Source organism: Taudactylus pleione, unplaced genomic scaffold, assembly GCF_031769625.1.
Source record: "Taudactylus pleione unplaced genomic scaffold, aTauple2 ptg000545l, whole genome shotgun sequence".
Lineage (NCBI taxonomy): Eukaryota > Metazoa > Chordata > Amphibia > Anura > Myobatrachidae > Taudactylus > Taudactylus pleione.
In genome coordinates this window covers 6,412,877-6,557,055 of record NW_028284947.1, presented here as the reverse complement: position 1 = coordinate 6,557,055, position 144,179 = coordinate 6,412,877, and the positions used below count along the sequence as shown (strand labels likewise).

Here is a 144,179-nt window from a genome sequence, read left to right as displayed (position 1 = left end):
GACGCAGAAATGTGATATATAAAGAGACGCAGACATGTGTTACATAAAGAGATGCAGAAATGTAATATATAAAGCTATGCAGAAATGTGATATATAAAGATATGCAGAACTGTGTTACATAAAGAGATGCAGAAATTTAATATATAGGGCTCTATTTATTAACATTATTTTTACTAAAATAAAGTGAAAAAGGGTGTTTTCACACCCTTTTCACATTATTTTAGTTTCACCTGTAGTTATTACAGGGCAATTGGAGTAGAATTAGTAAAATTCTACTCCAACCCCCAGTATCACTTATTTTTAGTAAAGCAGATCGCATTTCCCATAATTGTAATGGGAAATGTGATCTGTGTGCAAGTTACTAAAAATAAATTGTAAAAAAATACCGGGGGAAGCCCTGTGATAATAACGCCACCTGGAGGTGGCGTTATCCAGGGTCTCCCCCGGTTACCGGGCTCCCACTCTGCTCTAACGGGGAGAGCAGAGGTGGGAGCCGGTACCAGTAATCAGCTGTGTGGTCTAAGTAGACCGCAAGCTGATTACTGTAAAAAAAAAGAAAAAGAAAGAAACATTTTTTTTTTTCCTTACCTGAATCCAGGGACCGGTGATCGGGCCTCCGGTGATGGCTCCTCTCCGGTCAGCTGGTCTCCCACAGTGCACTGGGGCCCGGTCATCAGGTGATCGGGTCCCAGTGCAGTATGGGAGATCACCTGATCGGGAAGCCCGGAGAAGATCACCGGAGGCCAGGAGGTGCAGGTAAGTGTAATGAAGGGGGGGGGCGGGAGGGGGGGGTCGCGGGGTCCGCGATCGCGGGGGGCGGGGCTTAGCGCCGGGGGCGGGGCTTAGCGTCGGTGGGGGGTAGTATCGGTGGTCGGTCGGCGCATGCGTGGGCTCTTAGTCGCGGTATTTTTTCCGAAAATACCGCGACTAGAGTGCGGATGGGATCCGCAGGGACAGAGCTTTATCGCAAGCTCTGTCCCTGCAAGGGATTTATAGTAAATCCCTGTGATATTGCCTGAATTCGCAATGCGAATTCACTCGGTAATATCACACTACAATCCGCATTCAATATGCGGATTGTAGTAAATAGAGCCCATAAAGAGAGGCAGAAAAATGATATGTAAAGAGTTGCAGAAATGTGATATATAAAGAGACGCAGAAATGTGATATATAAAGAGATGCAGAAATGTAATATATAAAGAGATGCAGGAATGTGATATATAAAGAGATGCAGAAATGTAATATATAAAGAGATGCAGGAATGTGATATATAAAGAGATGCAGTAATGTGATACATAAAGAGATGCAGAAATGTGATATATAAAGAGACGCAGAAATGTGATATATAAAGAGATACAGGAATGTGATACATAAAGAGATGCTGGAATGTGATATATAAAGAGACGCAGAAATGTGATATATAAAGAGATGCAGGAATGTGATACATAAAGAGATGCAGAAATGTGTTATATAAAAAGATGCAGGAATGTTATATATAAATTTATAAAAGCAGAAATTTGATATATAAAGAGATGTAGAAATGTGATATATAAAGAGATGCAGAAATTTGATATATAAAGAGATGTAGAAATGTAATATATAAAGAGATGCAGGAATGTGATATATAAAGAGATGTAGAAATGTAATATATAAAGAGATGCAGGAATGTGATATATAAAGAGACGCAGAAATGTGATTTATAAAGAGATGTAGAAATGTAATATATAAAGAGATGCAGGAATGTGATATATAAAGAGATGGAGAAATGTGATATATAAAGAGATGTAGAAATGTAATATATAAAGAGATGCAGGAATGTAATATATAAAGAGACGCAGAAATGTAATATATAAAGAGATGCAGAAATGTAATATATAAAAAGACGCAGGAATGTGAAATATATAAAGAGATGCAGGAATGTGATACAGAAAGAGATGCAGAACTGTGTAACATAAAGAGACGCAGAAATGTGATATACTGTATAAAGAGATGCAGAAATGTGATATATAAAGAGTTGCAGAAATTTGATATATAAAGAGATGCAGGAATGTGATATATAAAGAGATGCAGAAATGTGATACATAAAGGGACGCAGAAATGTGATATATAAAAGGACGCAGAAATGTGATATATAAAGAGAAGCAGAAATGTGATACATAAAGAGACCCAGGATTGTGATATATAAAGAGACGCAGAAATATGATATATAAAGCGATGCAGAAATGTGACATATAAAGTGATGCAGCAATATGATATATAAAGAGATGCAGGAATGTGATATATAAAGAGATGCAGAAATGTGATATATAAAGAGATGCAGAGCTGTGTTACATAAAGAGATGCAGGAATGTGATATATAAAGAGATGCAGAAATGTGATATATAAAGAGATGCAGAGCTGTGTTACATAAAGAGATGCAGAAATGTAATATATAAAGAGATGTAGAAATGTAATATATAAAGAGATGCAGAGCTGTGTTACATAAAGAGATGCAGAAATGTGATATATAAAGAGATGCAGAAATGTGATATATAAAGAGATGCAGAAATGTAATATATAAAGAGAAGCATGAAATGTGATATATAAAGAGATGCAGTTTTGTGATAAATAAAGAGATGCAGAAATATGTTACATAAAGAGATGCAGGAATGGGAGATATAAAGAGAAGCATAAATGTGATATATAAAGAGATGCAATAATGTGATATATAAAGAGATGGAGAAATGTGATAAATAAAAGATGCAGATCTGTGACAAATAACGATATGCATAATTGTGTATAACACACAATTATTATTATTATTATTATAATTTATTTATATGGTGCCACAAATGTTCTGCAGCGCCTTACAAAATATATAAACAATTATGTGACCAAAGACTTACAGTACAATACAATACAATACAGGAGCAGGACATGGATAATATATATTTCTACATTAGTGACCATAACACCCATATAAGTAGCAGAGCTTAAGCAAACAAGTGTTAGGTGCCCTAGTGGGGAGTAAGAAGTAGATGAAAGTAAAGTAGGGAGAAGCACAAGAGGGTAGAGGGCCCTGCTAATGTAAGAGCTTACAATGCCCCCTAAATACATATGTCACTCAGTGCCCTCCCAGTACATAATTTACTGTAACACACAATGCCCCCTAAGTACATCATATGCCCAGTGGCGTATCTATAATGGATGCAGTGTGTGCGGGGCACACCGGCCCCCGGATCCAGGGGGACCCCGCACCGCACACACTGCATCATATTTTTTTTAACCTTACCTGTCCGAGGTCCCGCGTCGGGTGTCACTGCTGCTCAGAACACCGGAAAAATGGCCGCCGTGGCCATTTCCCGTGTTCTGCACATGCGCAGTAGACTCCAGGCACACTCTAGTGCCCGAAGTCTACTAATGCTCCGGTGGCTGGCCAGCCGCGTCAGTCAGCTGCCAGCCACCAGGGAGAGAGGAGGGGGCCCTGCACAAGGAGTGCACACGGGCCCCCTCCTCTCTTAAAACGCCCCTGCATATGGTACTCAGTGCCCTCTCAGTGCACAATATACTGTACCACACATAATATTCCACTCGGTGCCCCCTGTACACATTAACACAATGTGCCACTCAGTGTTCCCACAGTACACAATATGATACACATTTCCCCCAATACACAATCTACCACACAATGCCCTGCCTTTACATAATATGCCACCCAGTGCCCCTAGTAGATAATATGCCACTCAATGATCCCCAGTACGTATTATGACATACAATATTTCCTTTTCACTTCTTTCTTACTTCCTTATCCTTTTCTAGCTCCTTTTGTTTTACTTCTTCACTTCCCCAGCTGTTCATCATCCCACAGGCTCCTTGCGATCCTCCTCACAGGCTCCATACTCTCTTTACATGCAGCACGCAAGCAGGGCCGGCTCTAGCCTAATTTTTTAGTAAGCATATATATGGAGTTTAGCTCCCCTTTCTGGACCTCTATTTCAATTTACTCATCCCACCCAGAATACGGAGCCCCTCACAGCACACACATCCTCCTCACAGCACTCATTGACCATCCTCACAGCACCACTTACCCCTCACAGCACCACATACTGCCCACCTCATAGTATCTAACACTGACCCTTCATTGCCCACCTCACAGCACCCTTCACAGTACAATACCCCTCACCCATCACAGTACAGAACGCCTCACAGCCCCCCTCTCAGTACAGCATCCTTCTCCCCTCACAGCATAGCACCCATCACAGTACAGCACCCCTCTCCTGTCACAGCACCCCCCCACATAGCATACTTCTCCCCTCACAGTACAGCACCCTTCTCCAAATAGCACCCCTCTCCATATAGCACCCTTCTCCCCTCACAGCACAGCAACCCTCACAGCACCCCTCTCCACTCACAGTATCAGTCTTAGTATAGCACTCTTCACCAAGCACAGGACTTAGGGCATCAGACCTAGAGAAAGGGCACAGTGACTAGGGTAAATGGGTGGTCTGTGAGACACGTCCCCTTTTCGTCACTCTTGGGGCCGTGCCCAGGGTGCCCCCAATCGCTGCTGTCAGTGTGAATGAATGCTGGGCGCATGCGTGCGGCATCCATTCACCGGCGGTGACTGTTACACGATAGTTTTCCCAACCCGCAGGATACTGTGACCCGCGGGTGGGACAGGGTGCTTTTTGCCCTTTAGAAATAGGGCAGGGCGTGGTGCCCCACTAAAGCAGCCTAGTAGGAACGATATCACCCTTCTCTCCTCACAGCACCCCTCTCCATATTGCACCCCTCTCCCCTCACAGCATCCCTCTCCCCTCACAGTACAGTACCCCTCTCCCCTCACAGCACAGCACCCCTCTCTACCTAGCACCCCTCTCCCATCATAACATCCCTCTCCCCACACAGTACAGCACCCCTCTCCTCTCACATTACAACACTCCTCTCCCCATAGCACCCCTCACAGCACCCCTCTCCCCATAGCACACCAATCCCCTCACATCACCCCTCTCCACATAGCACCCCTCTCCCCTCACATTACATCACCCCTCTCCACATAGCACCCCTTTCAGCACAGCACCCCTTTCCACATAGCACCCCTCTCCCATCACATTACCGCACTCCTCTTCCCTTAAAGCACCGCTTTCAGCATACCACCCCTTATATATAAGCAGATCACCTGCCTTATGCACTTGTTGTGACACAGTTAGTGCCAGTCACGGCTGCCCCTGAACTTCCCGACTCCTGCTGAACATGACAGGTGGCTGCTGGAGGCGGAGCTGTGAGCGGCCACTCGCAAGCTCCACAAAGGCCCATGCATGCACAGCAGCCTCCCCCCGGCCCATTTTACATTGTACTAATGAAAAGGCTTCTGCGCATGCGCATAAACCTCTGCCTGCTGCCAAATCGGGGCTGAGCTCCAATCGCAGTAACCAGGGGCGGATCCATGAAATGACAGGGGGGCACCATGATTGACGTGTGTGGCTGGGGGGGTGTGGCCAACTGAGTGAGGGACTGTGGCCCATGTGCTCGCTGTGAATAAACAGTCTGTTAATTGTGTAAAATGTAGCATATGATCTATAGGGGATACAGTCAAAATGCCGACGGCTGGGATGCAGGAATTTACCTGGTGTTTTGCGCATGTGCCGTAAGAAATCACAGTGAAAATGACTGCCGCACCATTTTCCCGGTGAACCGCGCATGCACAGTAGACTCTGGACACACTCTAGTGCCCAGGGTCTACTGCTGCTATCAGTACTCTAACAGCAGCTGGGGAGAGAGGAAGGGGCCCCGGATGGTGATTGAACACGGGCCCCCTCCTCTCTTAATACGCCCCTGGTGTGCACATAATAAAGGGTACCGGGCCAAGTGTAATAGGCCCTGGATTTAAAGCAGAAATGTATAAATAAAAACCTATTCCAGGTTGGTTTTGCCTTTAATAAAATTGCTGCTTTAAGTCTAATGGCAAAATCAATGAAAAATCATCACTTTTGACATATTGCACACTATGACATTTATACCAATGTGTTCAAATACTATATCCCATTTTTTTTTAAAGCCACCCTCTGCTTATACCTATTTTTTGATCAATTTAAAAGCTGGTGGTATATACAGTGTCGGCCCTAGCCCAAATTTTTTGGTAAGCGAGTATATTTTTTGGTGCCCCCTATGCACTGCCTCTTTTACAGTGCCCCCGGTAGTGATCCCCCCATGCAGTGCCCCCAGTAGTAAGCCCCTTATATAGTGCCCCCAGTAATAGTCACCCATGCAGTGCCCCCAATAGTGGTTCCCTTTATGCAGTGCCCTTTAAACAGTGGCCCCAGTTGTAGTTCCCCCCCTATGCAGTACCCCCAGTATTGCTGTTTATATAGTGCCCCCAGTAGTGGTCCCCCCCTTGTAGTGCCACTTGTAGTAGTCCCCCCAGTGGAGGTTCCCCCCCTATGCAGTGCCCCCTGTACTGCCCCGCACTAAGTGTCTGACAAACTTGGAGCAGCCAGCATAACCAATACTCTATCTTCCAATAATCCAGTCAGATTTGATCTGAAGAACTGAGTTTATCATTCGATAGAGGAACTTGCGTGGAAATGATAAGTAATGTTATGATGATAAGTGATGATAAGTAATGGCAAGTGGTGTGGTAAAACTGTAAACAAACAAACAATGAAAAGCAATTACTATATGTACATGGGAATGCAAGGCAAACATACATAACATGGGATATGCAAACAACATGAAAGATACAGTATGCAAAGTACAGGCTGCAATGTCACATAGTACAGCTAACATGCATTACTTACTAAGCAGATCTACAATATGATGGCACAGTTGAAGCTTAGAACTCACCATCGGATGCTGTACCAGGTTGAGCATATGTAATGATGACTATCTGGGACCATGTGAAAAGGAAAATGGCTGCTTACAGCTCCTTTAGCCCAGAATGCATTGCTAGACTGCTAAGGCATGCTAAGAAGGACAAAATAGATCAGATTTAAACTGCTGCTGTCCTGACCACTAGATTGGGCTGCTAATATGAATAGTGCAACATAACAAACCCTATGCTGAAGGCATGACACTCCCCGTCTGGTATCGTTGATACCACAAATTTAAACTCTAAGTAAGTAACAGTAAAAACAGTTCAGACACTGGTCTGAGAAACAACTGAGTCTCTCCTTGCTTACGGATCTTGACCTCGACCTTACGAACTTTTCCATCCTTGCTCGGGAACGTCTTGGTGACAATACTTAAAGGCCAATCGTTATGTTGTGACTGACAATCTTTGACAAGCACAATGTCACCAGGTTTTAGGTTGGGTTTGGCAACTTGCCACTTAGTCCTTGGCTGCAGGGTAGAGATATATTGTCTTTTCCACCTGTCCCAAAAAGGTGTTTGCTAGGCTTTGAACTTGCCTCCATTGTCATTTGAATAAGTCTTTGTTAGTGAACTCTCCAGAAGGAGCATAGATAGTCCCGGTCTTCTGAGTAAGAAGAGTAGCAGGAGAAAGTAGAAGCGGATCTTCTGGGTCATTAGAAACTGAAGTCAAAGGTCTGGCATTGACGATAGCTGAGACTTCAGCCATGAAAGTTGTTAAACTCTCATGAGTAAGTCCTACAGTACCTACTTGTAGGAATATGGAATCAAGAATTCTGCGTATTATGCCAATCAACCTTTCCCATGTACCTCCCATATGAGAAGAATGAGGCCAACCTATACCTATACATTCAGTCACTCTTAGAAATGTGGCACATTTAAATGAACGGTCTGTATGAGTTAGGCAGATAATTGCTCTAAGAAGTAATTTCCAAGTAGAGAATCTCTGGAATCTGTGTGGCTCAAGTTGACAATGTGAGATCATGGTATGGATCGTTGTCATAGTTAGCACTGCAGCACAAAGTTCTAGCCTGGGTATGGTATGCTCTGGAAGTGGTGCTAACTTCACTTTGCCCATTACAAACCCAATATGACACTGGCCTTTAATATCCACAGTTTTAAGATATGCAACAGCGGCAATTGCTTGGATTGAAGCATCAGAAAATACACATAGATTCTGGTTTTGTACTTCTGTAGAAGGCACAGGAGCATATGAACGTGTAATATAAAGGTTGGTTAAGGTGGACAGAGAACTTTTCCACTCCTCCCTCAAATCTCTTTTCTGAGGAGACAGTGGCGCGTCCCAGTCGGATGACTAGGTTAGGTCTCTGAACAAGGCTTTACCTTGGATAGTGACAGGAGCAGCAAATCCTAAGGGGTCATACAAGCTGTTTATAACAGACAAGACACCTCTGCGGGTGTAGGGTCTTTCCTCACTGTTCACTTTGAAGGTAAAGGAATCGGATTTTAAGGGCCTGATTCAGACTCAGACGCAAGCAGCCGTTCGCTCGTATGCATTCGATATTTTTCAACCACGCATGTGCCCGTGTATCACTGCGCATGTGCGGACATATTTTAGCGGGCATTTTTCTGTCGCTCGTATACACAGCAAGCAGGAAGTGACTAGTATAATTTGATTGACAGAATGGTCCGTTTATGGGTGATGACGGGGGTGGAGATGTGAAAACAGAGGCGTGTCGAGCCATTTTTTGGGCGTAAATTTAATTTTTGGTGTGAGCGGAAAATTTGAGCGGAAGTAGTGATACGTCACTGTGTTATCTGGTTTCCATTCTGACTGCTCGTTCAGCTTGTGGTAGGGTATTGGATCTCGCAAAGACGATAGTGTCTTCGTAGCTACCTAAGCGAATCAATGTTTTTTTTTTTTCCAAAGGCACAACACCAATCACCTAATAAATAGATCACTTGTTATACTGTTATTTGCAATGTGCCTGTTATTTTTGAGACCTTCCGATCGCATGTTGTTTTGTGTTTTGCCAGTGAATTTTCTTTATTTATTTTTTTTATTTGAAATTAATAAAATTTTCTAAACCATATTGTTTGCATGGGTTTTTTAACAACATTTTACATTTTGTTATAAGTATTGAAAAAAAAAAGAGGCTAATGAAATAAAAAAATAAATGAAACAAACAATTCACAAGAAAGGAGGTGGAGGTTTTTGGGATGCACAAATATGGGACAAACACAGAGATGGATAATGGGAAATGTAGCCAGTGCTGTTCAACGCCTTTTTTATCGTTTGGCCTGGTGTTGTTGTGAGGAAGATTTTGTCCGTGTACTCCGGCGGCTGGCCTGGCCAGAGACAGATGTAGAATCCTCTGGCCTAGGCATAGGGCTTGGGTACATTTGGAGGGATGGCTGATGTTGTGCCAGAGGTGGAGGGTCCTGATGGTCCGACAGGAAGGGAGGGTGGCTCCAACATGCGCAGGCGGACGAGCTGCTCCAGGGCATTTGCTATTCTCACATTGGCCGCAGCATTTTCCTCCAGGGTGTCCGCCACCCGTAGCAGATTGGCGTCCATCCTCATCAGAATCTCAGTGTTCTTATCAGTTTTCTCATTGAGATCTATGTGGAGGGCCACTGCCTGCGAGGGGGTATGCCCTAGGCTGGCCGTCACAGGGTCCACAGGCGAATATCCTGCTTCCTCCCCTGCGGAGCCAGCAGATCTACTGCGGGTAAAGTTCACCTCTGGAGCAGACTCATCCTCTTCTGTGCCTGTAAGAGAATGAAAATACTGTTGTATTTTGTTTTGTTTTTTATTTAAAAAAAAATTAAATAAAGAAAATTACCTGCGGCAACATGTGGAGCCGCAAAGTCTAGCATGTCTGTGTCCATGTTGGACACGCCAAACACATCCTCTTCCTGCACACACCCCTGTGCCAGCTCCTCCAAATCTGTAAGCTCCAGTGACACAGGGGTTGGCCCACCACCTGTCCCGCCTGCATGCCTAGCCCTATCTGCCAGTTTTTGTTTCAGCCGGTATTTGAAGTCGCTCCACCTGTTGTTTTTCAAATGTTTAATATTGTTATTTTTCATTTTCAACGTACTTTTAAAATAGGTTAGTGCATTTACGTACCGCCTCTTGGCCTCTTTTGTGGATCGGACAAAATCTCCCACACCATTGACAGCACTGGCTATGTCCTCCCATAGTTTCCATCTCTGTGTTGCACCCATATTGCGTGATGCCTGTGACAAATTATTGATGGACATTTGCACCAAAACCTCCATCTCCTTTCTTGTGAATTGTGGCTGCCTCTTGCGTTTGGTCCGGCCCTGGCTACTTGGCCCTGCAGCCTCATTCTCAACCTCAACACCTTTAAATTAAAAATGTTTTTGGTTGTAAAGTTTATAAAATGTTATTTAAACTTTGATAATACATTTGTGTGTACTTACTTGGTGGTCCAGGTTGTTGGCTTTGCTGCTGTTCGGTGGACATGTTGTTACACCAGAATTGAGCTGACCAATTTTGGACTGTCGTGATGTATTTATAGATACATGTGCATTATGCGGCAGCATCATGCTTTGTGCGCGGCTATTGTGCATCATTGATTTGTACGGGAAAATAGGCTATTTAAGGGTTATTGGTTTCCTCATTTAGGTGTGGGTTGTTGGTTGGAGTGTCGTGGTTAGAGTTGTTTTTTTGATTTTTTCTTTTGTGGTTTTGTGAGCAAAACTAATATATTATTTTGAAGGTAAGTTTTTTTTTTAACCTTTTTTCTTTTTCTATAATTGTCAAAGAATAATTTTTAATTAATGTTTTTACTTTGTTTACATTAAGTGTGTTGATTTTCTTCATATCATTTTTGGAACCTTTTTTTGTGTTTTTGTCTGGGTGTGGTAAGTTCTTTTTTATATTTTTAATTTTTTTTTCTACATTATAATATATTTTGGTTGCGATCAGCTTGTGCAGATTGGTAAACCTAAAAACACATTGTATTTGCACATTCAATTTTTAAATTTTCATAAATTTAATTTATTAACTTTTCAAAAATAATTTGCGTTTATTTTGCGATCTCATGTCTGTCATTTAAGCTTATTATAATGCAAAATGTAGAACTGTGGCATACTGTTTGGCGATCTCATGTCTGTCATTTAAGCGTATTATAATGCGAAAATTATCAATGTGATGTACTGTTTGGCGATCTCATGTCTGTCATTTAAGCGTATTATAATGTGAAAAATATCAATGTGGCGTACTGTTTGGCGATCTCATGTCTGTCATTTAAGCATATTATAATGCGAAAAATATCAATGTGGCGTACTGTCTGGTGATCTCATGTCTGTCATTTAAGCATATTATAATGCGAAAAATATCAATGTGGCATACTGTTTGGCGATCTCATGTCTGTCATTTAAGCGTATTATAATGCGAAAATATCAATGTGGCGTACTGTTTGGTGATTTCATGTCTGTCATTTAAGCATATTATAATGCGAAAAATATCAATGTGGAATACTGTTTGGCAATCTCATGTCTGTCCGTTAATCAAACATTAGAATAATTGTAACTCCAAAAAAAAAACCTCATATGTGTAGTGCATGCAGTGGTGTTCTTGTGTGCTTAGCCTGCCTTGTTTTGTTTTTATCGTTTAAATTTGTTTTACATCTAAAAACTGTAGGTTTTTCGACAAGATGACCCTACCCAACCCTGTAAGAATCTGCCTTTAATTAATTAAGATAAGTATATTTTTCAAAACTCAAATATATAATCCATTAAAATTCTATATAACATTTCAGATTGATGTTGGTCATCTCATAGTGGCGATGGTCCCAGACCCCGACCCACCTGGACATCCTCCTAGGCATAGGCCTCGTAGGTGTGCAACACCCCAGATATTTCAAACATGTGTCACCCTTTTTGAAATGCCTGTTGATGTGGTGTTAAGGTGTTACTGCCTACCGCCAAAAATTATCCTAGACACTCTTTCATTAATAGACAGTGATCTTGAAAGGCAAATTACCAATCCAACAGCAATACCACCACTAACACAGTTTATGTCGGTTACATTTTTGCGCCTCAGGATCATTCCAGATCACAGTTGGAATTGTGGCTGGAATTTCACAGTCCTCCTTTTCCAGGATCCTGAGGGCCATGATGGATGCCCTATTTAAGCACCTGCATCATTTTATTAATATGCCATTGGATATGGGGTCCCTTACTGTGGTTAAGCAAAATTTTTTCGAAATTGCTGGCTTCCCACACATCATAGGGGTTGTGGATGGCACTCACATACCACTTCAGCCTCCAGCAGTGCTGGAGGCTATATTTAGGAACAGGAAACATTTTCATTCAATGAATGTAATGGTGGTATGTGATGCCTCCCTCCAGATCCTGTCCCTGAATGCTAAGTTCCCAGGAAGTGCACATGATTCTTTTGTCATCCGGCAATCAGGGCTTTGGCAAAAATTAAACAACCTACAAGCTGGTGATGCGTGGCTTCTGGGTAAGTGGGACCCTTAATATTTTTTTGTTACAATGTTCATTTTTTTTTTTTTTTACGCAAGAGACAGTGGTTACCCTTGCACGCCCTGGCTGCTCACTCCTTATTTGGTCCCTACACCAGGGCCACAAAGTCAATTTAATTCCGCACTTACTGCCACCAGGCAGGTGGTGGAGTGTTGTATTGGCCTTTTAAAAGGCCGATTTAGATGCCTCCACCTCTCTGGTGGTGATCTAATGTATTTGCCGGCTATGGTTTCCAAAATTGTGGTCCTGTGTGGGACTTTTCATAACATCGCCATAAGGAGTGGTGTCCAAATGCAGCCAGAGGATGCCTTGCCGGAGGATGGCCCCACCGAGGTTGGTCGTAGGAGAGTGTCTGGGGGGGCCATACGCGATGAAGTTGTTTTACGTTATTTCAGGTAATTTTTAATTTACTTTGATTTTTGAAAACATATAGAAGAAGGTAATTCATGTGTGTTCACTTTCCTATGTTATATTTTTTATAATTGTTCTTTTCTTGGTTTTTCCTAAACAAAACAACAACCTGCATACTCCCTGAAAATAAACGACTGTGACACTAATGATCAAAAATTGTACTTTACACCTGGACAAATTGTGTCTTTTGCCTGATTTGGGACAACAAGTTGGCATGCGACATCTACAACCAGTTCTTGATTTTTTTATTTTTTTGGTTTGTGTGTATTACTCCTGTATTATTGATTTGTGTGCATTAAATTTCTTTTTTAAATAAATGTTTTTTTTATTTTTTTTATTTCAAAAATAGGCCGGCAAAAATGGCCAATACCTTTGACATTTGTATCCAAGCGTAAACTGTTGAAAATTTTTGACCACAAATATTTGTGTTAAAAATTTAAAAACATGTTTTCTAATTTGTCACAACATAATTTGACTTAGAAATTCACATTTGCATATATTTTTGAAAAATATAAAGAATGCATTAACTACATAAGGGTATTATGGAGAACCATATGGAGTTAATGACTATTACAACCCTTTGAATGTATGTTCTGACATTTTTGAAAAAAAAACCTTATGTTTGCCCCCAAAAAATTTATCTGAGGAACATTGAATTAGCTAAAAATATTTTTTGAAATAAAAATAAAAACATTTAACATATACAAACATATTGATTGCCCTTGGTATATAATGTGTGAGGCAAGGAATGAGATTTTGGAATTTGTAAAAATTGTATTCATTTACACATTAGAAAAAAAGAAAATTAATAATAGTGCATTAAGGACACCAAATGTTCCAAAGAGACTAAAATGTGGATCAAATCTCCCTGCATATTTTGCAACTCTGCAACAATTTCTTGATCCCACATCCTTGGCTCTGTTGAAAGAGAAATGTGTGTATTAATATAAAATAATCAAAACATTTTACAAAAAAGGACAGTATGATTAACAAAGAGAACAAGTTACCATAACAAGCAAATTGTATTAGTCAAATATCGTTGTTAACATTAATCTCCAAAATGTCCACTTTCAAACAATAAACAAAACTGTATCAATTTGAAATTTAGTTTAAAAAAAAAAAAAACATGATAAGAGTGGTTAGAAAAATCTCTTTTGCATTTGAACTAATCCTAACACAAATTGTCTTTTAGTTGGTAATAGCAAATTTATAAAATCCACAAGAGTTGTGTATTGGCCTGTGTCATATGTGCAATGAATAAATTACATATTTTAAAGTTTAAATTTTAAAACAATTAAACAGATTTAAACTACAAAGACATTTTGATGTACACATAAACAAAAAAAATATGGGAGATATTTTAATTTAAAAAAGGTTCCCTAATTTTTTAAAAAAAAAACCCAATGTAAGTGCCTCCATGTGAACAAATTTTAGCAACAATAACCCCCCCAAAAAATTAGAAATTATGGAATGTCCTTAGATTGGATTCCAGGATCCCACAGTGTATGCATATAGGGCACATTTACAGTATTACTTGCACAAAAGGAAAACAAATTACCTGCAGGTTCCGGAACAGGGGCAGAGTGGCCCAGATCCTCATCAGAAGATGTAGGCCAATGAAGATGTGAAGAAGGAGGGGTAATTTGGGATGGTGAGCAAGGGGAGGGAGTGGAAATTTGAGAGGGTGGATCAGGGGAGGGTGTGGAAATGTGGATGGGTAAAACAGGGGAGGGAGGGGTAATTTGGGATTGTGGTCCAGGAGAGGAAGGGGAAATAGGGATGGCCAGGTCAGGGGAGGGTGGAGAAATTTGGGAGGAGTGGTCAGGGGAAGACATGTTGGGAGTTGGGGAGAGGGGTCGGGCACACCTTCGGCGACGTCTCAGTATCCGCTCTTGACCTAAATGATGTATTGTTTGGAATATTACCATTTTTTAATTACAAATAACATTATTGTTAAAAAAACATATTTATCATCACTTAAACAAAATTAATTTAAAATAACAAGGTCTCATTTAGCACAAAACAAGGACATACTGCACACATGCACACGCATTAAGGCAAATTTACATTAGCAAAGTACAATATGCAAATAAGATTGCCAGAGACATTAAACCATTCACATATCCACTTACGCCGACGGATCCGCATCCGAAGATGTTCGAGCAGGCGTGGTGACCTGCGGCGCAAATCGGACCATCGGCGTTCCAATTGCCCGATGGTCCAGCGAAAGCCCAAAGAACGCAGCTGCCGGCACACCTCTGCGTACGCCCGACGCTTGAGGAGGTTGGTGACGGGGGCCGGCCTATCGGTAATGCGCTGGTCTATAATTTCCGTGAGGACCAGCAACTCACGCCGTGTAAATGCACTGGCTCTCATGATGGCAATGTTTTTTTTTAACACAACAGTTTTATTACAGGGACCAAAAATATCTGATTGGCTAATGTACTTTCAGAAATAACATGAACAATTCTATTGGTTAATGTGTGAGTCATGTGAACAACCTATAAAAATATATTGGGACTTATGATTGGCTTGATGCATTTAGGTGCGTAAGCAAAATTCAGATTAAACTAATTATCATATGTTCATTATTTATGACAAAAAAAAAACAAATAAACATTCTTTCGAATAAATAAAAATACAAGTTTGTCCTTTAAAACCGGACAGATTCAACGGAACAAATGGAACACAAAACAAACAATAAAGTTTATTGACATACAAAAAAAACCCCATGATTGAAAACATTCGAGCAACAATTAAGTAAATGAATGTAATGATTGGCACCAATTGATTCACGGATGTTTGCAGAACGAGGAACAAGGCAATCGAAAAATGACAGGCCTACTTCCGGAAATTACTTGTGCGAGCGCAACCATCAACAAAAGACGAGTAGAGCGCTCGCTATTTCGGATGCTCGCTAGCTAGAGGAGGGGTTGGGTAAATATGGGGTGGAAGACTAACTACGAGCGACCACACGTGCGAGCACTTTGTTTAACATATTTACGCTCGTACCTACTGCGGACGAACACAGTTTTGCATCCAGGTCTGAATCAGGCCCTAAGTCCCATAAGAGTCCAAGGCTACACTTAGCTGGTGGAGAATCAGTTCCTAAATCTAAATCCCTTAAGTCACTGGTATGATCTTGAAAAGGGAAGGCTTCCATCACTCTTTTGCTGTTGGAAGCTATTTTGTGAAGCCTGAGATTATAGCAGGCAAGCATTTCCTGAGCTCTCTTGAGGAGGCTGATTAAAATCTATGCCAACGGATGAGACAGCAAACAGTCATCTACGTAGAAATCTTTTTCCACAAGTTGTCTAACATCAGAACCATACTCTAGCTCACCCTCTTGAGCTGAACGTCTGAGTCCGTAGATGGCAACTGCAGGGGAAGGGCTGTTACCAAAGATGTGTACCCTCATGCGGTACTCTGCAATATCTTTAGAGGGGTCATTGTCTCTGAACCAAAGGAATCTTAGGAAATTCCTGTCACTTTCCCTCACGAGGAAGCAATGAAACATTTGTTGAATGTCAGCTGTGAAGGCAATAGAGTCCTTACGGAAGCATATGAGTACTCCGAGTAGTTTTTTGTTAAGGTCTGGTCCTGTCAGGAGAACATCATTTAAGGAGATGCCTTCAAACTTGGCACTGGAATCAAACACGACTCTGATCTGACCTGGTTTCTTTGGGTGGTATACTCCAAACATTGGTAAGTACCAGCATTCATCTGTGTCTTTAAGAATGGGAGCTATCTCAGCATGACCGTTCTCAAATATTTTGTTCATGAAGTAGAAGAAGTGATCTTTCATTTCTGGCTTGCTGTGGAAGTTGCGTTTTAGTGAAGAGAAGAGTTTAAATATTTGTTCTCTGTTGTTAGGTAGGCGCCGTCTGTGTGTTTTAAAGGGTAGAGGTGCAACCCAGCTGTTGGCATAATCTTTGACTAGTCCCTTTTTCATTATTTCCAGGAATAGATTGTCCTCTATGGACATTGCGACTTGGTCAACCCTTTTTGTTCTTTGGAAGACTGTGTACCCCAAATGCTCTTGGTAGCTGTCACAGATGTGGTTGTCACTAGGAGAGTCTATGACAGTGCAGTGTGGTAGTTCCTTTATGAGGAAGTGATTGTGACATGGTTGAAATAGAGAAGGGCATCCATTTTCTAAAGTCCAGGTAAGCATGCTGTTGACGGTAGCTGGTTTATGCACATTTCCAAGACATACTTCTCCTATTATGACCCATCCTAGGTCTAATCTTTGAGCATAAGGAGCATTGTGTGGACTGTTAATCTGACTTCTGACTTTGTGGACTCGTAAGATATCTCTCCCAATGAGTAGAATTATCTGGGCTAGTGGGTCCAGTTCTGGTATCAGATGTGCTATACGTTTCAAATGTGCATGATGGATAGCTGCGTCTGGTGTAGGGATTTCAGACCTATTATCAGGGATCTCATTGCATTCAGTGATAGCGGGTAAGGGAAGGCATGTCTTTCTGTCTAAGGACTCGACTTGATAGCCGATTGTTCTTCTCCCCATTGTCTCAAAACTCCCTGCACAAGTCCTTAAGGAGTATGGAGTGCTGGGTCTTTTGATATTAAAGGTCTCAAAGAAGGTTGATCTGGCTAGGGACTTGTTACTTTGATCATCAAGGATTGCATAAAGTTTGACGGCTTTCTCTGGTTGGCCGTTAGGGTAGACTCTGACTAAACAGATTTTGGAGCAAGATTTGCCACTAATAGTGTCTTTGCAGACTTCAGTACATTGTGAAGTTATCTCTGGTATGACTGCAGTAGTGTCTCTTTGCTCCACACTGAGCTCCCCGCCATGCTCTGTATCACCATAACTGTGTTGTAAAGTCAATGGGGAAGGTCCAGGGTGTAGAGCTGTGTTGTGTTCTGTGCTGTGACATTCTATGCAGTTAACACTAACTTTACAATCCTTGGCAAGGTGGGTTGTAGAAGAGCAGCACTTGCAGCAGATGCCGCTTTCTCTTAGGAATGTTTTGCGGTTCTCCAAGGACTTTTCTCTGAAGGCTCTGCATTTCAGGAGAGGATGCGGTTTGTTATGCAGGGGACACTGCTTGGCAGGATCTTTATCTTTGTTCTCTTGACGAGTAGAATAGGTAGACCTGTGGGAAGAATCTGTATAATGCACATTAGTCTTGTGAACTGCGACTGACATTTTGCGGGGGTTAGGTAGAATAGGGGTTGAGCTAGTCAGTGTAAAGGCAAAACTAGGATCATTCCTGGTCTTAGCTTGTTGGTGCAAGAAGTCCACAAAAACAGAGAATGGTGGAAATGGCACATTGTGCCGCAGCTTATATTTGGAACCATGGATGAGCCATTGCTCCTGCAGATTGTAAGGTAACTTTTGCACTATAGGGTTAATGCCTCTGGCTGTGTCGAGGAAGGCAAGTCCTGGTAAGTCTCCCTCACACTTGGCTACTTGAAGCTCCATTAGTAAGTCACTTAATTCTCTCACTCTGATAGCTTTTGTTAGGTAACCTAGGAAAATCATCAATTCTTTTGAATAGTGCACTTTCTATTATCTCTGGTGAGCCGTAGCACTCATTTCATCTATCCCAGATCTTATTAAGGCCATTCTCAGGGTGGTTAATATTGATCACTCTTATCCTTCTTGCATGTTCAACGGATTCATTCCCAAGCCATTTAATTAAAAGGTCTATCTCTTCACTAGGTGAAAGGCCTAACCCTCTGATTACATTTTGGAAAGAGGATTGCCAGGCTCTGAAGCTCTCAGGGCGATCATTGAACTTTGAGAGTGTGTTTGTGACCAGCTCACAGCGAGCAAGAAACTTGGCAAAGTCTAATGTGTCTTGATTGGCTCTAGGAGATGCTGTTTGTGCATTAACATGGTTAGTAAATGGTGTGTGGTCATACCTGTTAGGATTGTATAGTTCCTGTTGGCTTGTATCATTCCACTTTTGTGTGCGGGTAGTTGTGCCTTTGTTGTAGTTTGCAGATTCAGACACCTGGTGTGGGGGAAGGTTGTCTCTCATGGGTTCCCTGTGTCTAGAATTCTCTTGTTTGCAAGTTTGCAGTGCACTGTTGACTAGTGGGGGCGCTGCTTTGTGTGTTTGGCTTGTTTCACTGACGGTCTGAATGTATGCTTTGTACTGATTGAGGTTTGCTGCCCATTTTGGATGCTTGATTTACATATTCTGATGTGCGTTGCAATGAATTCTGCGATCCAAGCTCTGTGTCAAGCACATTGATCTTCCTTATATTAAGAAGTTCTACAGACTCTAAGAATGCTGCTTCAGCGATAGCAACTGCTGCCTCCTTCTCTGCAGTGAGCTTCTCACTAATTACTTCTAGGCGTTGTTTCGCCATAACTCTTTCTGCATCCAGACGTGACCTATCCATATCTCTCTGCATCCAGACGTGATCTTTCTGCTTCCAGATGTGACCTCTCTATTCCTTTGTCTGCTTCTAAACATGATTTTTCTGCATCCAGACGTGACCTCTCTATTTTCAATTGCATCTCTTGTTCAGCAAAGGTGGCCCGCACTTTTGCAGCTTCCACTTTTGCATGTGCCATTATGGCTGACGGATAAAGATTTGGAGGAACTAGAGACTTGGGACCTTGTTTTGTATGAAGATGTCGTTTTCTGTGACATGATGATGGAATGGAAATGCTTGACTGTGTAGAGGCTGCTGTATTGTAATGTGCAGATAACTGAGCTGACACTGTAGCAGGTCTATGAGTATTCAGGGTCTTGGGACTGTTGTTAGGCTGTTTGACTATGCAGGGACTGTTGTCTTGCCATATGCAGGTGGCTGTACTGACAGTGTGAAATTCCTGTGTAGTCAATGGCGGTACTCCTATTGCTGAGTTGCCACAGTTAGACTGTATAAAAACTCTTGTGCTGTCATATGCAGATAGCTCTGGCTGGCAGTGTAACAGATCTGTGAGTCTGTATGTGTCCCACTTGATGACAGACAAGTTGCTGACAAAGTCAGATATATGCATCGCATGCTGGGAGCATCCGATGTTTTACTGTACTGCCCCGCACTAAGGGCCTGATTCAGAGCCGCTCGTAAGTGGCCACTCATTTGTTCCGAGCGATGTTTGCACAACTGCGCATGCATACGGATCGTAATACGCATGCGCGAACCAGTCAGTGCGGCCAAAAATCGTTTGTTCGCTAAATAGCGAATGCCTGCTATTTTGAGTGACAGGAGGAGGCGTATGTGGGTGGTAACAGGGGAAGGTGCTTGAAAACGGGGAGTGGAGATTCGAATGCAGGCGTGCTTAAAGGTCAAAACGGGCATTTTATGGGTGTGCATAATTAATACAGCAGCGTCATTGACCACGTCACTGGGTTATTTTATAGTCAGAACTGCTCGCAAGATTGCGGTAGGAAAACCCAACCACAAGAATAGCGAGCAGTTCATACGCTGGTCGATGTACTCGATTAATCTAATAAATAGCGGACATGACGTGGGATGCGAGCGGCCAGGGGGCGTATTTTTCCAAAAAACGACCGCATGTTTTGTTCGCACATTCAGACCTAGCGGCGTGAACAGACCGCAAAGAGCGAACGGTTCATTTGAATAGCCACCCCTTTTTTCTGAACGAGCGAGCACAAATAGCGAATCAGGCCCTAAGTGTCTGACAAATTTGGAGCACCAGCATAACCAATACTCTATCTTCAAATAATCCAGTCAGATGTGATCTGAAGAACTGAGTTTATTATTCGATAGAGGAACTTGCGTGGAAATTATAAGTAATGTTATGATGATAAGTGATGATAAGTAATGGCAAGTGATGTGGTAAAACTGTAAACAAACAAACAATGAAAAGCAATTACTATATGTACATGGAAATGCAAGGCAAACATATACATAACATGGGATATGCAAACAACATGAAACATACAGTATGCAAAGTACAGGCTGCAATGTCACATAGTACAGCTAACATGCATTACTGACTAAGCAGATCTACAATATGATGGCACAGTTGAAGCTTAGAACTCACCATCGGATGCTGTACCAGGTTGAGCATATGTAATGATGACTATCTGGGACCATGTGAAAAGGAAAATGGCTGCTTACAGCTCCTTTAGCCCAGAATGCATTGCTAGACTACTAAGGCATGCTAAGAAGGACAAAATAGATCAGATTTAAACTGCTGCTGACCTGACCACTAGGTGGGGCTGCTAATATGAAATAGTGCAACATAACAAACCCTATGCTGAAGGCATGACACCCCCAGCAGTAGAGCATCTTACAATCTAGAGCAGTGTTTCCCAACCTCGGTCCTCAAGGCACACTAACAGTCCAGGTTTTAGTGATATCCATGCCTGAGCACAGGTGGTAAAATCAAAATAACTGCAGTACTAATTAACACACTTGTGCTCAAGTATGGCTATCCTTAAAACCTGGACTGTTAGTGTGCCTTGAGGACCGTGGTTGGGAACCCCTGATCTAGAGCATCTAACAACCTGTGTGCCTGATTCATTACGGATCACAACTGCAACACCGTACGCAGTTCGGCCACTGGTTCATACTGTGCATGCGTATGGACTAGGGGTGTGCACCGGCCACTTTTCGTGTTTTGTGTTTTGGTTTTGGATCTGGATCTTTCTTCGTGTTTTGGATCTGGATTGGTTTTGCCAAAACCACCCTTCCGTGTTTTGGGTTCTGGGTTTTGTGTTTTGGATCTGTATTTTTTTGAAAAAAAGCATAAAAACAGCTAAAATCACAGAATTTGTAGGTTCTTCTGCTCCTATGCTATTATTAACCTCAATAACCTTAATTTCCACTCATTTCCAGTCTATTCTGAACACCTCACACCTCACAATAGTGTTTTTATGTCCAAAAGGTTGCACCGAGTTAGCTGGATGACTATGCTAAGCGACACGAGTGGGCGGCACAAACACGTGACCCATCTAGGCATGATACTGCAGTGGCAGACAGGATGGCAGTTTGAAAAACTAGGCCCCAAACTGTACATAATGCAAAGAAAAAAAGAGGTGCAAGATGGAATTGTCCTTGGGCCCTCCCACCCACCCTTATATTGTATAAACAGGACATGCACACTTTAACAAACCAATCATTTCAGCGCCAGGGTCTGCCACACAACTGTGGCTGAAATGATTGGTTCATTTGGGCCCCCACAAAACAAGCTGGCAATTAATCTGTCCCTGCACAAACTGGCTCTACGGAGGCAAGATGTCATCCTCATCCTCCTCATCCACCGATTCCTCACCCTCTTCAGTGTGTACATCCTCATCCTCACAAAGTATTAACTCGTCCCCACTTGAATCCACCACCACAGGTCCCTCTGTACGTTCTGGAGGCTGGTCTCCCTGGAAGAGCTGATAACTCATTTTGATGAACATCATCTTCTCCACATTCTGTGGAAGCAACCTCCTACGCCTTTCGCTGACAAGGTTCCCGGCTGCACTAAACACTCTTTCGGAGTACACACTGGAGGGGGGGCAACTCAGGTAAAATAGAGCCAGTTTGTACAGCGGCCTCCAAATTGCCTCTTTTTCCTGCCAGTACAGGTATGGACTGTCTGACATGCCTACGTGGATGCTGTCACTGATGTAATCCTCCACCATTCTGTCAATGGTGACAGTATCATATGCAGTGACAGTAGACATGTCAGAAATTGTTGACAGGTCCTTCAGTCTGGACCAGATGTCCAAACTTGGTCCTGCCTGCCCTGCATCACCGCCAGCGGGTTGCTTAGGATACCTAAGTTTTTTCCTGGCAGCCCCAGTTGCGGGAGAAAATGAAGAAGGAGCTGTTGACGTGTCACATTCCGCTTCAGCTGACAGTGTGTTCACCAGCAGGTCTTTGCACCTCTGCAGGCTTGTGTCGGCCGGAAAGAGAGACACCACATAGGCTTTAAACCTAGGATCGAGCACGGTGGCCAAAATGTAGTGGTCTGATTTCAACAGATTGACCACCCTGGAATCCTGGCAAAGTGAATGAAGGGCTTCATCCACAAGTCCCACATGCCGAGCGGAATCGCTCCGTCTTAGCTCCTCCTTCACTTTCTCCAGCTGCTTCTGCAAAAGCCTGATGAGGGGAATGACCTGACTCAAGCTGGCAGTGTCTGAACTGACTTCACGTGTGGCAAGTTCGAAGGGCTGGAGAACCTTGCACAACACGGAAATCATTCTCCACTGCGCTTGAGTCAGGTGCATACCCCCTCCTTTGCCTATGTCATAGGTGGATGTATAGGCTTGTATGGCCTTTTGCTGCTCCTCCATCCTCTGAAGCATATAGAGGGTTGAGTTCCACTGCGTCACAACCTCTTACTTCAGGTGATGGCGGGGCAGGTTCAAGAGTGTTTGCTGGCGCTCCAGTCTTCGGCACGCAGTCGCTGAATGGCGAAAGTGGGCAGAAATTTTTCGGGCCACCCAAAGCGTCTCCTGCACGCCCCTGTCGCTTTTCAGAAAATTCTGCACCACCAAGTTTATTGTGTGAGCAAAACATGGGACGTGCTGGAATTTGCCCAGATGTAATGCCCGCACAATATTGGTGGCGTTGTCAGATATCACAAATCCCCAGGAGAGTCTAAGTGGGGTAAGCCACTGGGCGATGATTTCCCTCAGTTTCTCTAAGAGGTTGTCGGCTGTGTGCCTCTTACTGAAACCGGTGATACACAGCGTAGCCTGCCTTGGAACGAGCTGGCGTTTCTGAGATGCTGCTACTGGTGACGCTGCTGCTGTTGCTGCGTAAGGTGATACATCTACCCAGTAGGCTGTCACAGTCATATAGTCCTTAGTCTGCCCTGTTCCACTTGTCCACATGTCCGTGGTTAAGTGGACATTGTGTACAACGGCATTTTTCAGGACACTGAGGACACTTTTTCTGACGTTTCTGTACAGTCTCGGTATCGCCTGCCTAGTGAAGTGGAATCTAGACGGGATTTGGAACCGGGGACACACTACCTCCATCAATTGTCTAAATCCCACTGCACTAATGGCGGATACCGGACGCACATCTAGCACCAACATAGCAGTCAAGGCCTCAGTTATACGTTTTTGCTTCAGGATGACTGCTGTCGTACTTCATCCTCCTCGCTAAGGACTGTTGGAGGGTCAATTGTTTAGTAAAAGTAGTGGTGTTCCTACTTCCTCTCTGGGATGATGAACGACTCCCAGCAGCAGCAACAGCAGCAGCAGCAGCAGTAGGTGTAGCAATGCAGGATCCTCCGGAGGAATCCCGGATAGGAGAGTCAGTCATGCCAGTGACATGGCCTGCAGGACTACTTCCGATCCTGACTAAGGAGGAAATTGACGAGGAGGGAGTTGACGGTGTGGTTTGCAGGCGCTTGGATACAACAGGACAACGGGATTTAGGTGTCCCTGGACTGCTTACGGTCTTAGCCAAAGTTTCTGAACTTGACAATAACTTTTTATGAACGCGCTGCAGGTGCCGTATAAGGGAGGATGTTCCTAGGTGGTTGACGTCCCTACCCCTACTTATTTCACCTTTACATATGGTACATATGGCAAGACAGTTGTTGTCCGGATTTGGATAGAAATATTGCCAGACCAAAGAGGTGGAATGTTTGGTCTTCTGCCCAGGCATGACCGTGATGGGCTTTTTCATCCCACGGACAACAACTGTCTCCCCCGGAGCCTGATTTAAACAAACCACATCACCATCAGAATCCTCCTCGCCAACTTCCTCCTCAGCGCCAGCTACACCAGTATCCTCATCCTGTTGTACTTCAACAGTGACATCTTCAATTGGCATATCAGCAAGTGAACTGTGGGTGCTCCTTTCAGCACTTGCAGGGGGCGTGCAAATGGTGGAAAGAGCCACCTCTTCCCGTCCAGTGCTGGGAAGGTCAGGCATCGCAACCACCACCACACTTGGACTCTCCTTGGGGATTTGTGATATCTTCTTAGAAAGCACAGTTCTTCGCTGTGCTTTTGCCAGCTTAAATCTTTTGATTTTTTTAGTGGGAGGAGGGCTTCCATCGTCATGTGAAGCTGAACCACTAGTCATGAACATACTAGGGATCGACCTTAGCCGTTCCTTGCCACTCTGTGTCGTAAATGGCATATTGGCAAGTTTACGTTTCTCTTCAGCTGATTTAAATGTTTTTTTTAAGGTCATTTTCCTGAACTTTGTCATTTGGGATTGTATGTGCCCTCTATTATGATATTGGGCATCGGCCTTGGCAGACGACGTTGATGGCATGTTATCGTCTATGTCATGACTAGTGGCAGCAGCTTCAGCACTAGGAGGAAGTGGTTCTTGATCTTTCTCTATTTTATTTTTATCAGAGAAAGTTTGGTCCTCCATTTATGTTATATCGATTTGATATATACGTGCGGCTAAACACAGAAAATATTTTTTTATTTTTGCTGGAGAGTAGTGCACTTTGTGGGTTACACCAGCCTTTAAGAAATGAGCGAGCCGGCTCTTTACTTATGGGACACAGGCGCACGCTTGGCGCTGCTCCTTTGTTGATGCACGTGCGGCTACTGCGCACACAATTCACAAACACAGAAAATATTTTTTTTTTGGTTTGGACTGGAGTGTACTTTGGGGGTTACAGCACCCTTTAACGGTCAAGCCAGCCGGCCCTTTACTTATGACACAGGCGCACGCTTGGCACTACTTTGTTGATGCACGTGCGGCTACTGCGCACACAATTCACAAACACAAAAAAAATATAATTTTTTTAGCACTTGGGGGGAGCACCCCTGATGGACAGAGCACCCCCTGGACAACACTACAGCACCCCTTTAGGACTGGGACACTGCACAGGACTTTGGAGTGGACACAGCCCCTATGGACAACTGACTGCACACACAGTCCAGCCAGCCCCTATGGACTTTGAAGTAGTGGACACAGCCCCTATTAACAACAGCAGCACAGCACAACACAGCCAGCCCCTATGGACTTTGAAGTAGTGGACAACAGCAGCACAGCGCAGCACAGCACAGCACAACACAACACTACTCTGCACTACACTACACTACACTACACAGCCCAGCCAGCCCTAACTCCCACCCTCCCTCTTCACTGTCCACAGCCGAGTGAGAAAATGGTGCCGACGCGGGTACCTTATATAGGATCCAAAACCCGCGAGACTCGGAAGGCGGGAAGATGACGTTTTGCCTCGATTTCAGATCCGAGTCAGGCTGGAAAAGTCGAGCCTGACTCGGATCGGACTCGGATCGGGGGGGCTCGGGGGGGTTCGGATTTCAGAAATCCGAACCCGCTCACCCCTAGTATTGACCACAGCGCGTGTGCATGAGTTGGCACTGCGATCACACTGCAATCACCTACACAGATACAAAGCCATCGCAGATGAAGGATGGGACATCAGCATTTGGAGGTGGTGACTGGGGAGTGGTTGTAGAAACGCCACTGTGACAGCATACACAACTTGACACTGCGTGTGACGACAGTTGCGATTTCTGAATGTAATTGTGCGTGAGGGGCTGATGTTACTCGATGGTACTGATGTATACGCAGGTCTGCGAGGCCTTACATATGTGTAAAAGAGGTAGTGGGCGTCTCTTTTCTGACTTTGTGATTGCAAACATTAGCATATTTTCACTGCAGATCTGCGTTTGTAATCGGGCAAGCGGCCCGATGTTTCTGCACTGCACATGCGCCGCATCCGGCTTGCGCATGCGCGAGCCCCGCTGAGCGACTGAAGTTCAGTCGTTATGGGTCTCGCAACAAGACAGGGCGGCTGTCGATGGTGAGTGACAGCTCTCCCCGTTTTGTTGGTGGGTAGGGAGGGTGGCTGGACAAACGCAGGCGTTCCCTTAGGAACGCCTGGCGTTTGTTAGGAGGTCTTACTGACATCACTACTGATGTCCGTAGTCGACTTGCTGCTCTATTAGAACAGGAAGTCCACTCGGTCTTGCGGCAGCCTAGACCCTACCGTAGGGTTTTGTCGCAAGACCGATGGTCGCGATTATCGCGATGGTCTCCTGGCCGCTCGCACGAGCTGTGGGTGGTCTCCCACAGCTTTGCAAGCGGCCGGGGAAAAAAAAAAAACGCCCACAAACCCAGCGAGCGGCCAGCGTCCGCGAGCGGGTCTGAATCAGGGCCAGAATGTCATGTGAGAGGACAAGATCCTTATTTATTCATAGTTGGGTCTCAGAATAACTGCTAATTTGTAATGTTAATGACAGATCCCATATCATATTGGGCAGAAAGATTTTTTAATCAAGCACCTAATAATTTCAGGGCCGTGCAGTCAGGGGACGCAGAGCCTCCCCTGTCATACTCCTGAGATTTGATATAAAAATTATTAGAATAATACAGAGAAGATATTTATAACTAATAAACATCTTTGTTTATTGTAATAATTTTTAAAGTTAACACTCACCAGGTTTGTGGTGCTCCCTGGGACTGCAGGGAGATGTAGATGAGGCAGCAACAGCTCAGCCTCGCTTCTGTATAGTCAGACACTGCTTGCAGAGCTGGGGGAGAGGCCACACCATGGGCAGTAAGCTGCACAGAAAAAAGAGCTAATAGAGGCATGCCTCTGAGTATGGGAGACGCTTTGAGCACTGATGGACGCCTTGGATGTGTCATGTGACCAGGAAGTGCCCTGCAGTGTTTAGAGATAGGAGCTGAGTCAGCAGCAGCAAGAGAAGACACAGTGATGCAGGTAGGAAAATCAATGGACACTGAAGCTTAAGTGTAGTAAGGGGAGAGTTACAGTGAGTAGGGAGTGAGACAGGCTCCCAGCACTCAGACCCATCTCCATGTTTGCCTCCCCAGCCATTTACCCTAATCACACGTCACTGAATAATTTTGATTTGGAAAATGTGTTTCATACGCATAGATTGCATTTAAAATCTGTCACCAGGTCTGCAATGGGATTGTATAAGCAGTCTGATGTGAAGTCCAATCTCCTGAGGTTTGGACAAGTGCACGCAAGGGGGGTTTCTGAGTACCCAGAAACCCCCCTGACAGACTGGAGAACCATCTGCTTAAGCCCCGCCCCCTAGCAGAAAAATGCTGCGATTGGCGGGTCAATAGGGAGGAAGCAGAACCAATATGATGTGATTCCATTAGAATCTCATCATTTGGCTCTGCTCCTCCAGATTGACCCGCGAATCACAGCATTTTGTCGCTAGGGGGGTGGGCTTAATGACATGGTGCCAGCCTGCCAGATCCCATTCTCGTCAGGTTTACAACGCGCAGCTGCTGCAAGGTAAGTTTGTGTGTAATGTATGTGTGACATATATGGTCGGGGCTACGGCCGTGTGTGAAAAAAATGTGCTCTTTCAGCGGGGGGGGGTTCTGAGTAGTACTGATGGCGAGTGCGCCACTGGTGGTACCTGGGGTACTGATACAAAGGGCTGTGCAGTGGAAGGAGGATGGAAGTGATAATAGGGGGTACTGAATCCCGAGTACCAAAGCCAGAGCAGAAAGGCAAGGACGCTGGGGGGGGCGACCGCTCCAATTGCCACCCCCAGGATCCGCCACTGCAGGGGATGTAGTTAGGAAGCTGGCAGTCAAAATGCAGACTGCCGACTTCCCAACATTGAAAGCCTGGCATGGCACTAAAAATAGGCGTCTAAATACCGACGCCTATCAATAGCCCCATGACGAAATCCCGACACCCGGCATGCCGAACGTAGGTAAGCCTGGGCATCGGGAGCTCTTAGCCGCAGGGGGGGGGAGTGTTAGGCTAGGGGAAGGGGGGTTTAGGGTTAGACACCTCCCAGGAGGGTTGGGTTAAGGGTGCGGGGAAGGGGAGTTAGGTTTAGGCACCCCTGGGGGGAGGTTAGGGTTAAGCACTAGGGGGAAGGTTATGGTTATGCATCACTAAGGGAGGGTTAGGGGGGGAGAGAGGTAGAGATAGCCTACTTACCTCCCCTGTCGGGATCTTCATCTGCCGGCCTTTTGGCTTCGGGATTTCAATCGCCGGGCTTTCGTCTGGCGGTATTACATACCCATTCCGCTATCAGAGCTAGACAAAAATGGGTTCCGGACTATAGTTAGACAGTAATAAGTTAGACAATGTCTAGATAGACACCAGATGTTAGACAGTTAATAGTTAGACAAGGATAAAAGTTCGACACAGACAAAAGTCAGACACACTAACGTTAGACATGTAAAAAGTTTGACAGGTAAAAAAGTTCAACGTGAAAAACCATCTTGGGGGGACTGACAACCTCATTACCAAAATAAAGACCAGGGGGTAAATTTACTAAAGTGAGAGTTTTTAGAAGGGTTTTGTTAAGTAGAATCTGATTGGTTGCTATGGGCAACATCACATCTAAAACTCACTTCTAAAAACTCTCACTTTAGTAAATTTACCCCCAGTAATTGCTCATTGTGATTGTGCAGGGTAAGCGCTGTACCCATACTCCTATACAATGATACAGGATTTGTATGAATTACAGAAGAAAACCATGTACAAATAAGTAGGAGAATTACAGTATTATAAGCAAAAAACACACAAAAGAAATGCACTGACCTGACTATATAAAAAACCTGATTAATCAAAAAAGCTGCCAAAAGCACGCTACTTCCGAAATACATATTATGTATAGTTTCTATTAGCTGACAGCTGATACTGCAGCCCTGTAAATGTACAGGTAGCATTGGCAGCACCCTTATGGTAATGTCACTAGAAATACGAGGTGGGTATAAGGCCAGCTTCTTGGGGATAACAGGTGTATATGGACAAGTCAATTGTGCGGCATCCCGCAAGGTACAGTAGGTAGTATCAGTAAGCTTCAAAGTCTGTCTCAAGTAGTGCTTGTGCTCCTGTGCTTGCCCGATGTTCCTTGTGGTCACGATTTTTAAATCGATACAGTAACTGTCCGGAATGCCTCATAGGGTAGTCTTCTCTTATTGTGGTGGACCACTGTTGACCGGGCAGTAAAGCGCCGGGGGTGGAGTCGGGCTACTGCGGACCAGTAGTAATCAAGTTAATGGGATAGTAGATAATAGGATGTCTGATAAGGAATACCCTTATGGTAATTTCACTCTAAGGGGTCTATTTACTAAGCTGTGTTAGGAGATAAAGTGAAAGGTGATAAGGTACCAGCCCATCAGCTCCTAACTGCCATGTCACAGGTAGTGTTTGAAAAATGGCAGTTAGGAGCTGATTGGCTGGTACCTTATCACCGTTCAATTTATCTCCTAACACAGATTAGTAAATAGACCCCTTAATTTGAGTTGAGTAAAAGGCCAGGATCTTGGTTATAACAGGTGTGTATGGACAAGTCAACTTGCGGCATCATGCAAGGTACAGTGGGTCTTGTCAGCAAGCCTCAAGATCTTTGTCAAGTAACACTTGTACTCCTGTGCGCCTCTGTCCAGATAGCCTCATAGGGCAGTTTCCAGTATTATGGTGGACCACTGTCAGCCGTGCAGTAAAGGGACCACTCCTCCAGCTAGGGATAAAGCCGGGCTACTGCAGACCAGTGGTAATAAAGTTAGTGGGATGTTAGATGAGGTGAGTCTTTCCAACACATATCGGCCAGTACGTGGCCTTCCTCAAGGAGATGTATATATTTTTATTTTCATTGTCATAACCCAAGTACTGTGCAGGAGCGGAGAAGGAGATGTAAGGACATCCTTTACACCCTACAGAGCCAGGGCCAGGGTTACCAGAGACTAGAACCATCGCACATACTGTATATAGGGCCTAATTCAGATTCGGGTCGATGTTGGCCCAATACGCATGTGCGAGACCTGGATAGCGACGGACACGCCGTCGCTCCGGGTCTCGCTACAAAGGGGGCATGCTGTCGATGGTGAGTGACAGCACGCCCCCTTTGGTGGGCGTGCTGGGGGCGTGGTGATGTCAGTGGGAGGGCTCTCGGCTCTGATAGAGCCAAAAGCACTCCAGGGTTTGCGGCAACGAGACCCTACCACAAGGGTCTCGTCGTAAGCCTGATGGTCGCGATGGTCTTGACCATCGCGACCATCTTCCTGGCCGCTTGCTATAGCTGTGGGTGGTCAGGAGGCCGCTCTATAAATGAAGGACGGCCCTGATTCAGAGCGAGCGCACTGTCAGAGCGTCCGGCTCTGAATCAGGGCCATAGTCCACACACAGAGACCCTGGAACACAGCTTGGGTAAATTCATTGCATCTACTGGCTGCCAGCAATGTTATAATACATAAGGAAACACATTTACTAATGAGGCTTTTTGCCCCAATAATTATCATTTCGACCGCCGCTAGTTGAAGCAATAGGAAATTAGATACCGCCGGCATGTATCTTCATACAAATGCAGGGACAGGGGCCCCCAAAACACGCTGTGCCTCCGATGTGTAAAAGTAAAGTGATTGCATTAGCGATCACTTTACTTTCAGTTGCTGGCGGCCTCTCTGTCACACATTGCTAAAACCAGGGGCTCCAGTTATCTGGTCAGGGTGCTATCTGCATTGAGTTTGTGTGTTCTTCACCTTGTCTGGGTGGGTTTTCCGCCAGGTGCTCTCTTTTCTTTACATTTCGCACATACTGGTAGAACAGCTGTTTGCTGACTATGTGGCATATGTATAAAGGCTAGTTTTATGAGTATAGTCTCTGATTGCTGCTTTTCAAGGCAATAACAGCTTTGTGTCAATTTATCAAGATAAGAGCAAACAAAGAAATTCCCCCCGCACACCATTAAGGACCAGCAAAAGAGACATATAGTACATCCTACATGATAATAGTAATTCATTTTAAACATAATGAGAAGTGCTACTATGCTGAGACTCATGGTGCATACACACTACACAATATGCTCCCTGATATCGTGTAGTGTGTCCCCGGCAGGCTATGCTCAATGTCGTTCATGACATTGCGCACAGCCGCTGAACGATATCATTAACGATATTGTTCAGCGCCGGGCTCTCTCCCCCATTCCCGAACATGCAGCAACCTGACGACATCGTCAGATTGTGCTGCATGTTCAGGCGATGGACAATGTCGGAAACGACCAGTGGGAGTGCGCATCGCTGGTCGTTTCCGACATAAAAGTGCACGATTTGTGCACGATTACTGAGCGACTGCACAATTACGATGTCGTAATCGTGCAATCGCTCAGTAATATCGCCCAGTGTGTAACCACCATTACAGTGCTATGCAGAAAAAAAAGAAAGTGCAGGTGCACAATCTAAGCACTAAGAATACGGATAATCAAAATAATTATAATAAACGCTACAATTTTCATAGAATATAAATAAGGTTCTTAGAATATGTTTGGCCAAAAAATGCATGCCCACTTACCACGTCACGGTGAACCTCATCATGTGGGCCCCTAACATCCCAAATGCTGACACGTTATATGCATTTTTGGACAAACTTGCTAAGAGACCTTATTTATATAAATGTTAAGTTATTATATATTCTGTATTTATATATATTATAATTGTTTTGATTATCAGTATTCTTAGTGCTTTAGGTGTGTACCTGTGTTTTCTTTTTTTCTGCATGCTAATACAGCAGAGATCTTAGTTATAATGTAGTGTAGGACCACCAGAACAGAGACGCCTTGCTGTGGCTGGTGGCTTACTTTATATTTGCAAATGTATGTTATACCCCTTTCAGATATACAACCCGGGAAATTTCCTGCTCAGACCCGGGAATTTCTCCTGTGCAAATTCCCGGGTATTTGGTCGAGACCCCCCTTTCACACTACAGTGTCTACCCGGGAAATTCCGAGGTAGACCCCTTTCAGACAAGAGCAGGGTTTTTCTGCTTACCTGCCTCTTCTCTGCCGTCTGCTCGTCCTAGCCTATCCGCACTCTGTCATCATTCAGCTGCCGGAAGCCAGCCAATCACAATGCAGATTTATTTATTTTTTTAAATTATTTTTTAAAAATTTCTTTTAATTCCCTGGTGGCCCAGCGGGAGTGCGGGTGGCCCGCTATGGCTGGGACCAGTCGGCGGTCTCCAGCGCGGGTGTCCCCGGCGTCCGGTTGGGGCCCTGTGTCGCTGACATAGCGACCGGCGTGGCAGGCGGCCCGCTGTGGCAGAGACCGCCAGCAGGTGTCCACACCGTCCGGCTGGGGTTCTCTGTACACAGCCGGCCGGCGCTGGGGGTGGTGAGCAGCAGCGGTGAGTGTCCTATAGGACGCTCTGCGCTGCCAACTCAAAGCAGCAGTGCTGAGCATCCTATAGGACGCTCTGCACAGTCAACTCAAAGCAGCAGCGCTGAGCGTCCTATAGGACGCTCTGCGCTGTCAACTCAAACCAGCAGCGCTGAACATCCTATAGGATGCTCTGCGCTGTCAACGCAAAGCAGCAGCGCTGAGTGTCCTATAGGACGCTCTGTGCTGTCAACTCCATGTCAAAGCTGCTTGGTGCTGCCCGGGAGTAGTAAATTCCCGGGTAGCACCATTCAGACAGAAGCAGGGTAATTTCCAGGGACTTAAGTCCTTTAAAAACCTGGCCGATTGAAGGGGTGGCTACCTGGGAACGTGTTCCCGGGTAGATACCTTTCAGACAGACACGGCTACCCGGCAATTTGGCTGAGGCAGGCCAAACTCCCGGGAATCTTGAGATGTCTGAAAGGGGTATAACTGATATCTCTGCATTACTATTATCATGTAGGATGTATGTATCTTTTGCTGGTCCATTATGGTGTGTTGGAGGAATTTGTTAGTTTTTTCAAGTCTAGATTATCCCCTCACTTACATGCAACTGTGAAGGACCAATAAATTGATTTGGGCAACTACCATTCTGTGTATCACTGTCCTGAGAGGCATGGATGGGATCAGTAGCAGAGGGTATGCTGATCCTTGTTTTGCCATATTGGATGATCTTTGCGTTCCTCCAGGTGTGTTGGCTCTCAATTTAGTTCCAGCTGTACAGTCTTTGGGTTTGGCCTTTGCTTGCAATTCCACACCATATTTGCTGACTTTATAGACTATCAGTAGAGCTCAAACAACAAGTGTCAATTCATCCTACTGTATTTGGGAACACTAAAGGCCAAACTCAATCAAAGAAATTTGCTAAACTTCGCAGCCCTACTTAAAATAAGATACATTTTCTTAAGAACAGTTTCGAAAATGCTGCTTACCTCCAGCTGTAACACATGGGAATAACACATTTTTTTCAGTCACCAAATATCACAAAATCTGATTTCTTGGTAGGTCTTAAGCATTCTTCGCTCTGAATCAAACTACACACATTTATTATACTGTGAAACTGATTTAATTACGTAAAAAGTTGCCAGTATATTTTGCATACATTGTTTTATTTTAATACAAACAATAAAAAAAAAATCCCCAATCAAACACCCTATCCCAATACAGATATAGTACATCTAGGAAATGCTGTAAATTCAAACCAAACAGAAAAAATTACAAATTCCCCCCCAAAAATATGAACAAATAGTAAAACATTTTTTAGATAAGAACGGTTAATATGGAAACAACGTATAAAACTTAACTAACTTTTTTTTATTGTGGAAATTATTAAAAACAAATCTTAAATATTTTTAAACTGTATTGTTTAAAGCACAGTGGCAGACTATGTGTTATATACTGCCGTTGGACAAAATATCGAATCGGTTAAATGTCAGGGGAATGCGGTTAACGGAAGCAAAATTCAAGTAATTATTCACATAAGTATCCCTGAGGAAGAACAGATGAATATATAGTGTTAATAGTCTTCAGCAGAATTAAAAACGCTCAGTGAAAGAACTGCTATAAAATAATATACAAAAAAATTGGTGCAGTGAATCATTCATTTTGGAAATTTTTAATTAAGGTGCCCTTAAATAGGCTTTCTATTGGTTTAATGAGGTTTTTGATGTGTTGTAAACCCCCAGGGACAAGCATATCATTTATACAGATATTTTATTGCAACGTTCAACAAATTATTTATATTTAATGTGAAAAAATACAATTACTACATGCTGTATACATAGCAATGGTTACTTCCTATGTGCATTCTGCTCTGGACTACTCTATAAACTACATTCCTCTGTAAAGAGGATCCAATGCAATATGCAGTGCTGGAATGACTGTGGAACAGATTATCTTTTATTTTACGCACTAAGGGGTATATTCACTGAAGTGCAGGTTTATAGAAGTGGACATGTTGCCATAGCAACCAATCATATAAGTATAATCTGATTGGTTGCTATGGGCAACACCTCCACTTCTAAAAACCCGCACTATACCCCTAAGGAGCCCATTTATCAACGAGTTTTACCATACGCAACAAGTTTTAAAACTCGTTGCATATGATAAATGGTGCACAAGCCAACCAGCTCCCAACTGTCATTTTTCAAAATAATGACATTTAGGAGCTGATTGGCTGGAGCACCATTATCATACACAACGTTTTAAAACGCATTGCAAATGATAAAACTCTTTGATAAATGAGCCCCTATGGGCCTGATTTAGAGACAGACATAAAACCGGTTTCCGGCATGCATTCTTATTTAGTGCGCATGTGTGTCTTTTAGCCCTGTGCATCTTTTTTTCAGGAGTACGCCAGAGTTGCGACTGTGTACATCTAGGAGGCAGGGAATGGGTCTAGAATGGGCATGCAGACATTGGTAGTGGGCGTGCAGATGTGGCCAAAGTACAGTAATGGCGTAGTGTGAGCGAGAAGTTTAAAACATAGGGCCTGATTCAGGTTGGTTTGCAAGGCTGCGTTCGCACGCACCCCGCTCATTGCAAAAATAGCTAACGAATGCAATTGCACGGCAACCGCAGCTCTATACCAAGACGCCCATCACTGTATAAAGCCGCCCACTTCCCATGACATGCATCCTCAAGTCAGCGAAAACATTGGTAACATCGGAACTATCCGCACACTTGTGGTTGACCTGACCTTACCGCAGAGACTGCTAAACTTCCTGTCGCCATCTAGACTTCTGCCAGCATATGCTATCGCAGGGGCTTAATTATGCACGCCCCTGCAATGGCGTTTAAACGCCCAGACATGCCTGCGTTCCTCTGACCACCCTCCGTCACCACCCTCAAATGGTCACTTCCTGTGAATCACTGTGTGAAGACTCTACTTCCCGATCGCTGCGGCTGATTCGCGCACGCTCACTGAGTCTTATAAGCATGCGCAGAATGCAAACATCGGCTGGCCGCGTGGGCATCTTATGCATGGCTGGTGGGCGTCTGCATACACAAAGTGATCACACACCAAGACATAGTGGACGTGCTGATGGCTTGCATTGCGATCGCCTGCCTTGCTGGGTGTGCGCTAAATTTGCATATGCAGGGTGCGAGCGAACGCATCTAGTGAGAGGGTCTGAATGAGCTCCTGTGTTTTAAAAGTCACTTTACACTAGTTTGCACACTCATTTAACACAAATAAAAAATGATTCATACTTAAATATTTTCAATAATATTTGCGACTGGTTCACTTCGCATTTCAGATGCTGCAAACCGCTTGGCTGCTTATTATCTGTACTATGGGGCCACTAAATGTTATGTGTATCTATTGTCTACTGCGCTTTGTAGCATTTTTGGTACTCACAATGAAGCCAGTCTCCAGTCGTATTCCAGTTGTGTCTGACCCAGGCGCATGTAACGGAGGGAGGGGCAGCTAAAAACTTGTAAACTGAATGTGACCATCTCTGAATACTGTAGGTCCCAAAAATGCTACTTTTTTCATTTTATTTTTTGCATTCTGCAGTTCTGTTTGCATAAAACCCTGAGTAAGGTCCTAAGGGCCTGATACAGAGATGTTTGCTAATCCCAACACTGTCGCCAATCTGTACGCAGCAGCTGTGTGAAAATATGCAAATGTTGCAGACTCCTGGATTTGAACTGAGATGCCCACCGGCGGCTTCGCAAATCCATGCGTCTGCGTACAAAGACGCAGCATAGGTCGCAGGTCAGTCGATTATTGGACTTGCGAGTATCCTTACGGTCGCACAGAATGGCCACGGGAACGGAGACACCAGAGCCATTTTACTGTGTACGGGATCACAGTCACGCCCCAAAATCAGTCATTACCACCCCCCATTGCCGACCACAAACAGTCCCTGCCTCTCAAAGAAATCCTCACTGTGAGCCACAGTGAAACTAGCCGCATGCGCAGTGCAATTCAGATGCAGGCGCTGACCACCTATAATCGCCCAGCTAAACTAAACATCGGCATGGCGTCCATCTCTAAATCAGGCATACTTTTCCTCCCCGGGAGAAGCCCGGGGCGCCGATGGGAGACGGGGCATGACGGAGCGTGTCATTAAGCCTCGCCCCCTCGTGATAATTTGACGCGAATAGCACATATTTAAATAGGGGCGGGGCCAAATGACACAACTCTTGTGGAATCTTGTCATTACGCCCCGTCCACCACTCGGGGGTCCCTGATCACCGTGGACATTCTGCCCACTTCACTAGGAAGTGGGCAGGAATGCGGGAGAAGTGCCTACTCTTCCGGGGGTGCGGGGGTTACCCAAAAAATCTGGAGCTTCCCACGACTTCCGGAATAGTAGGCATGTATGAAATAAGGCCCTAAGTCAGGTCTACTGGTAGGATTCCAGACACCCACAATCCCTATCTCCCCTTTCTTGCACTTGCCTATGAACCCACCCTCCACATTTCACAGTCTTTGTTCCAGTCTGATAAACCACATTTAGTGGCAAAGTGGAACCAATTTGGCTCGACCATACTTCCTAAAGGTACACAACATGTAAGAAAGAAGTTATGTCATATGTCACAGTAGAAGGACAAAGTGTAACTCAAGTAAAAAATGCCAAATATGGCTCTTCTATCCATTATAGCAACCAATCAAATGCCCAAAACATATGTCCTTATTACAATAATCTAAAAAACATACAAAAGTAGGAAATACTAACATTTAGTGCATACCTACCAACTGGCCTGGTTTTGGCTGGACAGTCTCAGTTCATGGGCCTCAAAAGATGCTGAACTTACAAGAATAGGCAAAGTTTTGTCCCAAGATGGGCGTTAGTGGGCAGATCGGCGGGACAACATTTGGGGCCCAGGTGGTATGCATGTGCAGACAGGGCATGGGAGATACAGGCACGGCATCTATACACTTGATTCTAAGCAAAGCAGCCGTACAAGTGCTCCCCCCAACTCCCGCGGGACGCTGTGGCCCATGGTTGGGAGGGACTTCTGTACAGTCCCCAAAAAGCGACGGGACAATTAGGAGCTATGGAGATGGGGTCGACAACAAACAATAACAAGTACATAATTTGTAAATAAATTTGTTTCTGCTAAGGCTGTGGAAGCCATTCCGGTGGCAGCTCACAGGTAGTTGAATTAGTCTCCATGTTTTAAGTATTTCTGTGCTTGAGTACAAGTGACTTAATTAGTGCCTCATTTTGCTTCAACATCTGTACTCGGATATCCTTAAAATCTGAACTGTTGGGGTAGGCAGGCTCGCCAAGAGCCGCGTCGGGCCCATGTAACAGGGGGCGTGGCCTAATTGTGGGAGGTGTGGCCACGCCCCCTTCCCGGAAAAAGTTTTGCAGCGCTGCGAAGGGGGGGGGGGGCGCACTGAGCCCTCTCAGCCCTGCTCAAAGCCAGGGGGGGTGCTATCAGTGTGATCGCTCCCCCCCACAGGCATAGGAGTCTGCCACAAGCAGTCTTCCACTGCAAGTCAGCAAACGCTGTGTGCTGGGCTGCTGTGAGGGAGGGGGGGGACGGTGCCGGATCCGGGCCCCCGCCGGGCCCCTCAGGAAGCCCGGGTAATCTGTACCCACTCCCCCCCCTCTCTCGGCGCCCCTGGGGGTAGGAGGTACTGTGATTAGTTAAATACTGTTCATAACCTGTTAAAAAAACATGAATTGTGTAAAAAATTAAAACCCTCAGCATATAGAATTTGATAGTTTGTATATTGCTATATATTCGTGATTCATATTATGCAAACTTGCTGTTTATACAAATTGTACCTTTCACCTACTGGAAGCAGCCATTTTGTGGTCTGAATCAATATTATGAGGATGGCGCCACAATGGCCTCATGTTCTTTGTGTCTCAATGATGTCCCCATTTCCTGGACATGGGTGTCAAGAGCTGTGGAGACCCTAGTGCACGGTGGGCGGGGTCACCTGTAAGGGCCTAGTTACACAATATTGGGGGCCTTATGTAACAACAGCTCAGGGGGACATTCCTGTAGCATTTTGGGGACACTCCCTTTTTTGTACCCACCCTTCCCCTCTCTCGCCACCCCTGCTCCTAGTGAATTGATAAGATGCATTCTCATGAATACTGTGTTAGATCGTGAAAAGGCTGCTTACTGTGAGTACATAACATTCATTTTTTTCAACCATTTTCACCATATAATCAGTTTAATTGTTCTATTTTGAGATATACAGTATCAAATTAAAGTAAAAGTACTTTTGGTTTTCAATGATATTTTCCATGTTGTTTGTTCTAGTTAATAATCTGCTGAAAATAAGTATATGCACTTTGATCTTTTTATTTTACTATTTTATGAGGTTGAATTTTTAAGTGCTATTCCAAAATTACAAAAATTCGGACAAATGTTTAATTTTAAAGCAAAGCAGCAAGTACTGTACTATGCCAATCCAGGAGGCGGAAGACTGGTAAATGTATTGTTGCCTACAGTACATTATCTGAATGTCCAGAAACACCTGAATTGTGGGAAACCTCTCAGACTCTCTAGCAAATGGTGGATGGGATGTGTCTTCATGGTGAATCATATTATCAAGCCCCGCCCACCTCAGTGAACACTGAATGGGCCATTAGCCCAATCAATGACGCAGATGATATCATCTAGCTGCTTGCACCTCTTATTTCCATACCTCATCTCTGCATCTCCATGAAGGAAGATATGTGAAATAGGTCAGTACATATAAGTAATTGCATAAAATCAGTCTACAACCTGGAATTAATCTACCTACACTGATATTTCCTGTAGCACAGCTCAGGAGACTGCATGGTACAGTTGTTAAGATTCATAAATCAATAAACGATGTTGAAATAATATACATGGTTCATTAGAAATTGTCAGACTGTGGATTATATACAGAGGGATATAGTTTAAATCCCGGCATGCGGACTGTCGGCGCCGGAATTCCGACACCAGTCAGAATCATGGTTCCCGACATTCCGACCGCCAGCATCCTGACGGTAATAGTGGGGTTAGGTGAATGGTTAGAGTAAGGGGGAGGGTTAGGCACTAGGGGAGGGGTTAGGTTTAGGGTGCAGGGAGGCAGGGTTAAGGGTAGGGTTAGGATATCTACTGACAGGCGTCGGTATCTTAACTTTTTCAGGATGCCGACATCAGTGTTTTGAGCGCCGGGATCCCGAAAGCCGGCATCCTGTACCCAACTCAAATACAGTATATGTATAAAAAAAGCTTTAAGAGATAGTAAAAATATGGTCCGAAGGAGAGATGAAAATATGCTTTTGCAATTCAAGTGTGATGTTCTTGAATATTTCTATGTGGTTTTAAGGGAGCTGTGTTAATACGCAAACTCTCCCAGCTGCTCTAGGCCGTACAGATCAGCCAGCATTTTAAATCTGGGACCCCAATCATTTAATACGTCATAGTCAATTTCAGAATCCGATGATCCAGATTCCAGGGAGCTGAGAGACTCTACAGTAGATTCCGACCCTTCATAGCCGAATATGTGGAGAGTGTCGTATGGGAGCCCTTCTCCATCATTATCTGCATCATCCTTCTTTGCTTCAATCATGGAGAACATATCTCCGTTTCTGGATGGTTTCTGGACCTGGGCATATAGCATGGGACCAGGCTCTGCCTCTCTCTTTGGCCTCACCACATTTCTACGCACTGAGTTGAGCACAGACACATCATAACTGTTGGTGTCCATTTCTCCTCCACCTTCCTCATCATAGGTGACCAGCTGCTCGTGGATTTCTGGAACGTTCTTTCCTAAAATAATGGGGGTTTTCCCTCGCATTCTTTTCAGGATCAGCAATATCGTGACAACTGCAATTGGAAAGGAGAAATAATAGTGAAGATAAGAACTTTTTTTCTGAAGATTAAATAAATTGTCCACGTGCTGAATCATACAGTTTTGTGGCTGTAACTTTGGCTGCTTGCTGTCCTACAAAGTAGCTTCCTAACATACATGAGATAGCAGACTAGCATACTAGTTTCAGCGCAAAATGAACCGCAGCCAGGGTCTATCCAAGCCACGTCTCTATGTGCACAAGCACACCTTATTCCAAAAGGACCTCCTCACTACACGGATAGGGAATCATTACAACCCCATCAAAATTAGCGCTATTTAAAGGTCTGATTTTTGTTTAAAATAAATCATAATCTCAAGTATGGAAGTTGTTTTTTATTTACAGGCAGTGGATTTACTAGTCACGTTGAACACAACCACCCCTCTGTATGTACTACTTTATAAAGTATATCTATCTTATTTACTAAACTTTAATTTTTTTTTTTTACTTTGTATGTCAACATGCTGAATGTTGGCATTAGGACAATGTCAGCATTCTCATGTCTGGTGAAATGTCTACACATTCAAAATGTTGACAAAATGGTCCTGGCGGTGCGGCGCTCACTTAACCTCTGTTCAGCTCTGGCGGTACAGCTGTGTCTTCAGAATCGTCAGTGTCTGATGGTGCGTAGTTCTACTGCGCTAACCCCTTACCCGGACCCTAACGCTCACCCTAACCCTCCTTGCGCTGCCTATCTCTCCCCCTGCAGCCTAACCCTAATTCTCCTCCCACAGCTGAACCCTAATGTCTGCATTCTGCGGAACATCGCCAATGCACATGTCGACATTGAAACAATGTTGACATAACCGTCAAATCTATGGTGTCAACATTATGTCAACTGCATCTTGAGTAAAAGTTACAGTACCATCTACAGTCTATAGCTGATCTCACCTACAATAACTGTGAATTCCCAGTTTGAAGCTTACTACAATTTAATTAGTTGGGCTAAGAATGAAAATTTGTCTGCCGCCCCATCGTTCTTATAGACTGCTCTGCATATGACACCGGAACTTACCCAGAAGGATGAGGAATATAGAGATAAAAACGATGATGAGGGTTGGAACGGACACAGCAGCAAGCTTTGCAGCCTCTTCGCAGAACGTGAATTCCCCATTCTCATCACACTTGCAGACAGTTATGGTCAAAGTGTTGGTGCTGCTCTGCTCTGGTGTCCCATTGTCAGAGATGACGATGGGCAGGTAATAGAACTTGGCCACATCCCGATTAAATGCTCCATTTTTTACGATGATACTGGCTGTGTTGTCTAGAAAAGATAATATAACGCTGGTTGGTAAGTTGACAGTTGTTACTAACATTCTCAAAATAAGTATTTTCTGGCACTTCTCATGCAATTGGCAGCTTCCATATTTGGAGTCTTGTTAGATGTTGTAGAATTGTTTACAGGGCTGTAACTATTGGGGCCTTGGGGAACGCCCCGTTGCTGCCCTATGGCACCTGCATTTGGCTTGCAGGCTACCTGGAATGGCGCCATGCTGCCAGTATAGCTGCTGCAGAGAATCCAAAGGACCCTCACCCTACAGACTGCAGCGCTCAGGAGTGCTCTTCTTCCTGGTGTCGGCGGCCCTGCCCCCTTAGCGTGACATCATGATGTCACATGTTCAGGTCAGCACAGTGCGGAAAATCATAGGTTATCTGTCGGCATCACATCTATTATTTGTGGCACCTGCATACATACAATTTATAGCATTTATATGCCCTTATTATTTATTGAACCTAAGCGCTGCATGCATATTTAAGGACATATTATTCTCCAGAGATCCTGTTGGCCAGGGCCCTAACAACACAGTGCACTGTCTGAGGCTGCCTGTTATCATGCAACACCTGCTGTAGTCCCTGAGTTGTAGGGTTTTGTTAGGTCATATATCCTTTTAACAGCAATTATCCACCTAGAGCTAGTGCAAGGTTTATAGACACCCTAGGCTAGTGGTTCCCAAACTTTATTGAACCAAGGTACCCTAGAGTATCAGCATTGTTTTCACGGCACCCCTAAGCCAAAACTTTATTGAGAAATTCAGAATTTTTTTTACTAAAGTAGTAATATGAAGTAAATTGTTCTGACCTGTCATCCTTAGGGTCAGTTATGTGGTGGTGGATAGGTTTGTGGTTCTGTTTGTCCACATATTTACATTACATTGACCATAAATAATTTTATTTGGTGCTGGAACACACCAACCTGAAGCACCCCTGTAAGTGTCCCAAGGCACCCCAGGGTGCCACGGCGCACAGTTTGGGAACCTCTGCACTAGGCAAATCTTCAATCAACAGCCCCCAAGCACCTCCAATACCCATTTCCCAGCTTCTCAGGTGAAATTGCGGAGGTGGCGTCTTATAAGTTCCAAAGTCGCCGCCTTCTCGGCTGCATCTCTTCTGGCATCACTGATACCTTTTGTATGGTGGTCCCTTTAATAGAGCCTGCGTTTTATAGTATATACTATTTGGAACTATGATTTTAATAATGATTACTTGTAGGGTTGTGCAGGCTCAGATTAGTTCTGATTTTCCCGCCAAGTTCTGATTTTTCCCGCCAAAAATCAGGTCTCAGAAAGAGGCAAAACATCATCTTTCATGGACAAACATCATCTTTCATGGACGTTTGTCCAGGAATGATGATGTTTGTCCATGAAAGATGACGTTTTGCCTCTTTCTGAGACCTGATTTTTGGCGGGAAAAATCCAAATTTGGAGGGAAAATCCGAACTAATCCAAGCCTGCAAATCCCTAATTACTAGCATACATTCTGTGTATCAGTCACAACGTTGTAGGTGGTCCTAGAATTATCTCTATATCTTATATTGATCACTTGATATATTTATATGTTGTAAAGAAGTAATAATAATTAGTCAATAAAGTGCTTTCTATTGCATACAGTATAGATAATTGGAATTCCTTCTGTATTTTACAGAGGTCATTAGAATACTATCTGTATCTTATATTGTCACTTGAATGCTCTCTTTACATGGAGATGACTAGAATGCTCTCTGTAATGTACAATATAATGTTTAATGTATAGAAGCTACTAGAATTCCATCTGTATTGTATATTGGTCACCATGCCAATATCCAATCATGTTTGAGCGGATGTTTGTGGCAGCTGGGAGCAGGGGCGTATCTTCCTATTGGCCTGGATGGCCCTCGCCAGGGGCGCCAGCCAAGGGGGGGTGCCGTTGCCACCTGACATCATTAGTAAATGATCACTGGTCTCCTGTTTGCTCTGCGCAGTGTCCTGCAGACAGCTGTCAGTTAGTATACGATCTCTGTTCTCCTTCTGTCTACTCTGATATTATCAGTGTCCTCCATTGATTGTTAATGTGTATCAGGCTTGTTATATGTTCCTTTATATCAGAAACATTTAAAATTAGAGTGACTAATTTTTATTTTTTTCTAATATATCTCTTCTCCCACAATACCCACCACATACCAATCACCACTCACTAATTCCCATATGTCAACCTTGCAGGAAAAGACTACAAGCACCACATCAACTACAATGCTCTATTGGCAAGGTAATTTGCATATATATATATATATATAAAAATATGTATATATATTAAAAAAAAAGTATATATATATATATATATATATATATATATATATATATATATATTGTCTCCCTATTTCTAGGGATCTGTGTTTTCCTCAGTATGGGGAATTGACCATGATCTTTATAGGTTGTGGATATTCAGGTGTCAGGATTAAGACATGATCCTTATGGACTGTTTTTATTATTGTGTGTGAGATTGCAATGGACCAATGTGGGCTGTTTTACCAGTGAATTATATGGCAGAGTTAATGCAGTGTAGACAGTCCAATTTCAATATATGTAAATAATTTTACCCATAATGCATGTTTGTTTTTGATGCTATGTTTTCTAGTTTTTTTCTGTGTATTTTGGCATTATTAGTAAATAGTGGTTGGCAATAGAGATAGTTCTGTAAAAGATATATATATATTAAACAGAGAAATAAAAAAAAAATGTCTCCCTATTTCTACAGGTGTCCGAATTAAACTACCCCCAGTGTGTGTTAATTTATTTTTTCAAGTAGAAGCAGTCATTGGAGGGGGGTGCCAGTCCCTTAGTTTGCCAGGGGTGCTCGGACCCCAAGATACACCCTTGGCTGGGAGTGAGTGCTGTTATTCTACTATCAGACAGATATAATTAGCTTATAGCCTTTGTGTGACCTTTTAAATAATGGTCCAATCCGGTTCTATTGAGATTCATTCTACCCTATCCGTCATTGCCTCTAATGGTGCATGCTGCTGCCAATAAGGAAGAAACCACAGCTCTCTACTGTACCAAGCTGCTATACAAAGGGGAAAAGCTCCACAAAGAGACCTAGGAGATAAGTAGATCCCTTTCTACACATACATTTGTTCCCAAAGGACAGGTCCGCGTATCCGAGGGTACTAGGCCACTGGTAGGGGAGTGGCTGCACCCAGTCGTGGTGTGGGAGAATTGGGATGCATAGTTGTGGGAGAGGGGGGTGGTTAGCTTCCTCGTTGCTTCCGGGCCCCTACAGAGGCCCAGGCCTGGGTAATTTGTACTTGTCCCATCTCCTTGGTGCCCCTGATAGTTCTACCTTTAAAACAATAATTACCTACATTTTGCACATCCAATCTTGAAGATCTCAGTGGGGAGGTCCAAGGCACAAGTGTGTCAGTCGTGAATTGCAGCATAGTGCAGGGGGGAGCAGTGTCACGACAATAGTGCAGTTTATAGTATATAGCATCATAACGGCTACACCCACTTTACTGGGGATCTGGGCAGGATCCAAAAGGGTGGACTATTCTTCTTGGAGTATGGAAAACTCCCTGAAATTTGTGAGTCTTCCAGACATTTCAATAAAGTAATCCAGTATGTGTTTAACAATGATATTAGCTGGGTGCTGCAGTGGGTTCTAATTATGTGCACAAATAAAGTTATGGGGGGGAGATTCAATTCAGCGCAATGTGAATAGCGCCGAGAAAGAGTTTGGTGACAGTTACGTGACTTAACACCCAGCTTTAGGCGAGGTAAGCAGCATTCTCCGATTTAAGTGGTTTTAATCTGACTTAATTGACCGCACTTTTAAGTCCGACTAAAACCACTTAAATCGGAGAATGCCGGTTACCTCACCTAAAGCTGGGTGTTTAGTCGTGTAACCGTCATTCTCCGACTTAAAATGCCTGCCACGAGGCTGTTAGTGCCCGCTAAGCCGGAAAATAGCATCGCGGGCACACTTAAGTCAGATTTCTGCCTGAGGTGCGAGAAAAAAATTCTGCAGTCGGACTTAACAGCGCGGTCAATTGAATAGTTTCGAGAACTCCTTCTAAGGGCTATTCAAACTCGTGCTGAATTGAATCACCGCCACTGATTGTGCGACATAAGTTGTCGTTGCTACATAAGTAACAACATTATTTTACAATCTTTTTATTTTTCCCAAATCAGGCTCAGTGATCTATGCTTTTCATACAAAACTGATCGTCGATGTTACATTCCCTCTTTCTCAGGCGTAAATAACTTTAGAAAAGTTACAGTTTGGTATCTGCTGAGCTCTGCTGTCCTGAAACGTGAAGCAAATGTATTAGAAAGACAAACGCTTGCTGTACCACGCCGAGATAGAAGTCAGCAGCAGTCCCTCGATCCCCCACTGAGATTCCATTGAAGGAGGATAGGAAACAAAATTCTAGGTTTACAAAAACACATTCTGATATTTCTGTGTGTAAACTGATGCGTAGCTGGTTAGAATAGCACAATACCGTGATTATCCAGGACTGTGAAATTGTTTTCTTTTTCCGCCGAATAATACGTAAACTTCATCCCTGGGATCATTTCATCCTTGTCAGTCGAAGAGATCCTTAAAATGACCTAAGATGACACCAACACCTGGAGTTACAATTTTATCACTTCACTTTTTCATGTGGGGACATTCAGCAACAGTTTAGAAAACAATAAAGAGAAAACAAATGTAACCACCCCACCACACATTAGGGCATGTTTTTTTTTATTACAATTTGCAGCCATTTTACATAAAAATACACATAAAAAAAACTTACATAAAATAGAATAAATATTTACACATTCCAATTTCTCAGAAACATAATTATAACAGAAAAAGAAAGTAAACAATTTCCTTCCTTCTTGAGTTTAATTTACTCTTACCCAACTTCAAATTCAACATAAAACTTAACCATCAACATAATCTATATCTTGTCCAGACATTAGGGGAATACAGAGGTGGGGAGATTCTGGGATGAACCCCTCGGGAAAGGTGTTTATGGTGGTTGGGGTTGATAGTTCCTTAAATCTTATTATTTTTTTAATCAACTCTATTTTAAAAAGACCAACTAATCATAGTTGCCTACTCCCCCCGAATGTACAGGAGGCTCTACAAATAGAGGGGCATTTCTCCTACAGGGACATGGGCAAAGACGCTCATCACCAATTCATTAATTTACAGTTAAAGCGCAACTTAGCGGTACAAAGATAGGTCCGCTAACTATTGCGTTCAGTTTTATCTATTACAATAAAACTTGTCAGACACCCACTGTACAACTGTTGTAGGGTTTTTGATTTTTGCCACAATTGCGGCACTCTGTGATATAGTTAACCCTTTAGTTATAAAAATCCCTTCAAGTTAAAAGTATACATTTAAATAAAACAAAAACTTAAAATAGCAATCCCATGATAAAAAAGGTAGATCACTGAGGCAGGCTATAACAAGAATGTTGGTAAATTACCATTCTCCTTGGTTTGCTTACTCAGTGCAATTAAAAATCTATAATTCCGCACAGGGTCATTGGTAACCACAGTCACATGGCAAAAAATATAGTCAGCAGCGAGACAGTGGAATAACTCTGAGTTACGATCTCTCCCAGGGTCCCCTTGCCTCTAACGTGTTGGCCCACGCATGCACAGAAGGACTCCCGGGTTGTTAACGCCAGTATGCATGCGGTGTGGCGGGATGTATCGTAGCCATAATGCGATGCTTGATACATCCCACCCTGTAAGAGTTCCTCTTCCCAATGAGCATGAATACAAAGCATGTCACCAATGGGCTACTCTGGAGGAAGGGAAAAACTAACGCAGAGGAAAATGCCTGCAAGCATATAGTCACTGAAAACCCTGGAATCACTTACATGCTCATTGGCTGTATTTTCACACACTTTGGGAGTGTACGGCTCGGCAAACTCTGGAGCATTGTCATTTACATCAAGCACTTGTATGTAAACGTTTACTGATGATGCTTTCTTAGTAGGAGAGTCTGCAATAGACAATTATTCAGAGTTACTATTACCTTGAAGGTGCTAACACGTCAACGTTAAGTAAACTTATTATAATGCAGCCAAAAATATAGTCTGTATTTTGTAAACAGATAAAGATTATTCTGACAACCAAATGAATAAATGCAATTTGTATTGGAATATTTTAATGTAGAAACGGCAATTTGGCACCAAGATAATGGGAATGATGATGCATACTGTACCTCCCATCTGTTCTGATTTTGGCAAGATAGTCACGATTCAGGGAACACAAAAGGGGTGAAGGTTAATCCAAAACTAAGATGAGGCTGACATTTGTGCGGATCAGGCGAGATTTATGTGGATCTGGAGCGCTGCTTATTTCGGTACTATTTGGCATTAAGTAATCGCCTATTTTCTACTTACCAATTTCCTCAGCAGTAACTGTTAGGTTGTGCCAAGCCTTGGTCTCCCTGTCAAGAGGCTTCTCAATAAATATGCTTCCTGTGATTGACACCCTAATAGGATCATCTCTGTTAGTGTTTGCTGAATATCTATAAAATAACAAGGGTCTTACAAGTCATAAAAATAAATAATACAATCCTACTTATATTTACTACTTGTCCAATACATGCAGGAACTTTAGTAAAATAGATTGCCTATAATGAATGATGAGTATCTCAGAATTGTATGGGACTTATCTAATGAAATGGTGACATATAACCACATGCATTGTAACCCAAAGCAACCAATCTCATTTTAACTCTAATTTTTCTGGTGCAGGACAGGTTAGAAAATGAAAGCAGATTATCTGTTTGGTTGCTATGGGTTACAGCAGGAGTGATCAACATGTGGCCCTTCGGCTGCTGTGGAACTACACATCCAAGCATGCCATGCCACAATTTTGCTATTAGGAATGCTAAAATGGTAGCAAGGCATGCTGAGATTTGTAGTTCCACAACAGCTGGTGGGCTGCATGTTGAGCACCCCTGAGTTACAGAGTATTTATGCCATACTTTACTTGCCAACTCCCCCTCATTGTCAGGGAGATGCCCTGAAATAGCAGCAATCTCCCTGACTCCGTGAAGAGTCTAATGGGGCACATCCACTAGACGATCTACTCCCTCTCCAATGTCTAAACGATTTTCCCTTGATTTTTTCCCTTGAAATTTTATCTTTCAGTCTGAACAATTTTCAAACGATTTGCAAACAATTTGTAAACGATCTTTAATAGATCAAGTGAAATTGACCTGCATGTTCAGTTGACTGACGAGACGATCAAACGACCAGCGGGAGCGCTCATCGTTGATCGTTAACGACCAAACACTGCATGATTTATAAACGATTTTAAACAATTGAACGGTAACAATGTCGTTATTGTTCAATCGCCTGCTAAAATCATGTAGTGGATGCCCCCCTTTACAATCTCCATGATTGTACCTCACCCCCATTATAAAGCTGTTATATAAAAGAAAAAAACAGAGATATACAGTCAGGTGCATAAATATTGGGACATTGACAGAATTTTCATATTTTGGCCTCTATTCACCACCACAATGGCTTTGAAATGAAACAAACAAGATGTGGTTTAACTGCAGACTTTCAGATTTAATTTGAGGGTAATTACATCCAAATCAGGTGAACGGTGTAGGAATTACAATGGTTGCTATATGCGCACGATGGAGCCGGCTCTCTGGGGCTTGCGGCAACGAGACCCTAACACAAGGGTCTCGTCGCAAGACCGATGGTCACCCACAGCATTCTAAAAAAAAAAAGACCGGCCCTGATTCAGAGCGAGCGCTCTGTCAGAACGACCGGGTCTGAATCAGGGCCCCGGTTTCAAGTCATGACACAGCTGCTGAAACTCCTATTACATCGTATGTTGGACCCGGGTTATTCCTGGGACATTCCATTTTACACCATGTCTGTCCTACAAAACTAATATTGGGGGTGATTCAGTAGTGGATGGAATTGCAAAGCTGTAAGGAGGCAGCTTTGCAATTCCATCCTTGCATATATGCAAATGCAGCAGGAGGTGTATGACACCCCGTGCTGCATTTCCCATCCCAGTACTGTAACCGAGGTTGCAGGCTGGGATCACCATCCGTGATAGTGGACAGTGCCGGCTAGCTGAGTAAGCCAGCACTGTCCACTTGCGAGGCCAGGAAACTGCGTCCGTGGATGCAGTCACTGGCCTTGCCACACCTGGAAAATGATGCTGTCACCCCCGTTTCTGTGAATGCTGGCAGTCCCCACACCGCCCCTTAAATTCCTCTGATCTATTAAAACAGGCAGAGGCATAGCAGGGGCTGCGGGCAAACACGTAGGACCGGTTCTGAAAATTTGCAGAACGGGTCCTGCGCACGCGAAACATTCTCGATAATCGTGAATCTGCATTCAGCTTTGCACTTACCTGCAATACTGAATCAGCCCCAGAGTCATTAAACGCGGATGTTACAGACTTACAAAGATTAGTCAGAAAAGTGGACGCTTTTAATCCGCCAATGGGCAGCTTGTAAACATAACCTAGGTAGAATAACACAGGTCACCCCTTTCACACCATAGCGTATCTGGGTCGGTCCCAGGAATAATCCGGGTCGTGACCTGGGATTTTATACACAGGTCCATCCCGGGTGTGACCAGGCAGACCACTTTTCAGACTGGCGGCCAGACTCGGCTTATTGTCGGGTTGATGACGTCACCGCCATCACGTGCTGAGCCAGCGCTTGGAGATGAGATAATCTCCAAGCGCCGGCTCTTCCTATGCTATGAACAGGACCCAGGTTACCCGTTCACACTGCATCGCGAGCTGGGTTGAATCCGTGTTCAACCCTGCTTGGCCCGAGTTATATCAACCTGGCCCTTTCACACTGCACAGTAACCCGGGTTATTGCTGACAGTGTGAAAGAGGTATGAAAGGGGTATTACAGTTCATAATGAGAAAGAAGTGAAACAATAAAATTTTGGTCATTTCAGAGGTTTAGAATTAATTAAAATTGCATGTTCATTCATATGGATAAATGCAATATGTGGATTGTTAGTCAATTTCAAATTAACAATCCCATGCAAAAATATATATATATTATTTTTAAAAATTCCATTTTAAATTACTTTTTATTTGCCTGCAAACTATATTTATAAACATCTTAATCTGTTACAATCAGAGTATTTTTTTTTTGTTTCAGCCAATTATCTAATATCAGAAATATTCCTATGTACAGAACTGGTTAAAATGCACTCATCTGAAATCCTATCTGACAATTACTACTGTCCTCCTTACCTGACGCTTCTTTTGGCAGCATCGGGGTCTGTAGCCAGGACATAGTCAATGTTTTTGAGCTTGACATCCTCTTTAACCTTAAACAGGTAGAATGGCTTGCTGAACTCTGGGGGCTCATCCACATCTAAGACGTTAACGACAACTTCTGTGGTGCTCTTGGGCTTTTCCTGTTTTGCCACGCGTAGATCAATAGAGGGGTCTGTAGCTTCAATATTCATCCTGAATACATTGTCTTTGCTTTCAAAATTCAAAGGCTAAAATAAAAGGAGTATAGGTAAGAATCAGCAATAATCAAAACTAATAATTTGCTTGTCTTATGAAAGTCAGATTATTGAATTGCAATTAAGAAACAAGATAATTGTTTTGGCTTTCTATAAGGTCCCAATAAGACCATGCATACCGGCCAACATTTGCTCCAGTTAACACAAAAACTGTTATCCCCTGTGGTGTTCCATGTCCTGACCATAGTGATGTATGTGTGGTTTGTTTTTTGGGAGAATATTTATGTGGCTTTTCCCTGGATGTTTTCCTTTCCTCTCAGAGTTTTATTGGTACTTTGTATATGTAAAGTTCCAGTTCTGTGAGATACAAATACCCACTCTCAAATTGCTCAAGACTTGCCCCAAATCCATGGCCTCAATTAGATGTGTCCACACCCCAATCCAGTAATCCACAACCCTGTCACATGGGAAAAAAATAAAAAAGTTCCACTAAAACAGGAATTCTCCAGTCCTCAATTACCACCAACAGGACAGGTTTTGTGAATTTCTTTAATCATGCACAGGTGAGTTAATCTATTTTGCTGGGTCAGTAATCAATGATCCCACCAGCTTCCACAGACAGTAATACCCCTTTTACACCGGAGCTAAAACCCGGGTTATTGAAGGGTTAACCCGGGCAGCTCCCTGGTGTAAAAGGGGAGAGGGTTGGATCGCCGGGTCGAGTGACCCGGCAATCCAACTCAGGTAAATAGCAGGTTTAACACGGGCGTAGCCCGAGAAACCCTGCTGTGAGAACAGCGCACTCCGGGTCACGATGACCTGGAGTGTGCTGCTAGCTGGCCGATTGGTCCGGTTTCAGTGGCACTTGGAGATGACGTAATCTCCAAGCGACTACTTACACGCCGGAAAATCCGGGTCTATGCAGACCCGACTGCGGTGTGAGTGGCGCTGACTCAGGAATATCCGAGTCGGCGCCGGCAAAATTCCGGGTCTGATCCGGATAGGAACCCTGTTCCAACTCCGGGTAAGACCCGGAATTTTGGTGGAAAAGTGGTATAATCCTCAAAACATGATGTGCCTGGAAAAGGGCAGAGGTTGTGAAACACTAAACTAAAATTTTTGGAATCATATGCGCCATATAAAGAGGCAGAAAACATTTTTATTTTATCATTTTTACCTTTTTTAAAATAAGGATCCCTTCATTTGTCTGTGCATTGGTTCTTATTTGAAACCATTCTTGAAACCGTTCTTTCAGGAAAGTATATTTGGTATTTCTGTTTTGTGGCTCATCAAGATCTTGTACTGAAATCTTTCCAACCACTTCCCCGACTCTCCGGTCCTCAGGAACATTGAAAGTGAAGAGCTCTGTGGGCAAAAGAATAATTATTTCCATACTGGAACACAATAAGGGACGGATTCTGGGTCGCACATTATGTTGATGTCAGACATAATTGTGATTTTGTTTTTTACTGTGTCTAAGTCGTATCGTGCATGTGACCCGATTGTGTTGGTACAGAGTCACTGTTGCGATTTCAGACGCATGCACGCAGAAGACTGGGAGCTGGCTATTCAGATGCACAGACATGGTCCATCCTTTAGGTCTGTTATGGGCGTGTCGTGGGTGTGTCACTGAAGTGCTTCCATGCACAGATGCTTAATCGCCCACATTGGAGGGTCATAGTCAGACAGAGGATCTGCACCTAGCAAAGGGCTGGTGCAAGTTTTGATGGTGCAACTGATGCTGGCGTTTAAAGATACACCAAGCACTTTCTGGAGACACTCAAAGTAGGCATCTCAGTCCTTACATATTGATGCACATGGTTGTACACAAGTGTATGTAGTGATATTAGCATAAAGTCTCAGTCATACGACCGGCAAAAGGTCGCACACATGGTTGCCTGCAGCGTCTGACTCAGAATCAGGCCCTAAATGTTTATTATGGTCATGTAGAGCAAGGATGATGCCAAGATTAAAAATTGCTTTATAAATCTTCCAACTTATTATTTGTTCTGCATCTATTTTTTCTGTGGAATATTTTATCTTATTAAAACATGGGGAAACTAATTTACCCCTTGTTATATGGATTACTGGATGGGGCATGGATCAGATTTAAACTAGAACTTTATAAATATAATTTATGGAGGGGTACGTTAAGTCATGATAAAACACTACTTCTACTTCTCTAGGTTGCTTCTACTTCTAACTTCCTACCAAGGTTCCTTCTCAGAGGTTCCAGAGGTCCACCGCTGCTTTCCACTCTGCTACTGGGGTGGTGGGCACATTTGAAATCTACAGCTTTGCTGTTGATGCTCATGCCCATGACCTTATTCCCGTAAATAAGTGATTCAAGGGGGAGGGTCATTTACATCAGGCAGACAAGCTGAATTAGAAGAGAGAAAAGAAGCATTGAACTCTTGGAGCCTTCATGGAACCTAGTGGATCAGTGTGAATGCCTGATTTGCGCACTCCCATTGTCGCATGCGATATCTGTGCTGCACGGCCAGTCACGTAATATCTCATATGAGGCTGTACATATTAATGAAGGACGGAACAGTGATTGTTCCGTCGTTCATTGAGGGGTCTATTTACTAAGCAGTGTTAGGAGACAGAGTGAAAAGTGATAAGAAAGTGATAAGGTGCCAGCCAATCAGCTTCCAACTGTCATCTCACAGGCTGTGTTTGAAAAATGAAAGTTGGGAGCTGATTGGCTGGCACCTTATCACTGTCTTATCACTTTTCACTCTGTCTCCTAAAACTGCTTAGTAAATAGACCCCTAAATCTTTTAAGTGTGTATTGGCAATCATGCGATGTCCGAAGTGAAGGCCAATTGCCCTGAATATCGGCATGATTGCCGGTCGTTTAGGTGTGTACCCACCCTTAGTAGATCCTTGCAATTCATCATAACTTAGTGAATGCCACCCAAATGTAAAGTTTGTTCATTAATGCTAAGTTTACCCCTCTAGCATTAATGAACAAACACATATTACAAACTTACTTTCTGTGAACATGGGAAAGTTATCATTGATATCATTTAAATTGATAGTGACAGTAACTGTGCTGGAGAATCCCCCATCAAGTCCTGGGCTATCCTTGGCCTGCACAATGATTTCATAGCTTGTTTTTGTCTCTCGGTCCAGGTTGGACACTGCAGTAGAAATCGCTCCTAAAGGCAAGACAGAAGGAGGAATGAAAAAGTCATATTAAACAATATTTTAGTACATAGGAAAAAAAGATTTTATACACTGTATATATATATATATATATATATATATGTATATATATATATATATATGTATATATATATATATATGTATATATATATATATATATATATATATAAAATTATATATAGTGTATTTTTGGGGTGGATATGTATATCCGAGAACCACGTTTGCATGGCCAAAAAAGGAGTTTTGTCTCCAACCAAGTCCTTTAGTCATTAATTTCCAGAACTCACAGGCTTTGTGAATCAATCATGCTAGCACCATCGCTTATATTAAAATATAGTGAAGGAAATTACTACTAAAAAACAAGACCAGAGGTATAACTAGGAATTTTTGTGCCTTGAAACAACATTTTGAAAATGCCCCAGTTGTAAGAATTTTGTCCTGAAACCTTTTCTATACTCGTATGTAAACTACAGCTACTTTGACATCCATACACTAGAACATATAATTTGTTAAAATCTTAAAAAAGTTAAACTATGCAATTGCCCTTCTATACAGAAAAAAACATATACTGAGAATTATATCCTCATTTGTACAATCACACTACACAGACCCCAATGCGATTTTGTCATTATAAATAATATTTTTAAATTCTGCCTCCACTTAAACTTCTTTTGCATTGAGATACTGCGAATCCTCCTGATTTTTGTTCACAGCCCCACAGGACCGAGTACAAATTTTGTGAGTCTGGGGTGAGATGGGGTCAAGAAGGGGGCAATTTTATTATCTCCTGATCTAAATTTACATTATTTTCACAACTTGAACAGTATATAAAAGCAAGTAGGAGAAAGGGTGACAGTATTGAGATGGTAAAGATTAACACGCGAGATATACAGTGCTGTAATGAATGGCCATATATTTTTACCCATTCAAAACATTACATTTACTACATTTTTCCAATCCATATACGTCATGTATCACTTGATTCAGACCAAATTATCATCCACATCCGATCAGGTCATACTAGCAGAGTCGGATTTACCGCTAGGCAATGCAGGCGCTCGCTTAGGGATCAGTGGGTCCCAGGGGGCCCGGCCTCTGCCGCCGACAGGGATGTATAATTGTGCAGGGCAGAGAGCATTTTCTTTCTGCCAGGCTCCAGCAGGCTGGACAGAACGGAGCTTAGCTCCCCCGCACATCGATTTGATAGAGCACCACTCTATCTACTCTAGTGTCTCCTCCTCTATCGCACTGTGTGCACGTGACACAGGGTGACTGAGGAGCCGAGAACACAGACAGGATCACAATCTGATCACAACAATCACATATTTACTTACCAGTCTTTTCATTGATGCTGAAGATTTGTTGCCCTTGAATAATTGTGTATGTTACAGTGGCATGTCCAGCTACAGTTGGATCATCCGCATCCACTGCTGTGACCACAGTCACCAAGGTACCTGCAATCAGTCATTATATGGCGTAAGTAACTATCAGTATATTTTCTCATCCAATCAATGAAGTTGATCTATATCTATAGACATCCAAATTTTGGGGCTTACTCTGAGTTGGGAGCAAAGCAAGAAAAAAGCACATAACTTTGCACCTGTGATATGTCTGAGCGCAACTTAACATTAAAGCCTGTGGTACCGGAGGCCTAATGGTGGTGGCGCTGTGGACTGCAGAAGAGACATTTTGGCAATTGAATAAAGGATAGTTGTCGGAACATGCACCGTGTGTAAATCCGCCACCTCAGTGTACTGTAGTCAGTGTAGTCCGTGACTGCACTAGCTACACTGTGACTGGCAGTGGCTTCCTATTGGAAGTCAGTCACATACACAACAAGCAGTCTCAGGGGGAGGTGTCTCCTCCCCCTGGGACTGCCAGTCCGGGCTGCTATTAGCAGAGAGCGGCTTCCAGTAGGAAGCTGCTACTCTGCCTTTCCATCAGCCCTGACTGGCTCCTAGGGGCTGCAGACGATGCAGCCCTTTGAAGACGGTGATTTGCGCATGCGCGGCTCCTTCGCCGCTAGTGCGCATGCACCAGTCCTGGCGCCTGTCAGATTGTTTGTGCCGGGACCCGGCCAAGAGGAGCCAATGAGTGAGTGTTTTATTTATATGCACCCTACAGTTTTCGGCGGCGGCAGCCCCCCTCATCTAAGAGGGTAGGAACCACAGCTGTTCTCTATTGTGGATTACACATATATGCATGCGATAGGACAGTGACCACCTAGCACTCTGTGATTACCTATAAGTAAATGGCTGATCAATCTGGGGTATTTATGGTGTTTTACATAGTAATATAAAATGATCCTATTTACTGTCCTATCCAGATATGTGTGAGAGTTACTGTGTAGATGCAGAATATAATGCGGTTAAAGTAGTTTCAGAATCAGCCCCATGATAATTAAAGACACAGGAATTAAATTTCTCAAATAGTTTTGAGTTTATGTATCTCTCCCCATTCTTATGTTGGGTGGTGGGAGCTATTAACAGAATGGGTGTGATCAATATGAGAGTATAGTAAGTGGATTTTTTTTGCATACTGCAGGTAGTTGGTACCAACACCAGGGCCATAGCTAGGGTAGTGCAGCTGGTGCCATCACACAGGGCACCACAGGGCAGGGGGCGCTGTTTGGGCCTGTCAAATTTCTGTTTATTATCATTCTTGCTTGTAGCTTCCTCTTATTTCATCCCCAGCATCTCCTGGCCTCTCCTATCTCTTCCCTGGCCCTTCCCCATGAAGTCATGGCCCTTTTTTGGGTGCATCATGTCCCTTTGAAAAATGAGGGGGGCGCCAATGCTCTTTCTGGCACAGGGCACCAAAAAGTCTAGTTACGGCTCTGACCAATATTATTTGCTACTTTACTTTACAAAGGTAGCTGAAGGCTGCATAAGCTTAAAGCTATATAAGCATACGGTTCTGAAACCAATAGGTGGATTAGTTAGTTTGGTTATTGGTTTAGATTGACAGGTTGAGTTAAGGAGCCAGTTAGCCTATTGTAGAGTAGCAGGGGAGGTTCTGAGAAGCTGAGGTGAAGGAGGGTCAGGCTTCTCACTTCCTCTTTCTTCAGGAGTGGGCTGTTTGGTGTTGCATGTGGTGTTTTTGTTTGTCTTTATTCAGTTTTGATTTTAGCAAAGGATCAGCTTGGCATGAAATCATTGCGTCTCAGTAGTCAATAAGGGTGGAAGTGATAGCAGCGTGGCACCTTCTCTTTTCCAGGGCGAGCTGTCTCTGCCCCAAGGGGGAACCTAAGCTTCTCCATTAAGGTTGGGCCCCAGTATTGCTAAGTTAATAAAAAGGGGAGTGTAGATCTTCGCAGGAGATGGGGGTGTACAGCCTACCCCGCTTCCCCTCTATTGTTAGTGAAGTGCATCTTGCTTAGATCTGGGTTTTGCAATGCTTTCTTGGGCCACTTTTCATTGAATCTATACCAATGTAATGTAAGCTGTGACCTTATTTAATCCCCATTACCTGTATTTGGTGTCTTTATTTGTAGTTATCGGGCTATCCAATTAGTGCTGCTACCATGCACAGTGAGCCCCAAAGAGGGCACTTAACGTGAATTTCTTCTCACAGCCTCAGAAGCTGAGATGAAAAATCTGCGTTACATACACTCACTGGGGCTTATTGCACAGGGTAACCCATAGATTCTTAGCACTTAACCCCAGAGTCTATGGGGCATTAGCCGTGGCTTTACCATGCAGGGAAATTGTCAAATAATTGAACAGCTCCGGGCATTAAACCCAGAGCTTTAAGGTGGGTACACACCTGACAGATATATCTGCAGATGATGGTCGTTCATACACACTGAACAGCCATCATCTGCTTGTGCCCTCGGGTCCCGCTGGCCAGGGGGCGGGACCTGGCGGCCGGTGGGCATATCGGGGGCGTGTCACACCCTCCTCCTCGTGGCTGCTGCTGTGTGTGTACGGGGGTGGTCTGCAGACATATCTGTCCAATGCGATATGTCGGTGAACAGCGTTATATGTTGGGAACAGACCATAGACAGCTTAAAGGTTTCTCCAGACCCCTTTAGTTTATCATTTATGAACATTTTAAAATAATAAACTCTAACTATTAACCGGCTCTGAATATTTCTTGGTGAAAGTTGGTAGTCATGCAACTCATATTATACTTGCAAAAATTAGATTACAAGTTTAATATAAATAAAGCTTTAAGTGGTTGATCCCAGGCAGCAACAGCGACTTTTTTCTTAGCAAAAGGACTTAAAAAGAAGTTGATTTGTGCTTCAAGGTGGCGAGACCTGCCATAACCTATGCTATGAATGGGATTGTTTTGTAATAAACCAGTGTACTTTATACTGGGAAGCACATTTCATGGTGAAATCCTATTAGTATAATAAAACATGAAAATGTATGGTAGGGACATATGTAGCTCTATCTCCCAACTTCCCGCAAGATGGGACAAATGTCCTAATTGGCGGGACAGTAAAATAGTCACGTCAAACAAGGATTGTGCCAATAAAATAAGGATATCTGGTATGTATGGGTGTATTTGCAAATTATTAAATGCTACATTGTTCTAATTATATATGAACCGCAGAGCAGTGGCGTAACTACTGCCCCCGCAGCCCCCGCGGTTGCTTGGAGGCGCCGGGTAGCTTGGAGGCGCCGGGGGCAGTGGTTACACCACTGCAACTGTGAGCGCTGGCTTCTGAAGTGATTGGAGGCTAAGGAAGCCTCCGATCACTTCAGAGGCCAGCGTCCCCAGTAATGCATTGCGCGGGTGACGTCATGACGTCACCCGCGCATTAAGGAACCTGAGTGGCCGCGTCTGCAGCGCGGAAGTTGGGAGAGACAGCCGGATGACAGCTGCAGCCTGCACGGAGTCAGGTAAGTAGAGGGGGAACATCTACAGGGCGCACTAATTGAAGGGGCACAACTACAGGAGGCAGTGACCACTACTTGACGGGGCACAACTTCAGGGGGCAGTGGGCACTACTTGAAGGGGCACAACTACCGAGGCACTTCTTGAAGGGGCACTATTCTAAGGGGCATAACTACAAGGGGCAATACTTTAAGGGACACAGCTACAGGGGGCACTACTTGAGGGGCACAACTACAGGGACACTACTTGAAGGGGCACAGCTACAGGGGCACTACTTGAAGAGGAACAATTACAGGGGCACTACTTGAAGGGGCACAATTACAGGGGGCACTACTTGAAGGAGCAGAATTACAAGGGGCACTACTTAGAGGGGCACAACTACAGGGGCAATACTTTAAGGGGCACAACTACAGGGGCACAGCTACAGGGGGCACTGCCTATGGGCACAACTACAGGGGGCCCTGGATAATGGGTACTACTACAGGGAGTATTGCATAAGGGGCACTATTACAGGGGGCATTGCATATGGGGCACAACTACAGGGGGCACTATATAAGGGGCACTAATTTAATAGGTTATAAACTATGTTCCCAATAATCTGGTTCTACATGGACATAAAAGCTGTGCAAGCTGTCTTGAGGTGAGGTGACAGTCTGGCAGGAGCGGAGAGGAGGGTTGATGAAGTAGATCTGTCAGGGTGGGATGTAATGAGCATTATCGTGTGGCATAAAGTGTAATGGCCATTACTGTGTGCACAATGTGCTATTAGGGGCATTACTGTGTGGCATTATGTGTTATAAGGGGAATAATGTATAAGGGGCATTACTGTGTGGCATAATGTGTTATGTGGCATAATGTGAAATAGAGGCATTACGGCATGGCATAATTTGTTATAAGGGCATCACTGTGTGGCATGTGTACAGTGCATTGCTGTGTGGCACAATGTGTTGTAAGGGGTATTATGGTGTGGCATAATGTGTTATTGGGGCATTCCAGTGGGCATAATGTGTTATAAGTGGTATTACTTAGTGTGTCATAATGTGTAAGGCACATAACTGTATCATGAACATGAAACCGCACATCTTAAACGTCGTCTTTGAGTGTGTTTGTTTTTTGGGCGGGGGGCGCCTTAAACTTTTTTGGCATGGGGGAGCAAAATTTATAGTTACGCCACTGCCGCAGAGAATGTACCATACCAATAATTTTTACACCTTGTAGTGTTGGAAGCCTCTTACTTCAAATTGATGAGCCTCTTCTTCCTATAGAATCTGTTACTAAAAATATGAGTGTTACATAATAATACTATGGGGGTTTTGTATCAAGCAGAGAATAGTATGGAGAAGTGGACCAGTGGAGAAGTTGTCCATAGCAACCAATCAGCTCCTATCTTTTATTTTATAGACTGTGCTTGATAAATGCTACTTCAAAGCTGATTGGTTGCTATGGGCAACTTCTCCACTGGTCCACTTCTGCACGCTTTTCACTGCTTGATACATAGACCCCCTGTGTCAGGAAAAACACTGCTCATCAATAACTTTTTGTAACAATATCCTAAACCTCTTGCAGCCTTTTTTTTCTAAGTCGCAGAGAGAGTGAACATATTGCAAGATTTATTCTGTACATACCGTGTGGAGACATTTCTAAGACCGACACATTATATGACTCTTGTGTGAAGATCGGGGCATTGTCATTAATATCAATGAGTCTTATGACAAAGACTTCTGGGCGCTCTAATGTTTTATTGGTATTCTTGTCTACAAACAGAGCTGTGAGCTCATACTGTGTCTTCTTCTCACGGTCCAGTCTTTCAAAGCCGTAGATGTCGCCAGTGTCCTCTTTCACTCTGAATATGCTGTTAGCATACTCTCCCTGTAGTGCATATCTGCTATTTGGCTTGGCATGACTGGTCTTCAGCTGTATAAACAATATAAGTGTAGTGAATAAATATCAGTTCCATTTGGCAGCATAAAATTGCTATTATCATTATCCACATGTAGCATAACTTGTTAGCCATCACGTAGAATCAGGGTACTGTGACATCATCATCTCAATATCCACTGGAAACCTACGTTTAATTTTTTTATTTATTAGAAAAGATATATAAGCCCCTGTCCTGTAGCTTCATGCGGGATGGGTACGGGATGTCGGCGGCCAGAATCCCAATGCCTGCATCCCGACAGGGTTAGAATACCGACACTTTGTCGGTCAGTATGCTAACCCTCCCCCTCTCCTTACCCTAAACCTAACCCTCCATAGTGCCTAACTCTAACCTCCCCCCTAGTGCCTAAACCTAACCTCCCCCTTCCTGCGCCCTAAACCTAACCCTCCTCCTTTAGTGCCTAACCCTCACCATAGTGCCTAACCCTAATGCTAACCCTCCTCCTAACCCAAGTACTTACCTTCGGGATTCCGGCGGTCGGGATGCAGGCACCAGGATTCTGACAGGTGTCGGGATTCCGGCGTCGGCATTCTGACCGACGGAATGCCCTCTGTCTGTATTTTAACCGCATCCCCTTCATGCATTTAGATGCCAATATGTAATATCAAAATAATGCAAATGGTGATTGTGCAATAACTCTTCATATGTAATATGGTTACAATTGGTAGTTAGTAATTATCATGATTTCAGTACCCAATAACAAGACTAGTAGATGGTCACAGCTGTAAGTATAGCAGATAAACTAGTGTCAAAATGGAGCTTAAAAAAGTTCTAAACCATTGGCAATACCCTCATCCAAATTCATATTGCCTGACACATATAGCAGCTAGGACCTCTGAATTATCTTAAGTAAGATTGTTGTGGATCGTCTAGAACAGTGGTTCTCAAACCTGGTCCTCAGGACCCCACACAGGTCATGTTTTCCCAGTCACCCAGCAGGTGCACAGGTATAGTCATTACTCACTGACACATTTTAAAAGATCCACAGGTTGAACTAATTATTTCACTTGTGATTCTATGAGGAGACATGGAAAACATGCACTGTTTGGGATCCTGAGGACCGAGTTTGAGAACCTGTTGTCTAGAAGGACCCTTGGTGCCTGCAGACAGCCTTTAGATTCACATAGAACATAATGGAAGAAATAAATAATTTACCATTTGTGATTGTACATCAATGACTCCAGCTGTAGATTATTGTGAATGCTACATAGGGGAACTGATCATGGTGATGGGTTCTCCTGAGGTGCAGGACCCCTTTAAGGTCACATTTCTCCTGACCACTTTATTCATTGAGTCCACATGACTACAAGGTTTGGTTAGAAGGTCTTTAATGAGCAGAATTTATTGCTTAACTGTCATACAGTAGTTACTAAAGTATGGAGAATGTGGTAATAATTGCACGTAATTCTATCCGTATATCATACAGTTGGTTGGCTAAGGAACAGCCAAATGGCCATGTAAAGGACATCACTAGCCACTTTTATACCAGCCAGTTACCTTACACATGTGCCAGGAGAGGTCACCAAGCAACCTGTTTTTCATTTTTAATTAGAATTTAAAAGAATCTTTCTTGTTCTGGATGTTAATTTGGTTAAGAGGAGGAATCTGACTTCATACATTTCATGCACAATAATTCCTAGTTGGGGTTATCCACTAACACAGCAGATGTAAAGTAGCTTATAGCAAGTTGCAAACAATCATTTATTAACTTTTGTTCAATTTTCACCTGTTTGAAAACCAATTACCACTTGGTTGCTCTTGTGTATGTAAACTTTTAATATCAACCCCATTGTGTCACTTTTTAAACATTTGTAGTACGGGATGTAGTCAGCATCCCAGGGTGCGGGATGTTGACGGACAAAATGCAGACTCCGGAATCCCGACAGCACTGGGAATCGGCTCCAAAAGCCCGACCGCCGGCATCCCGAAAGTAAGTATCAGGGAGTTAGCGGGAGGGTTAGAGTTAGGGGTTAGGTATTAGGGGAAATTTTTACTGTGCCGATTACAGCTCAGGCTGCTGGAAGACACTACATGAGAATTGCAGGGAGGACATGTATAACCAGGGAGTGATCACCCCTTTACAGAATACCAGATGCAATTTTATCTTACCTTTCCTATGTAAAATGGGAGCTTTGTTTGCTCCTCATGAACAGACATCTCATTCCATACCCAGTCCCTCTTCACACGGCTGTGGTCCTTGATGTGATGTCTGCCCAGGTGTATTTTTTCTTTAGTACATAGGACCAGAGGCCCAGAAATGTATGCACTAACCAGCAGATGAAGCCACAGAAACTTCATCATTGCTGGTTCTCCAGCAGTCTGTAAATAAGAGCAAATAATTATTTATTTGGAAGACAAGCAGGAATGAAATTAAGTTACGTAGGTATAGGGCTATTCAAACTACAGAATCAGACATTTTTTAGGTTGAACTAATGATAAAGAGAATGACACTTGTCAATGTACAAGTTACCATTAACATTTCTGATTTTGTTGTCATATAGGCTGGATTCACACAGAACTTGTGTCACCTTTGATGTGACTAACTCCTAGTGAACTGAGAAGAAACATTCTCCTACAGTAACTAGAATCTAGTAACTAGTGAACTGAGAAGAAACATTCTCCTACAGTAACTAGAATCTAGTAACTAGTGAACTGAGAAGAAACATTCTCGTACAGTAACTAGAAAATTCTTATATTGTTTAAAAATCAAGCTCTGTTCAAGAGAGTCAAACAGGTTCTACCATACAGTATTCTTCTAACCTCTTCAACTGTTTTGAAGCCGCTTCAGACATGTCCAAGACAGTCCACATATGTGTAGTGTTCAAGGTTTGATTTAAAGAAAATAAATACAAAACACTTTTTTATTAATTCAAAAATGTTACGTAAGTGTGGGAAACATTGATAAACACTCATTTTAAAATGAACAGTGTAACAGAACAATGAACCTCACATGAGAACCTTGAATACAATACGAACAGTGAACCTCAAATTCAGCTAACATGATCTGCAAATTTCTAATCACAAATTCGAATTGGGGTTTATTCATCATTTCTACTGTGAACATGTTCATGGCCATGGGATTGGTGGAGTTCAAAGGGATTTCAAACCAGATAAAATATTTAGGCATCTCTATTGGCGGGGAGAAGAATCAAGCATTGGGGGTCTATTTACTAAGCAGTGTTAGTAGACAGAGTGAAAAGTGATAAGAAAGTGATAAGGTGCCAGCCAATCAGCTCCAAACTGTCATTTTTCAAACACAGCCTGTGAGATGGCAGTTGGGAGCTGATTGGCTGGTACCTTATCACTTTCTTATCACTTTTCACTCTGTCTCATAACACTGCTTAGTAAATAGACCCCTTGAAGAGAGATAAAATGGAGAAGTCTCCCAAAGCAACCAATCAGCTTCTGTCCTTTATCTAGCCCAGCCTTTGAAATGACAGTTAGATGCTGATTGGTTGCTGTGAGCAACTTCCCCTCTTTATCTCCCTCCAAAGCTTGATATATATTGACGAGGTGACTATAAATCCAGATTAAAAATGTCTGCATCCACTTTGTGTTGACTATTTAATGTCATACATTTTGGTATTGTTGGTAATCCCAGACAATACATTGACATACCTGAACACCCTCTAAAACAAATTGTCATTCAAATTTAGGAATAACAATACACTCTTGACCAAAAAACCTCCTCTACTTTTGTAACACTGTGCATATACTGTATCTAGGTTTTTTTTTTTTTAAAGGAAACCTCATATAGGGAGAGAACCAGCTCATAATAACCACTAAATGCATCATGGCACCAATAGGCTGTGAAAATAAGGGAAAATGGGGACTTTTTACCTCATGATATTGGCATAGGTTTATAATATCATAAAAAAAAATTGCCATAGAATCTAAAATATATTTTTGCTGGCTATAGCTCTTCTTTAGTGGCGGAGAAAGTGAGAGCAAACACTTTCAGAGGAATAAACTGATCAAGCTTCTGATAGGCTGCAATATATTGATCACAAAATGGTTGAAGGTCAAACTTCAGTGCTCACATTCTAAACAGATTATGGGGGAGATGTACTAATCCTTAGAGAGAGATACAGTAACAACCAATCAATTTCTAACCAGGGGTATTTTAAGAGAGGAGGAGGCCTGTGTGCAGACCCAGTGCGGGTCCCCTCCTCTCTCTAGCAGTGCTGCGGCGGCTGGTGCAGCAGTAGTGGCTTAGTGCCAGAATCTACTGCGCATGCGTGGGTCTCTGGGAAAATGTCACCTGTGCCGCTTTCCCGGGGACAGCAGCACTGCGCATGCGCGAGTCGCCGGGAAAATAGCCACTGCCATTTTCCCAGTGATTTTCGCTGCTCGGCAATTATAAAGAGTATATGGGTGCAGGGTGTGTGGTATGGGCCCCCCTGCGCTCACCCTGCACCCATTATAGATACCCCCCTGCTTCTAACTATAATTTTATGGGATATGCTTAAAAATGACAGAAGCTGATTGGTTGGTACTTTATCTCCCCGATAATCAACATGCTAATTTGCCGCAAGTGCTGGAGCAATTCATCATTGCTCCGGCGTGGAGACAGCTGATCCGAGAATCCTTTCGGAGCAGTGAATCTTTTCTTACTACAGGTCACGCATGTGCACAAGAGCCTCGATGTCTGGTGGAAGTTGCTTGACAGGGGCGGAGGGTTCTGAAAGGATCCCTCTTCGCAACCCAGGACTCCTTCCCATAGGGAGAGACGGTTGCGAGATGCGAGCAGGAGCACTCGCCATCTAAATATGGCGAATGTTCCTGCAGCGCAGCTCTAAAAATATTGTATTTTCAGAGCTTGATGAATTCTGCAGGCTATTCTGGTAATCAGGAGATATCTGTGATAGCTCCTGCTTCACCCCTTTGATGAATGGCTGAAAACTTAATTTCTGCAACTGCAGGTGAATATATTAATTTTCACCTGCTTTTGTAGAAATTAATTGATGATGAATAGAGCCCCAAGGCTTGATACATCCTCCTTATGCAATATGTCACCAGTCTTTAAAATGCCTAGGGCGAGATGTAACAAAAGTAAAATTACGGCAGTTTTTGAAGGATTACCGCATTACTATAGAATCCTCATATGTTTTTATAGGGTCTGCCATAGATAATGGAGATACCTGATGTGGTAAAACAGCACAGCAGTCCCCGTAGATAATTATGGGGGTGTGTTATGGCCGCATCTTACGTGTCAGAGGAGAAAACAAGCCGCTGACGTTCCGAGGATATCATTGCATTTATATTGAGATGTTTGATACTGTACATCTCGCCCCTAAGGAAATAATGGTGGGTATAGGTTTTAATTATGTTGTGAGTGCGCATAGAACATTGATTTATCTCTGTAATATGAGATTTCAGGGTACTTTATTTACAGAAATAATGATGAAATAATGATGACATTTTTGTTGAAAGACATTTAATTCACAGCTCCTGATGGAGGCTATTAGGTTGAATAAACCCAACTCAATCATATGAAGCCCACCCTCATAAGACTAAAAGTATTGGCTTTCAGATTATTCCATGCAAGGTTAATGGAAGGTTAAGCATACACTAATACGGAGTGGTTATTGCATTCAATGGGAGGAATTGTCAGCTGCAGACACTAAGAATTTATTAGTCTATGCGTTCATTAAATTGCTCTAGGCTGACGGTAACTAGTTAATTAATAAATGTGCCATTTTTATACGCGAAAACTGGGATTTTCCATTTCTAAAAATATATATATTGGAGCCAGGACATATATTTGTGCTTTAATGACTGCATTTTCTTGGTTCTCAGGATTTCTTCATTGTATTTGCTTTGCCTCATATTTTTACAGAATAAGGAGGCTATTTGGAGAATTTATTAAGCGTGGCAGTAATCCATATCTTTTCCTATTTGACAATATTTATGCTATGTGGTTTCTCATCATACTGCTGGTTTTTATTATTTAATTCCTGGGAAACTGGGCTAGGAAAAATGTTCCTGTAATTTCTCTGGAGCTTTAAAACACAGCATTAATATAGAGGTAAAATTACTATTATTAATATCATGGAGAGCAAAGAAACTGCTGTGTTGCTTGTGGATTTTTTTTTTTTTATGACAGTGGTTTATACACTTAAATAGCTATATAACCAGTTAAATTAATAACCTTATGACAGGAAAATATGCAGTGATCTAATGTTATTATTTCTAGCACTGATCTGAGGCTAGTGATGGTGATTGTTTTAGGTGACTCAACCATCTACTGGTCATCCCTTTTCCTAGCACCTCTTGCATGTAAAAGATAATAATGATAATAATAATAATAATAATAATAATAATAATAATAAATGATGATGAGTAATAATGATAATCTTATATATAAAATTCATTGGTCTGTCCAATTGTGATGAAACCAATGTGAGGTGGTCCAGTTCGATCCTGGACAGGTTTTAGGTGGTTTAACGTCCCAGTTGGACCTCCCGTGTACGCTGAGCAGAATTTTGACCTGGGGAGCCCATTCTTAACCATCCACTGGATGGATTTGGATGAAATCTTCACAGAGTGGTAACAATGGATCCCAGAAAACATACTAGAGGGTTGAGGTCTCGGTCGGACCTGTCGTTGGCGTACGCTGGGCAGAACTTTGACCCAGGGAGCCTGTTCTGAGCCTTCCACTGGATGGACTTGGCTGAAAACTTCACAGAGTGGTAACATTGGATCTCAGAAAACATATTAGGGTTGCTGAGTTCCTGGTCGAACCTACCGTTGGTATATGTTGGGTAGAACTTTGACCTGGGGATGCTGGGAATAACTTTTATCCAGGGAGCCTGTTCTGGGCATTCCACTGAATGGATTTGGATGAAAACTTCTCAGAGGGGTGGCAATTGGCTTGGGATGCCTAATGGAGTGGTTGGGGTCTCAGTCGGACTTAACGGCGGAGTGCACTGGTCAGAACTTTGGCCCAGGGAGCCTGTTCTGGACCTTCCACTGGATGGATTTTGATGACATCACATAATTTGGACAAAATCATCACAGAGTGGTAACATTGGATCACAGGAGAGATTTTCTTGGGGAAGCTCCTAAATCAGCTTTTGTCATCAATGAATGCACTAGGGCCCTGATTCAGAGCTGGACGCTCTTTGTGAGCGCTCGCTCTGAATCAGGGCGGACCGTTTTTTTTTTATCGGCCTCCAGGCCGCTCGCTAAGCTGTGGGTGACCACCAACAGCTTTAGCGGGCGGCCTGGCGATGGTCGCGATGATCACGACCATCGGGCTTGCGATGAGACCCTTGTGGTAGGGTCTCACCCACCGCAAGCCCCAGTGTCTAATAGAGCAGGAAGTTCACTACTGACATCACGTGTGATGTCAGTAGGGCCGCCCCCAAACGGCAGGTGTTCCTTCAGGAATGCCTCCGTTTGGCCAGCCACCCCCCTGACCTGCCTACAAAACGGGGTGAGCTGTCGATTAACATCGACAGCCGCCCTGTTTTGCTGTGAGCCCCGAGCAAGTGAAGTTCTCACTCGCTCCGGGGCTCGCGCACGCCACATGTGCGCACTGCCCGGCCATCGACCCGCTTGCGAGTGCTATGCGCTGGCGAGCTGGTCTGAATCAGGCCCTAGGTTCACAAATAGGCACTTTTGCACAAATTGGGTCTTTGTAACATTTTCTTTGCTTGTGCCCCCTAAGGGACCTATTCAGTGTTGCATACAAGTCGGACACAATTACACTTGCATTGAGTGCATGGAGCTAAATGCAAAAATTCATCCATATGTAGAGTTGCATTCATATATCCAATCTGCCACTATTCATAGGGTTGTCATACGCTTGTGGAAATAGTCATCATCATTGCGCAGTTGCACCAGGCTCAAGACCTGGTGCAAGAGACCTCTCAGAACTGAGATGGATTTCTGAGCTTGTGCAACTCCGCAATTCCAGCTGCACACCCTCAATATGCCCACTTACCACCAATTTACACTCATTCTGCTGCATGTGGAGATGCGATTCAGATGAGTATGACTGATTTGCCAGCAGGTGCCGAGCATGCACAGTGTGAAAACAATCCCAAGGTCTACCCACAACTCAGCCCCAGCCACTGAGAGAAGCTGGCATTCACAAACTTCATATGAACGCCAGTTATCATGAATGCCTTGATAGACCTTCTTAAAGACAGGAGCACTAAATCTTTACTTTGGAAGACAGGAAAGCCAGGCTACATAACTGCTGCAATGTAATGAAACAATATGGATCAGGAGACAGGAGATTTATGGTTGCAAACATATGCTGTGCAGCTTTGCCTTCTGCAGGCTTAAATCTGATTTGGCTTCTTAAAAACAAATGGTTTGTCAACTTTAGGTTTATTTAATTAATTGTCTGATTCGTGAGTCAACAGACTTGTGACATTTACAGATTGAAGGCTCCAAATTGGTTTGATCTGAAAGGGATGATATTACAGCTGCTTCATTGTAAACGTTTAATCTATAAAAAAATGTTTTATCCATAGCCACCGGCCTAAATAAACAAGCCGTACATAGTATACAGCTTCCATCTGATCAAACATAACTCCCATGCAATGAAATGAATGGCAGCAGTAGGTAGCCCCTGCATTCTGATGCAGGTATACTTTAGGAGGTATGTTATAACACATGTGATTTGTGTCTTTTAAAAACGCCACACTTTGGTTGCGATTTTACACAAACCAGAGTTTAATAAATAATATTTGCATAATAAATAATGTTTGGTTTGTATTTTGTGCTGTAAAGGCAAATGTAAAGCACTTTGGGCCTGATCCAGTAAGGATCGCTATTGCAATAATGATTACCCATGTTGTATCACTGCGATGATAAGCTAATCCACTGCGATCGCTATGCCATCGCAGCACAACATAAGGACGCCCACCTACCTTACACAGATCCGTAATACTTAGCAAGACTGAGAAACCATCGGTAACATTGAGTACCATCGCAGCCTCATGCAGGCTTGCACAAGCTCTGACCTTACTCAGGAATTGCTAACCTCATCGCACGCAGTGAAAGACCAAGCTGCATATGGCATTACAACGGACAATTTATGCACGCCCATGCAAAGGTGTTCAAACGCACTGGCACGCCTGCTTTTCACCGACCACCCCCCGTCACCACTCCCAAACAGTAGCTCTTGTCAATCACTCTGCGATGGGTCTGCGTAGTCACTGCGATCACAGTTCCGATCGCAGCAGAGTCTCCGCGCACTGCGATGCATACGCATGCACAGAACGCAACAATCGGCCGATTGCATGCGTAATCGCAGTTGTCATCGGTAATGAATCAGGCCCTTTGAGCCCTATTAGGAGAAAAGTGCTATATGAATAACATTATTATTATTATTAGAAATCTATATCTGATTGATGGCGCATATGCACCTGTTTGGTGCTGGATCGATTGCAAGTAACTGATAATGATAAAGATTGGCGCCCGTTTTTTACTGGATGAATGTATCTGAAACCCTCCCATATGCTAATTCTACAGTATTGTGGCTGCTGCTATTTGCAGTTATACATTGATATTTACAATCAGTCCGCAGCAATAGAGTAGATCGTTTTGATCTTTTAAAGGGGAAACTGTAACGATGATGCTGTGATGTCACTTGTTACAAGTGCATGTATATGCTAATCAGGAATACCCCACACAATGCTGCTTTCAGCTCAGGGGGAGATGTACTAAGATATACAGTGGAGAGTGATAAAGAACCAACCAATCAGCTCCTCACTGTCAAATGACAGGCTGTGTTTGAAAAATGACAGGAGCTGATTGGTTGGTACTTTATCACTCTCCACTTGATTTCTCTCAATGGCTTAGTACATCCCCCCCTATATATATGCAATTGGTGCCCTAAAATAATCCTTGTGACTCAATTTGACTGATTAGTTTCTGATTTTACAAGGCTTTGCCATTCCAATGTGTATGTCATTAACAGTACTAATCAAATGTACTATTTTGTAGACTATTATCTCTGTATAGTATGTCATAGTACTGTACCTGTTTTACTATATATTATGTTATCACACACAAATGCCCACACAGAGCTTATTAAGGTACATGTCCACTTCCCAGTCCTTAAAACGACCTACTGCAAAAAAAGTGACATACATGAGAGTTTGTAGACATCACTTTGAAGTTTGACCTAGAGCCACATTGTGGCCACTCCCTTCATTAATTTCAAGTGGTACAATTGTTTTATTACATGTCGCTCTGGTTACATTGTTCATGATAGTGCACTTAGAAATGTGCTATTACAACAAAATATATTTTTTCCACTTGTGTGTAAATACAGATGCATTGAGGCACCTTTTCTGCATTTATAAAGGTATATCCTGACCTACCCAGGTCCTCCAATGAGCCACTGCAAAGTTTTGCACCCTGCCACTTTGTCAAAATACCAGACTGTACCCACGAACCTTCCCGATTCTGGCATGACAATCCAGCTGTCCCACTATCAGGACATTTTGCCCAATTTGCTAGGGGCTCAGTAGGTATTCCACAGAGTGGCAATAATTTGCTAAAATGCTGACCAGGAGCTTGGTCGCGCCTAGTGGGGAAGATGCAATCAAGCCCACCATGACGCAGACATTGCCCCATCCCAATCCCAGACTCCCAAATGGTAGGAGATATAAATATAGCACTTACAAAATTGCAAAACTTAAATTATATTGTTTACACAGAGTCTCATTGGTTGCTATGGTTTACTGCACATTTGCACTTTGGGACTTTATTAGTAAAAAAAACCTCCCTTCTCTTTGTCTCTATATAGTCCTAAAGGCGCTGAGAAACTAGAGTCTGTCTCCGACAGAAATATAAAATGCTAAACTGACACATTATACTTCTCCTTTTTCCCTACAACATTTGGCAGATACAGTATGCAGTCTTTTAGACTGGGCAGTATACAAAAAATTGTTATATTGTAATAACTGTATAAAAAGAAATAACCACACTATAAAGTTTTAAATATGTTTTGTTACATAAGTGTATACACATTTTATTATATCTACTTTTATGTAGATTATTATAATTGTTATTATTGCTGAAAGTAAAGCTTTGAGAATAGTACAAGTAAAATTGGACTCCTACTGTATATTATTATTATTATTATTATTATTATTATTATTATTATTATTATTATTATTATTAATAGAGTGAGTCCTTTGTAGTATTATTTAGACCTGAAACATGAATGAAACGAGCACACAAAGAGCTACACAACATACTCTGCTTTATAAAGAGTTACCTTTCAATAGAAAGTGCACCCGATAACACCCTTTACTTATTTTGCTCTTTCCTGACATAGAACAAGCGGATAGACCTTTATTGATAAAGGTTGCTTTAATTATAAAATAAACAAAGAGTTCTGTTCTTCAATATAAAATGTGATAAAAGGTCAACAAATCATATTAAACCATCTCAATTATTTTATATCTTGTAATGAACCCAGTAAATGAATTGTAACCAAAATGAAATGTATTTGAAAAAGACAATACAATTGGTGGATGTTTTCTGCTTTGTGATGATATTAATCCCACTGTTGGGAGTAACTTTGTATGGAAGAGATGAACCCACAACTTCTTCATCCTTACTTAGCGCTGTTCTGTCGGATGTGAAGAGAGTAGGCGGAGAACCGGCAGAATTTCAGGTCTATATAATTATGCAAAGTGAATTTTTCCTGTGAGCATTAGGTAATCCAGGACATTTCCTTCAGTGTGACTGCTAATTTCAACAGCGAAGATAATTCTCTGAAGAAATTATTCTCTCCCAGCCATTATACAGTCTGTGCTTAATAAGATTCACCTTTTAATTACTGTTCTGAACCTGAAATGTTAAATATGATGCAGAGTTATCAATCAATTGAGCAGGCTGCCAAGTGCCGACAGCTTCCACGCATAGAAAGAACCTTTTAATAGTGGGCCAGTGGGGGCTTGCTTAATTTTACACCATCAGCGTTTCTTAAAGTAGTAATCCCACATTTTGTATTTGGGAGATATATATCTCAACAAGAGGAAACTAAGGGATCTATGTTTTAAGCATTGGAGAGAGATAAAGTGGACGGAGAATCAATCAATCAGCTCCTAACTGTCATTTTTTGAAACACAGCCTGTAAAGTGACAGGAGCTGATTGGCTGGTACTTTATCTCCATCCACTTTATCTCTCTCTAAGGCTTAGTACATAGGGGTCAATCCTTTTAGGTGCGAATTGCGAGTAGCGAGTTTGTTTCTTGAAACTTGCATACTAATGCGCATTCCCGAGAATTCTCCAATACAATTAAAAATGCCTATTCGCGGTACTCGCAGAGGAAGGGTGCAAATTGACTGCCAAATGAGATGTGAGAGAAGTGCATACAATAGTGGGGACTCTATAGAAAGCTGTTTGTGGACATTGGGAAGGTACTGTAGGTTTTTAAATGGTGTCAAACGGCTAATTGTGCTTTTTTTTAAAAAAATGCAAAAAAATGATAAAAAGCTAACATTTTTGTTTAATCTCAAACGAATTAAACGAAAAATGCAAAAAAAGGTAAAAAATAAGTAGGAAAAAGGTTATTTTGAGGAACTTTGAAAAAATTGTAAATAAAATTATAAAAAACAATTATTTTTCAATTAAAAAAATATTGTAATTGAATTTGGGGTGCCTAAACTAACAAAAAAGTTCATTTGGGGGTAATTTGAGACCATTTTTTTTATCCCCAAAAATGGCATGCAATTATTGGACTAATTAAGTTAATTGGAAACTTCCAATTGCCTAATTAGTCATCAGGGGGGGGGGGGGGGTGTCCAAGGGGTTCAGCACAGTGTCCTGACATTTTAACCTTAAATAAAGATTTTCCTTTCCATCTCTCACCCAGGTGTTAAAACTTCACTTTAGCAACTTTTAGATATGCTCACCCCCATTTTCAAGTACCCCAAATTTGCTGGGACTACTTATTTTCAGCCAAATAAAAACTTCTAAATACTAAATACTATTCTTCACCACCTTCCCAAATCCAGAAATTAGCAGCTATTGAGCCCGTTTAAAGACCCCAAAAACCTTCAGCAGGGCTAATCAGGGGTATCCAGAGAGATCCCCCATGTCAGAGCATCTTTTTGGGGGTGTTAGGGTGATTTCCCCAAAAATCAGCAAAGTTTTCGCTGATTTCACATCCGCCGGGTGCCATTTTTGCCGATTTCATATTGAATACGGGTATAATCGGGGGCGCACGCAATACTTTTTCACCGGCAAAAGCTCCGATGTGCGGTGAAAACTTCAACACGCATAGTTTTCGTTTCATATTGAATTCCCCTGTATATGTTATAGATCTCTATACGTGTACTACTTACCATTTATGGATACTGTTAAATTGAAGTGTGTTTACTAAAAGTTATTGAAGTGAAGGATTACTTGTCTGGGACTAGTTTCTTCCTAATTTATCACAGTTGTATTGTGCTATATTTGCAGTATATAAACAATACACACTATTTTGCAATACTTCTCTGTTTTATTCTATATACCCTGATTTAATTGGTGGTCTTATGACCGAAGATATTTGCACAAGATAAGTTATTAGGTCTACCCATCTTTTATTCACGTTACACTGGGTGCTATTTATATAAATATACCTACACTAGTACGCACTTTTTATCTATCTTTATTTGTGTTAATTGTTTTATATGTGTTCTATACCAACACACATTACATATGTTGATGAGGAGTGTTACATCACTTTCAATGATTAATTTGTGTTTTTTATAGATAACTGTGCACTTTTATCTCTATTGTTTTATATATAGTCATTATGTATGCATCATTGCTTGTATATGATTTTTATACCCCTTTCACACAGAAAAGCAAATTACCGGGTAAAGCACTTTTACCCGGTAATTTGCTGATCAACACGGGTCCTTTTTCTGTTTGGAAGGGTCAACCCTGGTCGAAATTCCCCGGACTTCAACTCTGGTTTTTACCAGGGTCAGAGACCCGGCAATTTCGACCTGGGTTGACCCTTTCACACAGAAGTCCAAAGTATATCCACTGCACAGGTGTATGGGTGTATATCTCTGTAGTCTTTAAATTACCATTCCCTTCCAAGGAAAATTCTTCACTTATATATTCTTATTAACACTTTATTCTTGTTAGTTATTCCTAGGAAAAGGGGTGCTACCAGAGTCAGTTTGTAAGTATAAATCTAATGAATGGGAATTGGGAAGAGGAAAAAGAAGTCTCTTACTGGTGCACTCAGGTAATAAAGCAAAATAAATTCTAAAACTTGACTTTTAATAACTTACTGCACAAAAAATTGGTTTCTGATCTAATACAATGATGATCTAATAGCGTTATGCGCACTGGTGAGAAGGTCACTATACGCGGCAAAACCTACATACAGCAACTGTAATCTGTAAACTGTAACCTGTGCATAAACGATATCTGTGAAATATACAATGGTGCACAGAGTGCTAAGGGAAGATAGATCTGCAGTGGTTATTATACACTGCAGATAGGCGAGGAAATTTGCACTTGATTTAGACCAGGGATGGGGAACCTCAGGCCCGGGGGCCATATAAGGCCCCCAGAATCATTTGGTCTGGCCCTCTGAGCGTTTTTATGCTATCCTCATCTGGATAGCAGGGTGCCTATAGTGGCACCCTGCAGCCAGAATCTATGCAGCAGTGCCATCTGGAGCATCCTCAGGATGCTTCAGATGGTCACACCGCTGCCCTTACAGCTCCCCGGAGCATCCTCAGGATGCTCCAGGCATTGCTGTAATCACAGGCGATTGTGGCCCTGTCCACGTGTAATATCATAAGGAGGGGCATGGCCTGCGAATAATGTTAAATATATCAAAATGGCCCTTGGTAGAAAAAAGCTTCCCCACCCCTGATTAGACAGTGAGTGCCGGAATTAACAGTTACAAGATTGCAGCCACAATGAGGGATTAAAGGTTTCAACATTGTATGGAATGTTTGTATCCCTTTCAGAATTGATGTGATTAACCAGAGAGATACTTGCGAGGTTAACACATTATATAAAATTAACTGAATACATGTGAATTATTAAAACTCTTTCTCCCTCCCGTGCTTGAAGTGGATTAATACTCCTTGAATACAATGATGAAATATAATAAATAATACATGTGGCATAAAAGAATTCACAATTATAAATAATAAGACACCAGCTAACAGAGTTTTTTTTTAAAAAACATCTTTATTTTCTTGCAGACTCTATTTTTTATGTTTATTTCGCTTGCTTCTCATGTGCAGTGTATTAGATAAGAAACCAATTTTTTATACAGTCATTTATTAAAAGTTAAGTTTTAGAATAAATTTTGCTTTTCTTACCTGAGTGCACCAGTAATACCCCTTTTACACCGGCGCTAAAACCCGGGTTATTGAAGGGTTAACCCGGGCAGCTCCCTGGTGTAAAAGGGGAGAGGGTTGGATCGCCGGGTCGAGTGACGCGGCAATCCAACCCAGGTAACTAGCAGGGTTTAACACGGGCGTAGCCGGTGAAACCCTACTGTGAGAACAGCGCACTCCGGGTCACGATGACCTGGAGTTAGCTGCTAGCCGGTCTATTGGTCCGGCTTCAGTGGCGCTTGGAGATGACGTCATCGCCAAGCGTCCACTTTCACGCCGGGAAGCTGGGGCTATGCAGACCCGACTCCGGTGTGAGCGGTGCCGACTCGGGAATATCCCGAGTCGGCGCCGGCTAAATTCCTGGTCTGATACGGATAGGAACTCTGTTCCAACTCCGGGTCAGACCCGGATTTTAGATGGAAAAGGGGTATTAGAGACTTCTTTTTCCTCTTCCCCATTCCCATTAATCAGATTTTACCCTTTCACACAGAAGAAATACCCGTGTTGATTAGCAAATTACCGGGTAGAAACGCTTGACCCAGTAATTTGCTTCTCTGTGTGAAAGGTGGGGTCAGGCTGGGACTGGCAAAAGGACCCCAGCCGGAACTCAAACGTCGGGTAAAAGCTGGGTTTTAGGGACATTTCAGTCTGAAAGGGGTATTAGTCTTCCTTTAGCAGGAAAATCTGGAGTTTATTTACCAACTCTTGAAGTTACCTGTGCAGATGTTCTCCTTTGTGTCTTCTTCTGCAGAGTTATTTTTCAATGTGATGTATCTAAATGGCAATGATGATGCTCTAACACAGGAGAATTCAGTAACACTACTTATTCCATATAACTGGCAAAAAATGGTTAATGCTATGGCTGGCTTTTAGGTGCTAAATTGTGATTATCTCCCAATGGATGAAATGGTCATTAATATCATAAAATATTTTCTCTCGTAATTCATTTTCCAAAGGACTTACTATCAGTTTTAATCTGCTATTTCATATGTGGTGTATCATTGCCTGCCCGCATAATAAGATGCAAATAAGAGGTGTGTAAGATTATGCATATTAATTAAAATAAAGGTCTACTTATTAGAAGGGCAATCAGGGGGTCTAGTGCTTTGATTAATATGCATATCATTTTGATATTGGGCTGGGAGTACACATCTTAAGATTCACATTATCTTTTCTTTTTTTTCTTCATTTTAATTAGAATATGATTAAAACAAGTGTAGCTTCAGATTTAGTGATCATGGCAGCGATTCAGAGTTGCCTGCAAATAGGCCGCAAATTACAGCTGTGTCCTGATCCACCCACCTATCCTCTTCCACCATATGGCGCAAATGAGACTCTCCGCCAAGGGTAATAATGCTCATACTTTGCATGAATGTTTTGCATCCCATTTACATCATAGCCACATACAAATTTGCTTATAGGGGGGAATTCAATTGTTTTTTTGGACATCTTAAGTAATGGGCGTCTACCAGAGCAATTCAATTGTTGATCCGATCAGACACCCATTAGCGGCGGCAGACACAGGTGAGGCGTGAGAAAAAAAGGTGTGTAAAGTCCATAGTTTGGGCGCCCAAATGGTAGTTTGGGTGCACAAACCAGGAATTTAGACGCCCAAACCAGGAGTTTAGTTGGGTTCAACCACTTTGTGCGGCTAAACCTGGTGCTTCTGGGCACATTAATGGGTGTCTATGGGAGAAACAATTGAATTGGTCCGAATGACGGCCATTAGTTAAGACTCTCCCCAAAAAATTTAATTCCCCCAAAAGTGTCCTAGGTACTTAGGATTAGTATTTATTTGCATAGGAATTCATATGAAGTCACAAATTTAGCTTAACGACGCAGGGTGTGAGGCAAGTCTTGGCCAGGTGCGCCGAAAGGGGGAGGGGGGGAGCGGGTACAAATTAGCCCGGGCTTGCTGGAGGGGCCCGGAAGGGGCCCGGGTCCGGCACCGCTCCCCCCCTCTTACATCACAACAGCCCAGCACACGCTGCTGTGTGCTGGACTTCACTGGGAGATCGCTCGTGGCTGCTTGCAGCCACAGCAGTCTCCTATGCCTGTGGGGGGGTGATTGCGCCCCCACTGGTCATGCGCCGGGCTGTGGGGGCTCAGAGCGCCCACCTCCCCAGCGCACAGCGCCGCTGGGCGGCGCTGCAAAACTTATTTTTATTTTTCTTGAAGGTGGCGTGACCACGCCTCCCACGACTAGGCCCTTTTACCCAGGTCCGTTGCAGCTCTCAGCGGGCCTGGTCTCGGCTCACTCATATTGGATCCCTAGAGGTCAGATAAAGTCTCACACAGAAGCTGACTGACCATATTTACAACTGTACACCCCACATACTCAGTCCCCTCTATACAATACTACCTCCTGTATTACTCCGACCTCTTGTATTACTTATAACAGAACAATCAGTTATGACAAAAAAATGGACATTAAAAAGTAAATAGTGTTAACAAACCATGTGCAGTCTGTCTGCTTAATAGTGCTGCATTAACCCGTGACATTATTTTACTATATAGTAATATAGGCCTGATTATGTCTACTTCAGGTAATAGAGAAGTTTATGTAAAAGTCAGGTTTTATGACTATGATTTGATATAATATGGATGAGGTGTCCCTAATTTGTATGTACAATACATCCTCACATTGGAGTTCTACAAGGGGCATTTTGTAGGCATGGCCACTCCTCTAGTGCACTGTTTGTTCCAGAAAATGGCAGTTTTTGCATGTCACATGCAGTAGAGACACCTGGGCTGCGTCCACAGTGTGCAGCTGTGTAACCCCCAGCACAGCCCTTTCCAACCCAGGATGCAGGATGGCGGGTCACTCCTCAAATAACGGGACTGTCCCACCAAAAGAGTTACGGATGGGACTTATGGTCTTCTATTATGTGAACTTCCCTCATTTACTAAGTTAGTCATTGGCCCAATGATTCTATTTTCTTCATCTCAATTGCTCCAATGTATAGTTTCATTCTGTCCTTCAGTAGAAAGATACTTAAGACAAAACTCTACATTTTTGGAAGAATTTCCTATTTCCTGCTGTGTAGAAACTTTCCTGGAAATGTTTTACACATGTTGAATTCAGAGAAGCTGTAAAAACAGGGATCCCAGTGCTCTTTTCATGCAATTTGATCATATCCCATGCTCCCTGAAGGAACAGTTTCACACACACTTTAAAATGGTAGTGTCATGTCAACAAGACGTTATATAGGTAATACTGATCATTACAACTTTTAGTATCATCAATATACATTTCTGATTACTTTTTGGGTAAATATCTGGGATTCCATTAATCGTGTGAAAGTAAAGATGATCGGTTCGGTTTTGCTGAAAACCGAACACACAAGAAGTTTGGGGTTCAGAGTCCCGGTTCAGATCACTTTGGGGTTCTGAGTAGAACAGAGGTCTGACTCTGGTCTTCTCGCTAAGTTTGGAACTCAGGGCCTGATTCAGAGCCGCTCGTAAGCGGCCGCTCGTTCGCTCCGAGCGATGTTCGCACAACTGCGCATGCGTATGGGTCGTAATGCGCATGCGCCAACCAGTCAGTGCGATCGGAAATCGAGCGCTCGCCAAATAGCGAGTGCCTGCTAATTTGAGTGACAGGATGAGGCGTTTGTGGGTGGTAACAGGGGAAGGTGCTTGAAAACGGGGGATGGAGATTCGAACGTAGGCGTGCCAAAGGGTCAAAACGGGCGTTTTAAGGGTGTGCTTAATTAACAAAGCAGCGTCATCGACCACGTCACTTGGTTGTCTGTTAGCCTGAACTGTTCGCATGATTGCGGTAGGATAAACTAGGGGTGAGCGGGTTCGGATTTCTGAAATCCGAACCCCCCCGAGCCCCCCCGATCCGAGTCCGATCCGAGTCAGGCTCGACTTTTCCCGCCTGACTCGGATCTGAAATCGAGGCAAAACGTCATCATCCCGCCTTCCGAGTCTCGCGGGTTTTGGATCCTATATAAGGTACCCGCGTCGGCACCATTTTCTCACTCGGCTGTGGACAGTGAAGAGGGAGGGTGGGAGTTAGGGCTGTGTAGTGTAGTGTAGTGTAGTGCTGCTGTTGTCCACTACTTCAAAGTCCATAGGGGCTGGCTGTGTTGTGCTGCTGTTGTTAATAGGGGCTGTGTCCACTACTTCAAAGTCCATAGGGGCTGGCTGGACTGTGTTGTGCAGTCAGTTCTCCATAGGGGCTGTGTCCACTCCAAAGTCCTGTGCAGTGTCCCAGTCCTAAAGGGGTGCTGTAGTGTTGTCCAGGGGGTGCTCTGTCCATCAGGGGTGCTCCCCCCAAGTGCTAAAAAAATTATATATTTTCTGTGTTTGTGAATTGTGTGCGCAGTAGCCGCACGTGCATCAACAAAGTAGTGCCAAGCGTGCGCCTGTGTCATAAGTAAAGGGCCGGCTGGCTTGACCGTTATGGGTGCTGTAACCCCCGAAAGTACACTCCAGTCCAAACCAAAAAAAAAATTATTTTCTGTGTTTGTGAATTGTGTGCGCAGTAGCCGCACGTGCATCAACAAAGTAGTGCCAAGCGTGCACCTGTGTCATAAGTAAAGGGCCGGCTGGCTTGACCGTTAAGGGTGCTTTAACCCCCGAAAGTACACTCCAGTCCAAACCAAAAAAAAAATTATTTTCTGTGTTTGTGAATTGTGTGCGCAGTAGCCGCACGTGCATCAACAAAGTAGTGCCAAGCGTGCGCCTGTGTCATAAGTAAAGGGCCGGCTGGCTTGACCGTTAAAGGGTGCTGTAACCCCCAAAGTACACTCCAGTCCAAACCAAAAAAAAAATTATTTTCTGTGTTTGTGAATTGTGTGCGCAGTAGCCGCACGTGCATCAACAAAGTAGTGCCAAGCGTGCGCCTGTGTCATAAGTAAAGGGCCGGCTGGCTTGACCGTTAAGGGTGCTGTAACCCCTGAAAGTACACTCCAGTCCAAACCAAAAAAAAAATTATTTTCTGTGTTTGTGAATTGTGTGCGCAGTAGCCGCACGTGCATCAACAAAGTAGTGCCAAGCGTGCGCCTGTGTCATAAGTAAAGGGCCGGCTGGCTTGACCGTTAAAGGGTTCTGTAACCCCCAAAGTACACTCCAAAACAAAAAAATATATATTTTCTGTGTTTGTGACTTGTGTGCACTGTGGCTGCACGTGCATCAACAAAGGAGCTGCGCCAAGCGTGTGCCTGTGTCCCATAAGTAAAGAGCCGGCTGGCTCATTTCTTAAAGGGTGGTGTAACCCACAAAGTGCACTACTCTCCAGCAAAAATAAAAAAATATTTTCTGTGTTTGTGTGCGCTTTAGCCGCACGTATATATCAATATAACATAAATGGAGGACCAAACTTTCGCCGATAAAAATAAAATAGGGAAAGATCAAGAACCACTTCCTCCTAGTGCTGTTGCTGCTGCTGGGAGTTGTTCATCATCCCAGAGAGGAAGTAGGAACATCACTACTTTTACTAAACAATTGACCCTCCAACAGTCCCTAGCGATGAGGATGAAGTACGACAGCAGTCATCCTGAAGCAAAACGTATAACTGAGGCCTTGACTGCTATGTTGGTGTTAGACGTGCGTCCGGTATCCGCCATTAGTGCAGTGGGATTTAGACAATTGATGGAGGTAGTGTGTCCTCGGTTCCAAATCCCGTCTAGATTCCACCAGCATCCTCAAAGCAGCAGCGACAAGCGTGCGTCTGTCTGTTAAAGGGTGGTGACACCCTCAAAGTGTGCTACACAAGCAATAAAAATATTCTTCTTTTTTCTGTCTTTGTGAATTGTGTGGGCTATAGCCGCACCTGCATCCTTAAAGCAGCAGCGACAAGCGTGCGTCTGTCTGTTAAAGGGTGGTGACACCCTCAAAGTGTGCTACACAAACAATAAAAATATTCTTCTTTTTTCTGTCTTTGTGAATTGTGTGGGCTGTAGCCGCACCTGCATCCTTAAAGCAGCAGCGACAAGCGTGCGTCTGTCTGTTAAAGGGTGGTGACACCCTCAAAGTGTGCTACACAAACAATTAAAATATTGTTCTTTTTTTTTCGGTCTTTGTGAAATGTGTGGGCTGTAGCCGCACCTGCATCCTTAAAGCAGCAGCGACAAGCGTGCGTCTGTCTGTTAAAGGGTGGTGTAACTCTCAAAGTGCTCCAAAAAATAAAAAACTATTTTTTTAATGTGTTTGTGACTTGTGTGCGATGTAGCCGCACTTGCATCCTCAAAGCAGCAGCGACAAGCGTGCGTCTGTCTGTTAAAGGGTGGTGACACCCTCAAAGTGTGCTACACAAACAATAAAAATATTCTTCTTTTTTCTGTCTTTGTGAATTGTGTGGGCTATAGCCGCACCTGCATACTTAAAGCAGCAGCGACAAGCGTGCGTCTGTCTGTTAAAGGGTGGTGACACCCTCAAAGTGTGCTACACAAACAATAAAAATATTCTTCTTTTTTCTGTCTTTGTGAATTGTGTGGGCTGTAGCCGCACCTGCATCCTTAAAGCAGCAGCGACAAGCGTGCGTCTATCTGTTAAAGGATTACATCGGTGACAGCATCCAAGTAGGCATGTCAGACAGTCCATACCTGTACTGGCAGGAAAAAGAAGCAATTTGGAGGTCCCTGTACAAACTGGCTCTATTTTACCTGAGTTGCCCCCCCTCCAGTGTGTACTCCGAAAGAGTGTTTAGTGCAGCCGGGAACCTTGTCAGCGAAAGGCGTAGGAGGTTGCTTCCACAAAATGTGGAGAAGATGATGTTCATAAAATGAATTATCAACTCTTCCAGGGAGACCAGCCTCCAGAACGTACAGAGGGACCTGTGGTTCCAGCAGGGACGAATTAATACTCTGTGAGGATGAGGATGTACACACTGAAGAGGGTGAGGAATCGGTGGATGAGGAGGATGAGGATGACATCTTGCCTCCGTAGAGCCAGTTTGTGCAGGGACAGATTAATTGCCAGCTTGTTTTGTGGGGGCCCAAACGAACCAATCATTTCAGCCACAGTTGTGTGGCAGACCCTGGCGCTGAAATGATTGGTTTGTTAAAGTGTGCATGTCCTGTTTATACAACATAAGGGTGGGTGGGAGGGCCCAAGGACAATTCCATCTTGCACCTCTTTTTTTTCTTTGCATTATGTACAGTTTGGGGCCTAGTTTTTCAAACTGCCATCCTGTCTGCCACTGCAGTATCACGCCTAGATGGGTCACGTGTTTGTGCCGCCCACTCGTGTCGCTTAGCATAGTCATCCAGCTACCTCGGTGCAACCTTTTGGACATAAAAACACTATTGTGAGGTGTGAGGTGTTCAGAATAGACTGGAAATGAGTGGAAATTAAGGTTATTGAGGTTAATAATAGCATAGGAGCAGAAAAACCTACAAATTCTGTGATTTTAGCTGTTTTTATACTTTTTTTCAAAAAAATACAGATCCAAAACACAAAACCCAGAACCCAAAACATGGAAGGGTGGTTTTGGCCAAACCAATCCAGATCCAAAACACGAAGAAAGATCCAGATCCAAAACCAAAACACAAAACACGAAAAGTGGCCGGTGCACACCCCTAGGATAAACCTACCACAAGCACTGCGAGCAGTTCAGATGCCTTTTGATGTACTCGATTAATCTAATAAATAGCGGAGATGACGTAGGATGCGAGTGGCCAGGGGGCATCTTTACAAAATAGCGAGCGCATGTTTCGTTCGCTCGCTCAGACATAGAGGCGTCAACAGACCGCAAAGAGCGAGCGCTCAATTTAAATAGCCAGCCCCTTTTTCTGACCGAGCGAGCGCAAATAGCGTCCGGCTCTGAATCAGGCCCTCAGATCTAAAACAGGATCTTGCGTATTTTGGATTGCGTTTAAGTCCCTCCCTCGTGATTTCAGGTGCTGTGATATGGTCTAAATTGATTGGAAATGGAAATGACTAGAAATTAATGCTATTGATGTTAGTAATACTATAGGAACAACAACAGGTCCAAGTTACATGAGTTTAGCTGTTTTTATAAATTTTTAAAGAAATCTAAAACCAAAACAAAAACACAATGATGATTTAAAACCATAACCAAAACAAGGGGGTCAGCGCACATCTGTGCAAGTAAGTGGGAAGTGTGTGCAGGATAGTACAAAAGCAAATATTTTTCTATTTTTGCCTATTTTCAAAGCAAATATGTAGAATAAAAAATATATTCAGTACAATATAAATATTCTAAAATTAACTTGGACAGAGATTAAAAAATCAAACGAACAAACGAAAAAAACGTAAAAACCTTTTTATTGCAAAAACGAGGAACATTTATTAGGTCCTGATGAGTCTTTAAGTTGATATAGAAGTTTTGCCAAAGATAAACATAATTATTTGCTACTATCATAGGCGGAACTTTCATATGTACAAAGGCTGCAGCTGCTATGATGCCCAGAGCATAGGAGGGCCCATTTTCCTTTTCAAAGTTACATGTGTTATATACATTTTTCACCATGGGGTGGTACATAGGGGCCAATACTTTTGCTATGGGGCCTTCAAATACCTTGTTAATGTACGCGCCTGGCTACTATGATCTACTATGACTACTGTCTACTTGTAGTCAAGGAACAGTCCTGGACATTTGCTTCACAACATTTTTCACTTAAAATATTTTTCTTTTACTTTCATTGGTTTGTACTAGTATTCTGGTTTCTTTTACTGAATATATTGATTTTTTATTATTTCTTTTTTTATTTTGTGCTTTTGCCAAATCTGAGTTGTTAATTTTCATTGCCCTTGGATATGGCATAAAACTGCTCTGCAAACATATATCCATCCAATGCACACAGCAGAGCTGACTTGTGTCGTATCCAATGGCAGAAAAATAAATGAACAACTACACTGTAGATTATATCATGACTTTTCTAAAAATACAGACTGAAGCTTGAAATATAAAATAAATATTTAGAAAAAGCTACAATAGGGCATATAAAAACCATTAAATTAAAGTTGTCTGAAGGTAGAAAACATTTTTGAAACGGTATGTAGTCATGAGACCAGCAGACGCATGGCCGCTGGTCTCAATACTGACAGTGTAATCCAGGCAAGGGATCTAACATAGGCGTAGAAATAGCGACGCCTATGTTAATCCCGATGCCGGAACTCCGACAGGACGCTGGACCAATCGTCCAATGCCGGGGGTAAGAATTCATGTAGCCGGGGATGGGGGGGTTAGGTTAAGGGACCCCCCGGGGGGACTTAGGGTTAGGCACCCCCCCCTGGGAGGGTTAGGTTTAGGGTGCGGGAGGGGGGGTTAGGTTTAAGCACTAAGGGGAGAGGTTAGGGTTAGGCAGCCCTAAAGGTGGGTTAGAGTTAGGGCGGGGAGAGGGTTAGGAATAGTAAACTTACCTCCGCTGTTAGGATCTCCTCCGCTGTCGGGTCAAACATACTGATTCCATTTGAATCAATAGCTTTTTTAGCACTGTAATGATGAGCTGAAATTCTTATTCGGAGAAAATAACTGACTCAAGGCCAGTGGCCACTGGCAGGTAACAAAAATCTGGCCTTGTTCCCCTCCATCCAATTTCATTGCAAGCATCTTAAGTTCTACGTTCTAGAGTATGTTGTTGCTAGGCAACGACACTAAAACAAGGATAAATGGTTATTTTGTACACAGGAAAGAAAACTAAAAACACACATAATCTTATCATACGGAAAACAAATGCTTAATGTAGCAGCAAAGCTATTTTCAAATGGGACAGCTGCTTTAAGTGATTGCATGGCTACATCATTATTATGATTATTATTATTTGCATAAGTGCAATGGAAATAAACTTGACAGCTATCCTAAATCATTCGGATAAGCCCAACAAGACTAATCTTTCAGAGCCCGTGAATCAATTAGTGGGCGCAGTTTCGGATAAAAGCACGCACCTATCTGCATTTTATACGAGGGACTCGGCAGGGCTTGTAAGTTATAGAACTCATTTTATGGGATCTCATGGTACCATCTGTCTCAGGAGACAGATGCTCACACACAGCTATTAGAGGGCTGCTGCATAATGAGGTCAGTTCAAATTATATCCCATATTGTTCTGTATGCATAGCGTGTACTGCAGCAGCTGCTCATCCCTTTGTGCAGCTACCAGTCTGCAGGATTCAGGAAAAAAGGTGTATTTGCAAAAAACGTATCACTGCTTGTGGTGTGCAGGTAAGGTTATTGTGTTTTATAGTGACAGGGTGTGAGACTAGGGGGTAAATTTACTAAAGTTAGAGTTTTCAGAAGTGAGTTTTAAAAGTGATGTTGCCCATAGAGTAGGTGGGTGGGAGTGGCGGAGGGAATTGTGCATTATGGCCTTGCTCCCGCTATGTATTGCCACACAGAGTGGCGAGTCCATGATGACTCGACTTGCTAAGAATTGCATCAATACCCTTAACCCCCACCCATCCTGCCCTTTTCACTCTTCTGGGGGTCTACTGGACATATCAGGTTAGTAGTTTAGTATGGGTTAGGGCAGTACAAGTATTGGGTGTGCTCATTTACCTACAGCACCCACAGAGCTGGCTTCTTTGGGACATAAACTCTTACCATACTGTATATTTTAAGTGTCTTGGAAGATGTACCTGTGCATCAACTAGGGGATCTGTAAAACATATACTGCTAGGGGTCCCTGAGGACTGGAGTTGGGAAACACTGCTCTGGGCTATTTTATTATGCTGCCCCTTCCACCACCTTACGATTCCATGATCCTTTTGTTTAAAATATTCATTAATGTCTAAAAAAATTAATCTAAAAATAAGAAAAAAAGGAAACAATGGCCAAGGTGACCAGAATAATGCTTGCCAGTCTGCCAGCTTAGGGAAGGTATGGCCACATACAGTTTGTGGGCAGATATGATTTTGTACCTGCTGCTTGTTTACACTGGTATTGGGCAATCACTGGCAAGGTGACTGACAGGGAATGTTAAACTGTAGTTCTAGCACAGCTTGAGGGCTTAATATTGCTACAGCCTGATGTATGCTGTACTGGTCACCTATATATATCGGCAGCAGCTGTTTTATTGGCTGACCCAATATTCTCACCGGTCTTACTAGACTGGGGGGAGGGAGAGAGAAATGTTTTAAACCTTCGAGAGAGAGTTACATTGGAGAAGTTTCACATAGCAACCAATCAGCTTCTAACACAACCTGTAAAATGACAATAGAAAGCTGATTGGTTGCCAGGGCTGGACTGCCCATCTGGCACTTCTAGCAAAAGCCAGAAGGGGCAATGACCAGATGGGCTGATCCGGCGTCAAACCACGGCTGAGCAGTTCCGCCTCCCAGCGCTCAGCACTGCCGGGGCTACTGAAAGAAGGAGGGCATGGCCACACCTCTTTTGAGACAAGCCCATGAACCTTTTGCGGGTGCACGCGCCTACGGAGCAAGCACAGGGGACTGCCAGGGCTGCTTTATCTATCCCTGTTGGTTGCTATGGGCAATTTCTTCACTTTATCTCTCTTGAAGGTTTCATACTTCTCCCCCTGAATGTTGACTTAGCCTACAGAATACCTTTACTGTGAAAATAAGCCCAGCCACTAAGGGGAAGCGGAAGAGATAAGAAAGTAACATGTTCTTTCATTCTGCAAGATCCACAGGGATAGCTCAATTTACTGGAAGCTCACATATAGTATATGTCATATATAAATACTTCCACCTCACCACCTCATTCATTATTAATGGCTGTTATTTACCCTCTAATTTATTCCTCAAAATGGGATTAAACAATTCAGTGGAGTAAGGCTACAAAAGGGACCTGTGTCATTATGTGACACTTCTGTAAGTTTCCAGGCTCCATGATAGTTGGTTTCTGAGCATTTAAGAGACCAAAAATGCATCATCATGGCCCAGAGGCGGGCTGGGCCGGGGGGCAGGGTGCCATGTGCCCCACGGGCCTCTGTGACACAGCTGTCTGCACCGAGCGTGTAGCGCTGACCGGACGTAGTTTGGTTAGCGCAATGCAGTGACTGACAAGCACACAGCCGCCGGCGCCGGCAGCTGTGTGTTTGTTTTAAGTAGCAGCCAATGAGAGTCTGTCAGACTCTCACTGACTGCTGCTGCGCCCATTGCCGAAGCCGCTCCATCTTCCGGCTCCTGCAGTGGGTAATGGGGGAGATGTCATGACGTCTCTCCCATAATGCAAAGCGGGCCGGCCTGGGAGGACAGACTGAGGAGCCTATGGTGGCGGCGGGAGCGGGAATTCAGGTAAGTGTTTATATATTTTTTTTATTTCGTGTGTGTACTGGAGGGGGAGGCACTGCAAGGGGGGAGACCACTACTGGGGGCCCTACAAGAGGGGAGACTACTGCTTGGGGCACTACAAGGGGGAGATCACTACTGGGGGCACTACAAGGGGGGACTACTACTGGGGGCACTACAAGGGGGGGACTACTACTACTGGGGCCACTACAAGGGGGGACTACTACTAGGGGCACTACAAGGGGAAGGGACTACTACTAGGGGCACTGCATAGGGGGAGGGGGCTACCACTGGGGTCACTGCATCGGGGGACCACTGCTGGGGGCCCTATATAAAGGGCAATACTGGGGGTACTGCATAGTGGAAGACTACAACTGGGGCCACTATTTAAGGTGCACTGCATAAGGGTTACCACTATTGGGGGCACTGCATGGGGGGTGGACTGCTACTGGGGGCACTGCATAGGGGGGTACCACTACTGGGGGCACTGCATGGGGGGTACCAATACTGGGGGCACTATATAATGGGCTTACTACTGGGGGCACAAGGGGCACTGCGCAGGGGGGAGGGGACCACTACTGGGGGCACTATATAAGGGGCTTACTACTGGGGTCACAAGTGGCACTGCACAGGGGGGACCACTACTGGGGGCACTGTATAAGGGGCACTGCATAGTGGGGATCACTACTGGGGGCACTACTGGAGGCCTGCATAAGGGGGTCCTCTCCTGGGGCACAGGGGGCACTGCATATGGGCACCACTACAGGGGGCTGCCCCTAATCTTTATTTTATTTTACATTAATCCAATATGGACCTGCCTCCACCCTGGAACACTTGAGGGGGGGCGCTGTAGTATGCACATGCTCCGGGCACCCTGGCTACACGCCACTCCTCTGCCAGGACCGCCTGCATGCATTTGCCCCCCAGGCTAAAATTTGCCAGCCAGCCCCTGGGTCATGGCCCCATTCACTTTGACTTTATACCTCACATCACTGTGATAACCATCATAATCATCAAGTTTAAAACATTGTAACACACCAGATTCGTGACTGGGTATATCAGCACCCTGTGCTGTCCCCGCCCACTGAGCGTGCAACGTCATGATGTCACGCTAAGGGGTAGTGTTTGGCATCTCCAGTAAGAGCAGCGCTGACCGGGCATGCTCAGGACACCCGACTGGCTGTATATAGTGTGCAGGGTTCTCATCTGGAGCGTCCACAGGATGCGCCGATGGGGTTAGCAGCCAGCAATCCTGGCTGCTAGCCAGGAGCCACAGCTGTTGGGAGAGCCCACAGAGCCTCTGCACTCTATACGATGGCAGCGGTCACCCATAGCCCTGTAACACGCTTAAAACATATTTTCATACATACTCATTTATGTCTTTAGAGATGTCTGCCATTGCATCTCTAGACATTACTACCCGGGTTGTCAAGGGCAACATCTACAGGCAAATACTGCAGCCAGCACAGAACCCCGATACTTAGAGCTGTGATTAGCATACACGTAATACTGTAGTCTTGTCCGGTTACATATGTTGAATTTGTCCTAGTCCTTTCTGCAGTACTACAGTTGATGAAAGTGTATAGTGCAATGAATCAGCAGGAGGAACACATTTTATTACAAAACAGAGAAGGTAGATTGTTAAAGAGGTTGTATGGGATCCTGGAAAGTTTTCTTAAAGTAAATGTCAAGTACCTGACATCATAGAAGTTCCAGCAACGGGATATGAGTCATGGAAGGTTATGAGCATGAGATAAGAAGGACGAGAACAGTAAACAAGGTCTGGAAGGAGAGAGCCTGTGTAGGAAGTTATTTGAAGACATGATGACGTGAACAAGACTAGAGCACTTTGTCACTTTTAGAGAAAGGGTGATACCGGAATATGTGTGTCATACTAAACTACTAAACTCTAAAAATTAACCAAGCATGACGACAGCCTCTCTAATCAGTACAATAAGAAAGAATAATATGAATTATTCTACAAAAATTACTGCATATTGTAGACTCCCGGAGGGAGGAGATGTATCCATCCTTCTAAAGAGGCCAATCAGCTTCCAGCTATCATTTATCAAGTACATTCTGATAAAATGATAGCTAGAAGCTGATTAGTTGCTATGGGAATATTCTCCACCTCTTCCCTATAGATGTATTCTATTGTGTGTGTGTGTATATATATATTATATATATATATATATATATACTGTCGACCCACCCGGCTTTGCACAGGAGCAATTTTGAAGTTATGGCGATAGTCTTTTTTAACCGAGGTTATAAGATTGCCTTGTAGATGACATTAGTCGTCGTTCCTCCTGGCGTCAACATAAAATGATTACGTTTCTACGTGACACGCAAAAGGGACACGTAAAGTTGTACATAAGAAAAACAGTCTCCACTCAGGTCACCTCCAGCCACGTTAAGTGTCTGTCCCTGTGCTTTATTTATTGCCATGTCAAAGCAGGCTCTTACCAGGAGTAGGACTCGTTTGAAATGAAAGTATCGTTTTTCTCATAAATTAAATAGGAATGGTAAAAAAAGGGAAAAACTGAAATTGTGTATCAGTATAAAGGGCTTACATAAATTTTTCTGGAGAAACCGGATCTACATAGTATAAAATAAAGTCCATCGTTGTGATATATCTCTAACGGTTTAAAGAGACAAATGTCCAGGGTTGTCAACTTACCCCTTTAGTTACTGGCACATAAAAATTACACAGGTTCTATGGCTAATTAAACACAAGGAAAGTGGGTCACACTATACATGGGCAAATGCTTGTCTTCATTGGCCCACATGTATTGGTAGAGGCACCTAAGTTGTTGTAGGTGACTTCTCACCTGTTCACCTGCCACCCATCAGGTGCTACCCCGCTTCCCTCTTCTTACCTTGTGCGGAGCGGGACAACACAAGGAGAGATTCACACACTAGGAGGTCATACACAATCATGAAAAGAAAACAATATGAGTTTAGTCTATCTACGGTGACTCAGCCGATAAAACCAGTTGATTGACCTATAAGGTTCTAGTAAACTTCAAAGAAGTGGTGGTGCACCCCAGAAGTACAATAATCCAAATTGGAAACATGGAGGAGAAAGAGAATACTCTCCTGCTGGGGCATTCTTTAAGAAATAGATCTATTAAAACTTTAAAGACTAAATTCAGTCAGCCACAGAACTAGTATAAATGATATGTTCCAATAATTAAAGGTATTATTAATGCTGTAAATAACACTAGTCACGTAACGGTATAGAGGAAAGCCTGTTTTGATGTGCTACTCACTTGTACAGTGTATGCAAATGTACAGTATATAGTGTAAAGGGGACCTATTTAGCCATGTATTCAGGTAACGGAGGTTAGGAACTCCCACCAAAGGGTCACAGAAGGACTTGTACAAGGTGTACAATCCTTTATATACTAGTATGTGCTCAGTCACATGACTAAAGAGGTGCATTTAAAGGATAACGATCACAAAATGTAAAATAAAACCCTAATGTACTGTTCCTCTTTTCATTCCACAGTGTCTGCTTCTGATCAGTTTCAGTTAGAAAAATGTAGCTTCTAATACAAGTTTTTGATGTGTACATAATATTTCAGGCTCCAGCATTATAATGTTGCCCCGCTCAGCATTTCTGAGTTTCAGTACATTATGTGCCTTGTGTCAGATATAGCTTGCTTACAATATAGCTTGTGAAGTACCTCCTGTACTCCTGGAGATCTAAGAGGGAAGGTCGGTGGACAATTATACTGGGTGCATACAGTACATGCCAAACTAGGCCTGGTGGTAACTGCAGGGGGGTGGCACTTCACTTCATAGCCCCGCCCTGTGGCACAGTGCAGTGAATTGCCAAATTAATTATAGGGTGTACGGCCAAGAAGACGCGTTTCTCTGAGAAACATGTAATCACACCCTCTGTCCTGCCCAGTTCACCCACAAGTAGGTGAGATGCAGGAGAATGACCTATTGTCTCAGGTCTTTGTGGGGATTCCTAGAAACTTCGGAGGTCCCCAGAAATTCTGGGAGAGTAGGCATGTACTGTATGGTGGGGTGGGATAACGCAATTTGCATCACCATAGCCCAATTCTTAATGCAGCAGAGGCAGGGCTATGATAAAGCAATCTGCAAATAATTGCCTATTGCTTAAAGTGCATCAGTTACTGAACACAGTGAAGGTTCTTTTTGTGGACTTAGGGCCTGATTCAGAGCCGGACGCTTTGAACGAGCGCCCGCTCTGAATCAGGGCGTTTTGGGGGTTTTTTTCGGTGCGTCCTCCTGGACGCTCGCATAGCTGTGGGTTACCACCCACAGCTTATGCGAGCGTATATGATGATGGTCGCGATGGTCAAGACCATCGCAACCATCGGGCTTGCGACGAGACCCTGCGGTAGGGTCTCGCTGCCTTAAGCCCAGGAGTGATTTTGGCTCTATCAGAGCCAAAATCACTCCCAATGACATCACTAGTGATGTCAGTGGGGCCGGACCCAGATAGTAGGAGTTCCCATGGGAACGCCTCCGTCTGGACAGCCACGGCCCGGCACGTCCATCAAAGGGGGCGTGCCGTCACTCACCATCGACAGCACTTCCCCTTTGGTGCGAGACCCCGAGCGACGGCTTCCCCGTCGCTCGCCGGGTCTCGCGCATGCGCACGACGGAGCAGCCTCCATCGTGCGCATGCGCATTTGGGTACCATCGACCCGCTTGCGAGCGTCCTGCACTCGCGAGCGGGTCTGAATGAGACCCTTAGCCAATATTCATGCAAGCTCATTAAAAAAAAAATTAAAGTTAAGAAATATAGATTTCGATTACTGCCCCTAAGCACAACAGATTAGTCATGAGGTATATTATAATAAGAACTTGATATTAGATACTGTAGTGTACATACTGTAGATGGGAATCGGTATGTAATACCGACAGTTGGGATGTCTCCTGTCAAAATACCGACAGCGGCATCCCGATGGTAGATATCCCGGCAGGGTACAGTTAAGTATACTAACCCTCCCCCCTACTCCCCCTAACCCTCCCTTCCTATAGCCTAACCCTCCCCACTCCGCACCCTAACCCTATCCCTCACTGTTAGTGCCTAAACCTAACCCTCCCCCCTTAGTGCCTATACCTAACCCTCCCCCCTTAGTGTCTAACCCTAACCCCCCCTAGAGGTGCCTAACCCTAACCTCCACCCCAAAACCTATCCCTAACCCCCCCAGTGGTGCCTAAACCTATCCCTCCCCCCTAGGGGTGCCTAACGCTAAACTCCATCCCCCATAACCTAACCCTAACTCCGCTACGCTGCCTAAACTTCACACACACACACCCCCACCCCCCCGCGTCTAACAGCTAAGACGCCCCAAACGTACCTCGTTCAGGCTGGCATCCTTCTGGATTCTGGCATCGGGATTAAGATAGGCGTCTGTATTTTGACGCCTATCCTAAGTCCCGTGTCGCATCCCGGCCGCCGGTCTGCTAATTACATCCCCTGTAGATGTAGTACATTTTATGTTGGTGCACTTTTATCAGTGACATAAAATTGGGACATTTTAAATCAATATCCCTACATAAGGGTAATATATATTAGGCTGTGGCTGCCCCCCACTGCCCTCTCCTCTCCCCCACCAGGTGATTTTGGAAGGCCAGTGTCATCTCCAGCAGACACAGTACATAGGCTGCATCCTGTTTTCATTTTCTTCTGCTGAAAAACAGGATACTTCGAAACAGTCCCAACCTTCCATTGCATCCTGCTTCTTTGTTGTGTGTTTAGCTGAATTCTATACACAAAGTTTTATTGTCTTTGTAGAATGTGCAATTCATCAAGGTCCTGGTGTTATTATTTAAATCTACCACACTCCCGTGGAGCTGGGTTTAGATTAGTGAAATTATAACATACAGTATTTGAAATTGTGAAAGGTTAATATGTCTTTGTTAAATATGTGGGGTTATTCCATAATCTGGTGCAAAAAACTGTGATGTTGTTGTAGATTTAAGTTAACCAACAGCCAGCTTTTATTATTCTTACTAAACTAGTTGCCAAAAGCTCATATCAAGGATAGGCATTACCAATAGGGGAACCTCTGACTCCCCAAGATATCTGATAGGTTGCTAAAGGATACAACACATCACTGCTCTTTGACCTATGTTTATAATGAAACAACTGTGACCTAACAAGTATTCTAGATAGTACCTTAATAGTGAAAACTTATTTTTTTTGTGATAAATAACATCCTACATTGTATATCAGGCATGCTTGACTCTATTGTCATCTGGGATTAGTGACTTAGGGGCCAATTACTCTGTTGATTAAATTTTTTTTTATTATTACTGTTTAACAAGGCAATAAAAAAAATCAGTTACTGACACAATTTGACAAAAAATTAATTCTTGCCCGGAGCAGGAAGGGTTTGCCGGGGAAGTCTTTGCAGTTACATACCAATATACAGTACGTACCAAATACCAATACAAGTCATTTTCTCAGATTTGGGATATTAGACAGGGATCGATACAGTTGTTTGACAGTCATGATGTTAGTTGTTATGGGGACACTGAAATGGCTGCGCCGTTATCAAAACACACTTGTAATGCCGCTAACTGCATTTTAAAGGGGGGCAGCATTATAAGTTTAAAAATGCCATTTGTACCATTACAAGTGTGTTAAGAAGATAACGGCATTAGATAACGGCATTTCAGCGTCCCCATAGAGATTGTCGACATCATGACCATGGACAATTTCACGGCACCTTTCACACCCATTAAGGTGGGAATTTAAAAAAAAAAGAGGTTGTATATGTAAACCCTTCTCTAATAACCACAATATCCCTTAACCGAATAAACAGACTTATATTGCAAGTAATTGGCAAAGAAGTGATGAGTTTATTAATATAAAACTTAACAAGGATGAAGTGCTTAATACAAATAAAGTGCCTGGTGTTACATAAAGTTCAAGGTATCCACTCGGCCTCTCACCCTCTGTTGGAGTTGGTGGGCTATGTGCTAACAATTCCCAGGTGCTAGGTGATTAAACACCACTGCTGCAGGCATGTACACACTGCGTCTGGGCATGTTGAGTGGGTCCTGCTATATCCATAGTATGGTATCTCTGCACAACCCGTTTTGGATTGTTATAATCCTTCCTCAGGTGCGGATACCATGCTGTATCTGCTGTGGATATTTATACCCTAGTGGACAGGATATTAGTTAATCCATATCCCGTGCTTCCCTTGACTTCCGGGTTTTCGCGACTGGAAGTGATGCTTTGCGTTACAGCGCCCACTTCCGGTTCCACTGGGTTACATGGGGAACTAAATCCATATTCAGATGGCATTAGCCAGCAACTACTGTACCTATGGCGAGAGGACCAGGAATGTGAAGAAGTTCTGTTTACCGTAGATCCCACTACGTCCTCTGGCCCTCACAGGGCACATACTTAGTAACATTACCAGGACAGAACCCAGCCCTCACAGGGTACATGCTTAGTAACATTACCAGGACAGAACCCAGCCCTCACAGGGTACATGCTTAGTAACATTGCCAGGACAGAACCCAGCCCTCACAGGGCACATGCTTAGTAACATTACCAGGACAGAACCCAGCCCTCACAGGGCACATGCTTAGTAACATTACCGGGACAGGACCCAGCCCTCACAGGGCACATACTTAGTAACATTACCAGGACAGAACCCAGCCCTCACAGGGCACATGCTTAGTAACATTACCAGGACAGTACCCAGCCCTCACAGGGCACATGCTTAGTAACATTACCGGGACAGAACCCAGCCCTCACAGTAGGGGTGAGCGGGTTCGGATTTCTGAAATCCAAACCCCCCCGAGCCCCCCCGATCCGAGTCCGATCCGAGTCAGGCTCGACTTTTCCCGCCTGACTCGGATCTGAAATTGAGGCAAAACGTCATCATCCCGCCTTCCGAGTCTCGCGGGTTTTGGATCCTATATAAGATACCTGCGTCGGCGCCATTTTCTCACTCGGCTGTGGACAGTGAAGAGGGAGGGTGGGAGTTAGGGCTGTGTAGTGTAGTGTAGTGTAGTGCTGCTGTTGTCCACTACTTCAAAGTCCATAGGGGCTGGCTGTGTTGTGCTGTGCTGCTGTTGTTAATAGGGGCTGTGTCCACTACTTCAAAGTCCATAGGGGCTGGCTGGACTGTGTTGTGCAGTCAGTTCTCCATAGGGGCTGTGTCCACTCCAAAGTCCTGTGCAGTGTCCCAGTCCTAAAGGGGTGCTGTAGTGTTGTCCAGGGGGTGCTCTGTCCATCAGGGGTGCTCCCCCCAAGTGCTAAAAAAATAATATATTTTCTGTGTTTGTGAATTGTGTGCGCAGTAGCCGCACGTGCATCAACAAAGTAGTGCCAAGCGTGCGCCTGTGTCATAAGTAAAGGGCCGGCTGGCTTGACCGTTAAAGGGTGCTGTAACCCCCAAAGTACACTCCAGTCCAAACCAAAAAAAAAATTATTTTCTGTGTTTAGCCGCACGTATATATCAAATCGATATAACATAAATGGAGGACCAAACTTTCTCCGATAAAAATAAAATAGAGAAAGATCAAGAACCACTTCCTCCTAATGCTGAAGCTGCTGCCACTAGTCATGACATAGACGATAACATGCCATCAACGTCGTCTGCCAAGGCCGATGCCCAATGTCATAGTAGAGGGCACATACAATCCCAAATGGCAAAGTTCAGGAAAATGACCTTGAAAAAGACATTTAAATCAGCTGAAGAGAAACGTAAACTTGCCAATATGCCATTTACGACACGGAGTGGCAAGGAACGGCTAAGGTCGATCCCTAGTATGTTCATGACTAGTGGTTCAGCTTCACATGACGATGGAAGCCCTCCTCCCACTAAAAAAATCAAACGAGTTAAGCTGGCAAAAGCACAGCGAAGAACTGTGCTTTCTAAGAAGATATCACAAATCCCCAAGGAGAGTCCAAGTGTGGTGGTGGTTGCGATGCCTGACCTTCCCAGCACTGGACGGGAAGAGGTGGCTCTTTCCACCATTTGCACGCCCCCTGCAAGTGCTGAAAGGAGCACCCACAGTCCACTTGCTGATATGCAAATTGAAGATGTCACTGTTGAAGTACAACAGGATGAGGATACTGGTGTAGCTGGCGCTGAGGAGGAAGTTGGCGAGGAGGATTCTGATGGTGATGTGGTTTGTTTAAATCAGCCTCCGGGGGAGACAGTTGTTGTCCGTGGGATGAAAAAGCCCATCACGGTCATGCCTGGGCAGAAGACCAAACATTCCACCTCTTTGGTCTGGCAATATTTCTATCCAAATCCGGACAACAACTGTCTTGCCATATGTACCATATGTAAAGGTGAAATAAGTAGGGGTAGGGACGTCAACCACCTAGGAACATCCTCCCTTATACGGCACCTGCAGCGCGTTCATAAAAAGTTACTGTCAAGTTCAGAAACTTTGGCTAAGACCGTAAGCAGTCCAGGGACACCTAAATCCCGTTGTCCTGTTGTATCCAAGCGCCTGCAAACCACACCGTCAACTCCCTCCTTGTCAATTTCCTCCTTAGTCAGGATCGGAAGTAGTCCTGCAGGCCATGTCACTGGCATGACTGACTCTCCTATCCGGGATTCCTCCGGAGGATCCTGCATTGCTACGCCTACTGCTGCCGCTGCTGCTGTTGCTGCTGCTGGGAGTCGTTCATCATCCCAGAGAGGAAGTAGGAACACCACTACTTTTACTAAACAATTGACCCTCCAACAGTCCTTAGCGAGGAGGATGAAGTACGACAGCAGTCATCCTGAAGCAAAACGTATAACTGAGGCCTTGACTGCTATGTTGGTGTTAGACGTGCGTCCGGTATCCGCCATTAGTGCAGTGGGATTTAGACAATTGATGGAGGTAGTGTGTCCCCGGTTCCAAATCCCGTCTAGATTCCACTTCACTAGGCAGGCGATACCGAGACTGTACAGAAACGTCAGAAAAAGTGTCCTCAGTGTCCTGAAAAATGCCATTGTACACAATGTCCACTTAACCACGGACATGTGGACAAGTGGAACAGGGCAGACTAAGGACTATATGACTGTGACAGCCCACTGGGTAGATGTATCACCTTACGCAGCAACAGCAGCAGCGTCACCAGTAACAGCATCTCAGAAACGCCAGCTCGTTACAAGGCAGGCTACGCTGTGTATCACCGGTTTCAGTAAGAGGCACACCGCCGACAACCTCTTAGAGAAACTGAGGGAAATCATCGCCCAGTGGCTTACCCCACTTAGACTCTCCTGGGGATTTGTGATATCTGACAATGCCACCAATATTGTGCAGGCATTACATCTGGGCAAATTCCAGCACGTCCCATGTTTTGCTCACACAATAAACTTGGTGGTGCAGAATTTTCTGAAAAGCGACAGGGGCGTGCAGGAGACGCTTTGGGTGGCCCGAAAAATTTCTGGCCACTTTCGCCATTCAGCGACTGCGTGCCGAAGACTGGAGCGCCAGCAAACACTCTTGACCCTGCCCCGCCATCACCTGAAGCAAGAGGTTGTGACGCGGTGGAACTCAACCCTCTATATGCTTCAGAGGATGGAGGAGCAGCAAAAGGCCATACAAGCCTATACATCCACCTATGACATAGGCAAAGGAGGGGGTATGCACCTGACTCAAGCGCAGTGGAGAATGATTTCCGTGTTGTGCAAGGTTCTCCAGCCCTTCGAACTTGCCACACGTGAAGTCAGTTCAGACACTGCCAGCTTGAGTCAGGTCATTCCCCTCATCAGGCTTTTGCAGAAGCAGCTGGAGAAAGTGAAGGAGGAGCTAAGACGGAGCGATTCCGCTTGGCATGTGGGACTTGTGGATGAAGCCCTTCATTCGCTTTGCCAGGATTCCAGGGTGGTCAATCTGTTGAAATCAGACCACTACATTTTGGCCACCGTGCTCGATCCTAGGTTTAAAGCCTATGTGGTGTCTCTCTTTCCGGCCGACACAAGCCTGCAGAGGTGCAAAGACCTGCTGGTGAACACACTGTCAGCTGAAGCGGAACGTGACACGTCAACGGCTCCTTCTTCATTTTCTCCCGCAACTGGGGCTGCCAGGAAAAAACTTAGGTATCCTAAGCAACCCGCTGGCGGTGATGCAGGGCAGGCAGGACCAAGTTTGGACATCTGGTCCGGACTGAAGGACCTGGCAACAATTTCTGACATGTCTACTGTCACTGCATATGATACTGTCACCATTGACAGAATGGTGGAGGATTACATCGGTGACAGCATCCAAGTAGGCATGTCAGACAGTCCATACCTGTACTGGCAGGAAAAAGAGGCAATTTGGAGGCCGCTGTACAAACTGGCTCTATTTTACCTGAGTTGCCCCCCCTCCAGTGTGTACTCCAAAAGAGTGTTTAGTGCAGCCGGGAACCTTGTCAGCGAAAGGCGTAGGAGGTTGCTTCCACAGAATGTGGAGAAGATGATGTTCATCAAAATGAATTATCAGCTCTTCCAGGGAGACCAGCCTCCAGAAGGTACAGAGGGACCTGTGGTGATGGATTCAAGTGGGGACGAGTTAATACTTTGTGAGGATGAGGATGTACACACTGAAGAGGGTGAGGAATCGGTGGATGAGGAGGATGAGGATGACATCTTGCCTCCGTAGAGCCAGTTTGTGCAGGGACACATTAATTGCCAGCTTGTTTTGTGGGGGCCCAAACGAACCAATCATTTCAGCCACAGTTGTGTGGCAGACCCTGGCGCTGAAATGATTGATTTGTTAAAGTGTGCATGTCCTGTTTATACAACATAAGGGTGGGTGGGAGGGCCCAAGGACAATTCCATCTTGCACCTCTTTTTTTTCTTTGCATTATGTACAGTTTGGGGCCTAGTTTTTCTAACTGCCATCCTGTCTGCCACTGCAGTGTCACTCCTAGATGGGTCACGTGTTTGTGCCGCCCACTCGTGTCGCTTAGCATAGTCATCCAGCTACCTCGGTGCAACCTTTTGGACATAAAAACACTATTGTGAGGTGTGAGGTGTTCAGAATAGACTGGAAATGAGTGGAAATTAAGGTTATTGAGGTTAATAATAGCATAGGAGCAGAAAAACCTACAAATTCTGTGATTTTAGCTGTTTTTATGCTTTTTTAAAAAAAAATACAGATCCAAAACACAAAACCCAGAACCCAAAACACGGAAGGGTGGTTTTGGCCAAACCAATCCAGATCCAAAACACGAAGAAAGATCCAGATCCAAAACCAAAACACAAAACACGAAAAGTGGCCGGTGCACACCCCTACCTCACAGGGCACATGCTTAGTAACATTACCAGGACAGAACCCAGCACTCACAGGGCACATGCTTAGTAACATTACCGGGACAGAACCCAGCCCTCAAAGGGCACATGCTTAGTAACATTGCCAGGACAGAACCGAGCCCTCACAGGGCCCATGCTTAGTAACATTACCAGGACAGAACCCAGTCCTCACAGGGCACATGCTTAGTAACATTACCAGGACAGAACCCTGCCCTCACAGGGCACATGCTTAGTAACATTACCAGGACAGAACCCAGCCCTCACAGGGCACATGCTTAGTAACATTGCCAGGACAGAACTGAGCAGAGTAAAATGTTTGGCTTCACTGGAGAGCTCATTATTAGATCAGATGTGGTATGATAAATAGCCCCCAAACCAATTTTTTTGCAAACAGGAACTTTAGATTTTGGGGCGTTTATCACTAAATTCATAAACAGGCCACACAGTCTGAAATTGGGACAGAGCAAAGAGCTCTTTAATTTTTTGGGGGGTTATTATTAACCTTTCACATAAAATCAATGCATACTACATGTTGGTTGTGATGTTCAGATGAAATACATGTAGCAGTCAGAGCAAATTCACATTAAAAATGTATATATATATATATACTGTATATATATATTAGGGGTGAGCGGGTTCGGATTTCTGAAATCCGAAGCCCCCCGAGCCCCCCCGATACGAGGCCGATCCGAGTCAGGCTTGACTTTTCCCTCCTGACTCGGATCTGAAATCGAGGCAAAACGTCATCATCCTGCCTTCCGGGTCTCGCAGGTTTTGGATTCTATATAAGGTACCCGCGTCGGCGCCATTTTCTCACTCGGCTGTGGACAGTGAAGAGGGAGGGTGGGAGTTAGGGCTGGCTGGGCTGTGTAGTGTAGTGTAGTGCAGTGTAGTGTTGTGCTGTGCTGCGCTGCTGTTGTCCATAGGGGCTGTGTCCACTCCTCCAGTCCAAAGTCCATAGGGGCTGGCTGGACTGTGTTGTGCAGTCAGTTGTCCATAGGGGCTGTGTCCACTCCAAAGTCCTGTGCAGTGTCCCAGTCCTAAAGGGGTGCTGTAGGGTTGTGCTCTGTCCATCAGGGGTGCTCCCCCCAAGTGCAAAAAAAATAAATATTTTTTCTGTGTTTGTGAATTGTGTGCGCAGTAACCGCACGTGCATCAACAAAGTAGTACCAAGCGCGCGCCTGTGTCATAAGTAAAGGGCCGGCTGGCTTGACCGTTAAAGGGTGCTGAAACCCCCAAAGTGCACTCCAAACCAAATAAAAAAATATTTTCTGTGTTTGTGAATTGTGTGCACTGTGGCTGCACGTGCATTAACAAAGGAGCAGCGCCAAGCGTGCGCCTGTGTCCCATAAGTAAAGGGCCGGCTGGCTTGTCTGTTAAAGGGTGCTGTAACCCCCAAAGTGCACTCCAAAAAAAATAAAAAAATATATTTTTTGTGTTTGTGAATTGTGTGTGCAGTAGCCGCACATGCATCAACAAAGTAGCGCCAAGCGTGCGCCTGTGTCATAGGTAAAGGGCCAGCTGGCTTGACCGTTAAAGGGTGCTGTAACCCCCAAAATGCACTCCAAAAAAATAAAAAAATATATTTTTTCGTGTTTGTGAATTGTGTGCGCAGTAGCAGCACGTGCATCAACAAAGTAGCACCAAGCGTGCGCCTGTGTCATAGGTAAAGGGCCGGCTGGCTTGACCGTTAAAGGGTGCTGTAACCCTCAAAGTGCACTCCAAACAAAATAAAAAAATATTTTCTGTGTTTGTGAATTGTGTGCACTGTGGCTGCACGTGCATCAACAAAGGAGCAGCGCCAAGCATTCGCCTGTGTCCCATAAGTAAAGGGCCAGCTGGCTTGTCTGTTAAAGGGTGCTGTAACCCCCAAAGGGCACTCCAAACAAAATAAAAAAATATTTTCTGTGTTTGTGAATTGTGTGCACTGTGGCTGCACGTGCATCAGCAAAGGAGCAGCGCCAAACGTGCGACTGTGTCCCATAAGTAAAGGGCCAGCTGGCTCATTTCTTAAAGGGTGCTGTAACCCACAAAGTGCACTAGTCTCCAACAAAAATAAAAAATTATTTTCTGTGTTTGTGTGCGCCTTAGCCGCACGTATATATCAATATAACATAAATGGAGGACCAAACTTTCTCCGATAAAAATAAAATAGGGAAAGATCAAGAACCACTTCCTCCTAGTGCTGAAGCTGCTGCCACTAGTCATGACATAGACGATAACATGCCATCAACGTCGTCTGCCAAGGCCGATGCCCAATGTCATAGTAGAAGGCACATACAATCCCAAATGACAAAGTTCAGGAAAATGACCTTTAAAAAAACATTTAAATCATCTGAGGAGAAACGTAAACTTGCCAATATGCCATTTACGACATGGAGTGGCAAGGAACGGCTAAGGTCTATCCCTATGTTCATGACTAGTGGTTCAGCTTCACATGACGATGGAAGCCCTCATCCTGCTAAAAAAATCATACAAGTTAAGTTGGCAAAAGCACAGCGAAGAACTGTGCGATCTAAGAAGATATCACAAATCCCCAAGGAGAGTCCAAGTGTGGTGGCGGTTGCGATGCCTGACCTTTCCAGCACTGGACGGGAAGAGGTGGCTCTTTCCACCATTTGCACGCCCTCTGCAAGTCCACTTGCTGATATGCAAATTGAAGATGTCACTGTTGAAGTACAACAGGATGAGGATACTGGTGTAGCTGGTGCTGAGGAGGAAGTTGGCGAGGAGGATTCTGATGGTGATGTGGTTTGTTTAAATCAGGCTCCGGGGGAGACAGTTGTTGTCCGTGGGATGAAAAAGCCCATCACGGTCATGCCTGGGCAAAAGACCAAACATTCCACCTCTTTGGTCTGGCAATATTTCTATCCAAATCCGGACAACAACTGTCTTGCCATATGTACCATGTGTAAAGGTGAAATAAGTAGGGGTAGGGACGTTAATCACCTAGGAACTTCCTCCCTTATACGTCACCTGCAGCGCGTTCATAAAAAGTTACTGTCAAGTTCAGAAACTTTGGCTAAGACCATAAGCAGTCCAGGGACACCTAAATCCCTTTGTCCTGTTGTATCCAAGCACCTGCAAACCACACCGTCAACTCCCTCCTCGTCAATTTCCTCCTTAGCCAGGATCGGAAGTAGTCCTGCAGGCCATGTCATTGGCATGACTGACTCTCCTATCCGGGATTCCTCCGGAGGATCCTGCATTGCTATGCCTACTGCTGCCGCTGCCGCTGTTGCTGCTGGGAGTCGTTCATCATCCCAGAGAGGAAGTAGGAACACCACTACTTTTACTAAACAATTGACCCTCCAACAGTCCTTAGCGAGGAGGATGAAGTACGACAGCAGTCATCCTGAAGCAAAACGTATAACTGAGGCCTTGACTGCTATGTTGGTGTTAGACGTGCGTCCGGTATCCGCCATTAGTGCAGTGGGATTTAGACAATTGATGGAGGTAGTGTGTCCCCGGTTCCAAATCCCGTCTAGATTCCACTTCACTAGGCAGGCGATACCGAGACTGTACAGAAACGTCAGAAAAAGTGTCCTCAGTGTCCTGAAAAATGCCATTGTACACAATGTCCACTTAACCACGGACATGTGGACAAGTGGAACAGGGCAGACTAAGGACTATATGACTGTGACAGCCCACTGGGTAGATGTATCACCTTACGCAGCAACAGCAGCAGCGTCACCAGTAACAGCATCTCAGAAACGCCAGCTCGTTACAAGGCAGGCTACGCTGTGTATCACCGGTTTCAGTAAGAGGCACACCGCCGACAACCTCTTTGAGAAACTGAGGGAAATCATCGCCCAGTGGCTTACCCCACTTAGACTCTCCTGGGGATTTGTGATATCTGACAATGCCACCAATATTGTGCAGGCATTACATCTGGGCAAATTGCAGCACGTCCCATGTTTTGCTCACACAATAAACTTGGTGGTGCAGAATTTTCTGAAAAGCGACAGGGGCGTGCAGGAGACGCTTTGGGTGGCCCGAAAAATTACTACTACTACAAGGGCGGGGAACAACTACTAGGGACACTGCATCGGGGGTGGTACTACTTTGGGGGGATTACTACCAGGGGGACTACTATTACAAGGGAGGGGACAACTACTAGGGGTACTATTGTGGGGGATTACTACTAGGGGGACTACTACTACAAGGGGGGCTACTAGTAGGGGCACTTTATCGGGGGACCACTACTGGGGGTACTGCATATGGGGGGACTACTAATAGGGGCACTACAAGGGTGCTGAGGAGGAAGTTGGCGAGGAGGATTCTGATGGTGATGTGGTTTGTTTAAATCAGGCTCCGGGGGAGACAGTTGTTGTCCGTGGGATGAAAAAGCCCATCACGGTCATGCCTGGGCAAAAGACCAAACATTCCACCTCTTTGGTCTGGCAATATTTCTATCCAAATCCGGACAACAACTGTCTTGCCATATGTACCATATGTAAAGGTGAAATAAGTAGGGGTAGGGACGTTAATCACCTAGGAACTTCCTCCCTTATACGTCACCTGCAGCGCGTTCATAAAAAGTTACTGTCAAGTTCAGAAACTTTGGCTAAGACCATAAGCAGTCCAGGGACACCTAAATCCCTTTGTCCTGTTGTATCCAAGCACCTGCAAACCACACCGTCAACTCCCTCCTCGTCAATTTCCTCCTTAGCCAGGATCGGAAGTAGTCCTGCAGGCCATGTCATTGGCATGACTGACTCTCCTATCCGGGATTCCTCCGGAGGATCCTGCATTGCTATGCCTACTGCTGCCGCTGCCGCTGTTGCTGCTGGGAGTCGTTCATCATCCCAGAGAGGAAGTAGGAACACCACTACTTTTACTAAACAATTGACCCTCCAACAGTCCTTAGCGAGGAGGATGAAGTACGACAGCAGTCATCCTGAAGCAAAACGTATAACTGAGGCCTTGACTGCTATGTTGGTGTTAGACGTGCGTCCGGTATCCGCCATTAGTGCAGTGGGATTTAGACAATTGATGGAGGTAGTGTGTCCCCGGTTCCAAATCCCATCTAGATTCCACTTCACTAGGCAGCCGATACCGAGACTGTACAGAAACATCAGAAAAAGTGTCCTCAGTGTCCTGAAAAATGCGGTTGTACCCAATGTCCACTTAACCACGGACATGTGGACAAGTGGAACAGGGCAGACTAAGGACTATATGACTGTGACAGCCCACTGGGTAGATGTATCACCTTACGCAGCAACAACAGCAGTGTCACCAGTAGCAGAATCTCAGAAACGCCAGCTCGTTCCAAGGCAGGCTACGCTGTGTATCACCGGTTTCAGTAAGAGGCACACCGCCGACAACCTCTTTGAGAAACTGAGGGAAATCATCGCCCAGTGGCTTACCCCACTTAGACTCTCCTGGGGATTTGTGATATCTGACAATGCCACCAATATTGTGCAGGCATTACATCTGGGCAAATTGCAGCACGTCCCATGTTTTGCTCACACAATAAACTTGGTGGTGCAGAATTTTCTGAAAAGCGACAGGGGCGTGCAGGAGACGCTTTGGGTGGCCCGAAAAATTACTACTACTACAAGGGCGGGGAACAACTACTAGGGACACTGCATCGGGGGTGGTACTACTGTGGGGGGATTACTACCAGGGGGACTACTATTACAAGGGAGGGGACAACTACTAGGGGTACTATTGTGGGGGATTACTACTAGGGGGACTACTACTACAAGGGGGGCTACTAGTAGGGGCACTTTATCGGGGGACCACTACTGGGGGTACTGCATATGGGGGGACTACTAATAGGGGCACTACAAGGGGGGGACTACTACTAGGGGCACCACAAGGGCTACAAGGGGAGGGGATTACTACTAGGGGCACCACAAGCGCTACAAGAGGAGGGGACTACTACTAGGGGCACTACAAGGGAAGGGGACTACTACTAGGGGCACTACAAGGGGAGGGGACTACTACTAGGGGCACTGCATAGGGGGGAGACTACCACTGGGATCACTGCACCACTACTGGGAGCTCTGTATAAAGGGCAATACTGGGGGCACTACATTGGGGGATCACTACTGGGGGCTCTATATAAAAGGCAATACTGGGGGTACTGCATAGGGGGGGACTACCACTGGGGGGACTGCATCGTGGGACCACTACTGGGGGCTCTATATAAAGGGAAATACTGGGGATACTGCATAGGGGGGACTACAACTGGGGCCACTATTTAAAGGGCACTGTATAAGGAGTACCACTATTGGGGGCACTGCATGGGGGACTACCACTGGGGGCACTGCATAGGGTGTACCACTACTGGGGACACTGCATAGGGGGCACTACTACTGGGGACACTATATAAGGGGCTTACTACTGGGGCACAAGGGGCACTGCACAGGGGGGACTACTACTGGGGCACTGTATAAGGGGCACTGCATAGGGGGGATCACTACTGGGGGCACTACTGGAGGCCTGCATAAGGGGGACCTCTCCTGGGGCACAAGGGGCACTTCATAGGGGGGACCACTACTGGGGGCACTGAATAGGGAGGACCACTACAGGGGGTGCTGTATAAGGGGTACTGAATGGGGGGACCACTACTGGGGGCACTGCATAGGGAGGGACTACTACTGGGGGCACTAGCATTCCCGCTAGGCTGTTTTAGCGGCGTGCTGTGCCCTGCCCTCCTTCTGGAGGGCAAAAAGCACCCTGCCCTCCAGGAGGAGAGCAAAAAGCGCCCTGCCCTCACAGCCTGTGGGTACTGTCTTCACCCGCGGGACGCAGTGTCCCGCGGGTGGAGAAATGTGCGGTGACCCGGTCACCGCCGGAGAATAGACGCTGGGTGCATGCGCCCAGCATCTATTCTCCCTTTCTGCAGCGCTTGGGGGCTTCCCGGGGTGTCCGTAAGTGCCGGGCATGCCCCCAAGTATGACGAATAGGGGACACGTCTTATAGACACGCCCCCTTTTCATGACCACACCCCCTTTTTGGGCGCACGCGTGCCTTCGGCGCGCGCACAAGGTTGCTCCGGTGCCCTGCCTGCCGCCGGAGCTAGAGTGAACACTAGGGCACTATCTAAGGGGCACTACTGGGAGACTGCATAAGGGGGACCACTCCTGGGGCACTGCATTGTACAGGGGGGGACAACTACTGGGGGCACAGTATAAGGGGGATCACTACTGGGGGCCTGCATAAGGGTGACCACTACTGGGGGCATTGCATACTGGGAGTACTGTATAACGGGAACTACTGGGGGGACTGCATTAAGGTACATATGGAAAGGACTGTTCCCAGAGTGACGAGAAAGGGGTATGTGTAATGATTATGGCTTTTTCCATGAGACCATGGCCCCTTAATTTGTTTGGGCACGCGCAATAATATGCCTGGGGGCACCAAAAAATATATTTGCTTATCCAAAAATTTGGGCTAGGGCCGCCACTGTCTATATGGCTGGGATTCTACAAGCTGCTGGTGACTGGGCAGGATAGAGGAGGAGGCTTGTGTACTGTACCATATGCTTATTTATGTATCCACAAGATGTTCTATTGGATTGCTGCAACAGCCCTCTCTGAGTGTTGTTTACTGCTTGCCTTGGACACATTACAGCTAGTGTGAACTATATATACACATATTGTGTCCCATATTTTTCTCACTTTTCACCAAATTTTTTTGTTTGTTAAAAACTGAGCTTTTCATACTTACCCTCCCCCCTTCTCCCCCTAACCCTCCCCGCCTTCGTGCCTGTACCTAAACCTAACCCTTCCCCTACTTCTGTACTCATTCTGCTCTCCAGCTCCATTATGCCCCCTGTTCCCCTCTCCCCATATCTGCACATGTTCTGCTCTCCCCTCCCACCTGTGCCCCCTGTTCCCCTCTCCCCATATCTGTACATGTTCTGCTCTCCTGCGTACTCTGCCCTCCTACCTGTGCCCCCTGTTCCCCTCTCCCCATGCCTGTACATGTTCTGCTCTCCTGTGTACTCTGCCCTCCCACCTCTGTGCCCCCTATTCCCCTCTCCCTATATCTCTACATGTTCTGCTCTCCTGTGTACTCTGCCCTCCCACCTCTGTGCCCCCTGTTCCCCTCTCCCCATGTCTGTACCCCTTCTGCTCTCCCGTGTACTCTGCCCTCCCATCTCTGTGCTCCCTGTTCCCCTCTCCCCATGCCTGTACCCCTTCTGCTCTCCTGTGTACTCTGTCCTTCCACCTCTGTGACCCCTTTTCCCCTCTCCCCGTGTCTGTACCCCTTCTGCTCTCTCGTATACTCTGCCTCCCACCTCTGTGACCCTTGTTCCCCTCTCCCCATGTCTGTACCCCTTCTGCTCTCCCGTGTATTCTGCCCTCCCACCTCTGTGACCCAGGTTCCCTTCTCCCCATGTCTGTACCCCTTCTGCTTTCCCGTGTATTCTGCCCTCCCACCTCTGTGACCCCTGTTCCCCTCTCCCCATGTCTGTAGCCCTTCTACTTTCCCGTGTATTCTGCCCTCCCACCTCTGTGACCCCTGCTCCCCTCTCCCCATGTCTGTACCCCTTCTGCTCTTCTGTGTACTAAGTGCCCTCTATTCTCCTCATGTCTGTACCCCTTCTGCTGTTCTGTGCTTTTTTATGCACTACACGCAGTGAGGCATAAATTGTCATAGGACCCAGACACTATGGAGTAGGACCCCATTTTTTTTAAAGTGAGGGGTCCCTGGGACCCACACTTTTTTTCATTTAGCGCGATCACTGGGTGTAAGGGGCATTACTGTGTGTAACTTGAATGAGGGGCACTACTCTGCAGTGTAATGTGACAAAGGGGCACTATGGAATGGAAAAATTTTAATTGGGGGTACTCAATTCAAATTTCACTCCCCTTCTCAGCGAACACACAACTGTTTTTTCGACGCGAGCCTACGGTGCGCATACTACCATATTCTTTTGTGACGGGGGAAACCAAAGCTCTTTATGTCTACAGGGCATCAAAATGTGTAGTAACAGCTCTGCTTTGGTGGCACAGACGTGTCCTCCTCTGCTCCGCTCCCCTGCCCTAAAAAATTCCTACAGTGAACACCATCTAATCCTCTACAACTGCTAGGCTAGGCCTTGGTCAATTGGGAAAATACCTTTCCTTTACTTTGTGCGTGACATATACCAATGTAGCGCCAGCTTTACCTAACAGAACTAACCAAATACCAAATGTTTAAATATGGCACATGTTTACATCCCTGCAGGATGTGCTCTTTTGTGTGTATTTTAATATAGAGAATGATGTATACTTTTATGTTCTAATATTAATTATATGTGTAAGTGCATAGACTAAGATGTGGGAGGAGTCAGGATTAGTAAGGGGAGGAGTCTATGCCAGGAGCCAGGTGCTGACGTGAGGTGGGCCTGTGTGCTTTAAAATGCCAGGGCCTATTTTTAGTCCCAGTCCGGCCCTGGCCCTAGTAATTAAGTGTTAATGCTCTAGTGTGATATATATTGTATATTCTGTACTAGATGATCTTGATACTTTTCTGCACTGAGTCTATTATTCTCTTTTTCATATATTTATATAATATGTTTATATATGCTGCAGTGTTTTTTTTAATTTTTTATGCTCTTTTATGTGTTATTTATTTTAGGTGTTCTATATATTTGTGATGGATATGTTTTATGATTTAGATGTTTGATAATTATTCTGCGTTTTTATTTATTTTTTTATTTATTGTTATATTGCATTGTTTAATTGGAAAAATATTTTCAATAAAAAATACTCAATTTAAAAAAGAAAAGAAAATATGGAGCCGTATTTCCAAAGATAATGTCAGAAATATGTTGCACGACAGCTCGCAGGATGGGCAGAATGTAAGAAAAGCAGCGGGTGCAGGATGCAGCAATGTGGCTCCCTTTGGAGCCAGGGGCTTGTGTACACTCCACACCAAGCAGCCACTATAGTTACGCCACTGAATGGAAATGATCCGGTCACTTGTAAAATTTAAAGTTAATTCTACTCAAAAGTGAAAATTCATATTTTAGTGTAACATAAGTAAAACATGGTCCCAAATATTACTTATCTTGGTCCACTTCTAAAAGGGTCCAGCAATATCTTTCACCTGACCACTGCTACTCTGCATTCTCCTGCAAGCTCCCGTTGCCAGAATGTAAAACACCACATTGGCAGGAGAACAGGCTGACTTCAGACTACAATTGCTGGCATTTAGCATTTAGATTAAAAGCCTCAAGTTTTTTATGTTGAACCAGATTGGCTTTAAATCTCGCAGCTAAATTGCACACAGGTTATTACATTTGGGTCCAGAATGCCCTTTACTCTGACCATTATCTCTGAAGATTTCTCAAGGTGTATGAAAACTTTGAGTAAAGGCCCTAATACATCTGCAATAGATTGGGGCAATTCCCCGTTTTGCAGATTATTGGGGGTTAAAATCGGAAATGTATGGAGTACATCAATCGGAATCAGGAAATCAAGTTGTCAAATATGTTGGAATTCATCGACCAATCGGGGCTGTAGATTGCTAATGTATGATAATAATTGCAGACCGGTAGTAGTAAAATGATAAACCCTTAATAACTGGTAGATCTGTTTTTCCTGAAAATGATCTGCAAATCACTGAAAAATATCTGTAATGTATGGGTGCAGATTGGTGGAATGGGGAATAGCTAAATCTGGCAAAAAATTGTTAAAATCGTTAAATTGTGGTTTTCTGATTGCTGATGTATGGGGACCTTTAGTAAGCACCATCTAATACACATATGTGTGTGTGAAAACCTTAGGTGTAATTTACAGACCACCTGTAAAAGGTTAATTAATGGTGACCTTTGCTTTGTGTGTGTGTGTACTTTTAGAGGTCCCCTGCAGCTGTTATATGAACCATACCAGTACTCAGGGGCGGGTTGGGATGGAAAACCAGCCCGGGAAATTTCTGGAAGCAGCCCTAATGAGGGTGGGTCTGTTGAGGGGGAGGGGTCTGTTGAAGGGGGTTCAGGATACTCCCTCCTCATAAAGCCTGATTCTGAGACAGAGGCAGCCGCGGCCTTTCTTGCGTCTTTTGCTGTAGTTGCTTCTGACTTTATGCTAATGTCACTACAAAAAACTGGCATATCAGGGCCAAACAAGCCTGTTAGTAGAATGCGCGGTGGCTCAGTTTTCAAACCAGGAACCAGCTTTCAATATCCCCTGGATGCGCTTTCTACTGACAGGTATAATTACTCTGAAATGGCAGTTTGTAACTTTTGTGATGTATGTGATTTATCCTAAGTAACCCATTGTGCTTTTCACATACTACACTATATTATATAATTTTGATTGACCATGTCACTATTACTGTGTGACGCAGTTAGACCAGCAGTGCCAGCCTCCCCTTACCTCCTATATTCCTGCTGGTAGCGTGAGGAGTGACGCACGCAGCAGCTCCCCCTCGGCCATTTCACTCATACTGTACAATGATCTTCCCGCCCCCACCCCGTGTTCTTGGCAGGTTGTAGGGTGCCAAATCATTCCTTTTAATAAGGGACACAGATAAATTATACAGGTTCTTTGACTGATTAAAACCATGTGAAATGAAGACTTGAACTCAGCCAGCCACGGAATGTGGAATTCATATGTTTCCCTTATTAAAACAATACGGTCGCAGCCCAAGGTACAGGCCATTCGACTTGAGAGTCTTCCTTAAGTATATGATGGTTTCTCTGCAACGGAAGCCTCCGAATAAATTTATCCTCCCTGGACAGGCAGTATCTTTAGTCGGTGATCACTATTCATGTAAGAGATCATATGGTCCGGAAACTGCCTGTTTGTATAGGAATAATGCCAATGGGGCTTATGTATTTGGGTACGAGCTTGTGCTCCTATGGGAAAACATGCGAGTGATCGTGTATTTTTAAAGCAACAACCATTTTAAAGTCAAAACCAGTTTGGTTTTGTCTTAAAAATGATTGCCGCTTAAAAAATACAGAAACACTTGTATGTATTCCCATATTGGCACAAGCTCGTACCCTATTATATAAGTCCCAATGTCATCATCATGCAACAGAGGTTCAACCAGATGATACTTAAAAATAGAAGTTTTTGGGGCATGGTAAAATGTAAGTTTCCCTGATCAAATTATTTTATATTAATAAAATATATTTACTAGTTTGATACCATTTGTCTGTAATTGGTGTCTTACTGAAGATTATTGTTACCCAGCCTTTTCTTCTAATCCTACCTGTGTGTCTCCTGCACATTCCCCCGTTTCGTCACCTGTCCCTGTCTCTCCCTATTATACAGTAACCATAGGCAAACGCAGGGGGGGTTTCCGTCTGCCTGGAAACCCCCCTCCCCAGCCCACAACATGACCACAATAGAAAGAGTAATATAATAGAATGTTACTAGTGCTGCATGTTCTTCACAGTATCACAAATGAAATAATTAGCACCACCTGTGAAACTTTTAACATGTATCAGTCAGTAATAAATATCCTGTGCACCAACTAGGAGATCTGGAAAACATTCACTGTTAGGGATGTGCTGCTATAGAGCCCAATATGTACATATATGTCCAGGGCAGTGCTAGGTTATTCTGCTGCTCCCCCAGACTCCCGGACTTGCTCCCATGCCCTGGAATGGTGCCCACATCTAAAATAAAAACATCCAGCTCAGACAGGATGGCCCTACTGCCGCATCTAATGGCTTATTGTGATCACTGGTCCTGTATATGCTGGAATTATTACATACAATACACTTTGTATGACGCATATTAAAGCTGGATAAGTGGTAATTATGCCCTCTTCATGGTCTGGCCCCCCATAACTCTAAAATCACGCATTTGGAAACCCCCCTCTAGAAATCCTGCGTTTGCCACTGGTAACCTATCCTCAGTATTACTACATTATATAAACCTTCTATCGGATGAGGTGTTGTCATGTGTGCAAACCACTTATCATACTAACATAAAATAAAGACACTGAGACGTGGATTTGGCAGATAACTTGATGGCGATTTATTGGAGCAATAATAATTATTATTTATTTATTATTTATTTAAGGATGTATGGTGGCAAAGAAAGGACGGCCAGAAATCAGCCAAATCTGCTATGCCCACACACAAACAACAAAAGGCATAGCAGGCATAGATCGCCCAGAGTGCATACACATAACCATGTAAATCATGTCAACAACAAAAGGTAACGCTCACCCCCATCTTGACTACCCACCCGTTTAGGTGGTGATACTGCCCCCCGTTAGGTTGGTACAGCCAACTACCAGTCAATGAAGGGAGCACCCTTAAATCATAATTGCACCCGGACTGGCGACCTGCCGTTCTTTCCAGCCACCCAAAACCAAACCCACAACATACCAAAATTTATAGGGGAGGGAGGGTGGGGAATCTGGAACAAAGAGGCTTTGGGCCCACACTTTTAGCCCTCTATATAATGTTCCTGTTACAAACCCGCCCCTGCTTGCCATAGGCTAACTCCAACAAGTAATTTGCATACATGCCTGCCCCCATCTTAGAGGTTTAAAACACCTCTTTTCTTATGCAATCTTTCGGTTTCTCTTGTGCTGCAACCCACTGTAATCTGTCCCTGTATCTCCCCATTATATTACATTGTAACCTATGGTAACCTGCCCCTCTATCACCCACAGTAAGATCCCGCTAGCCCTTATAATCACCCACAGTTAGTGCCCCCTGTCCATGTCACCCACAGTAAGTGCCCCATGCCCATGTCACCCACAGTAAGTGCCCCGTCACCCATAGTAAGTGCCCCATGCCCATGTCACCCACAGTAAGTGCCCCGTCACCCATAGTAAGTACCCCCTGTCCATGTCACCCATAGTAAGTGCACCCTGACCATGTCACCCATAGTATGTGCCCCCTGCCCATGTCACCAACAGTAGGTGCCTCCTGCCCATGTCACCCACTGTCGAAGCTGGATAATTGGCTGAGACAAGATCAGTTTAAAATTGGATCGCAGCGACGCCATCTTGCGACTGGCCGCAAGACGCCATCTTGGAAATAAGATCGCAAGACGCCATTTTGTGAATGGCCACCTAAGCGCCATTTTAGATAAACTCACACTTGTGGCGATATTACTATTAGCATCATGCGATTGCATCTTTCACCATTTCTCATACACACATTAATACGCACAATTGCGCTGTTAACTAGTCGCATATTAGCGAATGCATAAGATCCTGTATGAAAACGCTGAATATTAGCTTCATACACATGCATCTGCCCCAAGTTAACTAGTGTCTTTACATCAAACCCTGCATACTCACACATTACATATTCACATACAAGGTTCCATAAGCTTTAAGGTATAAGATTCAAGTATGCACATTTATTATAATTGCTAGGAAATTAAGATTATTTCGTAACTAAGGTTTTATATGTGATAAGTAAGCCATGTTTGGTATTGTACTGATGCGTACTCTCTCAACAGTATTCCGGTAATATCGATGGAGAGATCGCAACATACATTCTCAACTTATGGACCGCAGAGACTTCAAGCAACAAAATGTACATTTTATGAACAACTGTTAGGATTTGCATGAGGTGGGAAACCAGAGACCACCAGTTGTTAGAGGCTGGACTGTGTCTATTTGAACCAACCTGTTAAATGCCTTGTAACATATGCCCTCTCCTGTAGGACCAATGGTATTAGCAACAAACTTCTCTATTGTGTTGTTTATTCCTGGGGGGTATAAATATGTGTGCTCTGACCCTGGGTTCCTAGTCTTCGTGCTGAATGCTGATTGACGAGGGGTTTCTTGCTGATGCTTACATCTGGACCAGAGAGCGCTGCGTATGTATAATTGTACTTGGGTCTGTATAATCTCTTTGTGCTAAGATTATATGAGGAACATAGCGTGTAACTGCTGTACTTTTACTTGAATAATACTTTGTGCTTTGGAACCACAGGTTCTAGGTCTGGAGTCTTTATGTACTGTATGACTGCGTACGCAAATTAGCGTCATCCTTAGAGGTTTATAGGCAGGATATTAGAAGGTATAGGCAGGGGTATATAGGGGTTCAAAGGCAGTATCGTTAGTTGGGGGCTCGTAGTGAAGTCACTAACCCACTCACACGGCACTTACGGTTATCGATTTCTCACCAAAGGGTGGAGTGGCCACATGCAGGGTTTACCTGCAACCGCTCGTTGCTGAGAGATCGCTACCCGTTTTCGTGTGAGCCAGGGATGCTGACTAGAATCCAGGGACAAGAGAGGAAAAAGTTTGTTTTCCTTTGTTGATAAAACCTAACATTTAAAGGGGTGCCGCAGTATTGAACACGCGGCTGAGTCACAGTTTTGCGCACAGTAAAGACGCACTTTTGTGTACGCAGCTAAAGGTTGTCATACGGTTGTGTGGTAGTCGCATTATTGTGTATGCGACTGGTCGCACAATAGCGTATACGTACTTCCGATTGTGCTGCCACATGTTTAAACAAAGCCTTTGAGGTTTACATTCTTTTCAATTGTTGTCAATATCTGGGTTAACGTGTATTTTTCTGCGCAGGAAAAAAGTGTGTAACAGTGAGTATTTGTTGGTAGGGGTAACTTGTTTCCTAAAGTTAGAGGTACCATATGACCTTTAAGGGCTAAGTGCTAGGTGCTCGGTAAGCAGCTTACCGTTCTATACACAGTAGCAGGTGTACATGTTGTCTTTGTTGTAGAGAGGTGCGTGAAAGTAGCCGACTTAAACTTCCATAGGTGTGGAAGTTGCCTTCTTAAATCTTATCCGGGTGTGTGGAGTAGCCTTCTTCAAATCTTCACAGGTGTGTGGGCGCTGCCATTTAAATCGTCCACAGGTAAGTGAAAGTATCTTGACTCTCTTTCACCAGTTTAAATCTTTATTGAAAAACATAGGAGTTGTCTCAGAATGGGAGCCATGCATACAATAGAGATGTTAGACAATGATGTGCTGCTAATGGAAGCGCCGTTTGGATCGGTCTGTCGTATTATGCATAATAAGTATGGTACTTACGCAATAAGGTATTGTGATGTATGGTTTAAAATGACGATGAAGAGTGTTAGACCGTTTCCCAGAATCGGTAGTTTTTATAAAGATGTATTAGATAATGTCCGGGATAACATCACTCTGATGTGCTCCCGAGAGAAAAAGGTCAAATGTTATGAATGTTTAAAGTTGTGGCAGCATGAAGGGGATGCGTGGCTTAAAAATGCGCAAGCGACGCAAACTAGCGTTGCGAGTGCATTGCCAGATTATACATCCGCGGCGCTGAATTGCAATGCAGGCGAGTCGCAAAATGGTGCACACGTGCAGCAAGGTAGCATTGTGGAAGGTATTGCCAGCAGTTCACGCGCACCACCCCCACCTTATGTGGATGGAGGTGCAAGTAGTTATCAAAAATACCCATAAAAATGTAACAAGCAATTTGTACCCTCTCTTAAGCAGCCATAAAGAAAATGTTCATGATGTGGATGATGAGCCTATTGTAATGTCTGCCATTTCCCATGCTGTCTACGCCATGACAATCACGAGTGGTGCCGCCATCTCCATCGGTAACAGCAAGGGAAGTGCTAACACTCTCTGCACCCGTAGAATACCATACGTAGCAGCAACAGATTAAACCCCCAGCCAGGTAACAAGGTCAAAGGTAGCAGCGCTGCCGGTCTGCATCCCTTTTGGACAATAACTGTTCCAAATGGAAATGCAGATGCGAACGGTGTAGTGCCCACGAGGGAAGTGGTAATGCATTGTCCTTGGACAAGAGCAGAACTAAATTCCATCATAAATGATTTCCCCGATCCCAAAAAGGAACTAGCCAAATGTCAGAGATTTTTGAGGAATTTGGGTAGTTCTCATGAGCCAACTAATAAAGATTGGCATTTGGTGTTAAGGGCCTGTCTACCACGCAATACCGACGTGACAAAATTTATCACGGATTGTGTATTGGATGGTGACGTTCCCTTAACGGACCAAGTAAACCAAGATAAAGACTCGGGTTCAGACCTCACAACCTGGCTGGAGGGGAGTCACAATAGATACACTCATAGAATCTGCCATAGAACATGATAAGAACATCTCAAAGAAGAGAGAGACCCAGAGCAAAAAACTAATGGCTGTCAGTATCCAAGCTCTGGAAGGAATGACTGTAACATTACAGCCAGTAGACACACCTGCACCTATACACACACTTGCACCTGAACAGTTACACGTCCTCACCAATCCCACACCACAGCAAACACATCCTTACCCCACATATCATACACAACCACAGGTCCCATTCTACCCACAAATTTCATACCTCCCACCATACCCTTATACTCCATATTCCTACCCATGCCCACCATCTTTCCCTCTTGCTCAACTCCCACAACAATCCTTTCATCCACCCCATTCAAAAAGATGTTTTAACTGTCACCAAGTGGGACACATAAGTAAGTACTGCAAAGTGAAGAACACCACACATGAACAGGGGTTTCCCATGGGTTCATAGGCAACCCCAGTATCTTCTCCCAGGCCTTATATGACTGTTTACAGTCTTTTCAACCTGCCAATGGATCTGTTCTAATGTAAAATGTGGACAATTTATTGTTGTATTTAGGTCATGTTTAAATGATATTTAACTGTTGTGCTTTATCTCTCACACACAGGACACAAGGTTGCTAAGGATAAACGGCAGCCATGCCAGGCTAAGGTCAAATACTCGGAATACTATCCAACCCAGGGGCCCAGGCATTATTTAGAGCAGTAGCTATTAATAACAAGATTTAATTGCAGGAACCTGTATGCGCATACTATATCCCTAGAATTAATCAAAGTGATAGGGGGACTCATTTTATAGGTGACGTTTCCCAGAACATGTGTAAGGTGATGGGTAATAAAACCAAGATCGTTCCAGACTGTCATTTCTTTTATCTGTCCCCCTTCTGAGATACGAAGATGAATAAGAATAACATAAATTGAAAGTGTTATTAACTAACATGTCCAATGCAAACTGTCATGATGTCAAACCTGGGGAATTTGTTATGATCTGAATTTTTTTAGCTCAGGTCGTTTGACTGATTGGTGGAAAGGTCCGTATCTGACGATTGTTGACAAAGTACCACATCCTCAAAGGGTGGCCGGGGAAGATACGTGGGTCCATTCTACTCACTATAGGGAGGTTAACCAACCGGTGGAGATACAAGGCGGAGACGAGGCCGATAACGTGGACCTGTCAATTGCGAGCTTGTGCCGGAAGGATTAAAAAGGTGACGGTGAGATACCTGAGCTAAAGAAATGTGTAGATCGGTGCTCCCAGCAATGGAGTGGTCTGCTGTGGTCATCCTAGTTCTTTCTTCCAGAGTTTTTGTTGTGATGATCTGTTTGGGGATACCCAGTTTCTGTGCTGGAGGACCGATAGAGGAGATGGGAGCTGATGGCAGTGCTGATGGAGTGGAGTCAGGAGGAGTGCTATGTCAATCAGGGGAGTGTCTGACCAATCTTAGTACTGTTATTGTTAAGAGAGCTGTTATTCCGGATACTCGGGGACGGAGTGGAGGTTTATCGTCTGAAGATTCCTGTATTTGTGAGCTTTGTGGGTCCCTAGTTGATGAGAATTGTATCCCGCGGTGCCAACCTAAATATAACCCGTACTGGGGTGGGTATCCTTTAGAGGATTATCATAGCATGGTAGGCAAAGTGTTAAACCAAACTGATTGCTGGGTGTGCTCACATGTGCCACAGGGACAGCATAATGTAGGGTTGGTGCCATTTCCGCTGAATATCATGGAAATTTTAGAATTACAGAAAGGGAAAACCTTGGATGGAAAATTCCTCTCATCCAAACCACCTCATTTCAAACTCTATCAATTCCAAGTAGATAGATCACTTTTGTGTTTAAACATAACCAACCCCAATAAACCTGGGCATTGGGAAGTGACAGGGAATAATCAGATGATGACCTTCTCACAAAGAGCTGATAATGAGTCCATAAACCACGATCTGTTACGCTCAATTAAATCTAGTGGGAGACATTTTAGGTACCGGTATGCATTGAGTTCCACCAAAGAAATTATTGGTAAGGTGACAGATGGTTATTGTGCTAAAATAATACAGACAGAAACTTGCATGTACCAGATGGAAGACCCAGAAATAGGATTGTTTGCAAGGGAAATGTGATTAATGATAATGATGCATACCACTCCTTATGTTCTCCCTGATAATGTATATTTTATATGTGGAAGAAAAGCGTATAAGTGGCTCTCTCCGAGTTCCGAAGGTTTGTGTTACCTGGGAAGAGTAGTCCCAGAAGTTATGACCCTCACACATGTTGAAAAGCTTGGTATACATAAAAACACACCAGCACCATATCTTCACACGCAATATGAACACAGAGGCAAATGAAATATGATACCTGGTGACGTGCACAAATCCACTCAGTTAATTAACAACTGGCTTTCAAGTTTTAGTCGCATTGGATCCCACCAGGATCGCTCGGGGAACACTAAATTTTAGATATATTCAGGAACTTGCTAAATTGATAGATAATATCACCGAGATGTACGATGACACATTCAGGTATACAAGGAGAGAATTGCAAGCATACAAGAAAGAACTGGTGCAACACAAGCTAGTGTTAAATTATTTAACTGCTGTTACTGGAGGGTATTGCGTAACGTTGGCCACCCAATTTGGAGTAAAATGTTGCACCTATGTCACCAATGATACCAGCGACCCTAATGTAGTGATAGACCGGAAGATGGATGAAATTCTGCAGCTAAAATGGTAATTTCGTAAAAACCATAATGCTTCAGTGGCTGAAGTAGGGGAGAAGATAGAATGATGGGTTTCATGGCTGAACCCAGTGAAATGGTTCTCAGGTCTAGGGGAATGGATCCAGGAAGTGATCACCAGCATAGGCAAATTCTTAATCCTTATACTGATTGTCATCATATTAATTGGTATATGTGTCCTGTGTGTTCCTATTGTGTTGAAGTGTGGAAAATGTAAAAATAGAGTAAAATGAAAACACGAAATTATGATGGTGGTCAGTATGAATACCGAGGTAAATACAGAACTGCATTACAACCCTGAACTAGGAAATACCATCATTTAATGTATTATATTTAGACATGCATAGAATGTATTATTGGAATGTTATTTTAAAACACCTCAGATAATGTTTGGTATTGTACTGATGCGTACTCTCTCAACAGTATTCCGGTAATATCGATGGAGAGATCGCAACATGCATTCTCAACTTATGGACCGCAGAGACTTCAAGCAACAAAATGTACATTATATGAACAACTGTCAGGATTTGCATGAGGTGGGAAACCAGAGACCACCAGTTGTTAGAGGCTGGACTGTGTCTATTTGAACCAACCTGTTAAATGCCTTGTAACATATGCCCTCTCCTGTAGGACCAATGGTATTAGCAACAAACTTCTCTATTGTGTTGTTTATTCCTGGGGGGTATAAATATGTGTGCTCTGACCCTGGGTTCCTAGTCTTCGTGCTGAATGCTGATTGACGAGGGGTTTCTTGCTGATGCCTACATCTGGACCAGAGAGCGCTGCGTATGTATAATTGTACTTGGGTCTGTATAATCTCTTTGTGCTAAGATTATATGAGGATCATAGCGTGTAACTGCTGTACTTTTACTTGAATAATACTTTGTGCTTTGGAACCACAGGTTCTAGGTCTGGAGTCTTTATTTACTGTATGACTGCGTACGCAAATTAGCGTCATCCTTAGAGGTTTATAGGCAGGATATTAGAAGGTATAGGCAGGGGTATATAGAGGTTCAAAGGCAGTATCGTTACCACAGTAAGTGCCCCCTGACCATGTCACCCACAGTAAGTGCCTCTTGTCACCCACAGTAGGTGCCCCCTGCCCATGTCACCAACAGTAAGTGCCCCATGTCACCCATAGCAAGTGCTCTCTTCCTCTATATCACCAGTAGTAATTGCCCCTCGGCTCTGCCCCTGTATCAATCGCAGTAATTACCTCCTCAGGGGTCTGCAGGAGCTGCTTGTACCAGTTGATGCCGAGAAAGTCACGGTCTGGCTTGTGCAGCTGGGGCAGATTGAAGTTGGCGCAGCTTGGCTCCTGTACGCTGGCTGGTTCCACGGCTCCTCGCACTGCACTCTGGGAGACCTTGTGACATCATGACATCTCTTCCCATATAGTGCGGGTCCGTGAGTATGGGAGGCGGAGCCGGGCGGGTAGGTATCTAATTGAGCCAGTGCCGGTCGCATTGACACGGATTGCAGCGGGCGTCTATCAATAAGGATGGTGGCAGCTTGTGCCGTCCTGTGCAACGGCATCAGCAGCACCACCATCCTTGCGGCCCTGGAAAAGCCTCTGCCAGCTGCATGATTGGAGCTGAGTACCGATCAATGCAGCCCGCGTTGCAGTCCGGCAGGGCAGGCAGTTAGTATGAGCCGGCTCGGCAGAGGGGAACATGGGACCGGCCCAGCGGGAACCTCCCGCTGTCCCGATGGCCCAATCCGCCCCTGCCAGTACTCACTTGGACCATCTTTTGACACTTGCTGGTTAAGTGGAATGCTGGGTACACAAATATTGCGAACGATATCAGTGAATGATCTCCCTTGAAATTCATGGTGTGCTGGATGAACGATATTGTTCATCCACACACCAAAGATATCACCAACGATGAACGACCAACGATCGCAAACCCCTATGGAAAATAAACAGTATCGTCCAGGTTGGCCTGCATGCACGCATCGTTGGCCGTTCATTGCATACACACGGAATGATATGAACGATATATTGTTGAACAATATCGTTATCGTCCATATCATTGAAAGATAACGTTCCGTGTGTATGCACCTTTAATGCCTTTTACTCTGATCATTATCTTTGGAGTATGCTCTGCTGGTGTTATTGAGAGAATATTTTCTACTAGTATTTTATAGGATAGGTACACTCACACAGGTGTTTCTTTATGAGTGACATTTATAGACCGTTATACCGCTTTTATACAGGGTTCCAATCCGGATCAGACCCGGAATTTCCCCGGCGCCAACCCAGGATATTCCCGAGTCGGCGGCGTTCACACCGGAGCCGGGTCTGCAGAGACCTGGATTTCCCGGGGTTGAAGTGGACTCTTAGAGATGACATCATCTGCAAGCACCACTGAAGCCGGCCAATTGGCAGGCATGTGGCACGATCCAAGTCACCCGGATTGCGCCGTTTACACTGCAGGGTTCACGAGTTACTCCCGTGTTAAACCTTGCCAGTTACCTTGGTTGGATTGCTGGGTCACTCGACCCGACAATCCAACCCTTTCCCTTTTTATATCACGGAGCTACCCGGGTTAACCCTGCAATAACCCAGGTTTTAGCTCTGGTGTAAAAGGGGTATAATAAGGGTCAATTACTGCTGAACCTTCACTTTGAACATTATATTTTTTGGAATATTCTGTTGCTGATGATATTATAATTCCCTACGTTGAATGCTATAGATGGTGTTTTTTTGCAACAGTTTTAGAGCCTCGAGACAAATGTGTTTTGCAACACAGGAAATATGTTTATACCGTTCATCTTTACTCCTGTGCCTGCAAAAATCTCAGTACCTAAACAATACAATAATGTCATTATATCCAAGATATCAAGGTACTTTGATGAATTATTTTATCTATACTTACTTTGGGATTTTTAAGCCCAAACGGACTGAGGAAAATTGATTTAAAAAACAACTGGATACTTACCGGTAGAATTGTGAGCGCCTTAGAAGAAATATATATTTTCTTTATTTTTAATTACAGCCAGTAATAATATTCACCCATTTATTCCCCTACTTATTTTAATATATCGATAATAAAAGTAATATTTTATCTTTATTAACAGTTTAAATCTCACAGCTAAATTGCACATTGGCTATTACATTTGGGCTGCATACTTTTTGTCAGGCATGCAGTGAGTTGTCCACTGACAAAATGCTGCCAGTTCGAGCAAAAGAGTGAGCGGGCAGCGGGCACGTGTAAATCATCCGAGAACCTCCTGGATATCCTGGACACTGGATCCCAGCTTTTATGTGGCATATTCTACCCAAAACTGAAATGCCATTTTCAAGTGAAATTATCCTTAACGATCATTGATAGCAGAAATATCTATTTCTACACAACTAGTGGCATTGATCTCAGTGGTCAGCATGGAAGGTTTAATGGTTAGCATTATTGTCTCACAGCACTGAGGTCCTGGGTTCAACTCCCACTATGGCCCTAACTGTGTGGAGTTTAAATATTCTTCCTGTGCTTGCGTTGGTACTTGGTTTCCTCAAAAAATACACTGGCATGTTAATTGGCTGCTGACAAAAAATTAACCATGGTGAGTACATGTGGTAGGGATCATAGATTGTAAGCTCCATTGGTGCAGGGCAGATGCGGAAGGCTCGCAATTTTTTGGGCAGTCCTCCACAAGATTGGACGGATCACCTACATCTCACCCACTTCCTAGTAAGGTGGACAGGATGGGGAGATAATACCACTGGGAATCGCAGTCCAAAGGGTGGGGCTAAAATGATCGTTTGCGTCATTTACCCTGCCTCCTCCCTACATACCTGCGAATCGTGACATCGCCCCCTTCGCGAATTGCGGCATTGTGCCGAGTATGGGGGCAGGGCCTAATGACATGAAAGCCCGGTCCCACCCCCTGAAGTAGCAAGCTGGAAGTAAGGGGCAGGTATTGCTGTGAATGGTGAAATATTCTCTGTAAAGCACTGCAGAATACAGTATGTGCGCGGTATATAAAATATATGATAATAAAAAAATAAAATCTCAGTTGTGTAAAAAAGAAACTTATTGAGAAGGAGTTTGTAGAAAATAATTACAAAGTAATCACAACAGGAACTGACAAATATAACAACTAAAAGCAAAGGGAAAATAATTGTATATTTCACAAATATGTCTTAATTGTGATTTTTTTAAAAAGAGAAAATAAACATGTGGTATCTGATTTTCATTCTATAGAAGGTCTGTTATATTAAGTATCCTGTTTCCTATTCTTTTCAAACAAAAGCAGGATGTGTTTCAGGCCTTGGCTCAGGTTTTCTAAATACAGTAATTGGCCATGTGTTCCAGACCTGCTCCATCCACAGCACAAGGCAGAATGCAGTCATTGCCATTTTCCCAGCTCTGTTCATAGACTATAAATTACACAAAATGTACAAATACGGTATAGAATGGCGAGAGACAAAAGGAGATCTCGAGCACTGTACTGCTGGAAAATTACACCTCATAGATGCTGCCTCTTCAGATCCTTTAACAATGTCTGCAGTCTTATTGATCTACTTGGTAAAAGATGTAAAAATGTCTCAGTATGCCAATTAATGACATAAGAGCATTAGAAAATACAAATGTATATACAATAACATGGAACAAACACCTCAAACCAGATGTAAACAATAGCAACCAATCAAATGTTAGCAACTTGTAACTCTGTAGCTTGTGAGGAACTAAAAATCCCAGGATGCCCGTGAAGCAGCTGGCTGACAGGGCACACTTGAACTTGCAGTTCCACAACTGCTGAAGCGACAAAGGGTGTATGAGCCTAGTAGAGACAAAACCTGCTTTCTGATTGGCTGATGGTTTTTACAGCATCTTTGTGCGAAATTGCAGCGTGTCATTAAATAGCCTTTGTAGTCGGTTATAGAATTACAGAGGTAGGTTTGCCATACCATCCCTATAATTCAGGTCACGTGAATTACACAGGTTCTGTGGCTGATTAAAACCAGGTGAAATGGAGACTTGAAGTCAGCCAGCGACAGAACCTGTGTAATTCATATGTATGCCATTAAAGGGATGATATGGTAAGCCTACCTATGGCATATGTCATAGCAGGATAATATGTCAAATATAAAATATATCATTACTGACCGCAGATATTGCAACATCATTAAACAACTGGGACCATATTTCTCTATTTGTAGATTACTGACTGTGTACAAGTATGTGTACACTATAAAACTTATTCTCACAATAACTTTCTTTGTTCTTCACCTCTGAGGCTGCCTGGTCCCTTCCCTTATTATATATATATATATATATATATATATATATATAGTCCAGCAAAGAAAAGCTGTAACAACACTTTCATCAACAGAGGTACAGATTGCGCACAACAGCCCTAACCCAGAGATAAGAATCCTAAAATACAGACCATGGCTGATGAGGAAAGGGATGCTGGGACTTGGAGCCCATTAAGTCCAACAGCTGGAGAACGACAGTGACCCTTCTTGAACAGTTAGGACTTTTGGCCTATTATAGGGAGTCAAACTGGGACATTATTAGCTCGGACTTGTAGTTCTACAGAATCCCCAGCGCCACAGGTTGCCTAAACTGGTTAGGTTATCAGCAAGGACATTTTAGATATGACAAAAGTACTGTTTATTAAGATAAGCCTTGAAGTGAGGTGAGGTAAATGGCTGGGGAAGCACTGGCTAGTATCAGAGCCAGATTTACAGATACATATATGAACCCGAGGGTTCCTGTGGGCATTATATAAAGGTGCAGCAGTATATAGTGCTGGGAATTTGGTGCGTTTTGATCAGGGATGTGTGGAAAAGGTAGACAATGGAGGCAGTGCCTCACCTGCCATACACCTTTTACTCCAGTTTTGACTATAAAATGATTAGAATAATGCATAGAAGATATTTATAATATTTTCTTTCAATTTTTCTTAGAATTGTTATAGTCAAAACTCTGGAGTATACAGAAGTATGACAGGAGAGGCTCTGCCTTACACATCACTGGAAAACATACAGCTGAAAAGAAAGCTTCAAAGTTCTAGATACTTTTTGTAGAATCACCCTGTTAATTCCCAAACACCAGTGTAGCAGATGGTGAAGTTTACGAACAGTTATAGGGCCTCATTCACATAAAGTAATCAGCAATAAGAGTCACTAGCAATGAAAGTTGTAACGTATCACTTACCCGTATAATAGGAGCAGAAAAGGTCCTAATCCACGTAAAAATAGTTACAAACAATCCACTAGTCACTGGATCACCATAGAACAAAAGAGAACGCTGTTTGGAGCTAGGTCAGTTCAGGAGTTTGCGACTTCCCAGAATTTCCACTTTACTCCACTTTGGGAATGAGCTGGACTCCCACCCAGCAAACTTCCTTCCTGCGATTGTTCTTCCCTGTTACCCAGGCTTCAAGCCACTGGACTTCATGGAGGAAACTAGATAAACTTATTACAGATTTTCTTTTTTTTTAATTTGCTTCCCAGATCTGGGCACTGTGACCTTCTAAGGAAAGCAGAAGCAATACTGTGTTCTGTCTGTTGTCGTCAGTTAAAACTGTACAGCGATGACCATGAACAAGAAAAAATTGCAACTGCAAGACTTCATTTTTGCTACTACATTTAGTGGATTGAATCGATGAGTCATTCTCTTACTCTACTGAAAAAGTCCACAGGTAGACGCGAGTAGGGATGACATGGGACTGTCAGAGTATAGGCATAATTGGCCTGCAGTTGAAAAGTATGATGGGTCCACTGTGACCATGTCCAAACAGACAGATAGCAAGGATAAAATAAGACATACGTTCATCAAGTTCAACTTGTTATTATTAGGGGTGTGCACCGGCCACTTTTCATGTTTTGGATGTGGATCTTTCTTTGTGTTTTCGATCTGGATTGGTTTTGCCAAAACCACGCTTCCGTGTTTTGTGTTCTGGATCTGTGTTTTTTGTCAAAAAAGCATAAAACCAGCTAAAATCACAGAATTTGGTTTTTCTTTGTTCCTACGCTATTATTAACCTCAATAATATTAATTTCCACTCATGTCCAGTCTATTCTGACCACCTCACAATATTGTTTTTAGGCCAGAAGGTTGCACCGAGGTAGCTGGATGACTATGCTAAGCGACACAAGTGGGCGGCACAAACACGTGGCCCATCTAGGAGCGACATTGCAGTGGCAGACAGGATGGCAGTTTGAAAAACTAGGCCCCAAAGAGTACATAATGCAAAGAACAAAAAGAGGTGCAAGATGGAATTGTCCTTGGGCCCTCGCACCCACCCTTATGTTGTATAAACAGGACATGCATACTTTAACAAACCGATCATTTCAGCGACAGGGTCTGCCACACAACTGTGACTAAAATGATTGGTTTGTTTGGGCCCCCACAAAACAAGCTGGCAAATAATCTGTCCCTGCACAAACTGGCGCTACAGAGGGAAGATATCGTCGTCATCATCATCCACCGATTCTTCACCCTCTTCAGTGTTGTGTCCATCATCATCCTCACAGAATCCCTCTGTACTTTCTGGAGGCTGGTCTTCTTGGATGAATTGATAATTTATTTTGACGAACATCATCTTCTCCACGTTTTGTGGAAGCAACCTCCTACGCCTTTCGTTGACAAGGTTCCCGGCTGCACTAAAAACTTTTTCGGAGAACACACTGGAGGGGGGGCAACTTAGGTAAAATAGAGCCAGTTTATACAGGGGCCTCCAAATTGCCTCTTTTTCCGGCCAGTACAGGTATGGACTGTCTGACATGAATACTTGGATGCTGTCACCGATATAATCCTCTACCATTCTGTCAATGGTGACAGTATCATATGCAGTACAGTAGACATGTCAGAAATTGTTGGTAGGTCCTTCAGTCCGGACCAGATGTCCAAACTTGGTCCTGCCTGCCCTGCATCCACTGTCAGCGGGTTGCTTAGGATATCTAAGTTGTTTCCCGGCAGCCCCAGTTGCGGGAGAAAATGAAGAAAGAGCTATTGATGTGCCACGTTACGCTTCAGCTGACAGTGTTTTCACCAGCAGGTCTTTGCACCTCTGCAGGCTTGTGTCCGCCGGAAAGAGAGACATCACGTAGACTTTAAACCTAATATCGAGCATGGTTGGCCAAAATGTAGTGGCCTGATTTCAACAGATTGACCACCCTCAAATCCTGGCAAAGCGAATGAAGGGCTTCATCCACAAGTCCCACATACCGAGCGGAATTGCTCTGTCTTAGCTCCTCCTTCACTTTCTCCAGTTGCTTCTGCAAAAACCTGATGAGGGGAATGACCTGACTCAAGCTGGCAGTGTCTGAACTGACTTCACGTGTGGCAAGTTCGAAGGGTTGGAGAACCTTGCACAACACGGAAATCATTCTCCACTGTGCTTGAGTTAGGTGCATATCCCCTCCTTTGCCTATGTCATAGGTGGATGTATAGGCTTGAATGGCCTTTGCTGCTCCTCCATCCTCTGAAGCATATAGAGGGTGATGGCAGGTTAAAGAGTGTTTGCTGGCGCTTAAGTCTTCGGCACACAGTCGATGAATGGCAAAAGTAGGCAGAAATTTTTCGGGCCACCCAAAGCATCTCCTGCACGCCCAAATTTATTGTGTGAGCAAAACATGGGACGTGCTGGAATTTTCTCAGATGTAATGCCCGCACAATATTGGTGGCGTTCTCAGATATGACAAATCCCCAGGAGAGTCTAAGTGGGGTAAGCCATTGGGCAATGATTTCCCTCAGTTTCTCTATGAGGTTGTCGGCGGTGTGCCTCTTGCTGAAATCGTTGATACACAGCGTAGCCTGCCTTGGAACGAGCTGGCATTTCTGAGATGCTGCTGTTGGTGACGCTGCTGTTGTTGCTGCGTAAGGCGATAGATCTACTCAGTGGGCTAGTCCTTAGTCTGCCCTGTTCCACTTGTCCACATGTCCGTGGTTAAGTGGACATTGGGTACAACCGCATTTTTTAGGACACTGAGGACACTTTTTTTTCTGACGTCTCTGTACATTCTCGGTATTGCCTGCCTAGTGAAGTGGAATCTAGACGGGATTTGGTAGCGGGGACACTACCTCCATAAATTGTTTAAATCCCACTGCACTAATGGCGGATACCGGATGCACGTCTAACGCCAACATAGCTGTCAAGGCCTCAGTTATCCACTTTGCAACAGGATGACTGCTGTCGTACTTCATCCTCCTTGCTAAGGACTGTTGGAGGGTCAATTGCTTAGTGAAAGAAATAGTGGTGTTCCAGCTTCCTCTCTAGGACGATGAATGACTCCCAGCAGCAACAGCAGCAGTAGGCATAGCAATGCAGGATCCTCCAGAGGAATACCGGATAGGAGAGGAATCAGTCATGCCAGTGACATGGCCTGCAGATCTACTTCTGATCCTGACTGAGGAGGAAATTGATGGAGGAGAGAGTTGACGGTGTGGTTTGCAGGCACTTGGATACAACAGGACAAAGGGATTTAGGTGTCCCTGGACTGCTTATGGTCTTAGCCACAGTTTCTGAACTTGGGAGTAACTTTTTATGAACGTGCTGCAGGTGATGTATAAGGGAGGATGTTCCTAGGTGGTTAACGTCCTTACCCCTACTTATTACACCTTTACATATGCAACATATGGCAAGACAGTAGTTGTCCGGACTGAAATATTTCCAGACCAAAGAAGAGGAATGTTTGGTCTTCTGCCCAGGCATGACCGTGATGGGCTTTTTCATCCCACAGACAACAACTGTCTCTCCAGGTGCCTGATTTAAACAAACCACATCACCATCAGAATCCTCCTCGACAACTTCCTCCTCAGCACCAGCTACACCGATATCTTCATCCTGTTGTACTTCAACAGTGACATCTTCAATTTGAATATCAGAAACTGGACTGCGTGCAAATGGTGGAAGGAGCCACCTCTTTCCATGCAGTGTTGGGAAGGTCAGGCATCGCAACCGCCACCACACTTGAACTCTCCCTGGGGATTAGTGATATCTTCTTAGAACGCACAGTTCATTGCTGTGCTTTTGCCAGCTTAACTAGTTTCATTATTCTAGCGGGAGTTGGAGGGCTTCCATCGTCATGTGAAGCTGAACAACTAGTCATTAACATAGGGGAGGACCTTAGCCGTTCCTTGCCAGTCAGTGTCGTAAATGGCATATTGGCAAGTTTACATTTCTCCTCAGACGATTTAAATTAATTTTTTAAGGTCATTTTACTGAACTTTGGCTTTTTGGATATTACATGCCCTCTACTATGACATTGTGCAACGGCCTTGGCAGACGACGTTGATGGCATTTCATCATCTATGTAATGACTAGTGGCATCAGCTTCAGCACTAGGAGGAAGTGGGTCTTGATCATCCCCTATTTTATCCTCCATTATTTTTATGGAGTGAATAACACCTGTAAAAGGTTTTTTTTTTTTGAAGGGCAGCATAGCCTGGCACCACACAGGACAGCACCTGTAAATATGTAAGAAGGGCAGCAGCCTACACCACAACACACAGAACAGCACCTGTAAATATGTAAGAAGGGCAGCGGCCTACACCAGAACACACAGAACAGCACCTGTAAATATGTAAGAAGGGCAGCGGCCTACAATCACAACACACAGAACAGCACCTGTAAAAATTATTTGTATGAGCGTACCCCTACAGCAGACAGGGCACCATCTGTAAATATCTGTATGAGCGTACGCATACAGCAGACAGGGCAGCTCCTGGACAACACAGCACTACAGCCAGCCAGCCAGCCCCTATGGACAGGACAACAGCCAACCAATATATGGACAAGGAGAACAGTAGCCAGCCAGCCCCTATGTATATATGGAGAACAGTAGCCAGCCAGCCCCTATGTATATATGGACAACAGTAGCCAGCCAGCCCCTATGTATATATGGAGAACAGTAGCCAGCCAGCCCCTATGTATATATGGACAACAGTAGCCAGCCAGCCCCTATGTATTGTATATGGAAAACAGTAGCCAGCCCCTATGGTCAGCGTCAGCAACAGCTCCCTCCCTCCCTCTTCACAGTAGCCAGCTGTACTTTATTTTTTTTTAATTTTTATCACAGTTCATCTAACACACTGAGCTCCCAGCTCCCTCCTAACTCACAGCTGGAATGAAAAATGGCGGCGATCACGGGACCTTTTATAGAATCAAAACCCGCGAGAATCCGACAGAGGGATGATGACGTTTTGCCTTGATTTCAGATCCGAGCCAGGTGGGAAAACCCGAGCCTGACTCGGTTCCCGGCGAGAATTGGGGGGGCTCTGGGCGTTTCGGAATTTGGAAATCCGAACCCGCTCACACCTAGTTAATATACCCATACTTGCCTACTTTTGAAAAAGCATTTCAGGGAGATTGTGAAAGCAGCACCTATGAGTTCAGTGGTAAAGTGGGCGTATACTGCTACATCTGAGAGGTGTGTCATAAAATTGACTTACATCCAGTTGTATACTAGCCCCAGAGCAGTTAGTGAGATGCATTTGTTGATGAAAACACACTGATACTTTTCAGAAAATGCATGTAGCCATAGGGATCATTGTGCCTTATAACCAATGCAGGGAAATTATACTAATGATCCCATTTGAATGTATATATCTGGTTTTTTTTTTTAATATAACAGCTTCATAATGGGGGTAAGGTGCAATCAGGGAGATTGACAGACTCTTCAGGGAGACAGGGAGATTACTACTATTTCAGGGAGCCTCCCTGACAATGAGGGAGAGTTTGCAAGTATGATTATACGTTCTATAGTGCTGATCCACAACAAATCTGCTGCCAATGTATCTCCACAGTGGGAAGAATATAAATTCCGGGCCACATAAGTGACATGAATTCCTTGGATCAATCGCTCCAGTACATCGTTATAATAATTAAAGCTGGAGACACCATTTCTTGTAAGATAGGTGTTAAATCCACTTTTCAAGCTAATTACTAAAATGACCAACACAATAAGGTGTATCTATAATGGATGCAAGGTGTGCAATGCGCAGGGGCCCCTTCGGTAAGGGGGAGTCCATGCTCCACACAGCCTTCACCCAGGACAGATCACAAAATTGCTGGAGAGTACTGATTTCTCTCAGTTATACACTCTGGGCACTAGGACCTGGAGCCTTCAGGAGGTACGACCTCCGACCCGGTGCATGTGCTACCTGATACGAGCTACTGTAGTGTGTCACAGTACTGTGCAAACACACAGTACTTAGCTCCTCTCAGGTACTATCTTGCATATACCGCTGTTACCCTGGGTGATCACTGCTGGTACCCTCAGTATTACCGCCACCACAGACATCACTGTGTTTACTCATATTTACCTACTCTTCCGGAAGTTGCAGGAGACTCACAATGTTTCCTAAGCATCGAAGCAAGTATTTAAACACTCTGGTCCCACGACTAATCTAAGTCTTTAAACTCTTTGATAAAGCCCCTACTCTGTGGAGTAAAACGCGTCAGTGAATTGTCTGTGGACCCGCTGGGATAAGCGTTATACTCACTCACCTTATTACATTTGATGAGGAGAAACTGAGAAATTGGCTGCAGTCCTTGGGGGTAGAGGCCGGGATTGAGACGCGGCTAGGGCTCATTCCATTTGCACCTCATACCCATTGCATCAGGTCTCTCCCTGAAGTGTGCCTCCCCCCTTCTGCTAATCCATCTGTATTTGTCCGGACTTCCAAGCCCCCTGGGGAGATCATCGTTTTTATCTACCTGATGGTATGAAGCTCCATGGAGCTCAATTCAATACACTCTGATATTTACTGTTTCTATTGGGCGCTTGGACATTATCTATTATTAATATCATCTACAAGTGTGGACACGCTAATTATCCTTATTCCCAACAGATTGGGTTCTTTCATGACTGTTTAAATCAGATCCACCTCTTTAAGTGTGCTTATTTATTCACACAATAGACAGTCATTTTTTAAATAGATTTATTGATTATATGCATTTGCTTTTCATTTATATTATGACCGGTCATCTATGTTCTTTTGTTATGTATTAAATGTGTTTTACACTACTTATTTAGTGCATGATTCATTCCATACTGCTCATAAATTTGGCAGATCATAGCGCAGAGATATTCTTTACTTTTCTCTTGGTACACCTTTTCAGGTGATATTGTGCACCCACAGGCACATTTTTTCTTTGCTGCTGCAGAATTTATTCATGGATCAGTTTCATTCATTTTTATTGTTATAGCGCTAGGTTATAGACACATTCTTTAATGCAGTTGATGGCCTAATATATGAAGTATTACATACACTCAGACTATAGCTTGTTCAGTGTTAATTATGCCCTCTTTAGGGGGTGGCCACACTCGCTGTAAAATCAAGCTTTTGGAAATCCCACTCCAGAAACCCTAGGATTGCCCATGAGATCCCTGTATCAGATGTTCTAAAGCAAGTTATTCAACAAGTGGCCCTTTAGTTGCAGTGGAACTACACATTCCAGCATGACTTGTCACAGTTTTGTTATTAGAGCATACTAAAACTGTGGTAGGGCATGCTGTGATGTGTAGTTCCACAGGTATGTTGAATACACATGCTCTAAAGATTTGGGAGGAGCTTTGGATGTCTATAATAGAGTGGGAAATAAATCTTTACTTTTTCTCAAAGGGCGTTTAGTGATCCTTAAATGCTGGCAACACACTAGTACGACCAGCATAAGATAAGATTCATCCTACGATTTCCCTTGAACTCCCCGAAGCTCCCTGGCAGTCCCGGCCGTACGTTTTTGTGCTTATTTCACACATGATTTACATACGACCTGTCGTACGATCACTCGTCCCTATACGACGGATCGTGATACGTTTGATCGTGTGCCTCACATAAAAACATGCGATCATAATATTGGCCTTAAATTTAAATAGATCATATTGGCCTTAAATTTAAATAGAGTGCTGGGCTTCACTGGGGGTATAAAAAACATCTGCCATTTTAGCTCTGCGCACTTCTGTTTGCTCTGTGACTAGTGAGGTTTGGTTTTTACCCTGCTGAATGCTCCGCATTGCTAACTACAGTGCATTGCTTTGTATTGCCTGGTTTACAAAGTGCTTTTTCCTGCTCTATTTCCTGTGGTCCATCCTGCGCTGACGCGTTTCGCACTGCAGTATGGAGGCTTTTTCAAAGAGTCATACTGAAAAAGCCCCCATACTGCAGTGCGAAATGCCTCAGTTCCGATATACTGGACCCACTGTGGATACTCGTTGATACCTGCTATTTAGCTGTGGAGCCTCGGAGAGTCAGATGCTACATTGTACAGCTGGACGCGCTGTTGCTAACAAGGTTGAGGCTGGGCTAAATACGCGACTTAAGGGACTGTGTAGTATGTGCATCTGACAGGTAGCCACTGCCCGTTATCTCCGGCTAGAGAACTGCCTCCCTTTATCTCTCTTTATTTCTATTGTATGCTTACTGCATGATATACGCTCTGGAACCATCATCTTTACTGGAGAAACCCGCAGGACTATACAGTACCTATGATTGAGTTCTATTGACCAAGTTACGAGACTCCAAAGAAATTGCATCTATTACAGGTGTAAACATAATCCTCGAGTATCACATATAATTATTTTACACTGGTATTACCAGGTTTTTTAGGATCCACCTCCTTCAGATTTAATATAGTTATTTTAGTGTAACATCATTGGTCTATTTATCAAAGATATATTTTTCTGTGCAATATTGCTATATATGTGAGATGTTTAACTTTTTGACCAGTCTAATTGTTGTTTTAGAATAATAAATGTATTACTTTTGTGATATACCTTGAATATGTGGTTCTTTTCAGCCAGGTCTCTTTTTTTCTTTCAAATTAATGCAGAGATTATTATTAAAACAATTGTGAAAAAGCATAATTGTCCTCCTCAGCTTCACGTAACATAGAGAAAAAATTGTGTGGTGAGGGTGGAGAGCCGGGTTGGTAGGAGGAGGTGGATGGTGGAATATTTTGGAAGGAGGAAGTGGGTGGGGGAGCAGGATGGTAGGAAGAGTTGGAGGGTGGAGGAAGTTGGTAGGAGGAGGTGGATGGGGGAGTTGTGGAGGAGGTGGGTGGGGAGGAGGATGGTAGGAGGAGGTGGGTTGTGGAGGATGTTGGTAGGTGGGTGGGGGATGAGGTTGGTACGAGGAGTTGGATGGGTGAGGAGTCAACGCTGCACTGACATAGGCCGCAAAGTGGTCATATTCATCTGGCGTTTTCAATAAGGCCTCTCTGGCCTGTCAAAGTAGTGGGTCTTCTTGTTGTTGTGTATTTTTGGTTTTCCACCTTTGCTTTTTGGACATTGGGGGGGTGGGGTTTGTAGTCATCACACTATCATCTGCACTGTGGAAAAGATCCAGGGTGCTGGGGATGTCAGAAGTCTGTAAACAGAGAAAATTAAATCAAATGTCATATTTTATTTGGTTTTTAATTTCTTTCACAGTTCCCTTCAAGCACATAAGAGTGGATAGCCATTGGGGATGAGTTTGAGAGCCGTTGGCAGTTCCCTAACTGTGGAGGAGCTATCGACGGCAAGCATATTAGGAGTAACCCACCAGCCAACGATGGGTCCTACTACTACAACTGTAAGCGGCACTTCAGCATTGTTCTGATGGCCGTGGTGAATGCAAACTACGAGTTCCTGTTTGTAGATGTGGGGAAGAGCGGCCGTTCTTCTGACGGTGGCTCCTTTCAGAAGACTGAATTCTACCACAGGCTCACCACAAACACCCTTCATTTGTCGTCCAGAGAGGCTACCAAACGGCCTCAATTACGTATTTGTCACCGACGAGGGAATTCGCTCTTCATGAGAATATGCTGAAGCCATTCCCACATAGGGCCTTGAATCTTGAGAAGTGGGTGTTCAATTACCGGCTATCTCAGGCAAGGAGTATTGTAGAGAAAGCCTTTGGGATCTTGAGCAACCGATTCCGGATTTTACATAGCCCGATAAATTTAAAGGTGGAGAAGATTGACTGGGTAGTCACCGCTTGCTGTATCCTGCACAACTTCCTGCGCAAGAAAGCCACCCAGCAAAGGTTATTGGGCACAGCTGTAGTGGAAGACCTAGACCATCCAGAAAATGTTGCTCAGTTCCCCTCAGTGGAGGTACCCGCGGTCATGGAAACCAGGAGTTCTCTGGCTGAAAAGGTCAGAAATGAATATATGCCTATTTTAATGGGGATGGTGCAGTGCCATGGCAGGAGGAGTTTATATAAAAATGTGGCAACTTACCAAAGATGACTTGGCCTATTCCCCAGCATTGTCTTCCTGTAGGCTGCTCTCCTCTGTCTCAGCCATCACCTGCACAGAAGGTCGAACCGGATCCTGCTGCACCAGGAACATGAGGAGGTCATAATACCAAAGCGTGGGTTTAAAAACGCTGTAGGTCCCGGGTCCTGAATGTTTAGAATTCCCCACCTTCTTGTACTGTATGATGAAGGCTGTATGCAGATTCTGAATCTTATTGCGCACCCAATTTTGGGACGCATCATTGTGGTATGGCTTACTACAGTATACTCGGCTAACGCCAGGTTTCTGTTTGTTGTTGTACATTTTGGACTTGGTACGCCAAAGACAATCAGGTTGCCTGTATAGCTCGATAAAGCCACTTATAAATTCTGGTTCACAGGAAATACAAAATAAAGGAAAAAAAATCAATATAATGGACTATAGTGGTCATATTCATCTGGTGGTTTTAATTATGGCCACCCCCAACAGTGGGAGTGGCCATTGAACTGTGTAATTGTGCTCCCCCCAAATAACGGGGCCTAACTGTATTTATATTCTGGCCACCCCCAACAGTGGGGTTGCCACCCCCAACACATAGGTGTGTGGTGGGCACATAGGTGGGCGATGGGCAATGTTGGCAAAACATAGGTGGACGGTGGGCACATAGGTGGGCGATGGACATTGTTGGCAAAACATAGGTTGACGGTGGGCACATAGGTGTGCGGTGGGCACATAGGTGGGCGATGGACATTGTTGGCAAAACATAAGGTGGGCAATACTGGACAAACAGAGTTGGCCAGTGTGTGCAGGGCCCAAACCAACCCCCACTATGCATAGCCAAATCATTGGTGGCCAGTGGGCATTGCTGGGGAAACATTGGTGGACAGTGGGCTTTGCAGGGCATTAATTACCTGCTGTTCAAACGCAAAACAATCATGTCTGCTGCTCACGACACTGCTGGTCCTCTCCGTTCACAAAGGCGTTGTTTGCAGTGGGCATACACAGGAAATTGTCACTCAAATGACGGCGGTTGGATGTTCGGAAGCACGATGCATCGCATGCTGAAAAACTAGGCACGATCAGCATACGAATACGACGGATCATGTGGGCTGCACATCTGATCATGCGATCCATTTTAGGAGCTGCGGGAGCGAGCATCAGATCGTAACCTACCTAAAAAATATACGAATCATTGTTTGACACGTCGAAAATCGGGCAATCGACCCAAAATCGTGCAGGTGTATGGTCAGCATTAGTTTGCTTAAGTTACGGGACCTCATTCAGAGTCTCTCGCAAGCGGCCACACGCTCGTACATGACCGATGTTAACAGACCACGCATGCGTGCGCTTCGTTGTGCACATGTGCGTACGACTCCTTGCGATCACAAAATCCGTCGCTTGTATGGCTTGCAAGCTGGAAGTGACTCCCGATAGTTGGTTGACAGGAAAGGCCGTTTGTGGGTGGTAACAGGGGAAGGTGCTTGTGAATGGGGGAGAGGTTGTGCAAATGCAGGCGTGTCAGGCCACCAAAACGCCGTTTAAAGGGCGTGCATAATTTACAAAGTAGCGTCATGGTACACGTCACCTGAATGTATTTCAGCCAGCACTGATCGCAGTGCTTGCGGCAGGCTAAGGCAACATCAAGGGCTGCGAGCAGCTCCGATGGCTTTCGATGGTCCCGATTAATCTTTCATTTGCCGGAGATGACGTCTGTTGAGAGTGGCAAGGGGGTATCTTTAAACTCTTGCGAGCGCACTTTGCCATAGCTCGCTAAAACATAGTGGGCGTCCTTACGAGATGCAGTGCGAGCACTTCATTACAATATCCGACCCCTTTTTGCCAGCGAGCGATTGCATCTTGTGAGAGACTCTGAATGAGGTCCACAGTGTGAGGATGCTCAATCTGTTTTACCTGCAATAATAATTCTACAAAAAAAGGCACTTTGGCCTAAAATGTGACCAAATATTTATACAATTTCCCCATTTGGACAATCTCGCTGTTGCAAAAATATAGTTTTATAAAATACAGATGGCAAAGGATTCACACAGAGGAGCCCCTTCAATTAGCCGTGATAGAACCACTTGCCCTAGAATTATGCGTGTTATCTGGGCAGAAAAACCTGTCCCATAGAGATACGGGCAAAAAAGAAGTTTTTATTTAATTTGACCAGAAACGCAGTTGGAACCTCGCCTCCAATTGAATCTGCTGCAGGCTGTTTTTTGGTGGTTTTCAATGTGTGTCTCCTCATTTTATTATTATATACTGGAATCCCCTTCCCCTCAACGCTTTGCAAATAGACGTTCCAATCCTGTAGCTTATCAGAGAATGTTCCAAGTAGAGATGTGTGCCGACCCCCGTGTTTTGGTTTTGGATCTGGATCTCCCCTGGTTTTGGGTCTGGATTGGTTTTGCCAAAACCTCCCCTCCGTGTTTTGTTTACGTGTTTTGGTTTTGGATCTGGATTTTTTCTTTTGTGCCTACAGTATAATTAACCTCAATAACATTTATTTCCAGTAATTTCCAAACAATTTTGACCACCTCACAATATTATTTGCTTCATCTAGTTAAGGCCAAAATGTTGCATCCAGCTAGCTGGCTGCCTAAGCTAAGTGACACAATGGGCGGCAGTAACATGTGGTCGTTCAGTTTCTAATTTCAAACACGGATACAGTGTGTTATACAGTGTGGGTTGGATAGACCAATAGTGCACTTACTGTGACAGCAGTGTCGGCAGAGCGGGGTTGCTGACGGTGTCCTCAGTACATGGAATGGCAGTGCTGCGGTGCTGGCAGTGTCCTCAGTGAAGGGTACTGGTGATGTCAGCAGTGCGGGGGTGCCAGCGGTGTCTTTAGTGCAGGTTTGCTGGCTGCGTCGGCAGTGCGGGGGTGCAGCGGTGTCTTAGTGCAGGTTTGCTGGCTGTGTTGGCAGTGCAGGTGAGTGCCAGCGGTGTCTTTAGTGCAGGTTTGCTGGCTGTGTCGGCAGTGCGGGTGTGCCAGCGGTGTCTTAGTGCAGGTTTGCTGGTTGTGTCGGCAGTGCGGAGGTGCCAGCAGTGTCTTTAGTGCAGGTTTGCTGGCTGTGTTAGTGGTGCGGGGTGCCAGCGGTGTCTTTAGTGCAGGTTTGCTGGTTGTGTCGGCAGTGTGGGGGTGCCAGCGGTGTCTTAGTGCAGGTTTGCTGGTTGTGTCGGCAGTGCGGGGGTGCCAGCGGTGTCCTCATTGCAGTTTTGCTGACTGTGTCGGCAGTGCATGGGTGTTCTTAATGCAGGGTGTTGGCAGAGCGGGGGTGCCAGCGGTGTCCTCAGTGCAGGTTTGCTGACTGTGTCAGCAGTGCAGGGGTGCTGGTGGTGTCCTCAGTGTGGGAGTGTCGGCAGTGTGGGGGTCGCTGACGTTGTCATCAGTACGTTGGGCAGCAGTGCAGGAGTGCCGGCAGCGGTGGTATCGGCAGCCGGGGATGCTGCCAGTGGGGGTGACGGCGGTGTTGGCAGCGGGTGGCCCCGGTGGTGTCAGGCGGTGGGGGATGGCGGGCGCCATCTTCTTTTTCTTTATTGTGCTGTTTTCAATGGGCTTAACGCTGATTGGCTGAGAGCGGTGACAGACGGCTCTCTCAGCCAATCAGCATTAATTCCGCTCAAAACAAAACCTCGCGACTCGACAGAGGGGTCGCAAAGTTTTTCATCGGGTCAGCGATCCGGGGCAGGCAGGGAGATCTGAGGTGCGCTTGGATCGCCCTGGATCCCCAAATTCGTGTGGGTTCGGATCTCTGAGATCCGAACACGCTCATCTCTAGTTCCAAGCCATCACAAGTGCCTTGTTGAATAATTCCACTTTAAAATGCGCATATTGTGTTGACTTTGATAAACAACCTGTCAGAATGGTTCATTATTTACATGATCTGATATTTCAGATGGGTGCCCTTCTTGTAATTACTTCTGAAAATAAATGCATACAGCATACATCGTTCTGCTATTGCAGACTTATTATGGAAATAGAAATTAAATATTGATTTTATTCGGACCAGTGAATTTTAACATTGGACTATAGGAAGATAATCGGGTTTAACGTGGTCTTTGTGAACACACAACAGTCTCTGGCGTGACATGTACGCTGTCTCTGTGCTCATTGGGAAAGCTATATACTGTATCTCACCAATTAAGGTTCAGCTGATGTGTTTTCTTGACATTAAAAATTTACAGGATTTTCATACATATTGAATATTACTGTGTATTCTGTACAGCTATTGATATAATACAGGTTAGGAGACCCTGGCTGAGCCAGTTAGCATGATGCAACATAATAGAACATCAAGATTTAACTGTACTACAAAGCAAAAGAGCGAAACTCCAACAAAAACATCGTATCATAACTTGGAAGTCAGTAATGTTTGCTGATAGACTTAAACAATTGCTAAAATACTTTTTTTAAAAATATTAAAAATGTTATTTAAATAGTATTTAAATCGTATTTAAATGTTATTTCTAGATTTAAATACTATTTAAATAAAATTTTTAATACTTAAAAAAAAAAGTATTTTAGCAATTGTTTAAATATACTAATTGAAGTGCAAACGGTGAATGTCGAATTTGTACCGCAAGCTGAACATCAAACCTCAAATGTGAATGGTTATCTCCAGCTGCAAATTTCAAAGCACAAAATCCAGTGATTGGGTGAGATGCACTAAAGCAAGAAATGCGGTCAAACTCTAGAAAATTCAGTTTTCGGGAGGTTTGACCGCATTTCTCATTTGCATCAAGCCTCGGAATGCATCGCCTATGGGCATCTATTCGGAGAGAGTGATGTGAGAGCAGGATCCAATCAGATCCCTCCCATCACCCCCCGCTGTCCGCGCGTCCTTTTGAGCATGTGCAGAATGACACCAGAGGGACTTCTGGGTCGTAGACCAGGAAGTCCCTCACTCACTAAGGAAAGCTCGTATCCGAGAGAGCTGCCCTTTGTGTTTGTTTATGCATACCGGCGTAATTAACGCCGACAAGCATGCGAAGAGTGGCGGGATACATCACATCCCGAATGCAATGCATCATGCATCCAGTACACTAGGTATTGAAGTAGGGTTGTACCAATAGTGGGTGCAGGGTGTGCAGTACACACAGGCCTCTGGGTCCAGGGACGCCCCACACCACACACAAGCCTCACAGGTTCAACGTTCTTATGTAGAGTGATGATGATGATGCGATCTTTCAGGTGATATTTTCAGAAAGATGGCGCGACAAGACAAAGTGATAGTAAATACTATGGCAATGATTGCCTACTTTAAGTACAGGTGGCCGGTATTGGGAGGGGCCTGGACTATTTGTGTTAGGCTACACCCCTCATGGGAAAATTTTGCAAATCTCACGTATATGGATAGGGAGCGGGGCCAACATGACACAATCAGCTAGAATTGCAACACTAGGCTCACCCCCTCTTACAGACCACGATTCCAGGTATTATTCTTCCCATCCTTCTTACTTCATTAGGAAGTGGGTAGGATATGGGAGGAGTAAGATCAGGAGTCTCCTGCAGGTTCCAGGAGAGTAGGTAAGTATTTCTATTAGGGGTGTGCACCGGCCACTTTTCGTGTTTTGGTTTTGGATCTGGATCTTTCTTCGTGTTTTGGATCTGGACTGGTTTTGCCAAAACCACCCTTCCGTGTTTTGGGTTCTGTGTTTTGGATCTGTATTTTTTTTTAAAAAAAGCATAAAAACAGCTAAAATCACAGAATTTTTGGGTTTTTCTGCTCCTATGCTATTATTAACCTCAATAACCTTAATTTCCACTCATTTCCAGTCTATTCTGAACACCTCACACCTCACAATAGTGTTTTTATGTCCAAAAGATTGCACCGAGGTAGCTGGATGACTATGCTAAGCGATACGAGTGGGCGGCACAAACACGTGGTCCATCTAGGAGTGACACTGCAGTGGCAGACAGGATGGCAGTTTGAAAAACTGTACATAATGCAAATGCAAAGAAAAAAAAGAGGTGCAAGATGGAATTGTCCTTGGGCCCTCCCACCCACCCTTATGTTGTATAAACAGGACATGCACACTTTAACAAAGCAATCATTTCAGCGCCAGGGTCTGCCACACAACTGTGGCTGAAATGATTGGTTCGTTTGGGCCCCCACAAAACAAGCTGGCAATTAATCTGTCCCTGCACAAACTGGCTCTACGGAGGCAAGATGTCGTCCTCATCCTCCTCATCCACCGATTCCTCACCCTCTTCAGTGTTGTGTACATCCTCATCCTCACAGAGTATTAACTCGTCCCCACTGGAATCCACCACCACAGGTCCCTCTGTACGTTCTGGAGGCTGGTCTCCCTGGAAGAGTTGATAATTCATTTTTATGAACATCATCTTCTCCACATTTTGTGGAAGCAACCTCCTACGCCTTTCGCTGACAAGGTTCCCGGCTGCACTAAACACTCTTTCGGAGTACACACTGGAGGGGGGCAACTCAGGTAAAATAGAGCCAGTTTGTACAGGGGCCTCCAAATTGCCTCTTTTTCCTGCCAGTACAGGTATGGACTGTCTGACATGCCTACTTGGATGCTGTCACCGATGTAATCCTCCACCATTCTGTCAATGGTGACAGTATCATATGTAGTGACAGTAGACATGTCAGAAATTGTTGCCAGGTCCTTCAGTCCGGACCAGATGTCCAAACTTGGTCCTGCCTGCCCTGCATCACCACCAGCGGGTTGCTTAGGATACCTAAGTTTTTTCCTGGCAGCCCCAGTTGCAGGAGAAAATGAAGAAGGAGCTGTTGACGTGTCACGTTCCGCTTCAGCTGACAGTGTGTTCACCAGCAGGTCTTTGCACCTCTGCAGGCTTGTGTCGGCCGGAAAGAGAGACACCACATAGGCTTTAAACCTAGGATCGAGCACGGTGGCCAAAATGTAGTGGTCTGATTTCAATAGATTGACCACCCTGGAATCCTGGCAAAGCGAATGAAGGGCTTCATCCACAAGTCCCACATGCCGAGCGGAATGGCTCCGTCTTAGCTCCTCCTTCACTTTCTCCAGCTGCTTCTGCAAAAGCCTGATGAGGGGAATGACCTGACTCAAGCTGGCAGTGTCTGAACTGACTTCACGTGTGGCAAGTTCGAAGGGCTGGAGAACCTTGCACAACATGGAAATCATTCTCCACTGCGCTTGAGTCAGGTGCATACCCCCTCCTTTGCCTATGTCATAGGTGGATGTATAGGCTTGAATGGCCTTTTGCTGCTCCTCCATCCTCTGAAGCATATAGAGTTCCACCACGTCACAACCTCTTGCTTC

The 144,179-nt window shown here is 44.2% G+C and overlaps 1 protein-coding gene across 1 annotated transcript; it reads right to left on the bottom strand.

The window, feature by feature from the left end:
- Positions 1–33,879: 33,879 nt before the first annotated feature.
- On the bottom strand, positions 33,880–127,006 carry CDH5 (cadherin 5). The gene is made up of 12 exons (XM_088451282.1): positions 126,899–127,006; positions 63,407–63,616; positions 60,984–61,272; positions 55,848–55,967; positions 54,339–54,506; positions 52,520–52,707; positions 51,122–51,375; positions 48,268–48,395; positions 47,740–47,864; positions 46,360–46,468; positions 41,620–41,868; positions 33,880–40,581 (listed from the first exon to the last, which is right to left on the bottom strand). The coding sequence occupies exons 2-12, from the start codon at positions 63,596–63,598 to the stop codon at positions 40,091–40,093; spliced, it is 2,313 nt and encodes a 770-aa protein (XP_088307408.1). The 5' UTR covers positions 63,599–63,616; positions 126,899–127,006; the 3' UTR covers positions 33,880–40,090.
- Positions 127,007–144,179: the final 17,173 nt, after the last annotated feature.

Excerpts from the sequence above, each read along its gene's own strand:
- CDH5 (XM_088451282.1), bottom strand. The coding sequence starts at position 63,598 with ATGATGAAGTTTCTGTGGCTTCATCTGCTGGTTAGTGCATACATTTCT. Across the intron at positions 61,273-63,406 it reads TCCCATTTTACATAGGAAAG|CTGAAGACCAGTCATGCCAA; the intron begins GTAAGATAAAAT and ends TTGTTTATACAG. Across the intron at positions 41,869-46,359 it reads CACAGTCCTGGATAATCACG|ACAACACAGCCAGTATCATC; the intron begins GTATTGTGCTAT and ends TATCTTTTCTAG.